We start from the raw sequence: 144,179 nt of genomic DNA, 5'->3' as shown, positions 1-144,179 counted from the left end.
TTATGTATAAATATACATTTAATTGTCTTCCAAAAATTGTTGATGGCTTCTTCACTCCAAATTCCACCGTTCATTCATATCCAACACGTCAGTCGTCCGATTACCATCTCGAAAACCCCAGAATCATTTTAGCTCAAAAATCATTAAAACATAATGGACCAGATATTTGGAATTCTTTACCCCCTAATTTAAAACAATGTACGTCGTTGAACATTTTCAAACGAGAACTAAAAAAACACCCTCATAATCGAGTATACTTCTGATACATAAATATTCATACCACCTGGTCAACAAACACCCTAAACAATGAGTTCACGGCCATAACTGAAGTAACATTCACCTCATCACACTGATACACAAAATAACACTCAACGTACAAACCAAGATTCACCCCAGCACAATGCACACCGCACTGCACCGCACGCCCTTCGCATAATTACTTCCCACTCAGTGAGTGGCAAGATTTTCTTTATGTATCTCTTTATTGCGCCCTTCGCACAATTACCCCCCACTCAGTGAGTAGCAAGATTTTCTTTATGTATCTCTTTACCTGGGGCCCATCTTCCTCGTCAAGCTTAGCTTATGATGATGGTCCCCTGCATTTCATTTTTATCATTTCCTATTGCTTCCTTTTATATATGATATTCGTTCTTGAAAAAAAAAATGTATGTATGATCCAAACGTTACGAATATTAGCTGTGTAAATGACTATGTAAGTATTTTGTTGATTTGTTGATTTGTATTTATTTTGAAATGCAGAAATAAAAACTGAACTGAACTGAACTGAACTGAACTGAACTGAACTGAAATATTAGGATTGGCAGAGAACACATCTTGCAAAGGATTTTTGAGTATAAAAATATATTTATAATATAGGCCTAATCTAAAATATTAAAATATATATAAAAACACAGACAAAAACACACACACACACACACACACACATACACACATAAGCAGTATGTATGAATGTATATGATATAAATACACCAGGAACATTTTTGGGACATCTAAGGACAATCGAAGTCATTTATTAGTAGTATTGTAAAGGGTGGTCTGGAATAAGACATCGTCGGGTCACTGCATAAATCATCACAAATAAATTTGTACGTAAAGGAAAAGAATAGAAATAACTTCTAAGCCTTCAGATTCTACCACATTTTGCATGTGAATAATCGCTGGCATTACGAGATTGAATGTGCAATTCACGCAATGATCACTCTAGTTATTTTCATCCTGTTCGTGCCATATAGCAGAGTCTATGTATATTACGAAACTATTACAAAGCTAAAAGAAAACTAATTTTAGAGTTAACGCTAAACGCTTCTGAAAAGATACATTTTAAGAGTCACCGCATTTGCCATATAACCGACACTTTTCAGAGATTGTACTGTTTAAGTTGGCATGACATAGTATTTCCTCATAGAGGTACTTACAACATCATTCTCAAAAGTTACGTGAGCTAAAGACGAGTGTGTTCAACGTGGATTTGATAATCATTCTATAGGTCAGCCAACAAAGAGTGATCATTCATGGATCATTTTGATATTTAGCAATCCTTGTTAAAGGAAACCAAAGCCCAAATATAAATGTAGATTGAGTAAAATCAGCAATATTAGTAGAACACATCAGTAAAAGTTTGGGGAAAATAGGACAATCGATTCAAAAGCTATTAATTTTTAGAATTTCAGTGTCGTCATCGTTGGATCACGACCCCATTGTTTTAGGATGAAATCAATGATCAATATGCTTTTGTTATGGAAGTGTAAATGACAGTCAGTTCATTTCACCCATACGTGTACAATATGCATAATGTATACAAACACACATACATACATATGAAAAGATGCTTGCAAAAGGTGCTAAGTTCATTTTTCATCAAATTGGATCTTTTGACAGAAACGCATTCATTTTCAGTAGTCCCATACAGTAAGCTCTTCTAAGTATAGTGAAATTCGTGTGATAAAATGGAAAAATTGGGCAATGAAAATTTAATCTTGTTCCAAAGGTGCTAAATCCCGCATGATCCAGTCAAAAGTCCATGCGCATTATGCTTGACTGCATTTTGACCCCAGAGTAAGACAGACCAATCAAAATAAAAGAAGCCTCTCTTACTTCTATTTTAACCATCTTCAAAATAAAATCTGCCATTGCCTCGACAAAGTCCTATGGGCGAAAATTCGCTAAAACAACGTCTTTCACGGAGTTTTACTAATTAAGACTATTTTGAACCTGTAGAGCAATGAAGAAGATTCGTACAAAGGTCAGAAGCTCAACAAATAAAGTATAAAAAGTGAACAATTTGCCTGCAAATAAACATTTTATATATGCTTTTATAATGTATGCATCTATACATGTACTAGAAGAAAGTTACTGAATAATATGGATAAAGATAAAGCATAATGCAAAATATATTATAGAAATACTAAATCGGTGTTTTGATAAGAGACCACAAATTTTCTATCCAAGGAGAAGAGACATGATTCATACTATTTTCTTGGATACACGTGGAGGTTTGACGTTTGCTTTATTCTGTACAAAAGATTATTACGGAGGTAAAATTAAGATATAATCTTACACTACACACACACACACACACACACACACACACACACACACACACACACTCACACTCACACTCACACACACACACACACATACCTTGCAATTTATAGAAGAAATTCAAGATATAAACAGACAAATGAGGAGGAGGAAAAAAAGAAAGCAGAAAGTATAATATCGGAAGCAATAGTAAGAGAAAAAAGATTACAGATGAAAAAAAAAAAAGAGATAGAGAACAAAGGGAGAGAGGTGCGAGACCAGAGGGAGGAGGAAAAGGAGAGAGTGATAGATGAAGTGACAAGAAGAGAGTGAGAGAATATATAAAAAGTTATAGAATGTTAATAGGTGAGAGAAATACAGATATGACCTGAATCTAATACAAATTCTTTACTTCTTTTTTTTGTAAGACATTTGAGACTTTCTCGCAATGGCGTATTGGTAACTGTAAATATTGGTTATTGTATAAATATCGTTATTCTGCAACACTTCTTATTTTTTTTTATCTCTAAGAAAATTGTGTTGTGTGCTCTTTCGGACCTATATCTTTTGTTTGTGCTTTCGTCACTTCTTTAATTCAGGGGAAAGCATAGGAATAGTATATGTTACATTACTGATAAAATGTCGAAAATGTTGAAATAAAAGTTGATATTGTAGTCCTTCGTGTAAATGTTTTTTTTTTTGTGTATGTGCGCGCGCGCGCGCGTGTGTGTGTGTGAAGGCAGGACTGGTAAGTATGTGTGTGTGCGTGAGTGTTTAGGTCTTACACAAAATAGCTTGAGTAATTAATTGTAAGTCTAGATGTATCGTGTCTGCTTTGATCAGTTTACTTTCAGCTTCAGGTGAGCGTATAGAAGTGGGGAATTCCTAATCGGTAACGAACACATTCAAAGCTGCCTGAACTTTGGACTTGAACACTTCCGCATTGAGCTGCCCAGTCCTCGTAAGACGGTTACATCTAAATGTATACGACGGTCAAACATCGTTCTCCTAACATCAAACTGTTCAAGTTAGCCATCATTATCAGAAGGATTGCTTCTTTTTGACTGATCACAGTGATTCAGGGACATGCATCAACATAGTTTGCTGCTTTCACTCAATTTCAAGGTGTTTAATCATCAGTTGTGCGCAGCGCGCGTTCATGATCATCGCCTTTAAGTCATTGCCAAGGATATACACCAGACGGACGGAGGACGTAAACAGGCGTGGTCTTTGAGACTTGGTAATAAACTGTAATATACCCTTTATAACCTAACTGCATTTACCTTACTTCATATTCCAATACAATAGAATCTAGTTCCTTTAAGCCCTAGCCTTGTTGCTTGTCACACGTGTGATATTCAGTGGATGTCTTTGCGCAATGATTTCGTGTACGATGTCTATGGTGCGCACGTATTCCCTGGTACACATATCCGACCATGTACTGTTCAAGGTGCACTAAACATGGCCACCAGCATGTTTCTTCCGGGGTTTTTTAACACGAAAAGCTTCTGACAATGCCACGTAAACTCTAAATTAGTGTCTGTAGTTCTGCAAAGACCAGGCTGAAACAAATAGGAATCATAATATTCTATTGACATAGAGCAATGTACATAGGCTTATCAGATATGGAAAATTTCCAAATTGGTTATCTTTTCATAATATTTAGCTATTGATATAGTGATGTAGCCACGCGCAGATTATTGTCCCACAAGGCGGGGAATCCCAGAGACGGTTACACAGAGGTGCTTTACAGTTTTCGATCACAATGCACCAGGCTGGGAGCTAGCTGCTAGTCACCAACCCCACAAGTTCAAAAGGTTTGACCCCTTAGAGTTATTGGGGCCACCGTCATTACAAAAATGCGCCTCAGCCTGACCCCTGCTATGAGGGCGGGTCCGTTCACAAAAAAAAAAAAAAATATATGTATATACAAAGGTTACAAAATCAAATACGGATAACAAATAATATCGAGTAATACATATGTAAATGGAAAATACAACGAAAACATTTATGAAAACATAATACGACATAATACAAGTGGTGATCATACGAAATAATAACTAAGTCAAAAGATAAGACTGGTGAAGCCGGAGGCGTTTCTTGAAAATTTCTAATGAAGAGAATGATTGAACGGAAATAGGTAATGAATTGAACATTTTACAGGGATTTTACAGGTAAAAGAGAAATATAAAATATAAACTGGGAAACTTGGCTATCTTAAATGCATCTGGTACAACACCTATGCTTAACGACAAATTGAATATAATAGATAGAGGTTTGGCAAATGCAAAAAAAAAAAAAAAATCGAACTAAATACAGCACTTATGTCATCATGTCCAGCCGACGAAGCATTTTCTAAACATTGTTCCAGCTTGACGATTTCATTTTCATCAGTAGGAAAAAAGAACACTGATTAATTTTTTTGATTGGCCAGATAAGCTGTAAAAAAATGGTTTGAAGATTTGTTGACATTTTTGGAAATACGAGAACCTATTGATGCAAAAAAAAAAAATATTTCGTTCGGGCAATCATTATATGTCATCTTCCATTAATCTATAACCCTGCAGAATACGTTGAGGCAATCTTGAGACATTGCTTTGTCTACCCAAAATTTCATTAATAATTTTCCAAGTTTTACAAATATCACTTTTGTTTCGTTCCAGTAAACGTGTGTAATACTCCTGCTTTCGTAATCGAATAAGTCGATTGAGTCTATGTCTATATCGTTTGTACAATAATTCATCTCTTTAGGAAGGAAAAGTGATATGTTTACGATATAATCTCTGCTTTTTGTGCAATTGATGGCATAATCCCTTTTGTCATCCTCGGCTTTCTAGGAGTGTATTTCTCCCCCCCCCCCCCCCATGCCTCATTGCACTCTACCGTATGTTTTTCACACATGGACTCAAATTGATTTGTAAAAGTTTCATATGCGATATAGGGTCTTTACAGTTTTCGACACATGACCATTTGTTAGAATACAATTCATGTATTCTATCATCATCAGTCACGTTTTTTTTTCAAGGTCCATTTAGAATGTCTTTTCGGGCAGTGGCTATCTTGAGCACAATGTGACTTTGTTATTATGAAAGATCTGTATAGGTGATCTGTTATATCTGAGAAAAGAACCCCAGGTATATAACAAGTTTATCCATGACATTTGTAAATAAGTTGTCAATGCATGTGTAGGAATATTCAGTTAAACGCGTTGGCCTAGTAATCAAAGGCCTAAAACGATTTTCCTACATTATGCTACAGAAATATAGTGGCGGGATGTGTGAAATATTTCAATAAATCATAATCAAAATCACCAACAATATAACAAAATAAATTTTCTTTGGCTATTTTAGAGAAAAAAATTTCAAGCAAGTCGTTAAATGCACTAGAATCAGTGTCCGGGGCCTTGTAAACATCACCCAAAATAATGTTTCTATCGGGATTTCTTTTTCACCGCTACGAATATGGTATCAACGAAATCATTCGAGAAGGACAAATCAGTTCTCTCATTATAATTATGTCATTTCGCTGTCAACATAAATGCAGACGACACCATCTCTTCGGTTCTGTCGCGGTTTGTGAACAAAAGAATATCGAAGAATACTTCAGTAAACGCGTAGATCGAAAACCTATGATTAGACGTTAAAATATAATCAGAAATTCCTGAAAAATTAACGGATAAACTTCTGGAATCTAAATAAAGTATGAGTGTTTTCGAGTCTTCATCTTACGGACCGATCTATATCGGTCATTCATTTAAACAAATTATCATGTTTATGTGCAGAGAGAGGGAGAGAGAGAGAGAGAGAGAGAGAGAGAGACAGCGAGAGAGAAAGTGAAAGAGAGAAAAGGTGTAAACCAGGTGACAATATTATGTGTACTATGTCATCGATTACTGAGACTTTAACTATTATGTATGTCAATGATTAGCTATGCGTAGGCAGAGTGTGTAAATTTACTGTAGAGCTTTAGTTCTCTAGCGGCAAATATCATTATCTTTGAGAATCATATATCGCTTGCTAAGATGAATTTCGTTTGATTATTGTACCTGTGCTGTTTTTCATTCACACTGAATGAGTCACCCCCTAATATCGCAAGCCATGAAGTCTTCTTATTGTTATATACACACATAATGAGACTAATTTTGTACTTACACGGTAAGGTGAAAGCAACGGCCGCTTTGTAAAGCTGACTTAATGATCTATTATGTTTATCTGCCAATAAATTGGGAGGCCTATATTTTGCCTACTTTAATTCTTAATTTACTTAATTGATTCAAATTTATTTTCCCTTCCTTCACCTGCACGTGAAACATTTGATGGTAGAATACAGATTGAAAAAATAAATCTTTAAAAAAGGTGTAAATGAGGTAAGATTTTAAAAAGCGCTTATTCAATATTCTAAAAGCTCATTCTTGTACACGTAGGAATAATTATTCCTACGTGTACAAGAATGAGCTTTTAGAATATTGAATAAATTCCGTGTGATTTACAGCTTTGTGATTGCCCAATGGATTGAAATGCCTATGACCTTGTTACATTGTGTAAATTCCTTGTGATGTCAGTCAGTAATTTCCCCATGGCTTGAATTGCCCATGACTGTATTGTACTGTGTAAACAAAGCGGTGTGTATGTTATTTGTTACACCCAAGTGTAATACACAGGTGATGATTGTGTGTCATGGTATCGTATGCAGTCTGTATGAAGCGTGGCGCCTCCCTGTCACGTGGTTGGTGATTGGCGCCCTAATGGAGGTCCTGCTTCACTGTGTCTCAATAGCCGGGTTCACACGTACAAATTAGCGGGATGACGATCGCGATGCTCATCCCGAGTTTTTTTGCGAGCGTCCACACGTACCAAATTAGCGGGATAGCGATCGCGATCGGTATCCCGCTAATTTGGCGAGCGTCCACACGTACCGAATTATCCCGCTAATTGCCGATAGAGATAACAAGAAAGCCCGCAAACTGGGTCACGCAGCGCCCTTCTCTATCACTGCTTGCGCGCACTTACCTTTGTCCATTGTCTTTTACGCGTCAGTGGTGTGGTTCGCGCGCTGTTGTTGTTGTGCTCCAAAGAGGTGAAGGACCTCTTCGCAGAGGCCTCGCTGTTGTCAGTGCCGTATATAAAGAGAGTTTGGCCAACTCGGTTTTCGGCTTATGAGATTTGAAGCCTGTGATTGGTCAAAAGCTGATCCCATGATCTACAGGCGCCATGTCGTTACCAATGTCAATTACGCGGGCGCGAGCATAGCTCACACGCAGTGCCCATTGTTCATTTCGCGCAGCTACGCGCTAATATTGTTTGCCTTTAGGACGTCCCCAATATTGGTCACGGTGCAGTGGGGAATTATATTATATTGGATGGCTATGAATGGGATACCAGGGAATATTGCACGAGTTAGGGCCAATATTGCACGAATCGAAGATGAGTGCAATATTGACTCTAACGAGTGCAATATTCCCTGGTATTCCATGAATCAAGGCCATCCAATATAATTATTATCATCTATACAATCAAGTAGAGCAACCATGAACTGCACAAAATTACCTGGCTTCTACTCGTCTTTGAAGTTGACTCGGCAGTCCCATCCCAGCGCTGAAAAGGGGAAGCCCCTAAAACTGCGTATTGAAACAAACAACTAGCAAGATGTTTGCGCGCGTGTGAAAAATGTAACAAAATGACGCGCACTAGTAGCAAGCATTTGCGCATTCAGCAAGCGCTCACGCAATAAACGAGACAGAATTGAATATCGTGTGATCTTGAACGGCAATTAAACGGTAGCCTATGGGGAATTAATACGTTGGTCTATGCGATTCGTTCAATATGCTCCGATATTGAACGGTAAAAATTGAGCGGACTACAATACGCGTTTTTAATGCGCCCTAAAACGTCCTATATAGATGATAATTGTCATTGCCGTTGCCTACTTTCTTGAAGTAGAAGGTATACACGAAATATATTTTGATATTATCTTACCGCGATAAACTGAAGATTCGTCATGCCTTCCTGCGCAGCATGGCGTTGCATGAAACGACCTGGAACAAGTGTAATGGCACACCGCTTTCCGACAGATCCAAAAGGAAGGAAAAAGTGGGAAATGAGAGTGCGGCCAGAAAACTGGTCATCGAGTAGCAACTCGTTTCTGTTCCAGGCGAGATTCATTTTACAGGTCAAAGGATCAATGTCAGGAAAATGTTGAAATTCTACTATCTGCATTGCAGACAGGATGTCTCTTGCGCCTTTGGGACGCCTGCGCGTACACGCTAGTCCCCCAAGCGCACGCGCTAAAACCTTAAGCGCACTATCCGCTGGGTAACGACATGGCGTCCAATTCATGAGTTGGCCAGACTCTCTTTATATACGGCACTGGCTGTTGTGATGTGCGCATTGCATGATGGGATGTAAAAACTCGAGATTCTAATCCCGACCGTTCACACGTACCAGCGCGCGGCCAATTATCCCGCTAATTGGCGAACCAGCGCAAGATTTCTTGGGATTAGCATCGCGATGCTTATCCCGCTAATTTTCGGGTTTTTTCTGTCCACACGTGCAAAAAACTCGGGATGACGATCGCGATGCAAATCTCGAGATTTGTATCCCGCTAATTGGTGTACGTGTGAACCCGGCTATTCTCTCCTTTTTATATGTCTGCTCTTCTACATCCTTTATGTACCCAATTCTTCTCAATATCAATCCAGTGTGCGTCTTATAATTTTTCTCACATCAAGAAATCCAGTCTTCTTGTGTCCATGATGGTATGTCTTGTAGTTTCTTTTTCCCCTTTTTTCTATTTTTTTTTCTTCTTTTCTTCCTAATTTGATTTCATGTCAGTTGACATTAGTTTCCTTGATTTTGTTTTTATATATGTGTTTGCCGTTTCATTAAGTCATTATTCGTTGTCTTATGTATTTTCCCAGGGTCCAAAACCGTACAAGTTTTGCTTTTTGTAGGACCCTCTATTTCCATTCCCATCCTTGTATTATGCGTATTAATACCTTAAAATGCTTTGTTGTTACTCGTGATCACATGTACTTTGTTATTTGAAGAAAAAATTATTACAAATGTGTTACGTTAAATTATGCATTGTATATAATTTTCCATGAGTACTTATTGGAAATGCAAAAAAAAGGAAAAAAAAGAATGACTTACAAGGTTCATATAGCCACAGAGACGAATTGCTTTTAAATAGTAAAAAAAAAATCTAAATGTTGAGGAGTTGAATTCATATCAATTAGGACTCTATATGTTTGATTTTAGAAAAAAAAAATTAGTTGCATAAAGTATTAAGTGGTGTGGTTTGTAGACATGTAAATTTTCATATGTATCCGACCAGAAAATCCAAAGAATTTCATTTGCTTTTGCTCTACATCATCTTCGCCCGGAATACTTTTTGTTTTATACAGAACCGAGCTTTAGGAACCAATATTGATTAGAGGCAGTTTTGGTTGGTATTTAGATAACATTTTGAACAACATATTTTTTAATCTCATTATGCATTCATTATTTTATGTTGATTACTTTGTTGAAGCCAATGGATAGTGTCTGGCAATAGCCCTTCATGTGCTGAGGACGCCCTAAGCTGCTACCTCTTAGTAGTCATTCCTTCCTTTCTTCCTTTTTTCATTCATTCATTCATTCATTCATTCATTCATTCATTCATTCATTCATTCATTCATTCATTCTTTCTTTCTTTCTTTTAATTCCCTTCCTTGCCTCTCTAACCTCCCCTTCCCATTGTCTCTTGCTGCGTGCCCTACATCTTTGTTTACTGTGAGCGTCTTGTGCCTGTGTTTGTGCTTTTGTTCCTGTATATTTTATTTTTGTATTTTTTTTTATTTTGATTTGATTTTTTTGATTTTCTGGATGGACCACGTGTTCACAAGCTTGCCTTTTACGTGGTCCTCTCTCTTCCAAAAACACAATTATTTCAAACATTGGTTTCACATGTATAAGAATGTATTATGTTGTTATAATACGTTGTACTCCTGGATAAGGTTCATCTTATTGGTGATTTCGTAGAAATGTGTTTTCATTTCACATTCACGTAAATATTATTATGTAGATCAGTGAGTACTTTCGCCTCCGCCTAGTGGCTTCTTCAGGCTGCGTAGTAGATGGCGGTAGGACGCTGGCCGTGAGTGAGTGGGATCATTATACATGTGAAATACCTCCCTTATCCATCTTGATGGGCGGTGGTCTTCTCTGGCATGAATAATATAGTATAATATAATTGAAATTAGACAATGCCGGGCTGTCCATGGCTTTACCAAACTTCTGTCGACAGATCATCCCATCAAATTGGAAATATGTTGTATTGAGCACAAGATCGAACGATAGACACCCATTGTAATCATGTTGCTATCAATAGCCATTCCATCTAATTGAACGAGAGCAGTACTCTTGCCACAGAAGATCATCGCACATCAAGATGGATAAGGGAGGCAATTCACATCAGCAATTTAAACCCTAAAACAATGAACAGAGACTCGGGACAATCCACACATTGAGTTGTGATCCCATTCTCTCTGACGTCAAGCGTCATACCGCCATCTACGACGAAGTCCGAGAAAGTCACCAGTAGGAGGCGAAAGTACTCACTGAGGTACAATATAATTTTACGTGATTGTGAATATATATATATATATATATATATATATATATATACATTTCTATATATATATTTCTATAATACATTATACTTTTTACACTTGAACTTTTATCAGCAAAAATATGGTATTGGAAATAAAATTCATTTGAATTGAATTGAATATTACATGAATATTGTATAAAAAGATGTATTATGTGTTTTCACATCAGCCCGATGTTTCGAAATAGCGCGCTATTTTCTGACTTGGGAAATTTTCTCGATAGCGAAATAGTGCGCTATTTGATAATGTGAACACAAATTAGCGCGCTAATTGTATCGCTCTGATCGAGAAAATTTCTCGAGTCCAACTCGGGAAATTTCTGAAATAGCGGGATAGTAGCGCGCCATTTGATAATGTGAAAACGACTCGAGAAATTAGCGCGATGCATCCCATCATGCCTAGGCGTGTGTGACCCGATCGATCGAGGCAAACTGCACACAAATCATGAGGGATTTTTGAGAGGGCACACACATTGCTGATGCTGTTTGCACATACTCAGCTGTCGAATCAGCTCGACAAGAATTCGGGCTGATTCTCTTCGGGCTGATGTGAATAAGAAATGAAATAGCGCGCTAACTCGCAATGGCGAAACATTTCTCGAGGTTGGATTTATATCGGGCTGATGTGAAAACGCCTAATGATTCTGTCAACTGTCGCGGATACCATTTCATATTAATTGAGCAGGTTCATTTACGCGTCACCTGTCACTGTAGAACAATGCTTTGACATTAATCTGCGTCCCAGTCACAAATGCTCTGCTCTGCGTCCAACGTTTCCGTAGGAAAAACAATTTTTTTTCTCGTTTTTTGTTTTGTTTTTGTTTTTGATTTTGTTTGTGTGTTTTGTTTTTGTTGTTGTTGTTGTTGTTGTTTGTTTTAGTTTTTTTTTTTTTTTTTTTTTTTTGGGGGGGGGGGGGGCTTTTGTCTTTCCTGCGGACTCCCTCGGACCTCTTCCTGGAGGTAAAAGTTATGCCGGAATTTCGGCGTCAAAGGTCAGTTACGTGCACTTTAGGATAGTAACGTGTATTTAATATCTCTTGCGTAAGTTTGCATCCGTCGCGATGAAAAATTTCAAAATTTCGCAGGCTTGGCATTGTAATTTTGTTTTTTACTACGGATCAGTTAAGGACAGTTACGCCTGCTTGCAACCCTGTCGATACCTGCGAGCGTCCTAACGTAAGGTAATGTGTGACAGGGGTTATCACTTGGTGAGAAATTTTGTGGATGCAGAGAATATTGCCTATATGTACAATACATTAATCAAGTATGTGTTTGTGTCTGTGTCTGTGCATGTGTGTGTATGCATTTTGTCTATATGATAGTACAAGGATGTGGGTTGGTGGTTGTGGGTGTGGGTGTGGGGTAGGTTTTAGTGAATCGGGGTTGGTGGGGATGGAGATTTGATTTGAAGAAGGATAGTTATAAATTGTATGAAAGATATTGGTAGAATTTATCATTTAGGATAGATGTAGATTTGTTTTGGTGAATAGGGGAAGGGTTGGTTTTTTTGTTTTGTTTTGTTTTGTTTTGTTTTTCTTTTTTTTAATGAAATGATTTCATTCTAGTTTTTTATATAACGTATATTTGTCGCTTTTTATTTATATACCCTTGTAAGTGTGAGTAACATGATTCAGTATAGTCAAAGAATATATTTTTGGTTGTACATGTCAATACTTTCTCGTGAAGAAATTGTCAGTAGGATTGTTTTATAATCGAGTTGTTATGTTTGAAGAGAGATGATTGGCAGTATAAGTTGATAAATTGATTTGTTTTGTGTTTTGAATGGTATTTGTACTGTTTATGTTCATGTTACACCCAGAATGAGTTGCGATTTAAATAAAATCAATAAAATATCATGGGGAAAAAAAATAAGATTGACATTATTTCGTACAATGTTGTGTATAGTGCAGTTAGTCTTTGCATAATGTTTTGTTTTTGTTTTCTGTGGGAAAGTTAATTTTGTGAAATGAAATTGAACGAAATTCCAATAAAGCATAAAAAATTGTGTGTGTATGTGTGTGTGTGTGTGTGTGTGTGTGTGTGTGTTCGGGGGGGCCTATACAGCGGCGTTGGGTGGATTTTTGGGGTTAGTGTTGGTGATGGATGTCAAGCAGCAAAACTCTCCTCCACTCTCACCCCTCATCCGTACCCCCTACGACGGGAAGAGTTTTAGGGTGGAGCCTCCTAACCTAGCATATTTCATTTTGTAACATGGATAGAATTTCTGTGATGATAAAAATGTGTATGTCTGCTACTTGGTAAAGTATCATGGATTGCTCTGATTTAGGTCATGAATCAGCTGCGTATAAACTTTGTATTTATGCATTGTTTATGAGTGGGCTGCGCTGCATATACGTGTGGTCAGAGGTTGGCCAAGGCTTAGTAGACTTAGTAGCTTTAGAGATGATACCCAATCCAAAATTTTATCAATTTCGTAAGCACGAGAAACAAAAACTCTGTCGAATAGTGCAAAACTGGTTAAAACTGGATAAGAAATAAGGAAGTAATGACATTCTGAAATTTCAGTTTTTCTGAAAAAACACTTCTTGACCAGTCGTTGATATTCAAATAGCCAAGTTAATAATGCCATGCTCTCACAATTTCTTATTCATTCTATATAAAGAAATAATAAGAATCTCATTTTCAGCTGCATAGATATAAAACGTCCTTCAAAACTACTCAAAATATAAAAAGACAAACGCTTCCCCTGATATCTATGGTATGGGAAGATTCCTAGAATATTGCATGAATCTTTGAATGGGATGATAGTATGATTGTTATGATAATAGCCGTAATGATGTGATGGCCGCTCTACACAGGTGTCCACAATGACAGGTTTCCATGTAAAACTCTTCCCAAGCCTGATAGACTGTTCTGTACTGCTCTAAGTTTTTCTCATTAAGGAACAATGGAGAAAAAAAAAATTAGAGGAGTAAAGGAAACCTTGTCTAACATGAGCAATGTTGGATTGAGCGAAATAAACACAGAAGCATGTATACTTCCCATTGAGTTGTGTACATTAATGCATACTCTTTAGGGCTCACACGGGTAAATCATGGATGGGTTTTTGTTTATATTTAGAATAACAAAAGATCCTATAATATTGACTTGCTTTTATGCTCTCATTTTCTATAAGTTATTTTTCGCTATTACATTATCACAATCTCTGCATCCACACGAGTGTTAAATCAGTAACAAAATCAACCGACGCGTCAAAATAGTGTTAAAGAAAAATTTCCGTAAACGGCTGGGAAATCTAATTTCCTGTTTTCATTTTTCAGATCTTTTTCATTTCAGATAAAAAAGAAATCTACTTCGTCTCTCTGATATTCCCATTCTTGTGTATAATGCACTATGATTAAGTGTCCTTATGGTCATACTGTCGAGTGAAAATATTCACTCCTAAAGGAGTAAATACAAAATAAAAAGAGTTAATTTAGAGTGAAATTGGAGTGAATTTTGAGTGAAAATGTACATTTTCACTTGTCTGAGAGTGACCTCAAGGATAACTCCAAAATCTTCGAGTCATCCTTGAGGTCACTCCAAAATGAGTGAAAATGAACATTTTCACTCAAAATTCACTCCAATCTCACTCTTTTTTTTGTATTCACTCCTTTAAGAGTGAATATTTTCACTCGATTTTTTTTTATATTAAGAGGTAGATGAAATAAAAATATCATTGTGAGGGCGAGACGGTATGCCCTATATATTCCTTCTCGAAAGGTGGGCAATCTTGACACAAACCATGATAACCACAAGATTGTCACAACCAACCAAAACAGCTATGCATAATGATACCTGTTGGTTGAGAGTCTTTAGCCTTTTTACACTTGTGTTTCTTAACCCCGTACTTTCTCTGACCCAGGCCTATCGTTAGTCCCGTACCATTTTTTTTTCAGCTTTTTACACTCGCCAATTAGTCCCGTACTAAGCTCTTGTCCGGGCTAAGGAGAAAATTGACCTTTTGTACACTCGTATTTCTTTCCTAGTCCGGTACTTTCCAAACCACGTGAATATTCATGATTACGCTGTGCACTGTACACGTACACGCACGCACCGGCAGCACCTCGTTTCTGATTGGTCAGTGGGGGTTGGACTTCGTCTCCGTCGCTTAGCCCCGAATTATTTTTTCGTTCTGTTTACACTCACTTGCTTGGCACCCTGCTATTTTGCAGGGCCAGATAGTACGGGATTATCGGTGGGGCTAGCCCACTTTGGCAAAAACGAGTGTAAACAGAAAGTGGGCTAAGGATAGTTCCGTACCAACGGTGGGGCTAAGCCCCCCCCCCCCCCTTTACAAGTGTAAAAAGCCCTTTTCTTGTGATGGCTTATGTACCAATATACAACCTGGATAAACATGGACCAACTGTTTTGACCAACAATAATGTGGATACAAAAACTTCGGGGAAACAACCCGACATGTGTCTTCGACATTTGCCGTGACGGATTACTTCACCATAGCATCGTAATTTATATCAATCTAGAAATCGATTTATCAACAACAACAGCAGCAGCAGCAGCAGCAACAACAACAACAACAACAACAACAACAACAACAAGCAAACAAGCGAAACAGGAGGGCCTGGCATCAATATAGGCAGTCACAAATATCAACAAGTACATAATAAATCATAATTATTTTCATATCATAGGTTAGAAGATGTTTTTCTTACATCGATGATGGCGGCAATTAAACATGCATCTCCCGATGTGTTAGACTTTGATACATACCACTTTATGTATCAAAACATGAATATCAGGCATTTAAACTGCCATTAAAAATCTACTCGTTTTTCTATAATGACAGTAAATTGCATTATTCTATGTGCGGAGACATGCCTATTATACCCCTTCTATATTAAAATTTTGTGCGAGGTTATCAGTTCGCACTGCTCTATGATGAATGCGTTGAATGTACATCTCTAGGCCTTTCATCTTGCCCCAATCCACGACCCAGACAAAAACCCAAACCTCTCAACATTTTAGAAGTCATAAATAGCCTGTATTATCCTTGTGATGTGAACTGCCCATTTCATTCAGCTCACATGCTGACGCGCTTTAGAGTGTCGTCATGTAGAGCAACGTAAATTTTGTTATTAACGGACTGCCGCTGCCAAGGCAGAGTGATCGAAAAGGGCCGTGGCCGAAATATGATCAAAAGGGCTACCACAAATTTTAATAGCGAATGAAAGGGCCACAACTAAATCCACTGAAGGCCGCGACAAAACGATTAAAAAGGCTGCCCCAACTAGTGAATGAAAAGGACCACAACAAAGCCGAAGAAGGGTCGCTGCCAAACAAATTCGATTGCACCAACTAGTGAATAAAAGGGCCACAACCAAAGCTACTCAAGGGTCGCGGCGAAACGATTAAAAAGACTGCCCCAACTAGCGAATGAAAGACCACAACCAACGCCATGGCCAATGATCAAAAGGGCTGCACAAACTAGTGAATGAAAGGCCACAACCAAAGCCACCGAAGGATTGCTGCCAAACAAAGAGGGCTGCATCAACTATTCTAGTGAATGAAAAGGCCTCAACCAAAACCATGGAAGGGCCGCGGCCGAACAATTACAAAGGGCTGTGGCAACTACTACTATAGTGATCGAAAGGGTCACAACCAAAGCCACCCGAAAGGCCGTGTATAGGGCTGTTAACGTCAGAATATGAAACGCAAAAAGATAGTTACCCTATAAAAGAGTACTAAGGACTAAGGGAATATTATACTTCATTATAATAATTATATTACATCATTAAATGAAGCAAACGCTGAATGTTTATCTCCTGCTGTATATTCGCCGTTTATAAGTTTCCCGTCTCATATCATACGTTTGTCTTTGGTTGTTTCTTGTTCTCATCTCTACTCAGAGTAACTTGTATGGCTTTCTGAAAAATAAAGAAAGCCTTGGAACATGTAAACTGGAGACACAAGTGCGTTACCGCAAAGACATTGAATGAAATACGAACAATGATAAATCGTAATACAGAGTAAGGCAATTATTAAAGGCAATTTTTATGTCGGCGGTATTCAGCATTATCCTATCTTTTCTGTGGGAGGGGGATAGAAGTTTAGGTAAATGGGATGATTAAAGGTCATTGCTTCAATGCGTCCTTAAAGGTGGTTTGTGTGTGCATGTTTGTTTGCAAATTGTATCACTGTTTGTTGCATAATGTGTGAAATTGTATGGAGTTTCAAGAAATATGTTACAAATGAAACTGATGGTGCGGAAATGGTGCTCGGAAACTAGCCAACTCTACGTTATTTCATGGATGGGTTTTTGTTTATATTTAGAATAACAAAAGATTCTATAATATTGACTTGCTTTCATGCTCTCATTTTCGATACGTTATTTTTCGCTATTACATTATCACAATCTCTGCATCCACACGAGTGCAAATCAGTAACAAAATTAACCGACTCGTCAAAATAGTGTTAAAGAAAATTTTCCGTAAACGGCTTGGAAATCTAATTTCGTGTTTTCATCAAAAACTACTAACTGGAAACATATTTCAATAATAAATACTTTTTTAAATGAGCTTTAAAGGAAAACAGTGAAGTACACTGCTTTAATTGATCAGGTAGGTTATTCCAGACATCGGTACCGTAATGTCTAATTGATTTCTGAGCTAAAACAGTTTTGGGGTTTACAAGGTGAAAATCTGTCGAACGGCGAGTTGGATATGTGTGTATATTCGAATTTAAGTGAAAAATATTATGAAATAAAGAGGGAAGTTGATTTGTTGCATACTTGTACATAAATATACCTGTTTGTAAAATGTGGATGTCCTGAAGCTTCAAAGTATGCAAACGATGAAATAAAGGATCTGTATGAGATAAATATGTGGAATTAGTAATAATACGAATAGCACGCTTTTGGAGTAAATACAATGAATTCACTTTAGTAATACTACAATTTCCCCATACAATATTTGAATACAATATATGAGGCAAAATTAAAGAATTATATAAAATAATCAGGGATCGTTCTGATAAGAGATCTTTCAACTTCCAGAGTACACCAATATTTCTTGATAGGGTCCTTTGTAAACAGGATATATGTTCGTTCCATGTTAAATGAGAATCGATTGTAATGCCTAAAAATCTAATAACCTGTTTCTCGCAAAGAGAAAACCCATCAATTGATATGTTGACATTAAGATCCTGTGAGTAGGGTTTTCTAAAATAAACGAAATTTGTCTTATTAACATTCAAAGATAACTTGTTTGATTTAAACCAATTCAATATATTCAATAATTCAGTGTTCAAACGATTAACAAGTGTCCCTATATCATAATCTGATGTAATAATGGATGTATCATCAGCAAAAAGTATAAAATTCAAAGATGGAGAAGAACCTATAATATCATTTTTAGAAATGTTAAACAACAGAGGCCCTAAAATGGAGCCTTGAGGTACCCCACATTTAATATCAAGTTTGTGTGATTCATAAGACTGAAAACTAACATACTGTTGACGGTTTTGCAAATAATTTATAAACCAGAGCAGAGCGTGACCTCGTATTCCATACGTATTAAGTTTATGTATCAATACTTCATGGTCGATGGTGTCGAATGCTTTCGACAAATCCATGTATATACCTATAACATGCTTTTTATCAGCAAAAGCTTCAATCATTTTATCACACATGTGAGCGATTGCATAGTCAGTAGAATATCCACTTCTAAATCCAAATTGATTGGGTATCAATAAATTATTGGTTTGTAAAAACTGATATAACCTTTTATACACAATTTTTTCAAGAACTTTGGATATACTTGGTAATAATGAAATTGGTCTATAATTACTCATTAATTTAAAGTCATCTTTTTTATGAATGGGAATAACTTTTGCAAGTTTGAATGAGTTCGGAAAAATGCCTGTTGAAAGAGACATATTAAATACGTGAGTTAGGGGGCTTGCAATGTAAAAGATTATTTGTTTCAATAAATGAACACTAAGACCATCATGCCCACTCGATTTAGTTGTTTTCAGATTCTGAACAATATTGATTATTTCATGGTCATTGGTAGGCGTGAGAAATAATGAATTTTCACAAGGATTGGGTAAATAATCAGTAAAATGTGTATTACATGAATTCATATTAGATGCTAAACTATAGGACCAATATTTATAAAATAATCATTAAATGAATTGGCAATTGTGGTAAAATCAGTAATTTCCTCATTGTCAATGATGATAGAGTTGGTAGTTTCTTTTACCGTCTTTCCCATAAGAGCATTGACAGTTTTCCACAATGAAAAAAGATTATCCTTATTTTTTTCTATATTAGTTGAATAATACAATTTTCGGGACAATCTTATTACTGATGTTAATTGATTTCTATATTTCCGGTATTTCATAAATGAGTTATTACTTTGATTCTTTATTGCTTGCTTATATAACTTATTACGGGTTGATATAGACCGCATAATACCTTTGGTAATCCATGGTTGTCTATTTTTCTTTAAAGGTTTCCGTTTAACCAAAGGAATATTTCTCTGATAATAATACAATAATCTGCTGATAAATTTTTCATAAGCAGTATCAGCATTGCTTTCATCAAATACATCGTCCCATTCTTCCTGCGCTAAATCAAATATCAAAGAATTTATATTACTTTCTGTTTCCTTATAATACATTTGAGATTTTTTATTTTCAAAATATTGTTTTATTTTCAAAGAACTATTGTTGATGGTAAAAACAGGTAAATGATCTGATATATCATAATAAAATATACCATTTGTGAATTCTGTGTTTATTACATTTGAAAATATATTATCAATAAGAGTTTTTGATGTACTAGAAATTCTTGTTGGGTTGTTGATATGTGGTTGAAATGAGAAAGTTGCTAATAAACTTAGCAACTGCATTGTATGATTATCAGAATTATTTAAAAGATCAATATTAAAATCTCCCATTATAAAAGTGTCTTTCTTTTCCTGAGAAATAATACTCAGAATTTGATCAAAACTTTCTAAAAAACAATCAATGTTATTTCTTGGGGACCTATATATATTACCTATTATTATATTTTTTGCTTTACTGTTCACAATTTCAACAAAAATATCTTCCGTACCCTCGATATGTAAGTCATGCCTGACTTTTATATCAATGTTATTTCTAATGTAGAAAGCAACCCCACCTCCCTTGCCTAAGTAACGATCAGAACGATACATTCGATAATGCTCTAAATTAAACATTGGTGGTGAATTTGTATTAAGCCAAGTTTCTGATATGCCAATTATACTAAATTGAAAATTTTGTAAAGAGGAAAGAAATGATTCTATGGAATCAAAATTCTTATTTAAACTTCTGGCATTGATGTGAAGAAGACTAAACAAATCCAAAAATGATTGAAATTTATTTTGTTTTATGAGTGCATTAAACTCGGCAGTTGTGTAATAAGTACTTTCGGAGTCATTCAAACTTTGATCATCAAAGATCATACCATGAGGGATCATTGTCGGTGTGGGGGTATGAGTAGAAATTGAAGGGTTGTGGGAAGAGGTTTGAGTGCAAGTGCAGGTGTCTGTGTGTGCATGTGCGCTGAGCGTGCGTGCGTGTGCATTCATCTTGAGTGTATGTGATAAAGAGTGAAGCGTCTAAATTATTTACTTGAAACTAGAGTCACCGTATACAGAACTAGAAAAATATACAATGTCTGGAATATGCGGGAAGAATTAATGGGTAAAAAAAAAAACCTACAACAGTATTTGGCAGTCTGCCAGGGGTACCAAAATGGGTAATTATATAGAGCAAATATTATCTAAATAATCACTTTTTATATATTTACGAGAAAAAAACAACCAAAGTGATTGCGAAGAGAATCACGATACATACGAGTCTCATTGAACCCAGAGTGATTGAGCAAGAAGATGACAGGAGCAGTGACATTGGTGTATTGACCAAAATTTAAAAAAAAAAAATCCAGCTGGTATAACAATCTCAGCTCTGGAGAGGTACAAAAAAAAATGGAATTTAGCAGTAAATAGCCTTGTGTAAAGTACTGAAATTATTGTGAGCTATTACGAAACCAAAGGAGCTAACAGTATATTCAAGCATATTTGCTCTTTCATGACATTATAATAATGAAACAAAAAGACATATTCAACACAATAAAAAATGCAAATTAATGTGCAAAAACCAACCTATGATCTCTATAATGCCTCTGCAACCTTCCAAAGATGAAGAAAGGTAAAAAAGGAAATGATAATGGAAGAAAGTGAAGAATTATCTGTTAAATCTATATTCAAAAGGCAAACTAGAAGAAGCAACGGTAACAAACAAGGTATAAATTTGAACTGTTATTACAAATTAAGAAAATTTTAGATAATACTCGGTCCTTGATTTGGTTTCATGAGTTCTTAAATTCCTTAGATAAGAATATGAAATAAAGAAATTCTGTCCATTTCATCACCTTTGCGGCTCACTCCCAATGTCTTAAGCGTTGAGTTGACAAAAAAAATTCTCGCGTTCCACTTTCAATTTTCCCAATATGTTTTTTTTTATATAATATAAAGAAGAACAAGGGAACGAAAACTTATTACTGCTATTTAATTCATGTCTCTCATTGGGTTAAATTGGTCTTTTGATCTTATTGTTAACTTGAAGGGCTTTTGCATATTAATTTCAATATGTCAATTTCTGCAATTTTTACTTTTGTGCCTTGGAGGACAAAAACGAATGAGTTCACTCATGCTTTATATCTAACAGGTTGATAGCTAATTGAATAGCCTTTGATATGGTATATGACTCCATGATTTTTATCAAAATCTATGAAAATATGAACTGGAAAAAGTGTTTACTTTTTCTTTTCTTTTTTTTCTGGGGGTATTTTTCATTTCTTGTCAAAGAAGGAATTCAAGTGAAGATTTGTGTAAGGATCACTAAGAGTAAATGAAATCATGAGCATGTTCGTGGCAAGTGATAGCACTGGTGTTTAAAAACATGAAGTTCTTCATTCTATGAGTCTTCTCGAGTGGTCATCTTACGGTCCAATCCGATGACACTCTTATGTTTTTGTTTGTAGTTTCTTTGTCTTTTCTTTGTCTTGTCTTTTCTTTTCTTTTCTAGGGGTGTCCTTTGTTGGGCCCTAATTTCCGTGTTTCATGACCACCACACTAGTCTTATACTATGGTCTATCACTGATAGATTTATTCGTTTTTCACACTTTGGAGCAATATGTCAAATCATGCAAAATCAAAACCTCAAATTGGCAATTTCGATTGTGTTTTGTGAAACGCTGTGATTTTTTTGTGGTTTTTCCTCTATTGTCGACAGACGACTGGGAACACTTCGACATTACCATGGCAGCAAAGTTCAAGGATGACAAGAAATGTGTCGACTGTGGAGAAAAATCTGGGGCACTCTACAATGTGAGAGAGAAACAAATGCTATGTGATGGATGTGCAGTAACAAGAGACTTTGCAGTCAAGACTGCAAGGGACAACACGAAGTGGTTTTGTGAAAAACACGCTAAAGCCATCAAGTTCTATTGCGATTCTCATGATCTTGGAATCTGCCAGTCCTGTGCAACCGTCCGACACGGACAGCCATGTGTCCTACACGACTTGGATGACATTATCACTGAGAGAAGAACTGCTCTTAGAGAGCTGGTTGTCATGGCAACCGATAAGATTGCTGAACTGGGAAACCATGAACAGCATGCCAAGCAACAAGAAGTTGATGCGACCAATCACTTGATGTCAGTGGAAAGTGAAATAAAATTGTTCTTAGAAGAGAAGCTGCGTCGCGAGGACGCAACCTTGCGGCGAGAGGAAGACATGATAAAACAGGAAGCAGAAGACGAAATTTCTCAAATTAATGAGAAAAAAGAACAGCGATTGCTACAGAGCCGTAATAAGGCAAGAGTAAATAGGGAGAAAATAGTCAAAACACAAGAAGAACTATCGATCTCACTTACAGACATACGTAATGAGTATACCATAAAATTCGAACATTGTCACATTCAAATTAGGGAGAGTCAGTTTGCGATGAGAAAAGTTTTGAGTGACATTGAAACCCTTCTCCTCAGTCACAGACAACTGATCGAGAGAGGAAAAAATCTCGTGAGGTCACTGAACCAGGCCGTTGGGTCAGCTAATGATAGGAAGGAGGAGGAGAACCCTGAAGGCATCTCAAGCAAAGTGAAAACTGTCCGATTTGTGAAAAGTGAGGGAGGCAAGGGTTACAAGGGGAGAGTGGATTGGTGTGGCGGGAAGTGGGAACTCTGCGACTCAATTGAAATTCCAGAGGATGTAAAATTCCCAGTGATAGCTGGATGTATCAACGAGGAAGAGGTGGTTGTTTCAGACAGGTCCTTTAACAACGTGCAAACATATGTGACAAATGTCCGAACCAAAAAGACGGAGATAGCGGTACAGAACGACAGTGAAACAAGTATATTAATCGTTTCATGTGCACAACTGGATGACAACACGATAGTCTGTGGCAAGTACCAGGGAGGCTGTTCAGGACCAGTCTTGACCAAGTGCATCTCACTGTACGACAGGCAGTGGCAACTCCTCAGACACCTGGTTATGCCAAGACACGGGCAGACAGAGTACTCTTGGGTAGATGTTGCAGTCGATGTGGATGGTATGATCCTTGCTTGTGAGGCTGGTCAGTCTAATATCTACGTTATCGATTCAAAAAGTGGAAAGAATGAGAGCATGATCACTTGCAAGTCTGGGGATATGATCAGGATGCGTGGAATTATGACCTGCAGGAAGATCATAGCTTGGCCACTTTATAAAACATTGTTGGTAATCGATCGTCATGGAGATCAGACGGAGATAAAACATAGTGATACCATTTTGAATGCGGCTATCGATCCTTTGACCGATGACCCGTATGTTGTATGCTACGATAAAGAGAGCAATATATGTTCCATTGATCGTATGTCTTACGACGGTGAGGCGGGAGTAAGAGAATTGTCCCTGCCCCTGTGCGAGGGATTGGAAACATATGATAGAGACGTGTATGCTATAAGATCAGGGGTCATTATCACCTCTGATGGCAAACTCATTTTGTGTGATGGAAGAAACGTCATGGTCTATAAGAAAAAGTTTACATTGTAATCAATATCCTGATATCTGCAAAGTTGATAAATTCAGAGGATATTTAAATGGAATGAGAAAATAGTACAACTTCATCAAGAAGCGGAATGGGAGCATAAGTTGGTTTTGCTCCCTCAGCCAGGATATAATGACTTCCATTTTTTAGATGGTGTCTCTGTTTCATTTGAAAATGGTAAATAATGCCTTTCAAATATATTGGTAAATTCTTCAGTTGATTTATATAGATTCAGTAAGCTTTTTCTTTTAATGATTCTTGGGTCCCGATTACGTTGTAATCCTGTAATGTATCCTAACACTTCATATCCTCATATACTGACACGGAGGTAGAGATCAAGTACCTATGAGACAGGTGTGAGTGAACAGTCTGACCTGCATGTAAAGACAAGGGCAAAGCAAAAATATCCTACATTGGGTCATTCTTTCTTTTCAGATTTCGGGACAGCAAGAATAAAAGAATCTTAATCGTTCTTTCTGATGCATTTCTCCAATGGCATTCGAAATTCTCACGATAGTATACAACTGTTACCGCTTGTATTGCTAGACAGTGTATAACCAGTTTCACGGTTACAAGTCATGCTAGAAGCCCTATATACGTAATACGTCATATTCCCCACCTGCGAAACTTTTTACTCTCTATTTGTAATGAAACTTTTCTTTTTTTCGGGACAGAATTTTAAAGCAAACTAAGCTTCCGGACTTTATCTAAGCATATCCCTTATGTTACGAGATGTTGTTCATGCTTTAGGTATTTGTGTATTCAGGTCACAAAACAGGCATCTGGTGTTGATCAAACTATCACGTGAATACTTCATTCCACCATAGTTTATTATTCTCCGTTCTCACGTCGTGATACCTCAAGGTCCGATCGATCCACCTGCCGTGCGGATGTAGTTTCTCACAAGAACTAAACATAACGTTATTGTTCTCACCTCGAGAAGAACGGACATTATTGTGTTGAGGTCATACCTGTCAAAGGGCGAAACCACTCCTACAAGCTTGAACCAATTTCGATACAAGTAAAAGTCACCTGAAAAGAGAGTGATATTTTATGAGCACAGCAGTGAAAATTTGATCAAGATCTGACAAAAATTGGGGAAGTCATAAATTTGTGAAGTTTAGCTAATTTTTGCCAAGTTGCCAAAATGTTTTGAAACAGTTGATATGAATATGCAAATGAATGAACTCATGGTTTCAGCACCTATCAACTTGATGGTGTTTGAAACACTAACGAGAATCAGATTTTTCTGCTCTGAAAGTGTAAAACTTATTAAGATTTTTACTCCTGGCTGAAACTTCAAAATAATGATTATACAGATATATTAGGATTTAAGACTGGGACGTAATTGCGTTTGAACAAAAACAAACAATGAGGCGATGGCATCATCAACGCACATGATTTGCGTATTCATATCAGTTGTTCAATTAGGCCTGCTGGTTAGTGAAAATTTCCAATACTTCGAAATGTCATTACTTTTCTCATTTTAATCCGATTTTGATCAAATTTTCACTATTACGCTTGATAAATGTTACTCTTTCTTTTCAAGTTAAACTTCTAAACAATGTGGGCCTTCTTTCATAAAGCTGTTCGTAAAGTTACTGTAGGGGGTGGGCCGATATGTGGGGGATGGATGGAGAGAGATGGAGAAGGCAGGATTGATGTGAAGACGGTGTGTGTGGGTATGTGTGTCTATGAAGGAGACATGGTTATACGGCACGTGGGTTCGGGTGGGAGGTCGTGCAGTCAATAAAGACAAGCACTCGACAGGAGTCCTGTGAACAGCAAGCAGAGAGGTCTTTTTTATTGACTCATAATATAGTCATAACACAATTACAGCTCCTAAAATGCACTTTAGGAGAACCCACGAAACACTATGTGCACATCATCAAATCCGCACATGTTTAACACCAAAACAACTCATTCATAATAACACACAGATACCAAGTGAGTTTTCTTGTCTCTGTAGCTATAAAAATCCACAATGGGGTATCAACAATAATCTTATAACTAATGGAAGCATCTGCCATCAACAGCTGAATGTAACCTAAAAACTCATTGTGTTATTTCACTAGACACAACTGTTCAAAAACATATGCATACAGTACCATAGAAGAGGCACAGTATTAAAATACGTCCCAACATTACTACTGAGTCCTTCAAAATCTCCCACATTAAGGATCGAACTGCATGCAATGTATTGTGAGAATTATCACATGACATAAGAAGTATATGATACGTCAGACATATGATTATGGTACCATATCCAAATGTACCCTGGCTTAATCCAATAATTATTATATTTATGCACATCTAAAACAATTGGAATCCTTAAAAGAAAGAATGTCTCATCTTGGACACCTCTATCAAACTCCTTCTTTACCATAGCCTCTACATAACTCAAATGCTACCATCGACACTAAGTACACACACCTCTAACCCACTCGTTGTAGCCTATAATTAACCGAAATAATCAACTCACATCACTTCTTACACCGAGACCCTCCTACTACAAAAGTTATGCAGTAGCACTATAACTGCAACCTACACAACCATCACGAGTCATCAAGGAATGCAATACAAGGGTTCCCTCTATTAATTAAAACCTCGGCTGAATTACTGTACAACCCTTATTGAACAACATTGTGCCTTTACTACGCTGCACATCTCTTCTGATCAACTTTGATTCTTATCATCTCTTTCACCTTAAACACATTACAAATGTTGCAACATTGTACCTATAATGTGCCTACGCTACACATCTCCCTGGTTAAACTTCAATCCTCCTCAACTCTATCACCATAAATGCATTACCAAAATAGGTAAATAGCTTCCATCAAAAACCATCAACTAGGTATCTTCTCACACTATTATAGGCGCCCCGTACTACACAGCACCATGTAATACGAGAGTACACAGATCACGCTAAACGCCCTATACTGTTACACAGCGCTACATAATACACTGTTCGATACCGTAATTGGTCACGCGTACACAAACCTACGCAGGCCTGCAGCCCTTGCATTGTACTACTGCACTACGAATACATTGTGCGTACAAGACTACGGCAGCCGCAATTAACTACATACGCCCGTACACACAACACACGTCCGTAGACCGACTTAAACACAGGCACGTACATACATATGTTACCGTGCATTCAGTGCCACTGAACAAAACCACCATCAACCAGAGACAAATGGAATGGCTTCATGTAAATTATGACAAACACTCTCACTCCACATAATATGCCTGTTTGGTCCCTGAAACTCTTCATAACAATTACCAATAATGATAATACAGCACCATAACATCTAAGCACTGAAATTCTTGTGTAATTTGCGACATTCTCATTTCCATCAACTCACCTGTGAACAGCAAGCAGAGAGGTGCCTGCCACATGGGGGCGCCCCTCCGTTGCTGATGTCTCTGCATAATTAGCATATCCCCACAACTCTTCCCCGCTTAAAGGTCATCGTCCCTGATGACCATATTATGTAAGTATATATGTACGTACACATACATGTACTTTATGGGATAACTATGGACGCAAAGTTACTCCACTTGTAAGTAGCTCATATATTCAACACTTCAAGAAAACAATGCTGGTTCGATCCTACAATAAAGGAACATTGTTAAACCAACTGAACATAAGCTAAATGCTTTAACCTTGAGCTTTCACAATAACTACATCCATCTGGTTTCATGGAGTCCCACTTTATGTATACCACAGTGATCCTATAATTTGAACGCGCACAAATTTGCATTCATAAGTCCTAACCACACTCTGGACTTCGGCAGCCACAACAAAATTCATAACAAATGCAATAACTACGCGTTAACTGTTATCCAAACTGGATAAACTTCAAAAACGAATAAAACTTCTTAGGGAGATCAACTCCTCCCCAAAGTCTGCCATCTTTGAGCGACCCTTGAAGCTGTTCGCATCCGGGACTGATGCTGTCAAATATACGACTGCGCACCACGGTGAGCTCCCTGCTTCACTTCCCCGCTTAAGCTCAGATCACGTGGGAAGCGTCCATTCCTTCCGAACAGGAGGTTTGCTAACAGTACAGCGTTTACACTTGGCGCACCATTGTTTCACCGACTTCTCCATCCCATGCCAGAAAAACCTGTTTCCTACCAGCCGGTAGGTACGTCTGAACCCGAAATGCCCTGCCTCGTCATGAAACCGGGTGATAGCCTCCTCTTGAATGCTCTGCGGGGCAATGACCTGCAGGTGCTCTGTACCATCGTTCGGGCGGCGCCTTCTCCGCAAAAGAACACCATCTCGGATAACGAGCCTCTTCCAGTCTCGCAGGAGAGCCAGACTTCCCGGTAAACAGCTGCCCTTCTCCTGACGCGAGGGTGGTGTACCCCTTGACACAAAGGAGCGCACTTGACTGACAAGATCATCCCTCTCTTGTACCCCCTGAAGATACTCAGCTGAGAACTCAGGCATGCACGCTTCTCCACCTAGACGTCTCTCTTCAACGCAGGTACTCAAAACAACTGGTATATCTGTTCCTTGAGAAACTAAGTCAAACTGGGCACGGATTGTGTCACTACTCACAATCATCTGTCCTTTTCCCTCAAGAGGATCCAGACGGGAGAGGGCATCGGGGGCTTGGTTCTGCTTACCGGGCCTGTGTCTCTGCCTGATCGGTGGTGCACCACCAGTCTCTATGCGATGAGTGATACGGTCAGTGTAACCAAAGTCCATGTCATCATGAGAAAAGGCATCATGATGCTTTTCAAGAAGGCCTTGTAGCTTGCCACACTGCTCCTCCCTCTGCCGGGTATGAATAGCTTGTAGTGCCTCTTGCCATACTGGCTCTGGGGTGGGCCAGAGTATCTTGTTCATGTGTTCCTGCCCGACACCTACTATCTGACTCCAAACCTCCTGCAGTACATTCATTCCTAGTATCCCTTGCACGGAACTCTGACCACGCCTCATGGCCATGTCGTCTTTCAAGACCAAGACAATCCTGGCTGCGATCAGATGTCCCACGACACTAACATCGACCTCAAAACACCCCACATATGGGATATCATCCCCACTTGCGGAGACCAAGGAGAAGGACACTGGAACGTCCTTCATCTGGATACCCGCCGGTTCTAACTTCTCTCTAAAGTACGTCTCTCCTATGGTAGTTACTTGGGAGCCGGGATCCAGGAGACAGGGCACGGTGATACCCCCAAACTCAACGTCAACAGAATAACACTCTCCAATGGCCCTGGACACGAACCCGTCATCCCCTCTAGTACCGTTGGGGACCACCTCCACCTCTGACATACGTCCAACTGGGGCACCTGATCCATGTGGTCCTGCGGAGGGACCCCCTTGCCTGGTGGTTCCACCACCTGCATGATCTGGCGGACTCTCCCTCTTCTGGGTATTTGGGGTATGGGATGCCTGGGGGACTTCCTGTCTACTGGAATCGGGATGATGTCCAGGCATGTCTTGCCCTTGTGAACTTCCCCTCTGCTCTGCAAAATCAGGATGACCCCAATACCCATCTGGTCCTCCCTGGAGGTAGGTCATTCCTGCTCTCGGGGGAAAATCCTGGCCTCTACTAACTCTGCCATTGGTCCAATGTGGATTGGGAGAGTAATTCCTGTTCCTGTACAACTCGTTGAAATGAGGCGCACCAGGCTGTGGAAATCCATGCTGCCAACTTTGATCAGCAGCCTGAAACTGTGTTCTACCGTAACCTCTAGTGGGACAGTCTCTGGCAAAGTGTCCTAAACTCCCACATGAAAAGCAGGCACCTCTCTGCTGTCTGACCTGAGAGTTCCATGTTCGCGCAGCCGGTGGTGCAGAGGGGGCAGTAGGCATCGCATCTCGGACGGCTTGTACTATCTTGTCACCCATCTCCTGAATTGTCAAGAGGACGTCTGATGGTTGGACTGGGTGTTCCCCCTGTCGAGCCCGCACAGCAGCCTGACGTGCACCCTCATGGCCTTGCGTGCGACACTCCTCTTGCCCTGACCTACGGATGGCAAACTCACGTAAGACCCTGAAGTTTGTGTTGCCATCCCGCTCATACCGATCCCTGCAAGCACTTCGCAGGACAGGGTCCTCTAATCCTTCGATGAACTGTTCGACTAAAATCCCGTTGGGGTCAGCATATAGTTTGGCCTCACGACCGCTCAGATTGTTGAACCTTTGTTCTAGATCTACCGCAAAATCACGAAGTGGTTCCCCTCTCCTCTGCTTTCGCTCCAGGAAAAGCCGCTGCAGCTCACCAAGATTTTGCACACCTGCGTACGAATCTCTCAGAAATTGCAATATCTCCTCCGCTTTCTTCCCCTCTTTGATCAGGGCTCTCACCTCCATCTTTGGCACTCCTCGAATGTAGTCTAGCAAGTAAGAAGCCCTTTCCTCTTCCGGTACCCCATAGCGGGTGAAGGCTGACTTCATGCCAGAAATAAACTCCTCCGCATCTCCTGCCTTCCCGTCGAACACCGGTATTTTCCTCTCGGGCGCCATCACCAGTTTGGGGGGCCTCATCGTCAGTTCCCTGATCTGCGTCTTCAGGTCCGACAGCTCCTGGTCTACGCCAATTTGATCTGCCGCTGGAGTGGAGGGCGAGTACACCACACTGTCGTCCCAGCCATCAGGTGGCGGCCGGATATGTCCCTGTATGGCAACTGTCCTTCTCTTCCTTCCATCCTCTGCCTTGTAGACCAGGCCATTTGCACGAGGATGTACCGCTTGTAACACTTCCAGCAAGAGATGACCTTCCTTCTCCAAAGGATATTCTGTGACATCCCCTGGGCTGTCTTCAATCTGCAAAAATAACATCTTTGCCATATCCTGAATAAATATCAATGTATCACAAATATCCCAAGCCAGACAGCTTTCGCTTAAACCATGTGCTCACAAGCTAAAACAATGCAAGCAATGTCTCAATATCCACTCACATTGCAGGGAAAAAACTACGAAGGCATCAGTGTGTATGTAGGAACACACCTCAAAAACACTATTGAAGTCAGCATATACAAGTAAATGCCCAATACCTCTGAAATACAATTAAAGTTCCCAAAAGATTATACAGTCCTTTCTGAGAAGGATCAGTAATAAGGGAAACCAGCTCTATAACCAAATCCTAATGAGTGGTGTCTAACATTAACACTCCACTGAATGGAAAGGACACTAATAATACACCTTGAAAAAGCTGTTCCAATACACTTGTATAATCCTAATGAGTGGTGTCCAACAGTAACACTCCACTGAATGGAAAGGACACTAATAATACACCTTGAAAAAGCTGTTCCAATACACTTGTATCGCTGATTGCATTTAAATACAGACACAAATACCCACATCAAAGCAGTACAACACTACCTCATGACCTACTGCAGTAATACACAATGTATCAAAAAATAGCAAACCTGCCCAAAACATGACAGGTCTAACTTCAATAGCCCTTCACAGTATAATCACTACAGTAAGTACCACATTCATAAAAAATCCCCTGTGTATACTTGCAGTGTCTGCAAAACTCTGTACACTCCGTATCAATACCGTCCCAAATAGTTTAAATCTCAGGACTGACACTTCAAAACTGAGTCCATCGACCAATTACCTATTTCCCCTTGCCCTTAAATCCGGTAATAACTCTATCCACACATGATAGGACAAAACTGTATGTAAATCACACAAAAACGTCTACTACCTCAGCAGGTTACAACAACCTCAAATCGCATCATGTCCTTTCTCCATGAAAGGTGGTGAAAACTACCTAAACAGGCTATCTACCAGTTCAAACAGGGATAATATCTATTACATCATCCCTTCTAGTATCTAATAATGTCAGGCTGCACCAGTTCAAGTTCACATCAGTCTACTCGAAATCGCCTGTCTGCCGCTACTTCATCCACTGCAGCTGAACTTCGAGCCCTCTACATCACCACCTCGTCATCCGCAAACAATCCTGCAGCTACCTGGAACAATCTCCTGTCCATCTCTGGATCCCTTTCACCACCAGTTCTTCCTGTCTATACGTCCTAGACGCCCTGGAGCACATCACCACCCAATCTTCAGAAAGGATCCCACTGGAACTCCCTCTTTATGTCCTATACTTCCCGCTGCATCTTTCACCAAGCCGTCTCGGAGCATCCAGGCCGCATTAACTCAGCCCAAGTCCTCTCACTAGTGACATCTGACTATGCTGTATCCTCCCATCCCATCCTCGTCGCCAGTTGTAGGGGGTGGGCCGATATGTGGGGGATGGATGGAGAGAGATGGAGAAGGCAGGATTGATGTGAAGACGGTGTGTGTGGGTATGTGTGTCTATGAAGGAGACATGGTTATACGGCACGTGGGTTCGGGTGGGAGGTCGTGCAGTCAATAAAGACAAGCACTCGACAGGAGTCCTGTGAACAGCAAGCAGAGAGGTCTTTTTTATTGACTCATAATATAGTCATAACACAATTACAGCTCCTAAAATGCACTTTAGGAGAACCCACGAAACACTATGTGCACATCATCAAATCCGCACATGTTTAACACCAAAACAACTCATTCATAATAACACACAGATACCAAGTGAGTTTTCTTGTCTCTGTAGCTATAAAAATCCACAATGGGGTATCAACAATAATCTTATAACTAATGGAAGCATCTGCCATCAACAGCTGAATGTAACCTAAAAACTCATTGTGTTATTTCACTAGACACAACTGTTCAAAAACATATGCATACAGTACCATAGAAGAGGCACAGTATTAAAATACGTCCCAACATTACTACTGAGTCCTTCAAAATCTCCCACATTAAGGATCGAACTGCATGCAATGTATTGTGAGAATTATCACATGACATAAGAAGTATATGATACGTCAGACATATGATTATGGTACCATATCCAAATGTACCCTGGCTTAATCCAATAATTATTATATTTATGCACATCTAAAACAATTGGAATCCTTAAAAGAAAGAATGTCTCATCTTGGACACCTCTATCAAACTCCTTCTTTACCATAGCCTCTACATTACCATCGACACTAAGTACACACACCTCTAACCCACTCGTTGTAGCCTATAATTAACCGAAATAATTAACTCACATCACTTCTTACACCGAGACCCTCCTACTACAAAAGTTATGCAGTAGCACTATAACTGCAACCTACACAACCATCACGAGTCATCAAGGAATGCAATACAAGGGTTCCCTCTATTAATTAAAACCTCGGCTGAATTACTGTACAACCCTTATTGAACAACATTGTGCCTTTACTACGCTGCACATCTCTTCTGATCAACTTTGATTCTTATCATCTCTTTCACCTTAAACACATTACAAATGTTGCAACATTGTACCTATAATGTGCCTACGCTACACATCTCCCTGGTTAAACTTCAATCCTCCTCAACTCTATCACCATAAATGCATTACCAAAATAGGTAAATAGCTTCCATCAAAAACCATCAACTAGGTATCTTCTCACACTATTATAGGCGCCCCGTACTACACAGCACCATGTAATACGAGAGTACACAGATCACGCTAAACGCCCTATACTGTTACACAGCGCTACATAATACACTGTTCGATACCGTAATTGGTCACGCGTACACAAACCTACGCAGGCCTGCAGCCCTTGCATTGTACTACTGCACTACGAATACATTGTGCGTACAAGACTACGGCAGCCGCAATTAACTACATACGCCCGTACACACAACACACGTCCGTAGACCGACTTAAACACAGGCACGTACATACATATGTTACCGTGCATTCAGTGCCACTGAACAAAACCACCATCAACCAGAGACAAATGGAATGGCTTCATGTAAATTATGACAAACACTCTCACTCCACATAATATGCCTGTTTGGTCCCTGAAACTCTTCATAACAATTACCAATAATGATAATACAGCACCATAACATCTAAGCACTGAAATTCTTGTGTAATTTGCGACATTCTCATTTCCATCAACTCACCTGTGAACAGCAAGCAGAGAGGTGCCTGCCACATGGGGGCGCCCCTCCGTTGCTGATGTCTCTGCATAATTAGCATATCCCCACATTACGAACAACTTACGAGCGACTGGTGATCAGTTCTGATGTGCTATACTAACACTTATCAGAATTTCCATAATTCAGCACAAGAACTGATCACCAGTCGCTCGTAAGTTGCTCGTAACTTTACCGACAGCTTTACGAAACACCCCCTGGTCTACATTGCCCTTTAACATTCAAAGTATGGTCACAATGCTGACTCCACATTAAAATGAGAAAGCACCGTGATCTACCATCAACAAACCGATCTTTCTATTCCCTCATATTAACTCTGCATGCCACATTACTTACCTGTTCATAGGTTTGTGTGTAAACTTTGTGCACAGTTAACTCATTGACACTGAAAGGGTTAACAAAACGAATGAAAGTTTAATACTGAAGAGACATCATAGGAAGTCATGCACTTTTTAGGATGACGTCACAGAGTCTCCTTTTATCCCTTCTCACAAGATTTACTCACACTTGTTTGACGAATGCATTTTGTGCATATCTGTTACTTTTTACTCATTCATATTATGTTGTCATCACTACAGTTTTACTACTATCATGGTTATCATCATTTTTTCAATTTTCTTTTCATGTTAGAAATGAAGTACATGTAAGTATTTCTTCCCCACCAATGCTTTACATAGTCTTATATTTCCATCATATCTGAACTATGGTTTATACTTGCATGGGGAAATACTCATCAATATTCGATTACAAAATGACATTGTATTTGTTACTGTCACAGTAAAAATGCCTTTCACGTGTCACTCATGTTATTACGTTAATGTCGTTATATCGGTCATTCGTTTAAGCAAATTATCATGTTAATGCGCAGAGAGAGGGAGAAAGAGAGAGAGAGAGAGAGAGAGAGAGACAGCGAGAGAGAAAGTGAATGAGAGACAAGGTGTAAACCTGGTGGCAATGTTATGTGTACTGTACCATCGATGACCGAGACTTTAACTATGCTGATGTTTGTATGTCAATAGCTATGCGTATATAGGCAGAGTACACAACTTGTATGTAATTTATACTGTACAGCTTTAGTTCTCTAGCGGCAGATATCATTATTTTTGAGAATCATAATTGCTTGCTAAGATGAATTTCATTCGACAATTATTATACCTGTGCTGTTGTTCATTCACACTGAATGTGTCGTCTCCTAATATAGCATGTCATGAAGTCTTCTTATTGTTTTATACATACATTGTACATTGAGACTAATTTTGTTCTCAGATGGTATGGTGAAAGCAACGGCGGCTTTATAAAGCTGACTTAATAATATCATGTTTCTCTGCCAAATATTGGCAGGCCTACATTTCCCCGTGCTTGATTCAGGTTTGTTTGTTTGTTTGTTTGTTTGTTTGTTTGTTTGTGTTTTCATTCCTTCATTCCTTGAAACATTTGATGGTGAAATAATGATTGAAAAAATAATGTCAAAAAGGTCGAAATGAGGCAAGATTTTAAAAGCGTTCATTCAAAATTCTAACAGCTCATTGTTGTACACAATATGTGATTATCTCTTCCCCCTTTATGTAGGAATGAATGTGAATTTCGTGTGATTTAAAGAAAAAACTAAAAAAATAGTTGCATAAAGTATTTAGTGATGTGGTTTGTAGACATGTAAATTTTCATATGTATCCGACCAGAAAATCCAATGAATTTCATTTACTTTTGCTCTACATCATCTTCGCCCGGAATACTTTTTGTTTATTTTATACAGAACCGAGCTTCTGGAACCAATAGTGATTCAGTTTTGGTTGGTATTTCGATAACATTTGAACAACATATTTTGCATCTCATTATGCATTTATTCTTTTATGTTGATTACTTTGTTGAAGCCAATTGATAGTGTCTAGCAATAGCCCTTCATACGCTGAGGACGCCGTAAGCTGCTTCCTCTTAGTAGTCCTTCCTTCCTTCCTTTCTTCCTTCCTTCCTTCCTTCCTTCCTTTCTTCCTTCTTTCTTTCTTTCATTCTTTTCATTCCCTTCCTTCTCTCTCTAACTTCCCCTTCCCATTGTTGCTTGCTGCGTGTCCTACGTCTTTGTTTACTGTGAGCGTCTTGTGCCTGTGTTTGTGCTTTTGTTCCTGTATATTTTATTTTTGTATCCTTTTTTATTTTGATATGATTTTTTGATTTTCTGGGTGGACCACGTGTTCACAAGCTTGCCTTTTACGTGGGCCTCTCTCTTCCAAAAACACAATTATTTCAAACATTGGTTTCACATGTATAAGAATGTATTATGTTGTTATAGTACGTTGTACTCCTGGATAAGGTTCATCTGATTGGTGATTTCGTAGAAATGTGTTCTCATTTCACAATCACGTAAATATTATTATGTACATCAGTGAGTACTTTGGTCTCCGCCTAGTGGCTTCTTCAGACTGCGTTGTATAGATGGCGGTATGACGCTGGCCGTGAGAGAATGGGATCATCATATACGTGTGAAATACCTCCCTTATCCATCTTGATGGGCGGTGGTCTTCTCTGGCATGAATGATATAGTATAATATGATAGAAATTAGGCAATACCGAGCTGCCCATGGCTGTACCAAACTTCTGTCAACAGATCATCCCATCAAATTGGAAATATGTTGTATTAAGCACGAGATCGAACGGTAGACAGCCATTGGTGATCATGTTGCTATCAACAGCCATTCCATCTAATTGAACGAGAGCAGTACTCTTGCCAGAGAAGATCATCGCCCATCAAGATAGATAAGGGAGGCAATTCACATCAGCAATTTAAACCCTAACACAGTGAACAGAGACTCGGGACAATCCACACATGTATAATAATTATGATCCCATTCTCTCTGACGTCAAGCGTCATACCGCCATCTACGACGAAGTCCGAGAAAGTCACCCTTAGGAGGCGAAAGTACTCACTGAGGTACAAAATAATTTTACGTGATTGTGAATGAAAAAATATATATATTTCTATAATACATTATACTTTTTACACTTGAACTTTTATCAACAAAATATGGTATTGGAAATAAAATTTATTTGAATTGAATTGAATTGAATATTGCATGAATATTGTATTTTAATGTATAAAGAGATAATGATTCTGTCAACTGTCGCGGGTACCATTTCATATTTGAGCAGGCTCATTTACGCGCCACCGGTCACTGAAGAACAATGCTTTGACAATAATCTGCATCCCAGTCACATGATGCTCTGCTCTGCGTCCAACATTGCGCAGGAAAAAAACAAAAGTTTTTTTTTTTCTTGTTTTGTTTTTTTTTTCTTTTTTTTTTCGCGGACTCCCTCGGACCTCTTCCCGGAGGTAAAAGTTATACCGGAATTTCGGCGTCAAAGGTCAGTTACGTGCTCTTTAGGATAGTAACGTGTATTTAAGATCTCTTGCGTAAGTTTGCATCCGTCGTGATGACAAATTTCATATTTTGATAGGCTTGACGTCGTAATTTTGCGTTTTTCTAAGGATCACTTACGGACAGTTACGCCTGCTTGCAACCCTGTCGATACCTGCGAGCGTCCGTAACGTAAGGGAATGTGTGACAGGGGCTTACCACTTGGTGAGAAATATTGTGGATGCAGAGAGTATTGCATATATGTACAAGTGTGTGTGTGTGTGCATGTGTATGTGTGTGTGTGTGTGTGTGTGTGTGTGTGCATTTTGTCTTTATGATAGTATAAGAATGACATTATTTTGTACAATGTTGTGTATAATGCAGTTAGTCTTTGCATGTTTTGTTTTTGTTTTCTGTGAAAGGGAATTTTGTGACATGCAATTGAACGAAATTCGAATAAAGCATAAAAAGTGTGTGTATGTGTGTGAGTGGGTGTGTGTGTGTGTGTGTGTTTGTGTGTGTGTGTGGTGTGTGTGGTGTGTGTGTGTGTGTGTGTGTGTGTGTGTGTTTGTAACACATGTGTTTTGTGGTGAATTATTGAAAGTGAAAGATGTTAGAGTTATTCAAGTAACTGAGGTATCTCATTGGCTTGGATACCCGCAGTGAGGACTCGAGTCTCACTGGTCTGCGACATCTGAACACATCTCGACGTCCGGAGATAGCGTCGAAAGAGAATCGGGAACATGCTTATTTGTTTGTTTTATTTCTGTCATAAACATACATACAGAAATAAAAGACATCATAAGGTGCAAGAAAAATGATACATGCATAAAATGAAACATACATAAATAGCAAACTTTTGTGAATAGTATGACACTTCGTCAATATACGAAAAAGAATAGAGGATTAGACAAAGATAACGGCTGGATAGCCCATAATCAGCTGCACTTTTTTTTTGGTGCCGCTGGTCTTCCATGGAGACCAGTTATACAGAGGTAAGAAAGAAAAAGAATAGAAGGTTACATTATTATGAAAATAAAAAATTTGGATATCAATATTGTACAAGATCTCAAGGCAATATAAACTTTCTGGCGGTGTGTAAATACATTATATTAATAAATTAATTTCTTTTGTATCCAAGCAAATAAGTGAATTTACATGACTGAGATTAACCTAATTCAGAAAGGGACCGTTAAAATCATTCAGTGACGTGAAGTCACGGACAGCATGCGGAAGGCTACAGTTTGTCTCCCTGTAGAGAAATGCACGTTTGCAAAAGTTTGTCCGAGATTTTGAAAGGCTGGGGCTGTCACAGAATTTGCCCGATTTCCATCCTTATATATGGAAATAAACGGACCAAAGAAATTTTCATAACCTCTGAGAACTGTTGGCAGGCTGTAACTCATACAAGATGAAACGGAGGAAACAATGTGCATTCAGTTAACTCAAATATTTTAATTGTCTATAACTGTGAATCTTGGTTTTACAGCAAATTATAAAAAGAGAAAAAAACGAACATAAATTATTCCTGCTCAGTGGCTTTCTGGCTCTTAGGACTTTATTATGTTTAACTTGAATTGGACTTATTTCACCTCGAATGGCTGTCACGGGTGTACGTTGCGTGACGATGGCTTATGACGACGATGTATGACGATGACAATGCAGGTCGATGACGATGTCGGTCGACGACGGGGCCCCGTTACGCTGGTGCTGGGATGGACTGTCGCGTGGTCTGTCGTAGCAACTCTTCGCGATTGCCGTTCGCGTGGTCGCTCTCCCGACGGACGTCTTAGCGGTGTCTCCTCAGCATCCAGGAATGAAGTCCGGTCGACAGTCTATGCTCCCTTGCTGCCTCGGAGCTGGTCGACAGTCTACGCCCTTATGCACCTGCCTCTTGCAGTGTCAGTGGGCCCTTGACCCTTCGGGAAACCCGGAAACCCTTCAAATATTAAAATAATCACATAACTTCAAGCCAGAGCACTGAAACACATTCATATTACATTCACATCCTGACTGACGTTCAAATTACCTCATTATACAAATATATTCAGGCTCATGCAACTACACATAACAGCCATTATATATTCTATATCACATATTAACCGAAACGTTTATCACAATTCACTCTCACTTCAGATATCATTTAGACAAACGAATTATTCCAATTAACAATATAAAAATTACAAAATTAATGCACTTACCACTATCTGTGGGTATCTCTAGTTAATACTGACTGGGGTGGCGGCCCCTGTCACCGTTACCGAGTGGCCATTCTCATGCCATGTGTCACGGAGACAGCACCACAGCGTGATGTCCCCTTCACGGCCTGATGTCATACTGCCGCTCCTTGCCACACATAGCACTACCGTGGCTCTACCGAGAGCGGTCTGGAATTTCTTCTATTGAAATGCTAAACAGTTTGCATCAATTTGCCTGCTTAAGTACCTATTTACAAATTCCATGCAAATTGACCTCAGTGGAGGAGAGCGTCTGTCACTCCACTCGTGACAAATAACCCCCCATTTAAGATGACAGTCGCTCTGAAACAATAACCATTTCTCTAATAAAAATCGAATGTCTGTAGCAGGTAAGTACTTTCTCACCATTACTCTTCTAAATCAAAAGCATTATACTCCTGATAACAATTCACTGCTTCATAACTTCACTCGTCGTGATACATTACAGACTACTGTTCCAAATGTCGGCTGCTGTCCATGGAGACAGTTTATATGTGTATTCTATCGAACCAACAAACTCCACAGTATACTATACAATCTGATTTACTCAGTCAATTGGATAACATATAAACTTCATCATATCTCTTTTAACACTCTTTTGCATTCAATAATAAAATTACCCTTTTTTTCACCGCACAATACAAAATTGACACTTTCGGCACAATTTCAACAGACTCTTCTTGTTGGCCAGTATAACATTGGAGAATATTATGATACCTGTGCTAATCGCATATTATGTGCATTAGCTGTTGCTACAAAAAAAAAATGTAATGTGCCAAACCTTCTTATGCACGGTATTTACCGGGGTGTCTGATTCAGAGCAGTCAGATAATTTCAGAGATGTATGAATCAACTGCATATCTTACCTCATACTCAGCATACATAATTTGTGTAATGCTGTAGTTTTCCAATATACCTCCTAACATACAGTGTATATAACGGTAACAATAAATTCATTGCAAAATTACGTTGTGATTAAACTCACATATAGTAGAGATAACATGGGCTGTTTACTCCTCTACTTCTACTCAGTAGGGCATCTACTGAGGTAATCAGCCCCAACATTCTCTGAGCCCTTGATTACCTGTACACGATACTGGTATGCCTGCAGTGCAAGCGCCCAGCGCATGACTCTTGGGTTTTGCATTCGCGCGTGTGTTAGATGAGCAAGCGGGTAGTGGTCAGTTTGCAGCTGGAATGCTCGGCCATACAAAAAGTAAGAGAACTTTCTGACCGCCCACGCAAGAGCTAGACACTCGCGCTCTACGATTGGGTATACGCGCTCGCGCTGCAGCAGTTTTCGAGAAGCGTAGCTGATGGGGAAGTATTTCCCCTCGCTTTCCTGCATCAGCACAGCGCCGAGTCCCACATCGGATGCATCGGTCCGTAGAACGAACTCCTTGTCGTCATCGGGTAGTCTTAGAATTGGGAAGTCGACTAGTCTGTCTCGTAGTGTACAAAATGCTTGCTCATGGGATTCGTCCCATCTTATCTTGTCAGGCTCATTCTTCTTCGTCGCGTCTGTGAGGGGAGCAGCGATCGTGGACATGTTTGGAATAAACTTCCGATAATATCCCACGAGCCCCAAGAATGCTCTCACCTCCTTCTTGGTTGTCGGTCGCGTTGTCGCCATCACCTTCTGGATCTGTTCTGGGGTAGGTTTCATCTTTCCTTGTCCTACGATGTGTCCTAAGAACTCCACGGACTTACACGCGACATGACACTTTGTCGGTCTCGCTGTAAGGTGAGCCTGTCGTAGTCGGAGGCAGACTTGTCGGATGTCGTTCAGGTGCTCCTCCCATGAGGAACTGTAGATCAGAATGTCGTCGATGTAATGGACGACATGGGGCAGGCCTTCCAGCAGAGCTCTCATCATCCGAGTGAACACTGCTGGGGCATTTACTAGCCCGAATGGTAGTACCTTGAACTCGTACTGGCCGTCTGGCGTGACAAACGCGGTCTTCTTCCGGTCTTCTTCGACCACGGGTATCTGCCAATAGCCTTTGGCCAAATCGATCTTGGTGAAGAACTTTGCATTTCCTATCTCTGCCATCAGTTCTTCGATGTTTGGGATTGGTTCGTTGTCGACAACTGTCTTGGCGTTCAACTTCCTATAGTCGACGCAGAAGCGATTCTTCCCGTCCTTTTTCTTTACAAGGACCACGGGGGATGCGTATGGCGATGTCGACCTTTCGATCACTCCCATCCTCAACATGGTGTTGACCTCCTCTCTGATGGTCTCCTTCAGTGACCGGGGGACTGGGTATGGGCGAGAACGTATCGGCTCGTTCGTTTTCAGTTCGATGGCGTGCTCGATGATGTCGGTCCGTCCTGGGACATCGGTCATGACATCCGAGAACTCCAGCAAGAGGGATTTTACCTCCTTCATCTTCTCCTCGTCTAGCTCGTCACTGCACTTCACGTCATGCACGCTTTCCGACGCTTCGATGGAGGGAAATGAGAGGGGCACCGATCCGTCATCATCTACCTGGTCGTCCACGACACTGACGTAGTTCGCCTCCAGTTGTCCCTGGTTTTCGTTCTCGAGGTCGTCGACTTTCTCGTCTTCTCTCCCAATGTACCGTTTCAGGAGATTGGCGTGGTAGGTCCTTTCCTTACCGTTCACTAGCAATCGGTAATCGTCTCTGGCAATTCGCTGCACGATTTCGAATGGACCTCGCCATTGCATTTGCAGCTTATTCCTCGTCGTCGGTAACAGGAGTAGCACTTTGTCGCCGCACTCGAAGCGTCTCTCCTTCGTCTTCACGTCAAAGTGTTTCTTGTACTTCCTTGATGCTTTGGACAGCTCCTCTTTGGCGAGTTCACACGTCTGTTCGAGTCGGTTTTGGAGATCGATTACGTACTGGTACGTAGTCTTCGTTTCTTCCTCAGGGATCTCCTTAGTCCACAGTTCTTTCAGTACTGTCATGGGTCCTCTCACCACTCGGCCGTACATGAGTTCGAAAGGAGAAAAGCCAAGGCTTTCGTGAGGCACCTCTCGATATGCGAAGAGAAGAGCTGGCAGGAAGCGGTCCCAGTCGCTAGGTCGCTCCTGGCACATCCTCCCCAGCATCTGTTTCAACGTGCCGTTGAATCTCTCGCAGGCGCCGTTCGCCATCGGGTGGTATGGTGTGGTGTGAAATTGCTTCACTCCCAGAAGTTGAGCTGCTTCTTTCATCACACCTGAAACGAATTGAGTGCCGTTATCAGAGAGTATCTCATTAGGAATGCCTAACCTCGAGAATACTTCAACTAACGCCTCTGCTACCCGTTCTGCTTCGATTCGTGGTAACGCTACCGCCTCTGGGTACCTAGTTGCAAGATCGATTATCGTCAGGATATATCGATTCCCTCTCTCGGTGATCGGTTCAAGTGGTCCGATCAAATCGACCGCCACTCTACGGAAACATGTATCAATCAAAGGGGGGATGGTCAGGGGTACTTTCCCTATCTTACCCTTTGGCGTGGTGCGTTGACATGAATCGCATGATGCACAGTAACGCTTGACATCGGCTTGAATCCCTGGCCAATAGAAGTGGGCGAGAATCCGGTCAGCCGTCTTCTTCGTCTGCAGGTGACCTGCTAGAGGGGAGTCGTGAGCTAGTCGGAGCACTTCACTGCGATACGGCTGGGGCACCACTAGCTGCGTGAATGTCTTTCCTCTCTCGACGTAGGGAGACCTGTATTCACGGAAGAGAAGATTGTCACGACAAAAATATCTGACCTCACTTCCATTCCCTACAGCCTTAGCCTCACCTTTCTCCGCCAACTTTCGAAGTTTTTCCAGCGTACCATCTCGTGCCTGCTCTCTGATCATCTCCTCCCTGGTTGCAGTGATCGTCGGCTGGTCTGCTGATCCTAGTCTCTTCCACGGCCGTTCCTTCGATTTCCTCATGCCTCTTGTCTCTACTGCTGCACTTTCGTTGGTTGTAGGTAGGGGTGTCGGTGACTGCTTCACCCTCTCGTCAGTGTGGGGACGATCACGACTGTCGGAGGTCGTTGTGATGCCGTTCTGCGTTGTCCCTTTCGAAGATTCTGCTTCCGCGGACTCTGCCTCTGAACCGGAGGTCGTCATCTCCTCAGCTGACGGCTCCTCCCTAGCATCCTCTCCGCTCCATCCGATGTCCTCGTCACCAGGCTGCCTAGCACCACTAATATTACCTATAATTAGATCGTAGATAGGATTCGTCATACATAAAGCATGTGTTGTTCCAACAAAGTATGGTGAGTCGATTTCAACTTTTGCTAGTGGCACTTTTCTCACAGTACCATCTATAAGCACACAAGTTTGAATCTCACCAGTCAGCTGTGATTCCTCTATCAGTTGACGTTTCACCACTACGGTGTTGCAACCAGTGTCTCTCAGCACCTTCACTCTTTTGCCATTCAACATACCATCACATGTCGGCATGTCTGTGCCTACGTTACACCCACCGCTAAGAAGGGGTAACTCGTGACCACACATCAGTTTAACTGAAGGTGTGCCACAAATATTCCCTCTCTCGTGAGCAACATGAGTAGGGCATACTCCTACCACACATGTTGCCCCCGTCTGTTTTGACTTTGGCACATACTGCTTGCTAGTTACTTTCGACTGGTCAGTTTTACGGTCTGGACACTTGGAAGCAAAATGTCCTTGCTTACCACAGACAAAGCAACCCTGGTGGTCGCGTGACGTAGTGCCCCCTTTCTTTGCTTGGCTTGCTTCGTTGCCCTGGTTACGAGACTTATTATCGTCGCGTGCGCGTTTACCGGAGCCGCCATGCCCGTGTGCGTCCCGATACCGATCTGCGATATCTGCCATCTCTTTCACCGATCGTGGGTTTCTCTCACGAATGAAAACAGATAATCCACGATCACAACATTCGAGCAGCTGTTCACGCACCGTTAGCTCTAGTAGCCCTTCATAGGACTTACTTGTACCCGACATCTCTACCCATCTAGTAGCATATCCGGTTATGCGCGTTGCAAATTGCCCAAATGATTCGCCCATTTTCTGCCGCGCCTCTCGAAAACGTTTGCGAAAGCCTTCTTCAGTTAGCGCAAACTGCCGCAAGAGTGTATCTTTCAGATTCTCATAGTCATCAGCTTCATTTGCCGGTAAGAGAGAATAAACTTCCAAAGCGCGCCCGGTCAAAAGGTTCCCCAATGCAGGAGCCCAGCATTCTTCTGGCCACTGACTTTGTTTTGCATATCTCTCAAAACGCAACAGATAAGCGTCCAAATCGTCAGAGTCAGCGCGAAACGCCGGCAAGCTTGGTAGGCTACTCCTTACACTATTTGTTGCCTTCACATTGACACTCTTATATTGAGCTATTTCTAACTCAATCCTCTTTTGCTTGGTTATTTCTTCCCTTTGTACCTGTCTTTCATCTCTTTCTAACTTTTCATCTCGTCTCTTTTCTTCGAGATACTTGTCTCTTTCAGTGCGGGCAAACTCCACTAGTTCTGCACCTTGCAGTCCACAATCTTTACCTAACTGTACGTACTTCTCTAATTCCATTGTGATATCTTATACACACAACATGGGGTTACACAAATCACGTCTCAAATTCTTGTATGAATAAACCCTGCCAAGTTCTCTCTTCCCGGACAAGCCCCCAATTGTCACAGAATTTGCCCGATTTCCATCCTTATATATGGAAATAAACGGACCAAAGAAATTTTCATAACCTCTGAGAACTGTTGGCAGGCTGTAACTCATACAAGATGAAACGGAGGAAACAATGTGCATTCAGTTAACTCAAATATTTTAATTGTCTATAACTGTGAATCTTGGTTTTACAGCAAATTATAAAAAGAGAAAAAAACGAACATAAATTATTCCTGCTCAGTGGCTTTCTGGCTCTTAGGACTTTATTATGTTTAACTTGAATTGGACTTATTTCACCTCGAATGGCTGTCACGGGTGTACGTTGCGTGACGATGGCTTATGACGACGATGTATGACGATGACAATGCAGGTCGATGACGATGTCGGTCGACGACGGGGCCCCGTTACGCTGGTGCTGGGATGGACTGTCGCGTGGTCTGTCGTAGCAACTCTTCGCGATTGCCGTTCGCGTGGTCGCTCTCCCGACGGACGTCTTAGCGGTGTCTCCTCAGCATCCAGGAATGAAGTCCGGTCGACAGTCTATGCTCCCTTGCTGCCTCGGAGCTGGTCGACAGTCTACGCCCTTATGCACCTGCCTCTTGCAGTGTCAGTGGGCCCTTGACCCTTCGGGAAACCCGGAAACCCTTCAAATATTAAAATAATCACATAACTTCAAGCCAGAGCACTGAAACACATTCATATTACATTCACATCCTGACTGACGTTCAAATTACCTCATTATACAAATATATTCAGGCTCATGCAACTACACATAACAGCCATTATATATTCTATATCACATATTAACCGAAACGTTTATCACAATTCACTCTCACTTCAGATATCATTTAGACAAACGAATTATTCCAATTAACAATATAAAAATTACAAAATTAATGCACTTACCACTATCTGTGGGTATCTCTAGTTAATACTGACTGGGGTGGCGGCCCCTGTCACCGTTACCGAGTGGCCATTCTCATGCCATGTGTCACGGAGACAGCACCACAGCGTGATGTCCCCTTCACGGCCTGATGTCATACTGCCGCTCCTTGCCACACATAGCACTACCGTGGCTCTACCGAGAGCGGTCTGGAATTTCTTCTATTGAAATGCTAAACAGTTTGCATCAATTTGCCTGCTTAAGTACCTATTTACAAATTCCATGCAAATTGACCTCAGTGGAGGAGAGCGTCTGTCACTCCACTCGTGACAGGGGCTATACGGTGCCGAAATTGGTAGGGTTTAGAGGAATAGAATATATAATATTAATGTTTGTAAGTAGGTGTTAAATCACTCAAAATCTTGAAAATCATCACTCCGATATGACATTTTTGATCGGATTTTAATGTTTTACTGTAAAAAGCATACAATGACATAATGAATTTAAAAAAAGATGTGATTTAGGATTAATTTTCATAGTGATACATATCTATTATGATCGATTTTTTTTTTCTTGAGACCTTTCCAGTCTCCAGCTGATCTCGGAGACGTCTTCGCGACTTGGAAGACGTCTCGGAGACGTCACGACGCGTCGTCTCCGGGACTTCCTTGTCGCCTTGTTTTCAGAGACGTCTCGGACATCGCATTTTTGGTGAGGGCGCAATTCATTTTTGGTCTCAGAGCCGCTCGAGTCGAGGCAGTCTTTGTCATATCGAAATGTCCTCCGCTGAGAGGCTTGTGGAGACCTTATCTCTTGACTTTACATAAAAATTAACGTTGGATTGCGGTATAGAGGGGGTAGAAAGTCTCACATGCGTGGTTTACCATGATAATGATGATGATGATGATGATGATGATAATGATAATGATGATAATAATAACAATAATATTGATGATAATAAATAACAATAATAATTACAACAACAACAATGTACAACAAAACGTTGGATTCTTCTTATCAAATGGTGGAAAGAGGAGGGCCACTGCTTAACTAACCACGGGCACAATACTCCGCCTCCTCCACCCGAGTAGGCCCTTTGAAACACCTTCCACAGTCCCTGTCTGTCCAAACATCTAAACTTGTCCTGCATGGTCAGCTAATTTCATGTCATTTTAATAAGAGTGTGTATAATATAAAAATGTCAATAGGAATTTTACCCTATTATATCTTGTAGTAATGTATACATTATACAATGTATACAATTGAGTATATGAATATAAGAACGACCCAAGTCCATGGAAGACCATTTAGAGTATATAAACTTAATGAAAAAAAAAATTGTATCACTTTGGATTATGTCAACTTTTTCTTTTCTTTTTTTTTGTGATGATGGAAATAAATAAACTATTGAATTGAATTGAAAACTAAAAAAAACCTTCACATCTTTTTTATTTGTCCAATAATATTCTATTTAACTGTGATGGGAAGGAAACATTGTATATACAAATTAGAACACATATTATTATGACAATTAACATTTACATTAATTGTGGAGAGGCCATTTTGTGTGGTAGACTTGGGTCGTTCTTTGATTCATATGGACTTGGGTCGTTCTTTGATTCATATACCTGATATTCTGCTATAGAGATGAGAGAAGGATGAGAGAGGGCGCTATTATATGAATGTAAGGATGACTCAAGTCCTTCATTCTTACATCAATATAAGATTTAACTCATTCATTTCAGGCACTTCCGGGGTTAATTAGGATTTATCATTTATACACAAGATGAGTCCATGCATAAGCTACAATTTCCCTTGTTAAACTGGATTTGACCAAAAATTGGACTTGGGTCGTTCTTATATTCAGGTCTTCAATTTATTCAGTCATAATCACATAGGGCCTATCCGTTCAACATTTTTGTGTATTTTTGCAGTTATGAGGTGTGTCCATGGACAAACCCTCCCCCATGACATACTTATAGGCTTATAAGCCTATAAGACACACACATAGACAGACACAGACAGACAGACAGACACACACACACACACCACACACACACACACAATCAAACAAACACGAACACATAATGTGCAATAATGAAAAGTACCGTCGTGTTTCGGACCATTATGTGTGCAGCTGACTCAACGAAGCGGAGGTCTTTCCGCTTTTCATCTCTTACATATTCTATACAAATCTAATTATGAAAGTGAAATTCACCCAAAACATACAATGTGACTTCGGTGAATCACTCATGTAAATATAGAGCCTATACAGATTATTAGAAGAACCTCCGGTTCAGCAGTTATGAATCTTTAAAGGACAAGTTCAGCTTCATATAGACATGTGGGTTGAGTGAAGGCAGCAATATTAGTAGAACGCATCAGTGAGAGTTTGAGGAAAATCAGACATCCGTTCAAAAGTTATGAATATTCAAAGTATCTGCGCAGTCACTGCTGGATGAAAAGACCATTATAGCTTATGATGTCACATGAATACAACGATATAAAGAAAGAATAAAGAAAAGTCAACATATTTCCATTTTTCTCGCATAACAGAAGAACACTCGACTTCTCTCTTTCAGAAGGCAGGGGAAATAATATTACCCTTAACATACGTCAGTAGCAAGTCAAAGGAATGTGCACTTTATTCAAAAAGTAAAGTTTTGTGAAATTCTCTTTTTATTTTCCTTATAATAATAGTTGTACGCATGTGACATCATACACTGAAGTAGTCTTCTCTTCCAGCAGTGACTGCGCAGATACTTGAAATATTTGTAACTTTTGAACGGATTGTCCAATTTTCTTCAAACTTTCACTGATGTGTTCAACTAATATTGCTGCATTCTCTCAATCTTTATGTATATGAAGGTGGACTTGTCCTTTAAAGGTTTCGTTAAATTCATGAGATTGTGCACTGCAAAAAGTCCGGTGTTAAATAGTGAACACCGAGCTGGTGTTAAATTTTCGGGGCTCATTTATGGTGTTAAATTAACACCTCCGGGTGTCATTTCCAATATAAAACTGTTTTTTAAAGAGTTTCTTAGTAACTGCACTTCTTGTTGATTTTTTATTTAAACAAGACGATCAAGAATTTTACATTAAAATACTAGATTTTTGAAAAAATGTGAAAATAAATTTACACCAGAGTAACACCAGCTGGTGTGGTCTCTTATTGAAGCTGGACGGGTGTTAAACCATTGATATTAACACCAACAAATATCAAATCAACACCATGTGGTGTCATTTTTTAATTAACACCAGTACAGTGTCAAAATATCACCAGGTACAGTGTCAAATTAACACCACGAAGTGTCAGGTGAACACTTTTCAACACCCGGATCACAGTGCATTTTCTACGCCTGTGGATGTGGTCCTCTATTAACACTTGATCGGTGTTAAATTTAACACCTATGGTGTTAAATCTAACACCGATGTTTTTACAGTGTGTCGTCATCACTGGATTAGAAGAACAGTGGGACATTGATTATGACACATTTATTGTGACAGAGATCCATACAAAGAGAACATGGAGATTATTCTCTAAATTAGTTTTTATTTTATGAAAAGTACACATTCCAGGCGAATTTTCACTGATGCTTTCGAACTCGTGCATGGTAAGGCTTAAACCTAGGCCTATAGCTACCTCCTGCCTCTGAAGGGGCGAGTTACAAGGAAAATCGGGATCGTTCAGACGTTACCCATTTTTGATGTTTGGATAAAACAATGTGTCGTCTTTGCGGGGTAAGGAAGCTACAAAATATACGATTTTATTTGATTTTGATTTGATTTATTTATTCTCTGTATGGCATCATCTACAATTCTTTTTCATCAATAATGAAACATAATATATATATATATATATATATATATATATACGAATATGATACTCATTATAGCTAGATTTTTATAGCTAGTTTTTTATAGCTAGTTATTTTTTCCGACCTGCGTATCTCAATATAACTACATTTATATCTTTACAAATGACTTGATTAATTTATATTAAATACAATAGTTATAAAAAACCCTCGAATAATATATTATTTACTCATTATTTATCTTGCGATCCACGTCCCACAAGCTTTGCTTTTTAGTGGATCACTATTTTCCATAAACGAATCTATTTTCCGCACGCCCACGAAGTATATATGCATTGTTCCTCCTGATTATTGTATATATATATATATATATATATATATATATATATATATAAATATATGTTGTTATATAATTTTTCTCGGATACTACATGAATCTTTTGCAAATGTTTTAACAATATTATTTCATGACATGTTTGTATACTTATTTGTACTATGTTTTGTTTTCGTTGATTGGAAATAAACTATGATTGAATTGAATTGAATTGAATAGTTCTAAAATTGCAACAATTTTCATTACATATTACACCTATGACATAGGGAATTCGAAATTTCCTAAAAAGTGCATAAAAGTAAATATATTTACTTCGTTATATTCACTTTTTCAGGAAATTTTGAATTATATGGAATCCTCTTCATTAAATTTGTAGGTTCCCTAGATGTCACATCATAGATTTTGTAGCCTTCTTCACCCAGGAAAGACGACACATTGTTTCCTCCAAAAATAAAAAGTGAATAACTTCGGAACAGAATCGTAATCTCTTATACTATAGTACTAGGCCTTACCTTGGACTGAAATATTTTTGCATCCAAGCATCGAACCCACCTAATATATCCTATTTACTCAGTATATCACAAGGGAAAATTCTCCTTCTATTGTTTTCCCCAATGGAAGCTTATATTTTTCCATGTCTGCTTTAGGCCTCATATGCATGAGAAAGTTGAATTTTAGTGTTCTTTTGTGCCGAAAATAGGAACATGTTGATAGTATATACGTAGGCATGTGCACTATGCAGTATCACAAAATTATCATGTGATTTTTTTTTTTTTTTTTTCTGTCAAAATGTTGGGTTGATGCGGCACTGAGACTGGTATCCTTTCTGACGCCGTCAGTATCGGCTCCCTCTACAACGCGCCTATGCAATATTTCAAAATCGGCTACCACTCTGTATGTTTAACATGGCGACCTACACATCTACGTGTAACTTTTGACGAAGCTTTTCTCGTGCAAGTAGTGTGTATAAAAATCTGCCACCATGTTTAAGAAGATGAAAAAGCAAATCGAGGACAAGGAAGCGAAGTCTCCGCTTCGTCCGTCCGATTCATCAAAAGGAGTCAATCAGGTAAGTAGTGCCAGATAACCATGTTTTTATCATCCCAATCCGGCGTAATTTTCTTCTCGCTGTGGAGCGGGTACTCCGTTACGCCCACCTACCCAAGATCTCCGGCCGGCAGCGCTCTTGGCTGCGTGCTGGCTGTACTGTGCTTGTACCTCCGCGCCAGGCCGTGTGTGCGGACTTCTGGTGGACCTCGCGGATGTTTACGCAGCTCACATTTCCAGTCACCGTATGGCACCACGCACCGTGTGGCATTGAATTCGGGGTAATCCTGGGGTTTAGAGGCAGAATTATAAGAGTAAATATACATATGTGACATTAGAGACCTCTAACACACAACTCACAAGTTCAACAAACATAAACAGCAACCCTCATTATCCATTAAAGTGGGACTAGTGGGAGTAATGTCCACTTCACAGCGTAAAATACTTACTGACTAGAATCTACGCCAGGCTGACGATGGACTGGATTCAGGTGGATTTATACAGGTGTATGCCTTGTAGTCCTTTCCTTTCCCAAACCGTGAGTCCATCAGCGTCGAGTCAAGGTCGTGGGGGTCAATTGTCACCTGATATAGAGTTGGATGTGTCAGTCGGGTGACCCCCTAGTCAGGTTAAAGTTGAAGGGATTTCGTAGTAGGATGTTAATAGAACGTAGAAAATGTATCCTTCTACTCACCATTCGTTGATTTTATAACACAATATCTCCCGTGCGGCCGAGCTGCGCCTGGAGTCGATGCTGTTGCAGGAAATGGTCCTCCAATTGAGAGTTCAGTTATTGCACTTTCCCGTTTGGTATATACACAAAAACATAACGCGACACACAGTATAATTTCAGTAAATAAGGCGAAGTAGCACAATGTAGAATGCTCCAGAAGACGGCGAAGTTAGAGAGGGAAAATAGAGATAGACAGATTGAGAGAGAGAGAGAAGTTCGCGAGTCCGATGTTTGATGATGAAGTTTGGCGAGTTGACAACTTGGCGTTTTCGTGCTTTCACGTCGAAAGCTGGTCAAGAAGTGTCGTGTGCGTGAAAAGTTGATTTTTGTGAATGGAGAGTTGTAACACGCGTGCGAAACTTCTTCGAGAAGTGGAGCGAAGAAAGAAGGAGATTGGTTAGAAATGATGTCCATCTCGCGTTGTCATGGTGACCGTAGGAGTGACCGGAGGTGAAGTTACGCTGTTCGCGAGGAATGTGACAGATGATAATATATGAGTGCTCGCGATACAGAGGGCCAGAGCGGTTGTAAAAATGTGCTTGTACAATGTATTACGCCGTAGAGTGACCACTAGCGGATATGGTCAGCGAGTGGACGAAAACAATTCTTAGTAGTGCGAGAAAATGAAAGTGTGACTCATTGTGCTGCTACAAAGTCACAGTCCGGGTCTGGTTATGGTCGTGAGGTACAGTAGATAGGAGGGGAAGTTAAAACCAACCATCCCCCCAAACCAAATCCCACTACACCATCATGATTACATCCCAGAACAAAGTCCTTTGTCAAAGCAACTGTGACTGGTTTCTAAACTGCTCTCTCTGCGCTAACCATACCTAAATTTTACTTTGTGTTGGACAGTAATTGGTAACATGCATTACATAGAAATTTTCTTCAAATCTTATTAGAAGAAGAAGAAGAAGAAGAAGAAGAAACAATTACCACAACAACAACAACTACACATGTGTATCTAGCAAGTAGCATACAAAACTGCATAGAGTCGGTAGAGATAAGCATAGATAGCCATAGCCTCATAGGCACCATAAGTGGTCTAACCAACCGTTCGGCATTAGATCTCAAATATACTGAAAGGAGAACTTAAAGCCATGGAAAGTACTTTTAGTATCCATGTATATAATACCATTAGCCATGTTCGCTTGATTTTAAATACAAAGTTTACATGTACGACGGCACAACATCGTAGTATTTCTAGGACTAGTAAGGTCTACTAAATTTTACTCATCATGTCAACCACACTGTTTTTACGTAGCCCTAACACTTACTGGGTAATTTAGATCAACCGCCCTTGCGCAATGGCTTTCTTGCGTATACTATAAAATGAAAAGTATGCTTGGAACAGGGCGCAATACTCTGGAACATTCAAATAAAAACACAAATCAAGAGAAGTGAGGGAGGTATGGCCAGCTATGGGTATGCAACCCGAGGGAAACAGGAGGAGAAAGAACTGACAAAAATCCTCATTAGTAGGAAACATAAATTACATAGTTATTGTTAACACGTCTTTGCCATTCACTAGATTTCTTCTTCTTCTTCTGTGGTTGTCCTGCATCCTTCAGACTTGAAGATTATTACAGGCATCATTACATGTACCTCCGCCAAGGGAGGAGGTCATGTTTTCATTACCGATGGTTTGTTTGTTTGTCTGTGTGCAAAATAACTCCAAGATTTAAGCGCAGATTTAGATGAAACTTGCAGGAAAGGTTGAGAATGCCACAAGGAACAACAGATGATTAAATTTTGGTAGTGATCTGGAAATTTTTATGGATTTCATGAAGGATTTTTGATATTTTGGCAGGTAGGGTCAATGAACTTGGGAGTTCAAGCTGTGCATTTTCAAGGTTTTTATATGCGTACTAAAGTGCATGCTCTAGTTTCTGTTAGGGCAAGGCGTGCCGCGCAGCTGAAGCAGTGAAGGTTTATGACGTAACAAAGACTTCTAAATTCTATATTGGGAAATTATTGGGCAATTTTTCAGCATACATATGTACATACTAACTAGTAGTAGTACGTATGGGTGGAAATCACTGATCTTTGTGGAAGAGCAAGTCTAGATCATCGGTGGAAATGAAGTAGCTGCTAGGCGGAGGTCTGCACTCTCAGAGTGCTTTTCTAGTTGATGCTGTGCTTGTGAGTTGTATGAAATATCTGAGGGTGCGAGTAAAAATCCATCTGACAGCAGTCTATACTATAGGCTTGCCATCAGCTTTAAGTGCTTTATAAATGGGAGAACAGGCGGTCGATTAAAATGATGAACTTGCACTGGTGCACAGTAAAAAAATGTCACTTGCGTTTGTCAGCGAGAATTCCACACATCCAGTACAATCTACGAGTCAACAATCTTAGCCAGGATATGAATCTACCGTATTTTCTGCCTTGACTGAAATGAAATTAGGGTGAAACTGAGGGATGTTTTCTAAGACACAAGGTATTAAATTAAAAAGTGATCAATGAGTAGTATGTCCAACTATACACATCACGGATGCGGGAGGTCGAACCTTGGTGCAGGTTTTATACAAAAATTGTATCTTTTCAGTAGATTTTTTAGTAGATGTTGTGAGTTGTCAGTTGTCTAGAGTGATATATCATACAAAATGAATATTTATTCAAATTAGTTTCTGCTTGGATGGTCACTTAAAAAACAAACAATGACAAGGTGCCTCTGCTAACTGCTCAGTGTGAAGACTTAAAAAGATACTTCCGTGCTGAAAGGAAAGATGAAATTGTAGACTTATTTTGTATTTTCTATATGTGCTGGCATTGTATCTATAGGTACAATTGTACAATAAGTTTACCCTACATACATGTATTGTAATTGAGTGTGTCCTTTTTCTGAAACTCACAGGGAAAGTCACCTGGTGGTGGGGGCAATGCCAGTACTAGATCCACCCCTGCCTCCACCCCAGACTCCAAGCCTGACAGAGACTCGTTGAACTCGAGAAGGCCTCAGGTACGACACAAAACTGATGTCTGAATCAGAGTGACATGGTCAGCCAAATGAAACATCTGGGAACAGTTGTAGTGACTTGAAAGAAGGCAGACTTTAGATATAATACGCCTTGTCAAAACCATTCAGGATGACCTGGCCTATTGAATCATTTTGCTAATAATTACAAATTCCATGTTAATGTGAATGATATTGTTTTAATTTCCAGAATTGTGAATGGAGGTGTGAACATTTTCTTCCTCAGTTTTGTAATATTGCCAATAATTGACAAGCAACTAGTTTTAAACTTTAACCCCCTCACATCTCTCTTGTCTATTTCTTTCCTATCTTCGTCTATCTACATTTTCTATCTTTTATGAATAAATTGAAATACACGCGCAAATGTAAAATCCATTCACCTTCTGATCTCTCTCTGGCCCCATTGCCCAGACCCCAACTGAGAAGAAGACGAAAGCAGCGGAATCTGCTCCCTCCACCCCTACCACCCCTGCCGCCGCTGCCCCAGGCCAGCTCAATGCATCAGCCCCAGAAGCAGAGCAAGCCATTGTCAAACAGACTGCAGTACTGGTAGGTCAAACTTGTTAGGATCCCAAGAGTGGCTGGAATGTTCAACTGTACCTCAACAATGGACCATCTTTGTAATATACCTGTGCGGTTGAAATTTTCATCCATAAATTTGACTTGATGTTATTTTGATTGGACACTTTTGAATTTGTAATCAAATTGCATGTGCTATTTTTGAAATTTATTGATTCAGTATTCATTTGTTTTTTTATAAAGCTCAGATTTTGATGTGAAGAATACTGCTGTTTTCATGTAAATATGATATTATTGATAAGTAAAAGTTCATGACTATCACATACTCCAGTTTTGATTAAATTCTGTTGTTTTTATGCGTCCGCCACGAAGTGGTGCCGGAGGCATTATGTTTTCGGGTTGTCCGTCCGTCCTTCCGTCCGTCCTTCAGTCCGTCCTTCCGTCTGTCCGTCCGTCCGTCCGTCCGTCCGTCCGTCCGTCCAGGAGTCAAAGGTCAAGGGCAATACTTCAAAATTTTACTATTTTCTTTTACATATTTATGCAATGCCAGCAGAATTATTATTTTTTTTCTATTTGATGTATGCATGTATAACCCACTAGAGATTCTCTGGGATTTTTTTTTTGCCAAGAAGGTCAAAGGTCAAAAGGTCAAAGATCAAGTGAAAGTGCTGAACTTACTTCTTTCTCCATATCTCGGAAGTTGCTCAAGTTATCTTGAAGCAGTACATATTTATGTATGTTCTGCCTGACAGCGATTCTCTTATGAATCAAAGGCCAGATGAAAATGATAACAATTTACTGTTCAATACAGAAATTGTACTTTTTCTCCATACCTTGAAAATTACTCAAGTGCGTAAACTTATGAAAGGGTCAAAGTCAAGTTAAAGTTTTTAAATCCCCAAATACATGCTCTCCTATTCATCCAATTAAACATAGGTCAAGGAAGATGAACATTCGATACATTTGTGACAAACATGTCATTTTAATATTTTGCCAATTTTGTGAAAATGTAATCACACATTGTCCACATGTACTATAGACCTATTAGGAGAATCATGCATTATGGCTAAGGCATACCAGTGGCGACATTTCTAGTTTTCTTGTCATAATGATTGAACAAGGGTTAGAGTTTCTCTTGTGCGAACATGAAAACAGATTCAGCTGCATGATGTATGAGTGGAGAAATGTGTCAGCCATTCAGTATTGTCCTTGTGTCCTATTCCAGGAGAATGCAGCAACTCCACCCAGGTCGGGTCAGGGGAAACCCCCTGCCCCAATGGGCGGGGCACTTGGGGAAAGTCCCCTGTTCCCCCAGTACCAGCCTCCAACCAACACCTACGAGGCCCCCTCTGACACGGAGAGTGAGATGGAGGATTCAGGCATCAGCCTGGATACGGTGAGAAAAGAAGAACTCTTCCAGAGATACAAGAACCTGGAGAGGAACATGGTGAAATACAAGAGACGATATAAAGAGGTGAGATGAGCGGAGTATTGCTTATGTCAATATTTGAAGGTTCAAGGATTTTTGCAATTTTGACTGTGTAATTGCACATCACACATCACATATGCTTATATATGGAGTTAGTTTTGTTGGATGAGAAAAGAGATGATTTTTTGTATGGTCTTCTTTGGTGCATAAATGAAGATTAAAGGTTTAGAGAATATGCAAAATTAAAGGATGGTACAAGCGTACCTGGAGGCATACAAATTGTTGTATCAGCTAGATTCAGATGTAATTGTTCATTGCCCTGTACTTGTGCGTAGTACCCTGCAAAAGACTCGTTACAATTTAGAATTGCAATTTATATTCAACAATACGCAAAATTAAAAGAAGTGCATCAATTATTAAAGGAGGAGGGGAAAAAGGGCAACACATAGAAATTCTACTTTGTCATTGAATGTGAACCTCATATTCCATTATTCATTCTTTATTGAAATTGCTCTTATTTCTGTGGGTTTAGTAGTGCATTGTACAGTGGTGTAAAGCCTTTGTGTTGTTGTATCAACCTATTGAAGACTAGTCGTATGTGTACTCGGGCAGGTGTCTATGGGAAGTGTGTGTTATAGCAAAATCAGCTAGTCCTCAAGGGGTTAATTGAAAGCAATAAACATGGATTATTTTCATATCTCTTTGAAATCAGGTTACTGACTTTTCGATTGTCATCTTTTCTTCTGTTTGGTCTGAAGGTTTCTGGTGCTTATAAAGATCTATTAAAGGAAAATGAAAAGATAAAGGTGAGTGAGAAAATAATTTTGATTTTTCCTTCTGAGCTAAGTTGATATGCACCGATTAAACCTTCATCTACAAGAAACAACACACTGTATACCATTCATTTGCTCACCTGTGTCAACAAGAGTATTGCATTCTAGATCTACTGCCACACACAAAAATTCCATAGAAGCATTCAAGTTGTGCAGCACATATTTTTTTTTTTTTTCAAATGATTGATATGGATTATTGAGAGATAATTTGCAGAACAATTGAATCAAAATTGAAACTGAACTGAGTCATATAACATTGTTTATTCTGATTTAGTAATTTGGACATATGCTATGTAAAGCTCATTGATGAATATAATCTACTGCAAAAATTGTTATTTTTATGTTAGTATTTTTCTCTCCTGAGTGGGACAAATTTCTTTTGTTTTTAATTTTGTGGAATCAAGAAATTTATGAGTGGAACATATGACCTGCAAAAATATTTGTGTGTTTTTATTTTTGTGCTGGTTTCTGGTTGCTCGAAATGCGCAAAAATTTCCACACTGCGAAACTTCCCATGTTTACAGCATCACAAATACACTACATTAAAGATAGTTCACTTCAGGATTATTGTTTTCTAGAAGATACGCAAATGAGAAAAAGTTACCTCTCAGATCACTTGCCCTCCATGCCAATGTAGGCCTATATATTTGTATAATATACTTTTATTCTTTGATTTGGTGTATGATATTACATTCCACACAGACACTGTTGAATTTTGCTCATGACATTGCTATTGGTGTTAAACAAGCGAACATAAAGTTGATAAGCAAATATTTCCAGAATGGCAGACTTTGAACACTTCATATACTTTGGAACTGCTAGCTCTGTGTTTGAACTTTAGAAGTAAACACAGTGGTGGGCCTGGGTATTTCACATCATTCCAAAGTATCAACTTGTACAGTGTAACAAATGTTTTCTGTTCTGATGCCAGCTATTTGAGGTCATAGTGATATTGATTTTTCAGTTCATAACCTTGTGTTTGACGTAAACAATTGAAGGATTACTTCACATCTTCAAATAGTATACTTGAGTGACCCGCACCTCATCATAGGTATAATTTTTATGCATGAAACCACAAGTTCTATGATCGATACTGGAAATTTGCAGCTATCGTCATCAAATGCGAACGATGCGGAATAGTTGAGTGCTAAGAAAGGGGCCCGCACCTCGCCACCCCGCGCTCCCATAGACATACACGTAAAAGTGATGATACTGATAACACTTATTCCTTATATAAATTTAAGATTTTCAAGAAAAACTGTTTGGTTTTCACCTCAGTTTGCTTGGTTGTGGTAACCCTGCAAAGTTTCAAGCATACTTGGGTATCTCAGCCATTTCATAACCAATTTTCATTGAATAAATGTTGAATTCCTCTTGGAATTACATGCTCATATTTCATGTTTCATAAGAGGTTTCTGATTATCTCACCCAAACATGTAAAAACCTGAAGTTAAGTCTCAACCAAAACTATATGTGCCCTTTAAAGTAATAAATGTCAAAAGATCTTTCAGTTTGGATCGTGTCTTAAGGAGTCTTGCTATGGTGAGAAACTATCATGTGCTGTAAATGTGGAAACTTTTGCATTGTGTAAAGTTATATGCATATTGCATGACATGAAACCACCACAAGAAACACTTGAAATTCATCTTGCCCCACAAAATGTGAAAAATTGCTTATAAATGCAAAAATGTATACTCGTACAATACAATTAGTCTTTGTTATCCTATTGCAATCATTAGCTTACTCTTGCTTCCTACATCCACATGTCATTGCAGAATATCATGACTCAAACCCAAGACAAAGCTCTCAGGAGAATTTCAGAGCTGAAAGAGGTGAGAATTTCATCCAGCGTAGCATTTCACCCATTCTCAATCTACAGTATCTGAGATCACTTTGCAATGCCACGTGTTTATGCAAACTGACAAAATATCTAGAATTCATTCATGCAAAGTGCAATCTTGAGCATTACACAGAGAAATCACACCCAATATTTCTAGAATGTGATAATATATGCTGAAAAAGGACAAAAATTCAAGTTTTACTAGTGATAGTCTGTTGTAATATTATGATATTTAAATCAATAATGTACATGTATCAGACTCATATTATATATTGTATACTTTTCTGTATTTCCTCCCTATTTTGTGAGTGTGATTGTATGTACATTTTCCTTGTAATGATGTCTATATTTTTTAAAATTCAATTCAGTGATGTATTTAAACAAAAGGGCCACTTCATTGATGGTTTTCTTTGAAGCGCACAGTTGCTCGTACAAAGTGAATTAAAGCCAGAGTGTATGCCATTATAGCATTAAGAAAGTGATTGCAGCAACTGTAGAAGGCCTTGCAAAGATCACACCCTGTTTACGAGCAAAGTTTGACCCTGTGTATACCTCATCACCTCCACCAGGCGGCTGAGCTGGATCGGCAAGCCAAGACCCACATGGAGGAGACTTTTCGTCTTGCCCTGGAGGAGAAGGAGGAGATGGTTAAAGTACTACAAACTCAGGTCTGCTCCATGTTCCATCAACCTCTTCTTTTGACTGTAAATAGTGTAGTGGCACTCTTTAGGATGCACCCTTAACTTATACAGACCCACATTTAAATATAGGAATTGTGTATTTAGGTGGCATGTGTCTAAATAGACATTGGATGACCTGTTTCTGTAGCAGTTGGAAAAGGAAGGGGATCATGAACATCCTTATGATATTCCTCAAGTGCCTTTACATTTTCAAGCTGCCCTTTATAATGCTTATAAACTTGCTATCCAATGGAACATCAAATAGCTCTTTTTCAATTCAATTCAAATTCAATTCTTCTCCCATTATGCACATCATGGTAGCATAGACTTGCTAGAGTGCTCATACTGTAGTACCTATATTCGATGAATCTGTACAGAATCTAGAAAGGTTTTCAAATTTGGACAGAATAGCAAAACAAATATACAAATGCACACCATGCAAACAGTTGCGAGTTTGATGAGGCACGGTACACTTTTATAATAACTAACACATCTATTCTACCAAAATTTTGTCGCAACAAAGTAAAAATTCATGTCCAGAAATTATTTTCTGTATGTCTGTATATTTAATTTGTTTGGCCATTAAACAAAATTTCGATATAGCCCACGCTGCACACCGGTACAGGTCCGATGGCCCCTGACCAGTAAAAATCACTGTCGGACCAGTTACTTTTTTTCAGGAATGGACCAGTAAAACATGGGAAAACTGGGGTACCTACTGGTCTGACGGACAGGTGGGACCAGTAGGAAAAAATGAGTTAGTTTGCTGCCCTGATATGCAGTATAGCAAAAGAAAGCTGCCAGCCCTGAGGTCTTCATTACAATGGGAGTTGTGTATATTCGGTTTATGAAATATAAATTCATCTCTATTCAAATTCATGAAATTCTTCTGTCAAAACATCTCGACAGAAGAAATTCGTCTCTGTTGAAAATTTTCTGGGGAATGATCATGTTGCCATTTACAATTTACTTGAGGAGAATGTGTGGATGTTTCTAATCTCTCCCTTTGGTATCTTACCAGGTCAAGTTACTGAAGCAAGGTCACAGTACTGATGAGACGGATGCAGCTGACAAGGCCAGCCCGGCCACGCCCTCCACCCCGGCCACGCCCTCCACCCCAGTGGCTGCTGATGGCGACGCCCCCACGGCTGAAACAGTCAACAATCTGAAAGAGAAGGTGACAATCTACTCTTATTCTTCATACCCAGACAAGATTTCACTGGATCTACTATATCTGTCAATGGAATTTTGTGCAGTGGACTTCTTTGAATGCAAAAGTCAATATGAGTGTGAGATGCACAGTACATAATATCTGAAAGATGTTTTATATCCCCTCCTGCAGAGACCAAATTAGATAATCACTGAAGCTTAGCTATTCGATGAAATATACTGCAAATGAGTCCAAAGTATAGACCAGCAGGGATACAACCAGTCACTCGTAACTGCCAACAAACATTTACCAGATACATATTGGCATAGAGAGTGGGAGAAAAGAAATGGGATAGATACAACTGTATGTTCAGTTTAAAGAGCACAATATTGTGCTTCTTTGCTATAAAGAGGAATCATGTTATCTCACAACACTATACAATGTACTTCTACTGGTTCTTTAGGGAATTAGTTTCAGGACCTTTTAAACCTAATATGCCAGCTCTATTTTTTCATGTATGCAACAGACACTCTATGTATGTATCAGAGATGTCAACTCTTTTTTTTTTTCTTTTTTTGGGGGGGTATTTTGTACTTAATATGCCCAGAATACTGCATGTTTCATGGATAATACTGTTTTGTCTGAAATTGTATTACGACCCATGTCTGTTGAAAGAGAGGTAAAATCACTGTTTTGCCACCAAGAATACACCTTTTCAGCTCTCAGTGCCGTTTGCAAGCTTGACACTCCTGTTGTTTCAAGACTCTATTATTACCTCCGCCAAGGGAGGAGGTTATGTTTTCGTTACCATTGGTTTGTGTGTTTGTTGGTTAGTTTGTCTGTGTGCAAAATAACTCAAAAAGTAGATGACGGATTGGGATGAAACTTGCAGGAAAGGTTGAGAATGACACAAGTAACAAACGATTAACTTTTGGTAGTGATCCAAGAATTTTGGGGGAATTTATGAAGGATTTTCGATATTTTGGAAGGTAGGGCCAATGAACTTGGGAATTCAGGCTGCGCGTATTTGAGGTTTGCCTGCGTGCACTTAAGTGCGTGCTCTAGTTTCTGCTGGGGCGAGGCGCGCCATGCAGCTGAGGGTTTATGACGTAACAAAGGCTTCTATATTGGGAAATCAGGCAACTTTCAGCACACAATGCTATAAGTACGTATGGGTCGAAATCACTGATATCACTATAGAAGAACAAGATCAGTGGTAAAAATGATTTGCATGCTTGATGGAGGTCTGCGCTCTCAGAGTGCTTCTCTAGTTTATATTTGTGAAACTCACTACATTATTTGCACGTTTCGATTTCACCCAAAGGTCAAACGACTGGAGGCTCTATTGGGTAAGTGCAAGGAGACAATAGGGAAGAACAAGGAGAGGACTGCACAGCTGGTTATTGAGAAGGATTCCTCGATGAAACAGCTGGAGGATAAGACTAAGGAACTTGAACAACTCAAGGTAAACATGGCATATTTAGAGACATGGTTCCAAATATTTCAGCACAATTGTAACATTTTGACAAGTGATATGTGATTGTGAATTTTTTAAATGGTGATTGGCTTGTAGGATACATTTTGAATAACATCATTTTTGATCAGTTTCACAAATGTGAGCCCTGTTTGCACTATTAATTATGAAATTGTATTACCTGCATATGTATGTATATTATTTTCTAATTATTATATGGTAGCTCTTTTTTTTCTTCAAATCAATAGGTACAAACAAGGGTTGAAGAGAAATCTGTGTATCTGTTGTGAATTGTTACTGAAAATCAATGAAATCTAGCCAGGATATACACGTACATACAGTGTACATATACAGTATTTAAGCAATATGACTGGTGCACAATAGCACACAATATTTTTTTTTCTTTCCTTTTTTTTTAATGCCATATATGAAAACAAAAATGAATGTTTGTCCATGAAGATAAACTTGGACTTTCCTCTTTCAAAGATTACAAGAAAGAGGGTAATGAGATGTAAAGCCTAAAGATTTCATTAGTGAAATATCAGTTAAAAACAAAATTTTCAAGTCCTCACTGATTTTGTTATCCTCTGCCTTGGTTGTGTGGCTAACAATCAGGAGCAGCAGCGAGTGGAGCAGGCCAAATTTGCTGAGCAGCTGAGTAAGGCCAAGGACCTCCTGGACCAGGCCCCGGAGGAGAAGGCCCTGGCCATCGCTGAGACCAAACAGATGATGCATGCTGAGCTGGAGAGCAGGGACCAGCAGATCACGGAGCTGAGAGCCAAGGCTGCCTCAGCTGGCACTGAGGCAGAGACCCTCAAGGTGGAAGCAGAGAAGAGCAAAAAACAGAGTGAGTTTTCCATTTTTTCCCATCTTCCTTCTCATTTTTGTTGTTGTTGTTGTTGTTGTTGATGGCTTTGCTAGTGAAATAGAAGTGCTCTTCATTAGTCTTTTGTGACCTCTTTGTACATGATACCACTAGCATCATGATGCAATCTTATTTAGAGTTTTTTTTTAATGCCATTATTACACCCAGGGTGTGTAAGTCACAGACTTTGATGTTGATGTGATATCAGGGTTTATATATTTGCTGCAAATACCTTAAGTTTATTAAATACATATATATATGATATAGTGCATGTTTTCTCATGATTTTCTGCAAATATTTCATTGCAGACAATCCAGGCAGCTATATAATGTGGAATTTTCTCATGTCATGTTGCCACAGTTTGGACCCCATGATATTTAACTTTGATGTTATACTAAGCATTGGTAACTTTTCTTCTGCAGAGTTTAGGCTAGTGTCTATAGATGCAGTATTTGGTCAATGTACACAGGCAAAGTGTCTGTTGATTTTTTCAATCTACCACACTTTCTAAAAACTTTCTCATCTCCATACCACAAATAGTCATTCTTTGCTATTCAAAAGGCATAGCTGTATTAGAGGAATAACAGGTTACACTCTTTTCTGCCAGAAGTCAATAGAGGGCTCTCTTCAGAGATCCCCTAGTCATGCTCTCCATGGTAGCAGTTGCATGGGTGGAAATACATGGACAGCTTAAGTGACCTAAGGGTTGAGTCATGGGCATACGTTTGCACTCTTGCAGTGGTCTTAATCAAATCAGCTCTTGTTCCTCTGTGGTCAGATCAGGGTCAGATAGCCGCTGTGTTTTATATCTCCTTCTCTTTGTGAAGAATGTTAAAGGAATAGGGTCTACAAATTGTGCAAGAGTATCCCCTATCATCCAGCACTGTGATTCACCCAAGGGACTAATTTACATGATGTTTAGCATGAAAAAAAGAAGGTTGAATAAAGCTCCTGGCAACAGAGGAAGACAAGGGCAATTTGAGCATGGTCGTTATAGAAATAAATGTGTATGAGATGGGATTTAGAATCTGGCTTCTCGGAGCAGTGGTTTGCGGTCTCTCGTCTCGTATCGTCATTCTAACATTGTTTTGTGAAGCTGTGCCTTTATAGTGAATCATAAGCCGTTCATTCGATTGACTGTTTGGGTGATTCACATAGCTGTAAGATTCAAAGAAACAAAGCAAACACCAAATAAACAATCAAAAACGAATAGAAATGTCTCTTTTTTTATTGACTTCAAATCCCTATGATTAGTGTATGTTACACGTTCTTTTGAATGAGTCTGGATCTTACATATTTTGTTGGTGCTGCCTCTGTTATCTAAAATTCAATGATGAGATCAAAGATCGAAGTAAAATTTTATGAATCTTAATGGGTATGGAAAAGGTCAAGGGTCAGAGGCCAAAGTTTGAGTTTAAAGTATTACTTTTTTTCTACAGTAGCTTGAGGCATATATATAATATACACATAATTGCCTTTTATTTTGTTTTGTATGAATGTAGTTGTGCAGGGCAATTGACTGATCGTAATTTAGGCGAAACATTGTGATTGTGTCCGTTTCCTAATGTGAGTTTGAAAGATTATGCTTAGGGGCATATTTCACAGTGTCATCACAGTGTCATTTAGAATGTTATTATGTCCTCCAGTTTTGAACTTGAATGTCTAAGTTGCACCCCACTGTTAAGGAAATATATGTGTTTACTTAATTCAGCTTTCAAAAAAGAAAAAAAAGAAAAGAAGGAGCTGTTTCCTTTTTTTTGGGGGGGGGGGATTTATTTCTCAATATTTCTTCATGCAAATGAGTGAGAAAAAGACAGTTAAATGAACTTTAAAAAAAGATTAGATGTCATTGTAAATTTGCAAGTGGTGGCAGTTTTTTAACCTCTCCCCAAATATATAAACTTGACAACTGACCATTCAAATTTCAATAATTGCTATTGATGTTAAATCATTGCACTTTACTGTCTTTAATACTAAGTCAATAAAACAAGAAGGTGTAAATGTGAAAATGGGCTATTAACACATCAAATGTGAATTAAATTACAAACTCAGAAGACATGCATCTTTCAACTCAATAGACATTAACCTTACAATAAAGAAATGTAATATGTTTGAATTTTGAAATAATAGGATTAGGGTGTCTATTCCCAATCCTTCCCTATTGATGATGCTGTTTGATATAAAAGAGGAAGTGGTATTTAGGATTTACACTGGGTGGGGTAGTAATTTCCGTGTGCTAAAGCCATTACATAATTCATCACCTTTCCTTGTCCCCTACCCACCCAAAACGCACCCCTAGTCACTCTTACTCCCGCCCCATGGTCTCCCTTCTTGTAAGCTCACATCCGTTACTTAGCGTATTGTACTTTGGCTGCCTATTGGTTCACCTGTCTGTAGTGGTGATAATGGCTTTTGGTTTTTCTTTTTAATCGCTTCGTAAAGATTTGTGAAGAAATTATGAATTTACTATGTGAATTATCGGTCAGTGGTGTCAAACACCAGAGGAAAAATTCATAATTCCTGAGAATCCTTATTTGTATTTTCTTTATTTTTTGTCTTCCTCAGGTCTTGCAAAGTTTGTAAATGGCCACCATTTGCTTTGTAAATTGTCCATCTTCCAGTTGAATCTATTTGTTAATTTCCAGTGTTTTATTGTGGTATGTATTAGCCATAGATGAGCCTGCTCCAAGATATTTAGTTGTTTTTGTTTGGGAAAATGAGCTGTCTCAAGAATATGACCTCAGTTGCAATCATGCACAAAGCAACCAAACAAACACACCAAACAAACCCAAAAGTAACAACTTCTCAGAGTTCAGGTTTTCAAAGTTTGGCTGATCTGAACACAAACTTCCCCAAAAACCTTGTGCAAAACTTCTTGCAAAACTTCCAACTTAGCCTCGGGAAATTTTCCTGAACCCCTGCAAACCATCTGAGGGTTTGTGCATTCTGAATGCAATTCCTGCTGAAATTTCACAAAATTGTTCACGTGACCAGTCCACTTCCTGTCTCCTGTTCCTTTCAAGCAATCAGAAAACACATGCTTTCTGCTTTGTTGCCCATGTGCCCCAGTGATGCAAGCTTTGAGAATTTATAGAGAACAGAAAATTTGAGAAATTTGACAACCAGTATGAACGGATGAGCAGATTTTGTGAAGTGATCACAAAGTTTTTCCTTTGTGACTGGGGCTATTGAGAGCCTGATACATAGCCTAAGGTAGAGGGGAAGCCAGCTACCCCATCCCTGCCCACAGCATTTGTTGTCCAGTCACATTGAGTTGTAATAGAGTTAATCCTTAACACACTATTCTGAGGCTGGTCACCTGCTAGCTGTCACCGCACCGACAGCTGTAGGTCGGACAGGGCTCCTATTGTACGTCAGTCTCTTATCCCACAAAATTTGTAATCTTGAGTCTTTAGGGAAATTGGTTTGTGTAATCAAGGTAATGTGGTCACCAAATAATGCATCACATTGTTGTTGTTTTTTTTTGTCTTTGCTGTATATTTGCCTGGGGGGGGGGGGGGGGGGGGGGGTTGGGAAGGAGTGAGAGGGAGTTGAGGGCGAGGGGGTTATGCTGCTTTGTTTCATGTTGCATCCTTGCATTTTAAAAAGACCAGTTTGTCCAAAGATGAGTTTATTCAAAGACGATAGAAAAGTTGACAACACGGACACACACCAGCCTGGACAACTTAGGAGTTAATTTTATCTGTATTGAAGTATATGTGTATGTTAAACACAAATAAGCCGTTTTGGCAGACCTTCTCCCTGGGCGCACCCAAGTGTTCGCCGGCAAAGATTACATTCCACACATTCCATAAAACTCTGGTTAACCGCCGAGTGCCCAGATTTAACAGACATTGCTCAAAAACCTTTTCTGAGGAAGATACGCTCTCCTTGGCCAATCACATCACAGATATGAATTTATGTAAATGAAGCATTTCACACCATTGTCATTACACTGGCATGTGATTGCGTACTAATGTGCAAGTACATGTATGTACAGACACAGACATGTGGGGCCTAGTATTTTATTTTATTTTCTTATTTATTCATTTCCATTCATAGGGTGGATAGCCCTTTCAGCTCAAGACTGATTTCCAAAGGGGTCCACATACATGTAAAAATACAACGTATACAAAACAATGAACAAATACAAACGTATGATAACTCTATAACAGCAAACTGGGAAAAAACAAGATATATAAGATTTTGCACAGTGGTCAAATGGGAACAAAGAAATTAACAAATAGATTAGACAAAATAAATGTAAAAATATAGTCTGAAACATTAAATGAAGAAATAAATCATACAATAGTTTACCAATTGTTAATCTAATATAATAATAATAATCTAACAGATTTAGGAAATACAAAAACGATAAATAAAACAATAACTGAAACATTTTTTTTGAAAATTTATACGGTAGTATACTGAATCATCTGATTAAATTAAATCATATTTATTAAAAGTATAATCAATCAATAATCAATTAAAAACATAAGTAACAAATTAAATGAAGCATGTAAAATATGAATAATATTCAAAACATATGAAATTAAATATAAAATGCTTTGCAAATTAGAAATCAAATATGTCTACAGAATAAAAAGGAATGGTTTAAACAGAATAAAACAATGATAAATAAAAAGACTGTATAAAAAAGTATTAAATCATGCAATTGAATTAGATAATACTTTCAAGATAAAACCAACTTCGTTGTTAGGAATGATAAAAATAAGTTCATAATTAGATGAATGAAGATCTATAGTATAATAGATGAAGTATCTACCGAGGCTTTTCAATGTATTAGGCCTACTGTTTTTCCTTTACTAAAATATGTTCACTGTGAAAGCGCCTTTTATTTCTCTTTTCTTAAGGATCTTTCAAAAAGAAATAGAGAAATTACAAGTTGTGAAATCAGCCACATGTTTAATCAGAGGATGTCTATTACGATACTGCTCAACCCACAGAACTTGATGAGTGTGACCACTGTATATAGGTACCATACACACAGCCCAATACACGCTGTGCAGAAGTCGCCGTTCTTTGCATGGCGTCTGGTTGTGCTAATACATCGGGAGAGTTTGTAGGATATGTGTGGCACAGCGCTGGTCACCTGACTTTGGGCTGGTCTTGTGATGCCTCGGGGGAAGATTCACCCCATGAGCATCTTAGCAGACATTATAGCGGGGTAGCCTCCAGCGGTTCGCTGGTGGCTACCCTGTGTCAACCCTGGTCGATGGCAGGGTAAGATTCTCCCCGAGGCTACCCTGAGGCTACCCCGAGACTGTCCACTGTGTTGCGTCTTGACAGACACAATCTTCGAAGGGATTGATTCTTCACCCGAGGCTACCCTGTCTTTTGTGGGCTGTTAAGACAGGGCTTATCATTGGGTTTGCAACTGAAGTAGATGATCTTGCTGAAGCAGTGTAGTGACAGTACTGTTGATAATGCTGCGAGAGTGACCATTGTCGTTGACCTGGAAAATGCATGTTTTTGCCAAGTTTACTTCTGTGCATGAGGTTCAAACCTGGCCTGCTGTGTCTGTGGCTGTTAAAGATGAGGAATTGATATGTGAGGTTGCTGGGGGAGATGCTGGTGGCTCTACGGTTCTCTGCAGATGTGACTCTGGTTGATACAGGCAAGATGACACATTGAATGAGCCAGTGTAATGTGGTTCCTTGTTGATGTTTTTCCCTTTCCCATCTACTGAGCTTGGATGTGGTGGCTGAGTTGGATCAGGAAATGGTATGGGAGATGAGCCTTGGAAGGGAGGTCCCATTATTCAAAATGCAAAATATTCTCATAACTTGGTTCTGTCCAGCATTATAAGTTCACAAATTAACCCGTTGCTTCCGAGATTACTCGAATTCCCATTGCTTCTAAACAGGGGACACCTGGTTCCCGTAGACAACGGGTTAATGCCAGTTGGGCATCATCGTGTCTCTTTTCAATTTCCTCCTCTCGTGCATGTTGTCTGGTTTGGCACTCCTTTTCCTCTTGTCTCAACCTTTTGTGGATATGTTGATGATAATAATAATAATAATAATAATAATAATAATAATAATAATAATAATAATGATAATAATAATAACAACTTAATAATAATGATAATGATAATAACGATAAGCACAGCATTTGTAATGCACCATCAATCTAGTGGCCTATTCTGAAGTGCAGAGGGACATATAAAGAGAATAACATACATTGTATAGTTGTACAATGTACATATGAAAGTTGAAGAAAAAGGAAGAGATAGAAGTTCTATGTTAGATGGAAGAGATACAATTGTATGTTCTAAGTTTTCGGTCATCACTGAAGAGACGGCCTGCATGGATTCCTGAAGCTTACATTTTTTCGGGTGACTTCTTTCTGACAAAATCTTTAAATGCAATAAAAAAAAATGTAAGAAGTAAAAGGAACTAAAACATGACAAAACATTACATAAACTTTGCAAAACCTAAAAGACACACTTACATGAACTTTGTAAGGCCTGATATCTCTTGCCTATGTGGTAAATTTCTTGTTAAAATAGTAAACTGAATGCATATAAATTGAGTAGTAATGAACTGATTCTTGAACAAAAAAAAAAAGGAGGAAATGTATCTTTCAACATTTTCCTGCTTTTCTAGCTCTGCATATCCACTGGCAGTTGTTATGCCAGAGTCTTCCAACCTAAACCCAGTCCCAATCTCCTCCTCAGCTTCAGTAGTTGATGATGGCAGTCATATCTATTCCTTGGGTTCCTTCTCCATCTTCCTTTCCAAAGGAAGAGTCAGCATTGTCGTCTCAATCACTTATAGGTATGGTTTATTGAAAGTTGTAGTACTACTTGACCTACTAGCTGTGGATGACGCCAAAGACGTCCCCAAAATTACGTTCATTGGGTTTGTTGACAGGCGATATACCTCCAGATCGCCTGACACAGCTCTAGGTGTGGGGCCACCATTTTATCTTGCCCACTCCGATTGTTATTGTAGACCACCTTCAGCCACTTGGCGCGCAGATATTTTAGCTTATTTCTTGCCTGCACACAGGATTTCACGAAACCGAGATCCTTAAGTTTGTCGGCCATTGCTTGGTATATCTGAGTGTTTCTCAATGTGCCATCTATTTGTGCTTCGATCTCCCCCTCCACCCTAATCTGGAGCAGGGCCTTCTCCTTCTCAAAACTCCAGTTGGCCTTTATACAATGTAGTTGCCAAATGAATGTAATTCAATTCAATGTAAATTAATTCAATTCAATTCAATTTATTCAATTGATTTCATAAAGGCAATACGGCAACTATTTTGTACAGTACTCAAATGTCGAAGAAACCACGAAAAAAGCCAGTGGCTAGAATATAGTGACTCCCTATACAGAAGTGCATTAAAGAAAAAAACAGATTGGCATGAAATTACTAAAATGTTACATGATAACATTGGATACTTTAATGAAAGACAAAAATACACATAAAAACAAACAGAACGTACATATATACAACACAAAACAGAACGTCATGAATGTATAATGCTCCAATACCTTAATGAAACATAATTAATCATAAGATCCAAAGAGATATTGTTTCAATTTCATATTAAAAAGATTTAAACTCATAATGCACTTAAGATTATATTTCAGTGAATTCCATATTTTTACACGTTTATATTGCACTGAGTTCCTACATGTATATTTCATCATAATAAATCCATGTACCTCTTCACAGAACTAACAACAAACTTCATACAGAAGGAAACTCACTGACAGTTTGATTAGGTATTCCTCTGCTAATGATAGCTTGTAGCTGCAACGAGTCATGTACTAGTACGTGGTGTGTACGTGTGACTGTGAGCACTACATCACATGATCAACACTGTACTGCGTGCATGCTGCGTGCATAGGTTGTTGTTGTTGTTGTTATAATTTTTTGGCGTTGTATTCAAACTCGAATATTTCACGCCAAACAATTTATTATTTTATTTTTAGACACCACTTAATATTTTTTATCACACTTATCATAAACAAAATATTTTTCAAAACATATATTTATGAAATAAACATAATAAACTGTCCTTTGCACTGGTCCACTCAACCTGCCAACCGCTGTCTAATGGTATAATCTTGCCAACCCAGCGTGCATAGGGATGTATCAGCTGCATATGTGACCCGCTACAACAAAAGGATCCTAAAGTCGCCGATGGGTGAGCCGAGAAAATCGAGATTGAAGTCAAATCACCAAAATCTGTCAAAACGTTCGGATTTCTGTTTTTAACATAATTTGGAGTCTAATGTATCTTCTATCATCTGCCGAAATTTCGAAGCTAAATGATCAAAGGAAAGGCCTGAAAATAGCATTTTTCTGGAACATGCTCGGCTCACCCGTCAGCGACTTTAGGATCCTTTTGTTGTAGCGGGTCACATATACTTCTTTTTAAAAAAAAATCTGTACGTTGTTACATTTTCCTTTTAAAAAAATATGTTTGCTATGTAAATACTTTTTTTCGTAATTTTGATATTAAGCATATAAAGGAAACATGAACCAAAATATTAAAATCAGCAACATACACCGAACTCGTCGCATGGAGTAATATTGCACAACCGCACGATTTACGTGACAGCAGCAGCGCTGGTCACATTACACCTCTGGGGACACCGCGGGGCTTTAGTGTGTGTTGCTGTATTACTAGACTAGAAGTTGCAAAAAAAAAATAAATAAATAAATGAAGGTGCATTGTTACTGTGTCCATATACAGTATAGCTGCTTCTCCTGAGTCATCATCCTTTTTATCCATCTTCAAGTTGCAAAATTTATATAATAAATCTGACTTTTGGTTCCGTGAACAAAATAGTTTGGTCTTAATGTACCATTGAGCTTTCAGTGGTATCTTTCAGCTGATGCAAACTGAACCACACATTCACATGTACTGCACAATTTTTTAAGTGTTTTAAATAAGATTTGTAGTTTCTTGCCATTGAGAAGGTTCACAGTACTGGGTGAAATAAATTTGAGGTGTGTTATGACTGAAGTTGAAATGGGGCCGTCTTAAAATTAAATTTGCAACGGAACTGAGCATCCGGGCAGATGGAATGGTGGGGGGGGGGGGGGGGAAGAAGCACAAATTAAGGATAGATGAGTGAGATAAATTGGCAGTGACAGCATCAACACAGGCAGAGGGGTAAGAAAGGGTTTTCTAGTTTGAAGAAATGGCTTAAAGAAAATTGTGTCGAATATAAAGAAGGGCAGAATTGCTTGAGAGGCAACTGTATTGTAGAGTATTACATATGCTTGCAAAAAGTGTCATGCTTTTGTACTTGCTAATTATGTATTAGAGAGAGGGAGCAAGAGAAAAGATTAAAAGATGCAGATCTCAAAAAGATAGAAAGATAGATAGTTGTATGTATAGATAGTTAAATAAATAGATACATAAATAGATACAGACATAAATAGATGATACAGACAATAACTCATATGTAAATTGATAGATACATAGATAGATACATTGTAGATAGATAAATAGATAGATAGAAAGATAGATAGATAGATAGATAGATAGATAGACAGATAGATAGATAGACAGATAGATAGAGTAATTAGTCCTATCAGTCTTGAGGGATGTGATGTAAAAAAGTGTATGATGCATAAATTTGTAGACGTTCTAGGTAACATTTCAGTAAACTCTGAGAGTAATTGTGAATATCACAGCAATCAGTGAAATGCTTACATTGATTGGTTGTTGCCTGGCTGTTGCCATGGTAATTGTGATTGTTGTTTGTTGCAATTACTGCATACAAAATAGGTCCCTGATTTGCTTCTGGGGGGGGGGGGATACTGTACGTGCCATTGTATTTTGCAGGTATATTAAACATTTTGTGAATTTGTCTGAAGATAATCTTGTGAGTGGTTGAATTTGCAGTTGAGAACTGCAGCGACGAAATGACAATAAGTTTAATCCCTCTTTCAGGAAGAAAGTAAATTGTTTTCTGCCTTGAAGATGATAGACGGCTCATTTGAGTCATAGGAGGCAATATTTTTTGTGATTTCTTGATTTTGTGATTCTCAGTTGACCTACAAACTTTGAGAAAATTAGAATAGTGCTGAAATAATGCAGCATGATGATTCTTTTTGCATGTAAACACAATTGAATTTCCAGAGGAGCATGCAGGGACCTTGATGAGGTGTTGTAGACGATAGATGATGAATCCTGCTAATCTAATAATGGGTAATTGATATGGCTCATGGTAGGCGGGTCCTTCAGTTACTGGTGATTAGTGAAAGTCTCCCCTGTAGAGAGATACAGTGACAGATGTCACAGACTGACACGGTCTATGATTGAGGCTTCTCTGAATGTCAGTGGTCCTTAATTAAAGTCAGACCCTCCTCTTAGGGGAAGCTGACACCACCTAAAGCTCTTGTGATATCCCTCAAACTGCTGCTTTATGACAGTGAATAACAGTATTTCTTATTTCATATAAACTGCTGCTTTGGGATTTTACTAAAAGAGTTTTCTATGATTTTTTTTTCCTCAATTTTTTGTGAACTTGTTCAAGATTTATTTGTGATTTTCCTGTCATTTACTGTCAGACCTTGCAATTAATTTCCCGTTACAAGAACCCTTCCACATAAGCCATAATGAAGAGCCAAAGTTTTTTTGTTTGTCCAAGTTTGTTTGCTTGTTTTATCCTGAATGGTGGAGCAATATTTTATACCAATTGTTAACAATGCTGTCTAGCTTCCCTACACATTTGGATCTGCTACATGTACATGTATGTGCACTGTGGCGTGACTGTGCAGAGGACTAGCTGATGCCCCTTGCATGTACACACATAAAACAGAGCAACAGAAGCAAATGGAGTTACTGTACATACCCTTTTAAATATTCGTAAATATCATTTGAGAGAGCCTTTCTGAAAATGCACAGTGTGTAAACGAGTACATTGCCTTGAAATCTTAACAGCCTTGCAGATACTGCTACATGTTGCGATATCTTGGTCTGACGTTTAAGACTACATGTACGTTGTGAACGTACATGTAATAGCTATGTTCCTCTCTGGACATGACATTTTGTGAAGCCAGTGAGAACGAGGTCTGACAGACATTAATTACTTCCTCCTCGCATTCAGCTCTCCCTGATTCCTGTCTTCTTCACTCACGTTTTTGTCTGTACCATGTTCAGATAGGACAGTTAATGCTATTACCAGATGGTGTTAACTTTGATTTATAGTGTTAAACACTCCTGTGAGTGTACAAAGATTGCAGACATTATGTTGGTGGCATTACTTTCCATTGTGTATTTAAGGAAAGATTTCCTTTAGTTCCCTGAAAAGAGTTCCATATAATGCAGGTACATAATTTCATCATCACAAATTGTTATCTACACAATTCACTACATTCTGTCATTTTTTTTTTTTTTTTTTAATGTTACAAACATTTTGAAGTACAATGTATTGGCTCATAGTTTCACCAATAATTTGTAATCATTGAATAATGATGTAAAGATTTACATAGGGGTTCCTAAATTTGTTTCAAATACAAATTGTGTCCATTATTGCCAGGTGTGCCTATTCATATTTTTTAAAGTAAATGACATTAAAAAAGTGCATGAAATAATACATAGTTAGTGTCAGTTTGAAGAATTCATCATGTTGTTTAAATCTTTCCAATGCTTTATCTTCCATCGTCTAGTTGATGAGCTTAAGAAGGAACTGAAGAAGCAGCTGAAGGAGTCAGAAGCTAGGAGTGACCAGGAGAAGCAAAGTCTGGCCCAGGAACTCTCCAGGGGGAAGCAGGCTGTCATCAACCTCATGCAGGTAGGGAAGCACTGTCCTTGGTCCTTTTCCTTCAGCCCCATCCTTCTTTCTCTCTCTTCTTTCTTTCTATGAAACAACAACCATCCCAGTCCTAGACCCTTTGTGCCACCTAACTTGCTCCATCCTTACGATTTGTTATATCATTCTTGTTATCAAAAACGATAGATCAGTGTATTGTATTTACTTCTGACCAGAATGAAAATGAGCACAGAAAATGATATTCCACTGCGATATGAACCAAAGACCTTTGGACTGCTACAGCAGTACTTTTACTGACTGAGTGACGGAAATCCCTAGTACTGTATAAACTGTTATTTTCTCGAATTTCGCCAATCACAGTTGGATCGTGAATTTAGCAAAATTCTGGCAAAAATGCCTCGATGTACTTGGATGATAGTGCATTTACGTTCGCGTTGGCATTAATTTGCAAAAACAACATCTTGCAAAAATGTCTATGACCTCTTAATTCGTGAAAATATCTGTACACAACAATAACAGCGTATACAGTATGCTATTTGTCCTGAAACCCTATGACTTTCATTGCTCTAGTGGTCAGAAGCTATATAACAGAACTTATGTAGAAATCAACTTGGGGATAAATGCGAGGGATCACCAAAGTGATACAACTTTTTGTATTTATTGTAAAGTCACACAAATGGGGAAAACTGACCAGAAATATATATAATACAAATAAAAAGATGCAAAGAAGTACAGTGTATCCAGATGGAATCCCATTTCCTTTGCTCTTAGAGTCATATTACATATTCTGGTCAGTGTCTGATGTATTGGTTTGTATTTATTGCCTTTTACCTCTCGCAGGTTCAGCCTCGGTAAAGTCAATGACCTTATTGCTTTTAAGGAAGACTGCGGAATTCAAAATGTTTTAATTGAAACAAAATCATAAGAATCCTTGCATTTGTCTAGTTTCCTATTTGTTACTTTTAAGATGTGTGTGCAGTCTTTTTCTTTTATTAATCAGTGTAACTTTTATTAATACCGCTTGCTGAATAAGCATTGTAGTGGGTTGAATTTTTCAATAGGGCTGTAGTGTGTAATTATGATAACACACAACAAATTATACATGGTAGTTTTTCCATACTGGATACATGTAGATTGGTTTGTGGGGAATACTGCATGGTGATTTGAAAGAATCCCTATCACTTTACACTTCGTGATTGATATCAATAGGTACGGCGCTGAACTACTTCGGTTAATTTCCCTGTCCTCTTTCAGCAGAATGAGGGATTTTTCCTCTGCTGTAGATTTCTGGTTTGATAGTAGATCAACTCATTTGGGTCTTAGTGACTGACTCAATATGAATAGGGGAAAGCCTGCTGAATCTCTGAAATTTGAGAGACCTCTTGCCACATCGTAGGTGTAGGCATCCTTGCCACAGTTTGAATTGAATTAAATTGAATTTATCTTTCATGTAATGCAACAAAATATCAATACTAGACAAGGTGCAATTCAGAGCATATGAATTGATATCAAAAGTAAAGGTAATAATCCATGGATGGGTAAATAAAACAAAGTTTAATTTTGAATGAATGATAGAACTAGAGAAACTGAAATATGACAGAAACGGCTGAAAGCAGTGTTTGTAAATATTATGTAACTGTAATTGGTTCCTATGTTGTAGTTCGTCCTGAAATGATAAGTAAGTAAAATTCTAAAATTTAGTTCTGTAGGAAAGTCTATGATTCCCCAAAGTATTGCCCCGTATTCTTTTTTGCTGATCATCCCAAATCCTCATTTCCAATTGGTCTCATTCACAAATTTAGATTTTCTTAAGATGTGCCAATTAACATTTTTCCCTTGAAACCATTATACAGGCAGTAATAGCAAAATAAACTCTTGTATTCACGATGCAAAACAAACCATACCTCATGATTGAAGTAGTAATGCACACTTAGGGCTGACTCAGACGTTCATATTACCGCATTTGCTCTAAATAAGATTTCCTGCCCCACTTCCATTAATGGCATTTTGTGCTGTCACCGTAATTGATACTAGTACTCTCAAGAATGATAACAATTTAACAAAAAGTGTACTTGAGACACTTCATGTAATTGGGCAGCAGCATAATAAGTCTGACCGGTTGCCTTTATTAACATGGAGTGTTTTAATTGTTATGAGAAACCAAATCTACAGAGGCATGTTTCTGAGACATATTAAATCTTTTTTGCACCTCATCAGTCAGCTAGGGTATTGCTGAAGAGTGCTGAAAGTTTTTGGTAAGCTGGTTTTAAAGTAATCACTCTATTTCTTCTCTCTTCTACCACTACTCTTATACAAAAGTTGCTAAATTCAAGGCAGAAACTTTTGCTCTCATTTTTGTTAAATGTGTTGCTACTTTAAAGGATATTATAAATTTAGAGATGTGGGTTGAGGTTTTTTATGGTTTTGCAACAGAAATAAACAATGATATGTGGCCAGAATAAAGTTAAAAAAGAAAGAGACTAAGGTTTTGTATGTTTGTTCGTTTTAAGTTTGTTTGTTGTTTTTTTTGCTACACTACTAGCAATGAATAATTGAAATTACGAGATAAAGTTGTGTATTTATTTAGGACTTCATTTGTTTTCTAAAAAGTGAGCATCCATGTAATATTGGTTTTAAAGTGCTCTGAGGAAGAAAGAGGAAGCAGAAATGTATGTGGTTCATTCCCAAAACATGTTTTTGGGGAACAGTTTCCGGCAGAGTGAAGTTTAGGCTACAGATGCTTTCAGACTGTTGCCAAAATGCTCTTTTGCCAAAGTTTTGAGCATGGCATACAAATTTAGCCTGGCAGTCATCCAACACATCCTAGTTTTAGACAGTGAATGATACGTATGATACTCTGTATTTAACATGCAATGAATCACAGTCTTCAAAATATCTCTTTGTGATGATACGCAATTACTAACCTTCGTGTTTAAATCACTTTTTGGATCTTGAACAGAAATATCTATTATGACCTCAGCATTATTGTAGAACAGGAAAACTAGATTCAGGAAAAGAAACATTGATGCTTCCAGTTTTGAGCAATGGTTATAGAGACTTGCTCTTTCTTGTCACATCTTTACAGTGAAACATGAACTAGAAAGACACAATTTCAGGAAACACTCTTAAAGGGATGGTACAGTATTGATGGAGATGAGAATTGGGCTTTTAACTTTTTGCAAGATACCCAGAAAACACTTACAAAATAGTACAGTGCATACCATTTTAGGAGGAATTCAAAGTTTATTTGATGAATATCGGGTTTGGAATGACTGAAACATCCAAAAACAAAGTAAAACAAAGCAATCGTAATAAAGTGTGGGTCCTACACTTTACTAGAATCGCTCTGTTTTGGATATCTCCGCCATTTCAAAACCAATTTTCATCAAATAAACCTTGAATTCCTCATGGAATTACATACTCTTTCAAATATTGCACAAGAGGTTTCTCATTATCTCACCAAAAAGAAACCTGAAAGTAGGTCTCCCCCAAACCTACAACTGGTATATGATCCCTTTAATCTCATTTCTTGTTGGAAACAATTTAATCTTGTTAAAATATATACCAATGTAGGGGTTATGTGTAATCTTGTCAATGATGAGACCTTACATTAGTGCTGTAAATGTAGATCCCATATGACTGCTTTATAAATTCTGAGAGATTTCTCTAGTCACTGATAAGGTTGCTTTAATTTCAAATTTCGTTTTGTTATTGTTGTTTTGGTTTTGATGGCGTGTATCACTCAGGATTGAGTATTGGTTTGAGTGCATGTTAATCCTTTAATCCAGCAGCTTGTTTTGTTAATTTCTATGACAAATCAAAGTTGAAGGCCCATTTGACAGGACACTGTCAATTAGCAGCAGACTTCTTGCACGGAGGGTGTTGGCCGGATGGCTACCTCATGTCAGAAACTTTACGCCTTGGGTCGTCATAATCTCACTTCACTCTCACGCCCCCTTTCTTCGTATCACGCTAGACTCGACCGCATGATAGCCTGTGCCATTGCTTGTGATGTCATCATATGAATATGATGGATTGTTGTTACCACCAACTGGTTTGTCTGTACGATTCCACAAAGTGACATACTGAACTGTCATCAGAAGGTTTGCTTGACTCATATATATTTATAAATATCCATACAAGTTGTAGCAATGATATGCAGTGTATAGTTTAGTAGTCATGTCTTGAATTTTGTTTCTTTCTTTCTTTGTTTTTAGTTAGAGGGCTAAAACTTCAATTAATAAACTTGCACCCTGAGGAAGATAGGAGGATAGAGTAAGGATTTTTTTTTTAAATTTTGGTAAGTACCTAATCCCTAGATGCAAATTGTACAAGTATCAGGAGTCATTACAGATTTGAAGATTCACCTTCATGAAAGATCTTCAAGATTAGCAGTTGATTAGAGACCAAAGAAACCTCAGAGTCAAAGGAGATTAGACCCTATTGCTTTCTTGGTCTAAGAAGTGACTAAGATGGTGAAAAAGGAATCATGGGATTACGTCAGTGAGAGAACAAAGCCACTGTAATTCCATTTGGTGAATCTGGTTAATCACCAAGTTATATCAATCTTGATGAGTTTATCTCTAGATCTGGTCGGAATCTTCCTTCAAAAACCCCTCCTGGTGATCCACTATTCCTCTTGCTTTGGCCACTTCTCTCCGTTTGCCGACGGACGACGCATGAGAATTTACATCTAGGTTTGTAGCTTGTGTTTGACAACTGTCTGGCTCTGGCAGGGGCAGTGACGACTCACCTCCCGACTTGACGCATGTGATCGTTGCGGGTCTTTACGTCAGGGCGTCTTGTGCGCGGTGGGGGAAGTGTGTGTAGCTCTCTGACTTTGTTTTGGGGATCAGCTGACGGCATGAAGGGGCGCTCTCGAATTCCTGCCAACAAAGAGTTGCCCGTCTTTACGTCACCTCTGCTCTCCGGGCTTATCGACGGAGGAAGTGAATCGTTGTGGTTCTGTCAGTTAGCGTGTTGACAGCGCTCCGCAAAAGACAACTGTCTTCCAGCACCGCCAAATTCCAGGGCTTGAAATTATAGCAGCAAACTTCGGCAGGAATTCTTACTGAGCAGATGTGTCGTGTGTATCATTGTGTTTGTTAGCCCACTCTTATTCCGATCTGCACTTTTACACCTCCATCTGAAGATGCAGATGTGATGACGCAAAGTATGACAAAGAGCATATAATGTGAGACTCTCAATCAAAGGACTTTTCGTTTTGGGGTTCGTTTTATGTCGGAGTGAATCAGCGGAATACGTGGACAGCTGCTGTGATCGGTTTTCTGACATCCTTTTCATCATTCACACATTCCTTTTAACTGTCCATGCAGCTTAAGAGCGGTTTTAGCTTTGCTGTGTCATGGAATTTTCAACCATTAAGGCTGTCTTGATGTGTATGTGATCCAATCGTGTGTTGTGAGAATTTAAAGCGATTGCCTCTGTGGGTTCAGTAATCATGGAATCTTTGTGGATTACGAAGGATGGGACCTCTGTAGATTGCCACGATCCTTGCCCAGTCACTACTGGAAGTGACTGTCTGGCTTGCTCCTACAAGAAGGTCAGTCAATGAATTCGCCGTTCTTTCGGTTGCTGTCATTTCGTTAGAATCATCTCACTACATTTTGTTTTCTTTTAAAGGTCCTGTTACCTTTGGGAACAGTGATTTTAAAAATTTTCAAGATATAACATTTAATGCATATATATGTGTAGGTCTGTTGTACCACAAAACATTCCATCATATGAAATTTTTACGATAAAGCCTAAAACATAAAGGAGATATCTGTATTTTTCTCAATAAACTGTAACTGTAGACAGTTTAGTCTGGAAACATTTTTATTATAAATATTGTTCACATTTTGTTTATTTAACAATACTTAACGTCGACTTTGCCGTTTCAAATTTTTACAGTGGTTGTTTCTATCCCTAACTCACATTTTAGAACTATTTTAAGCACTAATGCCAGGTTTTTGTTTCATCTGCAAATGATAAATTATGCCTTTAATTACCCTGTCACCACTCTTCAGTTCATACTGCCTGCTGCACTTCAAAGATGTTCTAGAAGCGTTTGTTCTTCTTTCTCAGGAGATGATGTCTTGACAGCTTGTTGAGATAAAACCTTGCCAGGAGGCCATCTTAAAAATGCACATAATGGTGTGCAAGAGACAGAAAAAGAGTTTTGCATGAAATGATAGAGAAATACTCGTATTATGATGTTGGCTTTTTAATAATTACCTACAAGTGTAAGATGAAGAAAAGCTATGTAGACTCTACTTGTTTATCTAATGGGTGTCGTAGTACTTTTTTTTCGGGGGGGGGGGGGGGGGGAGGGAGGGTGGGGTGTCATGTTGCAGGAGGTATCAGACAAAAGAACATATAAAATCTTATATCATTCAAGCTGTTTATTTGTGTAGCAATTTATGTCTTCATATTCTACGTCTGAAGTCATAATAATAATTATTTTAATCTGGCAAAAAATGTAGTCTCTTTAGCACAGATCATCACTAGAGAGGTTGCTTTAAAAATCATAGATAATATCTCTTCACGTGCCAAAATTTCTGGTATAGATATATCCCCCCCCCCCCAAAAAAAGTAAAAAAATTAAAAAAAATCTAATAAGAGTATTACACATGTACAAACAAATATGATTTAGTCGACACTGTACATCGTATGTACTCCTAGTATGTACATGTACTTGTACTTACATGTTGTAAGTACACATTATGTATATTATCCTTACTTTAGATGAATTATTTATACCATATATTTTTCCTGTGAAGATCTAGCAGATGTTTGTAATTTCTAACTAAAACCTCAGATATAACAAATAAGACTAAGAGTCATTTACTTCAATAAACCATGTGATCACCTGAAGTCATAGTATGGACAAGAACATTGATTCAATGTCAAATATCCAGCTCTGTGGTGCATTTACACCCCATGTGGCACCCCCCCACCTCCCCCCCCCAATGAATTCATGAAATAAGCAGGGAAATCTATTTCACTTGACCATGATACACAATGTCAAGTTGTGCAGCTCCACGTAAAATGTGTGATATGCACTGTTTACATACTGCTGTTAATAGAAGTAATGCTTTTAATGAGCAAGGCATGGTATGATTGATATGATTAGGCCATGTCCACCACTAAGCATGAAAGGGACTGTCCACACAGCTGATTGTAAACCTCTATTATCTGACAAGGATGAAGGGAATTAGTCAAGACCAGGTTCTCACTTGCTCAGAGGCAGCTTAAGATATAAAAAGAGATCCTTACATCATGACTATCTGACAGGAAGGATAATGATCTCCACCCAACCCTCCCTCCTTTCAATTTCTTTCCACCTTTCTTCACCCTCTTCAGTATTTCCTCTCGCATTATCTTCCCCCTATACCCGTCTCTACCCCCCCCCCCCCCCCCCCCCCCCCCCCCCCCCCCCCCCGGCTGACCTTATCCCCTCCTCTTTGTACTTTCTAATAGTTTCCCCCTTCCAAACCCAAAACTAACCTTTTCCATCCTTTTTCCTACACATAATTCACCCAACTGTTTCTCTTGCCCAATCTCCCACTCCTATATTGCCCCTCAAAATCTTCCTTCTTTTTCTTTTCTTTCTGCCCCTCCCCTGATCAATTACCTCCTCCACTCATCTTACCCCCTTGTTGCACCCTTCCTATACCCTTGATTTTCCCCTTACTGTACCCTTCCTATTGTAGCTACATCCTCCTTACCCCCTCCTTTCACCCTTCCTACTCCCCGTCTTATTCCCCTTTTGCACTTTTCCTTCACCCCTTGCACCCTTACTGCTCCCTTTACAAGTACACCCCTTCTTACCCCCTTCTGCACACTTAATACACCCCTCCATACTCCATTTTGAACCTCTCTTACACCTTTCCTTACTCCCCTTTTGCACCCATCCTTCACTCCTCCTTACCCCTTACTGCACCCTTCCTTTACCCCTCTTTACCCCCTTTTTGCACCCTTCACACACCCCTCCCTGCTCCTCCCCACCCTTAACTCTTAATGTGCCAGGCCCAAAACCCCTAACGTGCCAGAGGTTTTTACTTAACGCCAGAATGTTTCGAAACAGGGCTGACAATGTAATTTAAAACTGTCATATCTTTGAAACTATCGACTGTTTTGAATTAAGTTCTACACAACAATTGTCAAGAAATGATTGTTCTTTCGTGCCCTGTAGTCAGTTTGCGGTAATATCTATCTGAACTTGAAATATTGCAGAAATTATTAATATCATCAAAAAATTAATAGAATTTTTTTGTGTAGTATGAAAAGAAAGAGTCAGTCGTGGTTTTTCTTCAATAGAACGCTCCCTTGACTCTGTGTGAAAGTTTTAGAGCTACATCTCCCCTTTCAAATGATAGCAACGTTGCCTTCTAGAATTGTATGATTCCAAAGATACAAGCAGTTTATTTTGTCTTAGCAATTTCTCTTTCTGCCTCAGTAATTCATTCCCAAATCTGAGTCCTTTAGTCCCAGATCCTGTATTTGAAACTAAAGTAATTGTCCCGGGGCCTGGAAAGTGTCTTTTGTCCACTTGAGAAGGAAGCACCTACTAATCCTTCTTTTGTCTATGCGAACTGCGGGCGGACGTACTCTATTGAAATCGGCAGGCCTTTGTCAGCGAAGGATTTGTGCGCGCGCAATTCCTTGGTAACGGCGGAGATAATCCGAGTACTGATTGAGTACAATACATACTAGCGGTTGCTAGGGGCAGCTTGGAGGATGAACATAACTCCTGATTGAAAGCGAAGATGCTGCCGTGATCTGACTGATAAAAGTGTACACGCCTTCCGGATTTTATTGTTCTAACGCCGTACCCAATCAAGAATGTTGATCCGATCAACCTATCGCCAGCCACTGTCCTTCCGATCACAACATTACTAAAATATTATAACAAAGTTAATTCACGATAGTATACCACTTACGTGTTTATTATATTGCCAATACAGGGAAATCAAACTGAAGTGGGTTTTGCTAGATCTGGGCCCCGTTGCAAGAAAGTTGCAATCAATTGCAAATAATTGCTAGTTTTGAAACAACCATTCTGATTGGCTCAGGGTCTGCCCTATTAAGAAAACATGCATGCAACAATGATTTTGATTGGCCAGTGACAATCATTTGCAAGTTGCGTTTAAACGCAAAGTTTCTAGCAACGGGGCCCTGACCTGTTCAATCTCAGCACCACGAGGTCAATCGCTCGGAGTAGCACACCACGTGCTTGCAAGCCCAGCGCTGGTGTTTGAAGCCACGTGCGTGCAACTGGAAAAGCTCACCATTCATTTCATGTTTCGGTAAAATAGCGCTACGTTGGGTGGAGCCCTCTCATTCTCGAAACGATCATCCCACGTTAAAATAGTAAAGTTCAATAGCGCTCTAGGCCTACTTGTGAACTATGCAGCCAGAGTTGTGAAGTAATTGCATCTTGCAAACGAATAAATTCAGTCAGATTCGAAATTTTCAAAAGCCAAATCAGAACAGCGAAAATAACAAATTGTGACAAGACACTGAAACATGACACAGATAAACAGTGAAAAGAGAAGCAGCTTGCACATATCATGATGAAGGGGCAAACAATGCAATTACAATTAACAAAATGATTACGGTAAAGAATAACACTTTGAAAGAATCAAAAGCCCCCTGACAGTAGGCCTGATCTGCATAGCAAAATTGGTGACAAGAAGACAAAACTGTACGTGGTGATATATTGAGCCTACACGTGCGTAAACGACAAACGTGAAATCAAGTTTTACATTACTGGTATGCTTTTTCAATATTTGCTGTCTTTGATTGTCTTTAGTCTCATTCGCTAATCACATTTGATTATCTGAATATGAAATAATTCAGCGGCACATTCCGTACTTTCACATGGCGTCGGAAATCTCTAGCTCCTGCCAATATAGGTTTCATACCGAGCGATTTGTTACCATCAGAATCATTTTGATTGTTCATGGAAATTATAACATCACTCTACTACTGAAGTTCCTTCATCCGTTTATAATAGCCGATGGATGTTAGTTCCGTAATTGAATTCAAACCTATCATTTACCTTCATTGCGCTGTGACACAGTTGTCATGAAGCAGCATCATCCGACATTTCTTTCTTTTCTTTTCTTTTTTTTGTGTGATCTCCAACACTGATTTGCTCCAAGGACTGAACAGCGGGATCTGAGTTTGAAGTTTTCAAGATCTGCATGCTAACAAATAGTTTGACGTTATTTTGCGTTGGTCATGCTCTCTCTATCTCTCTCTCATCTAAAGTTCTACGTAATAATAATTTTGAACGATTTGCTTGAGTTTGAACATTTTCCTCTTCACCTGCGACTCGGGGAAAATAATATGTCTCTATGATAAATGGTAGGAATAAAACGATAAGCAAAGCTCAACAAATAATATAAATACGTAAATATACTTTAATTCGGTGTCTCACTGAGCGATGAATGTTTGGAAACCTATCAAATTTTAGGTTTCGAGCTTTCTAAACAGTTGAAATCAAAATCAAACAAGAAAACCCGTTTGCGAATTTGATATAGGCTGTCTACGAATTACTGATCGAATTATGTTCTACTTTATCGAGCCTGTGCTGTAAGGATTGTGTCTGCATCATCGCTTGGCGATAAACGATAAACAATACTGCTTCGATTTTTTCATCATGAAATGATAAATAATTATTGATCCTTTTGCGTGGTTGAGTAAGCAATTTCTATGATACACCAATCCACTGTCGATGGTACTTTTTTGCTTGTTTTGTTTTTGTTTTGTTTTTTGGCCAAATGAAATAAATATTCTTGACGTTCGCAACGATTGTGGTCGCTAATTCGAGAGTACGTAGTTAGAGACATTTGCTGTTCCCATAGCCAAGGTTATTTACACGCTATTTATAGCCGGAAAGCTACAAGAACCAAAACATCCTCCAAAATACGGCAGCACAATGACAAATTATACGGATACGGAGACATGCACAATGAGTGAAAAATGGTTTTCTTCAAAATGTATAGGGAATGAAAGAAGCAACATAATAAGAGAGAAGGCACACCGAAAAACGTACAGTATGAAGACCAATTGAAGAAAAACCCTAACAGAAAAAAAAAAATGCAACGGTGGACACAAGCACAAACACAAATACTAGTACATAAAAACAACATAGTTTGACTGCTTTTCACGTGCACAACGTCACATACAGAGAATCAGGCGCTATAATGTACTATCATATCCGTGGAATAAAACCAATACAGTCAGTTGGCGCCACAATCACAGAGAATACCAGGTAGGTTTATTTCCAGTCACTTTCGTAAGTTTGAGAAGAAAAAAAAATCGGTTTTGGGTCAAAAGCAGTGTTGATTTGTATTTGTACTATTTGCATTTAGTCGCTCAAAACAACAGCTCTCTTCGCGATTTGCGAACGCTGCCTACAATTTTGAAACTGAACTAAGTAAAATAATGTTCATCGTTTACGCTCTATATTTTGTACTTTGAATTTCAATTCGCTTCGAACTAGGAGAAGATGATCACGCCAAAAACAAACTAGGAACTACGTGTGGTACCAAGCGGCATAGTTTACAGGTCTACTTTCCGTTCATTCCACACGTGCATAGACAAGAACAAAAGCGTTTTCTTCTTTTGTACGCTAGCGTGGGGCGATTAGTGAAGTTCACCAAAACAAAAGGATGAAAGACTTGACCGACGAACGAAAGCTGACCCTCTTTGAGGGACAAAATCAAAGCAGCTTCCCACCGGACAGCATCCAAGCGGAACAATACAAGTGGAACCGCATAGACAATACACGCAGATTCAATAGCATACACACGCGTGGTTTACCAATGAGACTTTTCATCTATACACATCTCGCAGAGGGTGCGCTCGCTGCGGATTTTCCCGACGCGAAAAAAATACATCTAGCTGAAAAATCACATATTTACTCAAAATTTTCTAATGTAAGCATTCTCATATTTTTAGTGGAAACGATGGCTATACTAGTCAGCTACCAGTACATAATCATTGTCAGTTTCTTGGTGTAACAAATAATGGTACCACAAGAACTTAAATGATCAATGTTTTTCGCGCTCTTCTTTGTCGCCGATCGGCGACCATGGCACGTCAGGACTAAGGTCGCCGTTCGGCGACCATGGCACGTTAAGAGTTAACTTCCTCTTGTCCTTCTTGTCTCATCTGATCTTTATCCTTTATCGTCCAGTACCCCTCCCTACCTTCCTCAACTCTCACATGGACAACAATTTTCTACACAACCCCTTTCTGATGACTGCACTTCCAATGACACAAATCTAGCAAGTTGTAACAACAACACCTCTGTTCTTTGGTGCAGTAGATCTATTTATTATATGATTTTTATTCATTGATGAAGTTTGATATGATATCATAGCAACATCTTTCATTTGACCCTTTTGTTCATTGTTTGATTTTGTTGCAGCATTTTCAGAAGTCTTTAAATTGCTTAAATTACATCTGAATCTCAAATTGGCAACACATTTTACAAGGTCAAAATTTCTGTTCCTCTCTCTCAAAACTTTCATGAATTTTTCTCTGGTCTGTTGGAGATTTAATATGTAAACATGTATATAACCATATCAATCTCATAGTTATACAAAATTATAAAACATGCAGTGAAATTCAGGGTGCAGAATTTCATGATGACATGGTGATAATTCTGTCCCTCTGAAGCAAAACTTTCCTTAAGCTTCATTAGTTTGAGCACTGACTTGAGGTCTTTGGTTACCAAACATTTTTAGATGATGCGTAATGTGCTCACATGTGATTACTTTTAGAACAGGAAGTCCTATGACATTGTAATGTGTCAGGTCGATTAGTCATCATTTCAACTTCAGGATATTGTGTCTATATTTGTTTGAGCTGCCAGCTACACCCTGGTACTGAAATTGTACTGTCCTTTTAGGTTCAAGCATGCAAAATGTAGCTCTAGTAACTACACGTACCTTAGTTCCTAAGTTGTATGACAAGATATATAAAGAATGTGTTTAATGTGTGCTGTACATTCTGTGTTGCTTACAATTCAATTCACTTTTTCAATTCAATTTCTTCAATTCAATTGCTTTAATTGCAATACATACTATTTAAACAATAATAATTATAATAATGATAGTAATGATGATGATAATAATAATAATAATAGTTATAATAATAATAATGATAATAATAATAATGAAATAACCAGTGATAACCAGTATTCAATCAAAAGAAAATGTATAGGAACAAATATGTCACAACGTTGATATGGAAAGTAGACAAAGATGAAGAAATCAAAAGAAATTCATTTCTGTTTTCTCCTTAATTGCCATGTCAGTTTTGTGTTTTGATACCAGTTACAATTTACAGACACGATATTGTAGTACATGTAATTTGGATGGTGTTTTGTATAATATGGTCACTACCATTTATAGAAGGAAGAAGAAACAATTGTTCACTCTGCTTTGAAAATGTTAGGGGAAAAAAATTTTGTGTCTGTTATGTTTGACACCTATCCAATTAATGATGTGTAAACACAGGTTTTTATATTGGGGCAAATGACGTGTTAATTAATCAATTAGTTATAAACAAGGAGTTTCCTTTGAAGGCATCACTTCCCGAGCTCTGAAATGTTTAATAGCTTCAGTCCTTGGCACCAATTACTTGCCTCTAAAATCTCTCAGTGATGTTTATTTCTGGGATGTTGCTGCATCAGCCAGCATCCATGAAGGGGATTTTAGAGAGAATAATTTGAAGTGCTTGAGTATTTAATTATTATGCTCATTTTCATTTTGTTTTTCATTTGGACACTTTCCTAACAAAATTTGCATGAAACTAGACACTGAAATGGAGTTTGGATGGGGGAAGAATAACAGAATGCAACTGTATATTTAATGGTCCTGTTTACCTTTGGGAGCAGTGATTTAAAAAATGTTCAAGATATCACATTTGATGTATGTGTGTAGGTCTGTTGTATCACAAAACATCCTACCGTATACAATTTTTGCAAACCGTAACTGTAGACGGTTTAGTCTGGAAACATTTTTATTACCGTATAGCTATTGTTCAAATTTTGTGTATTCAACAATACTTAACATCGATTATACAGATTCAAATTTTTACAGTGGTTGTTTCTATTCCTAACTCACATTTTGGAACTATTCTAAAGCACTATTGCTGGATTTTTGTTTCTTCTGCAAATGGTAAATTATGCCATAAATCTGTTGAGGATGAGTCCCGAGTATACTCTGGCAGGTGTCTATGGGAAATGTGTGTTGTAGCAAAATCAGTCCATCCTCAATGGGTTAAGGTCTCAAATGGTATTAACCCTTTCTGAGCCAGGGACGTTGAACAATATGTACATTGCTATGGGGTTTTGTTACTCCAAGCACACAGAGAGTTGGAAAGTTATGAATTCTTCCATACCATGGAGAAGACTTCATCATCTTCCTATAATAGAAGGTTAATCCCAGAGGTGAAGATTTCCTGTGATATTTCTGACAGCAAAGTGTACTTTGGGTTAGATTAAGATGGATAAAGGAGAGTTGTGTGTCACCAAGCATGGGTCATCTTTCAGCTGGGACTTTGTGGCGTCCATGATGATGGAGTCCCCCTTGCCCATCAGGGGCAGGTGGTCATCTTTGAAACCTGCAGACTGGAAGCCTTTGTGAAACTGTTGCGTGTCATAGGCTGTGTTTATCAACTCACTTCTGGTGCAGAATTAAGGTTCCCAAACAACTTTCAGGGAGTTTTGGGTTGTTTAATGCAAAGCTGTTTTGATTATGGGGTTAGAAATGTGTTTCTAGAATGCTGAAAAAGTGCAATCACCAACATCTTTGAGGCAGAAATGTATTTCTGTAGAGTTGATATGCAAAATCCTTTTGAAACATGTTTATGGCACGAACCTGCCTACACGGAGTACACCAACCACTGTCAACTACAATCCTACACATCTCTCCTCCCCGGTTCAAAATGCACAATGGAGCTGTGCAGTGACAACTTCTCCCAATAGACTCACAGCAGCTTGATGAATGCAGCAACTCCAGAAAAGCGATCCGAAAAGTGTTTTCAAACGTATTTTCATAGTGGGTATTGCAACACATTTCAAACATGGGAAAGTTGATAAAGGTCAATATGGAAATTGTGTTGTGTAAATTGCCATCAGTTGATAATATCCAAGGGGGTGTTTCATAAAGCTGTTCGTAAAGCAACTGGTGATAGTTGTGATGTGCTATACCTACCACAATGTCAATAATTCAGCACAAGAACTAATCACCAGTCGTTCGTATTAAAGTTGTTTGTAACTTTATGAACAGCTTGTATGAAACAGGGCCCAGGTAGGGTAAATAGAGTTTATCAAATCAAATCCATTTGAGCATTGTCCTCATGTTAGAGCAATCAACAGTCTCCAGTTTGCTAGAGGTGGGTCAAGATGGAAGAATCTCCTGTTGAAAGGATGCTGAAAGGCTTTGGGTCTCTGATTTGCAACATTTTCATGTGATTTTTGTGTAATTTTCAGAAAGAGAAAGATGAGCTGAAGGATGAGATGTTGAAGGAGAAGGAAGCAGCCATTCAGGAGAGGAACCAGCACTGGGAGGGGGTGGTCCAGGCCAAGCAGAAAGAGTTCCAGGACTCGCTTAGTTCCAAGGTAAGTCCAGCCCCTGAACAGTAGTAAGCCAGAGGCTATATGGCCAGATATGTTTAGTTCCAAAGTAGAGAAAATCCATGTTAGTCTAAAACCGATGATGACATATTCCTCAAGCTCTATGTACATTATAACATAAGGCTTCTTCAAGTGGATTTGTTTTATTTCTAGTTGAGGAATGATAAGACAAGGGCTAAACTTCATGACACTATTAAATAAAAGTAAGAGATCTTCTTTTGCCATGGCCATAATTGCTTAGTCTCAAGTCTTGTTGTTTGGAAACTGTTGTAGCGATCAAATATTGCATCATTTTGCCTCTAGATTGTTGTTTCTTGTTTTCATGTTTTGGTGAGAACTTCATAAAATTGATTGGCAGAGGAGTGGAGTATCATAATACAGTTAGTAAAAGACTGGATCAAGAGGCTAATCCGTTGTCTAGTCCTGGATGTTTCCACTGTCTTTAATGTCAGGTATGACATGCATTTGTTGAAAAGGCCTCGATTTTCTCTCCCCGCAATCTTCTATGAGGCAATATCTATCACCTCTGACATTTTCCCGAGACATGAAGCCGTCACGAGAAATCCAAAATTAGCAACAGGTTGGCATCGCCCCCGAACAGTAGTAAGCCAGAGGCTGTTTGGCCAGAAATACAGAGTCAGCTTGTCCTTTTAAAGTCTGTGGAAGACTGTACTGACATGCAGTAAGTTTTAGGGGACATAAAAAACAAAAAGGTAAATTTCATATACATGTATCTCACATGGAAAGTCTCATCTGTTGTGGATTGTTTGGACTAGGAAAAAAGTGAGTTTCAGACTTTTCTTGAAGACAACTTTAGCATGAAAGTGCAAGTAAAGACAAAAGTGTATGGCAGAAATCCGGCACTTTCTTTTTTAATTAGTAATGAAAGATGTTGTTTTTAAGAGTCTGTTGGCACAATTATGGTTTTTCTAGGTGAATTTCTTGACTAATGATAACATTCAGGAGTTATGCTTGTTCTTTTCCACTGGTACTAGCATAGAAGTAAAAGTGTAGCATATGAAAAGTATGTATGATTTGATATGCTACACATATGCATAGACTTTAAGAGATGTGACCCTGACTTTGGAGTCACTGTTAGGGGTACATGCAAGTGAGGAAAGATTTTCTGTTGTGTTAAGCAACAGCTCATCCCACACCAACATACAACATTCAATATTGAGTGCTCGCCTCCCTGCCTGACGCTGACAGGAAGTTGCTGAGGTGGGCCGAATTTAGACAGTGCATTGTGGGATCACGTAGTCCACATTAAGCCTGGTTGTGTGAGCAGTGTGTTCTGCTATCTAATGTTCAACTGCGGGTCACAAAGTAAAAAACTTTTGATTTTATCGTGAGAGCTTTGAGAAGGTCCAAACTAAACAAAAGGGTTTTTTTTTTATGACCCTCAATCTTTGTTGTACACACGTATATGTGTGCAGTAGCTCTTAACTGGTAATAGTATTTCAACTAGATATCCAAAGGTACTGTAGAACAATAGAAATGTTGTGCTTTAGTTTAATAGTACTTCAACATCCTTTACATTTGGCCTATAACTCCTTGAAAATAAGCTGAATTTCATTTCTGAGTGACATGCTGTTATCTGCGTGATCAGGAAAAATTCATGATTTACCAGAAAGTCACATTGGTTCTCTTTTTAGAAGCAACACAGGGCTTCTTTAAATTTCATTGTTTACAGAGACATACAATATTGTAATTTGCTGTGTGGTTATATCAGTTAGGGACTGTCACATGTTAGGAGAAGCAGGTTAATTGGGCTGTTGTAACCTGAGAATCTGTCTGTTCATGAGTTAATGCACAGAGAAGTCCATCATCTTATGGCTGTGTAGGAAGATTGGTAGCCTGTGCCGAGTGATACCGGGTCACATGTCGGCATTCACACCCCAGGGGGGAGGAAGCGCACCCTTCTGGATCCAACATCTGGCGAGGAGGGGTAGTAGTGCGGCTCGTTTACTGCCAAGTGAGGGCATGCTGAAAAGTCGGTGTCAAATGTGTAGGGCTAATGATTGTAGTGTGTGAAATTGTTGTGGAAGTGGGAATTACTATACTGTACAGCATTTGGCCTTGTTCAATGCGGTACTTCGGAAATTTAGCGAAAGATTTACTCTTATGACATTCAGGGGATTTGTCTTACAAGAAGACAAGATTGTCGAGAAAATCCACGTGTATCAGACTTGTTCCAACTGATTTTTGATACGATTACCGATTTTCCACAGATTTACTGCTTGTCCAGTTGTTTTTGTCAGTTTAGTGTGTAAAGCAATATCTGCCTGATTTCATTTCTATTCTACAATCTATGTACATTTCATGATAGTCCTTGTTCACTCATACACTGTAGTGGTGCTTAGAAATATTTCTGACCCCTCAAAATTTCTCTTGAAGTATGTATCTTTACAGCGTAAGTTGAAAGCAGCAACCAAATTTGAGATATTGTGGGTCATATCATTATGAAATTTTTAGTAGAAGCTCAAGTTACCCATATACACATATACACAAATGTACAAAATACATCAAATATATTCATATAAAAAGATAAGGATATGGCAATTTTGATAGTGAATATTGAATTACAATGCACTACCACTAATTGCAGGGCCTCAGTTTTGATGCTTGACTAATAAGAAGGAGAAATGATTCTAACGGCAGAAAAAAAAAAAACCAAAACAGACGTGCAACCAGTATGTCAAAGAAGAGTTGAAGGAACTGGAGCAAAGTGATATTTGCTTCTCGACAGCAAAGCCTGATTTTAGTGTAACAATGAGGTTGAATTTTTAGGCTATATCAAATTTCTTCTTAGAGATGAAATTCAGTCAATTCTGGGAAGATACAGTGTATGCCAGCGATCTCTACAGCCATCGTGACATGCATAGCCATAGTCACAAGGATAGCCCACAATGTATGCTGGGCCCGCTGGCACCTCGTAGAATCCGGAAACTCAGCTAGACCACCCCATCCCCCCCCCCCCCCTCCCCGAGTTCCTCGGGTAGAAATAGTGTCATGACTGGGAAAAAAGAGCCTGTTCGACCCAAGTTCAGAAAACTCCCCTAAAAATAACACAGCATTATGATCAATTTCCTCCGTTTCTGATTCCCTCTGCAATATTGGTCAACCAAGTATTTCCTCAGCAATGGTAGGTGTTCTCATGGTTCTGACTGTCTGTGATTCAGATAGAAAAGGGGGGGGGGTGATCACATGTGTACTATTTTAAGAGATTTTATGTAAATTAGTAGCCAGTAAGTTTGACTCTTTGGAAGTCAAAATATTTAGGATATTTGCACAGTGAGTATTTCAGTGTAAAATTCCTCTTCTTAAATAGCAAAATCAGCCCGTCCTCAACGGGTTAACCCTTTGAGGACGGGCTGATTTTGCTATAACATGCATTTCCCAAAGACACCTGCCATGTATAATCGGGACTCATCCTCAGTGGGTTAAAACTATGTACTCATATTCTATTTCACTCCCAATTTAAAGACTACATGCTTACCCCATCAGACTACTACTCTGAATCACAATTATAGTCAGCTTGATCAAGGGTGCACTGTAGATGGTGAATATTTTGTTTTCATGAATTATGTGAGTCAACATAATTTGTGAACTTCACAACTCACCAAGTTTTGCCCTCAAATTAAGTGAGAAACTAAAAGGAGCATTCTGAGAGCGCAGACCTCCACCAAGTAGCTCATTTTCACCAATACACACATGCTGAAAATCGTCCAATTTCCCAATACATAGAAGCCTTTTATTTACGTCATCAACTTCCAGCTGCGCAGCACCTTGCCTGAGCAGAGCGCGCACTTTAGAGCGTGTATGCAAACCTCAAATACACGCAGCTTGAACGCCCAAGTTCATTGACCATATCTGCCACAAGATTAGAAATCCTTCAAAAATCCATGAAAATTCCCAGATCACCACCAAAGTTTAATCATCTGTTCCTTGTGTCATTACCAACTTTTCCTGCAAGTTTCATCCAAATCTGTGCACAACTTTTGAGTTATTTGGCACATAGACAAGCAAACAAACAAACAAACAAATGCCAATGAAAACAAAACCTCCCTCCTTGGCGGAGGTAATAAGTGTGAGAGCAATGTACAGGTGTACCAATGGGCAAGCAGCAGCTGCACATAAATGCTAGTGTTTTTGATCACATAACCAAGGGTTAAGGTCGAAATGTCGAACTGCAAAGTGATTATAGCTGCCTTTTAAATACTTTAACATTCAGAAAAGATACAAGTGTGTACTGACGTTCATTGACAGACCTTCATCACATTCTATTGTGTGAATAATTGATTTCATGTTGAGTATAGTTTGGGCAAAATCTTATGCTTTGTTGTCATGTCTAGTTATCATCATTGTTCTCACTTGTCGAGTAGTTTAGCTAGCATTGTCTTTTCTGAGCTAGAGCTTCATGATGTAACAGTCTCGTGACCTCCTCGCCGTGACCCCAGCCATCTCCCCTGTGTCCCCCAGACGCCCCGCTGGTACCGCTGGCTTCCTCTGAGACTGGCACCCTCTTTAGATTGTTAGGGAAAAGGGGAAACCAAACATGAGGAGCTTCCAAAAATAGAAGTAGATGGGACTGTGATCCATATCTCCTGCTATGCCTCTCTGTGATGAAGACTGCACCTCAAGATATTGCGCTTCATTTTTTTCGGCTGCATCACTGCTGATTTTAACTTGCAGTTAGTGACAGTATCTAAAACCACAAAAACCAGAGAGTTGTAGCAGGCTGGTATGCTGAGGATAGCAAATCATGTTCACACATACATGGAGATGTGTGTTTGTACAAGTCATGTTGTTGATATTTATCTATCAAGTAATCACATCTTGGGCCTACAGGTCACTAATTAAGTGTGAATGGGGTATCAGGTTTTGCTGTGTTGTTTACACTCGGTCACGTGGTGTTTTCAGGCTTGCACGCAGACCACATGGCGTTCCCCCACCATTAGCGTCTTCTCACCCCACTCCATTTGACAGACATGACAGAGTCATTAACACCTTCCCACACGTAGCTTACACCTCTTCCTCCCCTAAAGGTCTTATTTTACTCTTCATAGTCCCTCAGCTATCCCGTCTGCCAGTTATTGATAAAGTCTGCATACTGCCACGCCATTTCCCGCCCACTTACGCTTGTCATGTGAAAGGTTACACATGGCAAACAATCTTTCATTCCAACACATGGTCTGTTGATATGGATTACAAAGTCAACATCAAGATGATCAAATACTTACGGAAGCTTATACGTGCAGTGCCAAGGCAAGTTGTTTAACTCACCAAGGCGCGTTGTTTCGGTCAACAAGGCAACAAGGCGACTTTTACAAACTCACTATAGAGGCTCCTTGTTTAAGACGACAAGGCGTGGAGGCGACTTGTATAAACTCGCGAAGGCGTCTTGTTCATCTTGATCATAGCGCCTTGGCGACTTTTCTACAAGTCGCCTTCCCGTCTTCTCGTTTTAATCAAAGCACCTTGGCGACTTTGTAAAAGTCGCCTTGTCATCTTTTTGGCCGAAACAAGGCGCCTTGGTGAGTTAAACAGCTCGCATTGGCGCTTCACGTATAAGCTTCTGTAGATACTGCTTAAATACATGCATACTATATGCCACATACTTATTATTTAATGTTTTCTACATGTGTGCACGTACAATGTACTTAATATTTTGTATATTTTAGCCTAATTAATGGTACTTGCAAGATAGCTAGCACTTAGTTTAATGGTGAAAAAGGACCATACTGATGGAATGATAAAAATCATCCCTTCTGAAAAGCAAGTTTTCCAACAAGGAATTAATAAACATTGGTGCATCCTACATTGTATATTATGGGAGGCTATACATGTTTTTGACTTTGAGAATACTGGTCAGCTTCAAAAATTCACTAAAATAAAACCACTGCTAAACATATTGAAGTGATGGAAAAGAAATGTATCAGAGAAGAAGTTTGAGGTTTAACATATCAATCAGGTCAAACATACATTGTGTCAGGTGGATCAAACATATAAGGTCAAACATTTTGTGTCAAACATATCAGATTAGATGTATGTCAAACGTACCAGGTCAAACATATCTTGTCAAACAGATGTGAGCAAAGATATGACCTTCTGAATGTTGGCACATCTTTCCTTATTGCGCCATGTGATCATCTCAAAATAGAGCTCCGTCTTGGTTGTGCAACTGTGACATTTCTAGGCCCCTTGTCTGCTTGATACACAAAGAGACTGACGATTGAATTCACGTGATTCACCACAAAGACTTTGACTTCCTTTGTCTGGGAAGATATAACATGGTGTCAATGATGCACCTCTGAAATTAGCCTCAACTCCATGCACGGAATGTGTATAAAGTTTCTGTATTCAGTCATGTGACCAACACTTTTTTTTTTCAATTATTATATAAAGTTTGTTGAGTGACCAAGAGCCCATTAGGAATGAAACAAAAAACAAAAAACACAAACACAAACAAAAGCTAGCATAGGCAGCAATTCACTATGATAGATATCCAAATATCATAATCAGTGGTTTATTGCAACCAACAAGAGTAACTATCTTAGCCCATTGAGGACAGACTGATTTTGGTACAACGCGCATTTCCCATCTATAGATACTTGCCCGAGTATACTCGGGACTCGTCCTCAATGGCTTGAAGTGGTTGGGCAGACACTTAGTCTTATTAAGATACAATGTTAGATGCCTGAGTGACATTTCCAGTTGCTTCGGCATTCATGATATCTGTTCCATTTTTTGCCCAATGACAAAGTTTCATCCTTGTGCTGCTTTTATTCCAATCCTGTCATGTTAGATACTTTTCATTAAAGAGTCTCCTTCAGGAGGGGATGTAGCTGCTTATCGTGGCCCACAGTATGCCATCGCTACCCCCACCCTGCCAGCCATTTTTCCTGCCGTATATTATCTCGGTCTGGAATAGATTCATTTCCGCCAGAATGGGCAAGGGTCGTATTCAGTGAAGTTCATCCTGAATTTAGCAAGTCTGAAATGGGAGCAAGAAACAAACAAACATCAACAGCAACAACAAAACTCCCACAAAATGGCATTGCAGTTTATATTTAGGCATTCAGTCTGGCCTTTGTACTAAGCTGAATCTATTAAACCCATTAGGAAGGCTTGTACTTGTTCTGGCCACAGTAAGAATGTAGCTGAGTATAACTGCAATCTGAGGTCAACTTGTCTGATGCTGATTATGTGCAGACCAGACTTTGAGGCTTCAGGGTATATCATGTCTCCTTTGCCTACTGCATCAAAGGGGGAAAATATTTCCATTCCTATTCCCCACTTCTACCCTGCTCCAAAATAAATTAATGATGAGAATGCCATTAGCCATTTCCAAACAGTTGAACTCTGTGTATGTATAGTAATGTTCATCAAATTGCAAGGGAGCATTCTGTAAACTGAAGGTTCTGGATTTTCCCTTCAGCTTGTCAGTATGCACTCACATCTCTGTGTGTACCAGTATATGAGTAAAGAATGATTTTATTCATGAAGTGATACATTTTCCACCTCGTGAAAAATTGACATTTTTCACAAAATGAAAGATGAGTTGCTTGATGTAACAAGTCAAAAGAGAGTTGAATAGAGCATCTCATCTTTCACTGAAAGAAAAATCTCATTCCGTTTCAAGAATAAAGTCCATTCATTATTTGTTTTATGAACAACTAGGACATGAATACTGTAAAACGAGGAATGTTCGTGTGCATTTTAATTTCACAAATTTTGCGAGAGCCAAGATTCGCAACATTAAAATGCACGCTAAAGTTCTTGTTTACTATACACATTGAGTGTCAGAGGCAACTCGTGAAAATTTCATGTCGTGAAAATATTGTGTTTTACAGTAATCATCCGATCGTGCCCAAAGCTAAGGCTTGAGTACAGAGTGTATTTATGTATAACAACAATCCTCTCGACTTACACAAGATGAATGGCAAACTGTGAGTGTATTGAAAAGCTTGTGGAAATAATATAAATGGTATGTTATGTCATATCATTCTTATGGCATTTGCTGAGCAGGCAATATTATACAGATATGGAATGATTTTTGCACATTGTTGAAATTGCCTCTTCCAAAGGATTGTGACTCCATGAAACATTCGGAGAAGCTTTCTCCAAGGATCATGGCACGGAGTTAAAATCCAAGGGGCAATAATTTTAACAATATCTAGCATAAAAGCAGTCTACATGACTCTGTTTTTGTTGCAACTGATTGACAAATTGCCCTACATCGAAGTAAATGAATTTGAATGACTGTGTTTTATGTCCCAAATAGTATTGCAATTATATTAAATTACATTGGACAAGGGTCTCCTCTCATGCTGTGGAAGCAAAGCATTTATATTACATGTGCACACAGGTCTGCACATTTAACTTGTACTGCATACTTTAATATAAAAAAAAGAGGGCATTTTGTGCTATGGGGCAATATGATGCTATGGGGCAGTTTAGGTACTATGAGACTGCAGGCAGTAGTTGCATTTATGCCCCTGATTTCAGCCAATCAGAATCAAGGATTCATCAAATGAGATATCTGACACTTGTGAATGTCATGTGATTGGTACTGTGTAGTGAATGCTACATGTGTATGTGATGAGCTGTCATCCAATTTGGTGGCAAGAATCTTTTGAGGTGTATTAGGAGATAATGAATGTTGGTATTCTTTTGAAATTTCCCTGAATGGCTGCAGGACAGAGAACATGAGCTAACCCTGCAGCGACATGTTGAGGAGCACCAACGGATCCTGAAGGAGAAAGAGGGAGAGATGATGATGGCCATTGAGGAGAGAGAGCTGCAGAAGATGGCCGCGGTCAGCGCCCAGGACAACCAGAAGGATGAGCTCCAGAGGGTCATCGACGCCATGAAATCGGTCAGTTCATTCACTTCTTGACCATTAATATCCCGCATCCACTCTCAAGCCATTGATACTGCGGCTTGCTATTAACAAAGTTTATATTTACTACCATTTGCTGGAGCACCGTGTTCATGTAATTGGATCATAGTCTCATGATTCACACACAATGACTTCAATGTCTTATCGATTATGCAGTTTACTTCGTGTACTGATATATTTCTTGTTTGTTTGCTGGTACATCTCTCTCTCTTTTTGTCTCTCTGAAGTATATATCATCATATAGTATCAAAATGATGATGTCACAGTCTTTTATTATAGCTTTGGTTGGAACCAGGTGCGTGCATAAACTTTCAGGCCAGGTGAGATTGTTTAGAACCAGTTTCCATGGCGATAAATGGCAGCTATGATATGACACTTTAGTACTCTATACTCAGCTCTCAGTAATCAGCCAGTAGCCCAGTGAGATGTGACAGAGAAGATGCGCTCCCTCTGACCTTTTTGTTGTCTCTGGCTCCTCCTTCGCAGGAGAAACTGGAGCAGGATGCAGCCTTCCAGCGGCTGCAGGAGCGCTACCAGACGGACACCAAGGGGCTGAGGGATAAGGTGGAGGAGATCGCTGCTAGGAGCAAGGCAGCCGTGGCCAAGCTGAGGGCACAGCAGAATGAGAGCACCCAGGAGCTTGCTAGGAGACAGGAGGAGGAGACCACTACTAGGATCCAGGAACTAAGTCAGGTACTGGGAGAACTACCTTGTCTTCTCCTCAATCCTCTTTGAAACACTATAAAACTAGTCGTAGTAGTAGTAGTAGTAGTAGTAGTAGTAGTAGTAGGAAGTAGTAGAAGTAGTAAAAACAGTAGAAGTGTGGCAGTAGAAGTAGATTAGTAGTAGCAGTGACAAGATCTGAGCCAGGCACCAGGAGAACTACCTTGTCTTTTCCTCAATCTCTTTGAAACACTATAAAAGTACATTGTAGTAGTAGTAGTAGTAGTAGTAGTAGTAGTAGTAGTAGTAGTAGTAGTAGTAGTAGTAGTAGTAGAAGAAATAGAAGTGACACTGGTAAAAGTTCATGTATAAGTAGTCATAGAGGTAGAGGTTGTAGTAGTAGTAGTACGTTAAATAGTGAAATTGGATACAGTAGTAGTAGTAATAGTAGACAATATAGCAAACCTAGTGCAAGGAAAGTGAACATGCAACACATTTGTGACAAACCTGTCATTTCGATATGTTGCCAGTTATGTGAAACCGTGATCAAACATTGTCAAGACATTGTACTATGGACCTATTAGGAGAACCATGCATTATGGCAGAGGCATACCAGTCGCCGTAGCGACATTTCTAGTTACCTCCACCAAGGGAGGAGGTTATGTTTTCATTACCATTTGTTTGTCCGTGTGCAAAATAACTCATAAAGTTTAGAACGGATTTAGATGAAACTTGCAGGAAAGATTGAGAATGACACACGGAACAAATGATTAAATTTTGGTAGTGATTCGGAAACTTTTATGGATTTTATGAAGAATTTTCGATATTTTGACAGGTAGGGTCAATGAACTTGAGAGTTCAAGCTGCGCATTTTTGAGGTTTTCATACGCGTACAAGTGTGCATACTCTAGTTTCTGCTAGGGCAAGGCGCGCCACGCAGTAGAGGGTTTATGACGTAACAAAGGCTTCTACATGTATATTGGGAAATTGGATGATTTTTCAGCATGCATATATATGGGAGCAAGATCATTGGTGGAAAGTAGCTGCTTGGCGGAGGTCTGCGCTTACAGAGTGCTTTTCTAGTTATATTAAACTTTTTGGAAAATCTGTTGATGACTTGTGTAAAATATTAAACATGTATTCATCACATTTTTGTTAAAAGGCATTAAGTGTATTAATTGCTCCATATTTAATTCTACCACAGGAACACCGAAATTATGTGGATGAATTGAGACAGCAACATGAAGAGGCTCTTGAGTCTGCCAACGTGGAGGCAGAAAAGCTTTATAAACAGCAGGTGATATATTATTATTATTATTATTATTATTATTATTATTATTATTATTATTATTATTGTTATCATTATTATTATTGTTGTTGTTGGTGGTGTTGTTGTTGTTATTATTATTATTATTATTGTTATTTTCTATTTGGCATTTCAGACATGTGTACATGGGTGAACACAAAACACATTTGATTCAGCATAACATAGATAAGATAAATTTTAACACAGAGACAACGCACAAATGAAACAAACAAACAAACAAACAAACAGACAAACAAACAAACAAACAAACCTAGATTGTCACGTAGAAAACAGGGCTGCCAAGGGCAAGAAAAGCCTGCATGTAAACGCAGGCTTCAGGTTTTGGCCCTCACTCCCCACATTACAGAATATTTTCATGTCAAAGTTTTTCATATCACCTCACGAAGGTGCGATATATACCATGTTGAGGGCCATGTTGACCTTCTAGAGTTTGGAAACTAAAAGGAAAATTTCTTATCACAAGATTTTTACCCAATCTACCCCCTTCCCTTTAGTGAGTGAACATGAATGCTCGTGTAAAAGGAAATCTGAAATACAGGTCCTGGATTATTTGTCATTATTGATGAGAGCACGAAATTGAGATGCCATAATTGGGTCCTTGATTATGTCAAGGTTTTCATATCACCTCAAACAAGTGTGATATTTACCAGGTCGTGGGCCATGTGGCCTTTTGAGTTCAAAACTAAAATGAGGAAAGTTTCTTATTACTGGACTTGCTTTTTTTTTCCCCAACAGTTTGTGAGCAATGAACATTCATGTAAAAGGAAATGTGAAATGCAGGGTGATTGATCAGTTGTGGTGAGAAAAGGAAATTGAAATGCCATAATTGAGAGTTATTTCTGTTACGTTTTTTTTATTCTGGCTCATGTTCATGGGAGGGTGATGGGCTCAGTATGTGCAACCTTGTTTCAATTCCGTCACACTTCCCTATTTGGATTCAGGCAGCGATAATTAAGGACGATAAAGTGTGGTTACGATATGACATGACTAGATGTGGGCACACACTTTTGGCCTCTCATTTGGGTTTTTCATCTGATATTTTGTCGCAAATTATGTCATGAGCTGATGTTATTTCTAGTGTTTCCTTCTTGGCTAATTCGGCCAATCTATTTCTGCACAGTACAGTCCTGAACACTAAAAACATCTCCTAATTAACAGTGCACTTATGACTATGTTATAACGTACCAGCCTATAACAAAATTTTATGACTATTAAAAAAGTGAAGAAATTAGACTCTGGAGTTATTGTCTGTATATATCTTTTAATGTATTTTATTTGTTTAGCTATAATGAAATTTCAATATAAAGAAAAAAAAAACTGCTGGACTCGACTTCATTATAATGGCCTGTAGGCCTCTCACTCAACATGCAAGTAATGTTTGTCTGCTTTTCTGTTTGTGTGTTTATTTGTCTGTAATTGTTTGAGCAGCTGAACGACTTGAAGCAGAATCATGACAAGGTAGTGCAGGAAAAGGTGGACCAACTCCAGAGTCTTGTGGCCAAAGCTCAAGCCATGAAGCAAAAAATTCAGGTAAATTTATAGCACTTCATATTCCTACATGTATGTATGTAACAGATTAATTCACATCAAATATTTTCCCTTTAAAAAAAAAAAAAAATTGAGCCAACAGTACATGCTTGCCCTTTTCAGTGTCATGATAAGTTCAAATTTCCCCTCTTGAATGTTGTTTTTTTTTATAAAGAAATCAACAAATACAGTGATGCTACAAAGTACCAAGGCAATCACAAACTGCTGTAGTTGTTAGGCATGATATAACTGTGGGTAAAAGTCATTGATTCTGAAAGAGTACTTCGGCAATTGAGGATATCTTCATTTGGTGATTTGTATCATTGCACTACAAGGGATTTTGTGTACATTATTTAAAAAGTCAAGCAAGCATTATCCTATGAAAGATGCATCATCGTAAGTGATATATTTTCTCTCTGTTTTCCTGTTTCACTTGAACATCTAGTACAGTGTGCTGCCAATATGATAATTGTGCAGCTGAAATGTTTCATCTCTTACTACCTTCAAAAGATGAAGCATTTTTTCATCCATACTTTGTTGAAAACGTCAGCATGATGAAAGGCATACATTTCAAATCTTGGCATTTTCATTGGAATTAGGTGCCACAGTGTCACAATTAATAGGGGTTTTCATGTGTGCATCTAAAATTGCATTTCAGCTAAAGTACATATATTGATTAGTAAGATTTTTTTGAATGAGATTTGCAATTCACCTCAAAGTCAATGTAAAATTTCTCACCACAGGATCTGCAGGCCCAAAAGCAGGAAATGGAAGCAAAGATTGAAGACCTAGACTCCAGATTGTCCAAGGAGATGGAAAACCATGCAGCAGCCATTGATCAGAAAAACACAGAAGTGCAAAAGCTGGCAGAGGACTTTGACACTGCCAAGCAAAAGAACCAGGACCTCGAGGAGAAACTTCTCCACAAGGGCCAAGAGATGGACAGCAAAGTTGCAGAACAGAACAAACGTATTGAGGAGGAGAGACAGCTGAAGGAGGCTAAGGAGACAGAAATCACAGCGCTCAAGCAGGAGATTGAGGAGGCCAAGCAGAGAACTGAAGCATTGTCCAGGGAAATGGAAGCAAAGGTTGTTGAACATGAAAACAAAGTCAGTGAGTACGAACAAAAGCTGAAATTCCAGGAGGAGAACCATGAGCGCGAGTTGAGTAGGAGGCTGGAGGCCCTGGAGGTACAGAAGAACAGTTCTGTCAATGAGGTTTCTGCAGAGCTCGGCAAGAAGCTCCAGGAGGCCAACGAATCGCTTGGAGTCAAGGAGAAGGCTGTCCAGGATCTTCAGCTCAGGGAGAGGGAGCTACAGACTGCCATGGACTCCCTGAAGAACAAGCTAGAGGGAGATCTGAACTCGGCCAATGAGATGATCCAGCAGGAGCGCCAGAGGCACGAGGAGCTTGTTGGACAGCTGAGACAGAACATCCAGGAGCTCACTGACAGCAACAAGAAATGCACTGAGGACATCAAGGAGCTGGAGCGTCTTGGAGCAGAGAAGGACACTGCCATCGAGAAGCTCAAGGAAAATGTGGCCGAGTTGACCAGGAATGCTGCCGAGCTGCAGAAAGAGATTACGGACAATGTGGCCAAGGTACAGGACCAAGTGTCCAAGGGTGAATCCGCAGTGTCTTCTCTACAAGCAGAGCTCACCCAGTCCAGAACGCTGCTGGAGAATCAGCAGAAGGAGTTTGAGGAGATGAGGCACTCTGGAGAACTTCACCTGCAGCAGAAGATGGAAGAATTAACAACTGCCAATAATGCCATAGATGCCGTCACCAAAGAACTTGAAGAATCAAGAAAATCTCATTCAGATGTCGAAGTGCAATTGACGAAGATGTCAGAATCACACATGAATCTGGAAAATAAGTTAAGAACACTTGAAGAATCTTTTGCCTCTAGGGAACGTGAACACGAGGAAGCACTTGCCAGGCAGAGTACTGATTTTGAGGAGAGATTGCGTGTGGAAAGAGAGAACCACGAGAAGGATGTTGCTAGGAGAGTAGAGGCCTGGGAAGCCCAGACTCAAAGTTCAGTGGGTGAGGTAGCACAGGAGCTGGGTAAGAAGCTCCAAGAAGCCAATGACACCATCAGTCACCTTGAGCAAGACATCACCAGTTTGAGAGACAAGGAACATTCACTGTCCACCTCATTACAAGAACTGCAAGACAAGAATTCAACCTTAACTTCAGATATGGAAAGGAAAGACACTGAACTGACATCCAAACTGGAGGAGCTGAAACAATCACATGAAAATTCCTTGTCTCTTCTAGAGAGCAAGGAGAAGGATATCAGTCACAACTTAGCAACAATCAAAGAACTGGAAGCAGAAATCCAAGGACTGAAATTGAGAGAAAATGAATTACTTGCCTTAATTGAGAATGCAAAGAGCGAAACGCAGAATGAGATGGAAACGGTATCGAAGGAAGTGGAGAGTTTACAAAAGCAGGTCTCTGAGAAAGATGCAATGCTCCTCGAGAAGACGCAGTGTCTGGAGATGGAAGTGAGTGCTAAGAATAAGGAGATTCTCTCTCTCCATGATGAACTGAAAACCATGCAAGAAGTGGTGGAATCCTTCCAGCAGAAGACTGAAGAGTTGGACAGACAGAGGGAGGAGAGTACCACTGAGGTTGAGACTCTGCGGTCCTCAATATCGGAAAAGGATGAAGAGATTGGGAAGCTCAAGGGTGACCTCCAGGAGAGGGTGAAGATCGAGGAACAGGTCGCTAATCAGGTTAGGAATCTGAACACACAAAATGAAAAGCAGAATGTCCTCCTTGAGTCACTACAAAAAGAACTCACAGAGGCTGTGGCACAAAAGGACTCTGAACTGAAGACTCTGACGGAAGAATTCGCTGAAAAAGAGAAATCTCTGAAGGAGACACACAAGACACAAGTGCTGGAGTTCCAGGGAAAAGTCAAACAAAAACTTTCAGGCATGAGGAAAGACATGGAAGAAGGGTATAAGGCAAAAGATGATGAAATCGGAGACCTTAAAGCACAGATTGAAGAAGCAAAGGCAAATCATAGCAGAGAGGCTGAGGATTTCAGGAATAGGATTGAACAGCAAGAGAGTGACTTTGAGCAGCGATTAGGTGAGAAAGACACAGAGGCCAAGAGGAAGAGTGACGAACTAGAACAACTCATGGAAACGCAGCAAGCAAAGCATCGAGAAGAGATTGAAGCCTTAAAAAGTGACTTTGAGAGCAAACTCGAGGAGAAAGAAACATCATTCCAGGATCAGCTTTCTGGTCTCCTCAAGGAGAAGGATGTCGGCATCGAGGAAGTGACATCAAGGCTGCAATCAACACACCAAGAACAGCTGGATAGACTGAAGGAGGATTTAGGGGTGAAGGAGAAGGAAGTGGACAACTTGAGAGCGGAGATGGAGCAGAAACAGAAGGAACTGCAGGAACAGTCGGCTCAAAGGCTCAAAGAACTCAAGGAACAAGCCAAAGCAAAAATTGCCAAAGTCACAGCAACTCTGAAAGAAGAAGTGGAAAAGTTAAGAAAAGAGTTGGAGTCGCTGCAAGAGCGATCCTCAGGTGAACTAAGTTCCATGAAGCAGCAGTGGACAGAAGAAGTGGACCGTATCAGAAGTGAGAAGATGGAGCAAGAAGAGAAATTGCAAGACTCGGAGAAACTGATTGCAGAACTCCAGGCAAATGTCTCCAAATTGGAAGAACATTCAAAGTCAGAGGTAGAAAGAATGCAGGCAGCTCATGAATCTCAGCTGGAAACACTCAAAACAGAGAATGAGAAGAGAACCAAGGACCTGGAAGAAAACTTCACCAAGCAAATCACAAATCTGACAGAAAATGAGAAGAGTAACACTGGCATAATTGAGAATCTGGAGAAGCGGCATTCTGCCGAAATAGCGAGCAAGGAGAAGGAGCATAAGCAACACTTGGAGGAACTTGAGCAGCAACATTTTGAAATGATTGAATCTATGCAGAAACAGTTTGACGAAACTCTACAGTCAGCAAAGCAGGAAAGTGCAACTCTGCAGGAAGAAATGGCCGCACTGGCAGAATACAAGTCAAAAGCAAACGAGCTGGTGGACAGCAACCTTGACCTCCAGGTCAAGCTGAAGGCCTCTGAAGAGCAGATCAAACTCATGGAGAAGGAGATCCAAGACTTGACAACTTCCTCCAAGAAGAGGGTCAATGACGTGGAGGAGGAGAAGCGGGAGGTGGAGCGGATCCTGAAGCTGAGGGAGGATGCGGTGGCTCAGGGAGATGCCAGGATCCAGGAACTCGAGTCAGAGATGGAGGCCCTGCGGGACAGTGCCGCTTCGGACAATAAGACCAGGCTGGCCGAGTTGAAGAAGAAGGCGGAGGCCAAGCTGGTGCAGATCAAGAACCAGTTCTCCCAGGATCTTGCCAACAAGCAGCAGGAGATGAACGAGACCATCGCTCAGAAGGAGGCAGACATGAACGAGACCTTCAAGAAACAAGAAGGGGAGCTGAGGGAGGCGGCCACTAAAGTGGAGAGCCTTGAGAGACAACTAGCAGCCCAGGAGATGACTCATGAAGAGGCTATTTCAAGTCTGACAGAGGAACTAACTGAACTCAGGGCATCGATAGTAAAGGAGAAAGCTTCAGCAGAAATGAAGGTAAGATACACCACACTTTCTTTGCCTTCGACCAAATTCCTTTTTGGTTATTCCTGAGGAAAGGATGTTGATATTTTACATTTTCATTCCTTAGTTCATGACTCTCTGCATTGGTCAAGTGTCTTTCCTAGGAAACATATTGATATTTAATATAGGAATTTAAAAAAAGTAATGCATGTGTACAATCTGAGTCAAACTGAAACATTTGTGGATGAGCCTGTACATTATCGTAGGGATGGTGTCAGTAATTTCATTACAACAAAGTGAGAATTCAGGTCCCAGAATTATTCTCATTAAATAAAGTCTGTGGTGCAAAGTTTCCATGAGTTGTAACAAAATGTTGATATAGCAAAGAAAACTACCGGTCCCGAGGACTTTGATTTAATGGGAGTTGCCCATACTCTTTCAAAGTGAGCCCATCTCTTACCCATGACATGATGGTATCTGTGCAACAGGTGGTGGAGGAGAGAGACAGGGTGCAGAAGGAGGTGACCCAACAGGTGGAGTCCCAGATCACGGCAGTGCGGGAGTCCCTCCAGGGGGCTGAGGTCCAACACAAGGAGGAGTTGGAGAAGAGGAGCGGCGAGGTGGAGGAGATGAAGAAGGAGCTGGAGAGCGAGAGGAGAAAGCTGGAAGAACTCAGGTGAGAGCTAGTCTCTATTCAAGGCTGAGAGGTAGTATTAGGGGCTCTGTCATCTCCACGATTCCCCACAGCTTCATTTCATTTCATTTATATTTTTTCCGTATCTAAATAATGCAAAATTACCACAAAATAACAACAGTCACTTGTACAAGCTAGTGTAATAGCATATTGAGATAGTTCAATGAAGCAAATACACATATCGTCGCTGGGGCGACAAGATCTCGTATCTACAAAATGTCAAAAAGCACTGTAGCAAATGGGATAGCCTTTCCTTTGACATGCCGTGGTGGCTTCATTTTTGGAGTAAGACAGTTAGGATTTGGACTGGACATTACTTACTAGTAATCCATTATTTGACCATTAATCCAAAAAGTCATTTTCACCAAAATTGCAGATACAAGGTCTTGTCATCCCAGCGACGATATGTACATTTATAAATATCAAACAATTGTACAATGTATCGTTAGCTGATAACCAGAAGGGTGCCTTTGCGTTCTAAAATTTGAGCGAAAATAAAAACGAAACAATCAATTCTCATGTAATAAAAAATTTACTCAGTCAAATGTGGATAGATTTGTAAGCATTGTTCCAAATATAGGGTAAAATAGTGCCCTTATGGTTTTGATTTTTGACCTTGGACTGAAAATGAAAATACTTTAAAACTGGCACCATAATGTAAAGGAGATCAAGCTCTGCAATAAAGCAGGCGGTATGAAAAAAGATACATAATACAAACCTGCACATACATACCTGGTGGCACCAGTTACTGGAAAGTTCTAAGCTCTGTACACTGGAACCAACCTCATAAATTAACTAGAAAAGCACTCTGAGAGCGCAGACCTCCGCCAAGCATGCAAATCATTTTCACCACTGATCTTGTTCTTCCATAGAGATATTTCCACCCATGCTGTGCTGAAAGTCGCCGATTTCCCAATATAGAAGCCTTTGTTACGTCATAAACCCTCTGCTGCACAGCGCGCCTCACCCCAGCAGAAACTAGAGCACGCACTTTAGTGCGTGCATGCAAACCTCAAATACGCGCAGCCTGAACTCCCAAGTTCACTGACCCTCCCTGCCAAAATACCAAAAATCCTTCATAAATTCCCCCAAAATTCTCGGATCACTACCAAAAGTTAATCCTTTGTTACTCGTGTCATTCTCAACCTTTCCTGCAAGTTTCATCCAAATCCGTTGCCTACTTTTTTAGTTATTTTGCGCACAGACAAACAAACGAACGAAGGAACAAACAAACGGTAACGAAAACATAACCTCCTCCCTTATCAGAGGTAATTAGCCTCTGTGCCACAGCAGACACACAGTAAGGTGTCAAGTTGGTGATCAGTACCTGCCGTTGTGAGCACGGAGGACTGCAAAGTTTTCGATCGAGAAAACTATCAAGTTCCTTTGATATTATATAACAAGATGTGCAGTGTTTAGCTTTTCGTTGTGATGATGAATACTTTGGCTGCCATTGGTCACAACCCTGCTGTAGTAATAATAAGTTGGACTTTTCCAGTGTGTGCAGAGTGTGCTTGTGCATTATCAAGCAATGTCAGATTTGAGAATAGTTGTCAGTTTTTTTCGCACTGAGATGAATGTTGGAGACTACTTAGTGTGAATTTTGTTGTCTCTGTAGACCTCAGCTACAAGATTATTGTAAATCTTTTTGCTATTTCTGCTGTGAAATATTGTATTTCATTTGGGTAACTGCATTTGGCAGCTTTTAGATTAAATGAGGAAAACATGTAAGAGGAAGATCCAATTATCTGTTTGGCTCCCAAAGTATGTTTCTTTTGGGACACTGTAAATGTGCGACGAAAAAATCACATGACTCAACGCCCTTGAGAAATTACAATTACTGATAAGATTTTTCAGCTCTGTCTGATAACAAGTATCATGTAGTTTGTAGGGAGGTCTCACTTTATGACATTAAAGGGGAATTTACTCCATATGTATGTGCATTCAGTGAATGCAGAAATGTCAATAGTAGAACATTTTTGTATCAATGAAGTGTGCTGAAATGCGGACCAGCTGCTGAAAATTTATCAAATGTTAAAGCTTTGGTTAAATTGATATGCAGTCAACTCTGCATGGTGTCGCAATATATGAAATAGGATAGAAAGAGAACTACACAAAATTTGATTTTTCTGTCAAAAGTTAATAATCTATTGAGCTGTTACTGAGATGCAATGTGTGTTAAAGGTACTAGCCCACATTTGTAAACCTGCAGCAATTGGTCTCATAGTTAGCATGGAGTTTGGGTATGATTGCAGTAACACCTGTGCAAAATTTCGCTCCAATTAGTCCATTACTTTCATAAAAATAAATGAAAATGCACCGTATGCATGCGTGTAACGCTCGCTAGCTCCGGTCCACGTACGTACTACTTGCATGCGATACATGTGTAAGTTACGGTACATGTACGTACTAGTAGCTAGCCCCGGAGACCGCGCCCCTGGCGGCTACCTCGCAGCTGAGCAGGAGCAAAAATCACTGCCACATTCACGGCGACTTCACAAATAAAGCACGGCTGAATTTCTATCATAAACACGTGACAATTAATACATTACCTTTTCGACTTGGTTTTTCTCACCCATTTATCTAGAAACTGCAAAATTTTCTACATTTTTTTAGGAGTAATAAGCGGCCTGCCCTAGTGCAAGAGTGGAGAGACTTGCTGCTATATCCATTAGTACGCATTACGCATGCTCTCAATGCACTGCACTGCATGCATGCTGTGCGCCTGTGCAAGTGTTTGTGAGTTTCAGTGAGCATCGGTGAGCTGAAGATATTCGCGTTATAAGACAACATTTTCTGCATCATAAGCAATGAAAAGCATCAAACAGTCGCCGAAATTAATCATTTAGGTTTAATCGACCCATGTAAGTATTCCTAGTAGTTTTTGTTGAAAAATTAAGGAAATATAGCGCCGAAACGGCACCCGTTTTGTACAACTCCTCGATCTGAATGCAAAAACGGCACAGCCCCAACGCTGCACGTTGGGGCTGGTCGCAGTTAGTACGTAGCTAGCCCGCGCTCGTAATTCGATTTTGGGTCGGGTTGACCCGGTTTGAAAATTGATTTTAAAACGATGATTTTCTCTCTTTTATCGAATGGTATAGACAAAGAGCAACAGGTGAGGTATGTTTCTGTTATAACTTGTACTTGAAGTCATATTGGACCTGTTTTATGCAGTTTTGATTTTCGTGGGTTTGCAAATGTGGGCTAGTACCTTTAAGGGTTATACTATTCTCTTGTCCACTAAGTGAGGTAAGTTACATGCTCCTTCATTATGCTAGAGAAATTAGAATATGTGTAGAATTCTCATCATATCTACTGTATATTGTTGTACTGTTGTGACATCACAAACTGTTGCAGCCTTCCCATTCAGCAAAGACAGCAAAAAACAAACAAACAAACAAACAAACAGAAACAGAACATTAAACCAAAATGTTGAAAATTTGTATCTTTTCAGCAGATTGTCCAATTACCCTTAAACTTTACTGTGGTGTTCTAACTTATACTTTTGTATTTCTGCATTCATTTAATTCACATGTATATGTTGAGGGTAAATGCCCTTATAATAATTGGCAGCTTTAAATTTTGCAGAAATCTAGTATTGAAGGAAGACTAGGAAAGTTAAAAGAGATTAAACCCTTAAAATCAGCTCAAATCAGAACGAAATTTACAAGTATTTGCCAATGCGAAAGAGAAACTTGAACCTTGATGCTTTTAAAATGTGTTGCCAATTTTAAGATTCAGTTTTAAATGTAGCAAAGAGGGATTTTGAAAACTCAGCACCTGAATGAAACAAGAAAATATTAACAGTTGAGGCACTTTACCTCATGAGAAACACTAACTATAAATAGCTAGAAATGAAACACTGTACACACTATACTTTGTGTGGTTTTTATTTTCACAAATTTAACAACGCACAAAAATATTAATAATGATCCCGACATGAATGCCATGTGCATGCGTTCACTTCTCCATTCACCACTGTACTCCACAATTCCGAATGTAACCACTCGTGAAAATGTCAGGAAGTCCCAATTTGCAAAAAAAAACACATACTCGCCAAATGCATATATGGCGCATACAGTAAAATATTGCAGTATCAAACTACAGAAATGTGATTTGTGGGACTCAATCGGTTACAACTAATGGCGTCCAAATCTTCTTCCTGGCAGAGAGGACCACAAGGCCGAGATGGAGACGTTGACGATGGAGCAGGAGAAGAGGTTGGCTGTCATCCAGCGGGAGTGTGAGGAGAAGATGAAGGTGAAGGATGAGGAGCTCAACTCTAATCTCAAGAAGATCCTACGTGAGATGAACAACAAGATGATGGAGAAAGAGAGAGAGATGGAGGACAACATGAAGGCTGTGGTCGGTAAGGAGAATTCGGGCTCATCTCACCATCAATTTCCTGCTTTTAGACTCATGTTCACAGATATATTTGAAATTAAAGTGGTGCTTGAGATGCAAATTTTGATAATTATGACCAGGAAATTACAAAAGCTAGTAATTGGATATCAGTCTGGCAGTTACAAGTGTAGATGAATGATGATAGATGCAGTAATAATAATAATAATAATAATAATAATAATATTATTAATAATGATAATAATAATAATAATAATAATAATAATAATAATAATAATAATAATAATAATAATAATAATAATAATGATAATAATATTATTATTATTATTCTAATCATAATCATAATCATAATAGTAATAATAATAATTATGATATTAATAATAGTGATAATAATAATGATAATAACAATAACAATAACAATAACAACAACATCAACTACAGCATTTGTAATGTGCCATCGATCTAGTGGCCCATCCTGAGGCGCAGAGGGACATATAACATACGTAAGTAACATTGTATAGTTGCAGTAGAGTTTGACCTCAAGGAAACAAATAGATTCCTGCCAAAATATCTTATGTAATGAGGCTGCATATTGAACCACAATGTGTCTGATTAGTGATTGGTTATGAATTACTTACACTTTGAATATTGACCGATTCGGGTTCGTTGAGGGCAGCAGACATTTTACGGCACAGGGCGCAGCCATGGTGTGTATCAGCCGACCCCCCCTGCTCTCCCCCCACCCCCGGGCAACATGTTTATCACGCACTTGTAACAAAGGTTCGCGCACTAGCAAGCATTCGCGCACTCAGTACGAGACGCCCATTGGCTAAAGCAGTTTTTCATTCTGCGCGCGTGCTAATGTAGGGAGAGGGGTGGGGGAGTGTGGAGGGGGGGTCGGATGATACACCCAGTATGGCTGCGCGCATGCCAAAAATACACATAGCGCGTCACAGAATCGGTCAATATATTTAGATCAAGCAAAACGCCTGATTTGTAGCATCCCTCTTCCTCAGGTCAAACTTCCCAAGCTCCTCCTTCACCTGTCTCTTCATCATTTTCTTTGTTCATCCTCCCTTTCGTGGCTCATTCACTTTAAAGGTGCATGGTCCCCGTGTTTTAGTCAAATGCGTACGCGGGCGCACGGCGCAAGTTTCCTATAGAGACCTACGCTATCGACTTCTTTTGGCGCTTACGCTTTGGCCCACTTTCCCGAGTCCGAAGAAGTCCGATTCACTGTAGTCAGTGGTCCGATCACAGTTCGGCTCATGATTCGGCTGAGGGGGATGACAGCTTTAGCAAACTTCTTTTGTGATGTCATAATAACAAGCACATATGCACGCACCCTGGCATTACTACAGACTGCGCGATGCGCAGAGAAGACAACAAAGGCAACGTTACTTAGCAACACCTACGCACTTTACTCTTGATGACAGCTCTACTTCGGTAATCTTCGGCAGTATCATCAACAGCGCCATCTACACTACCGGGACTATGCCCCTTTAACCCGTTGAAGACGAGTCCCGAGAATACCCGAGCAGGTGTCTATGGGAAATGCTAGATGTATAACAAAATCAGTTGGACCTCAATGGGTTAAATTCCAGCACTTTCCTCAGAACATGATCAGCATCCCCTCCTCAACACCTGCCGATACCTCCCAACTCTATCCTCTTGACATTGACACGTGGAAGTGGTTCTTTTCTGTAGAACAGTTGATGGAATGTTGATGCCGATGTGTCCAAGCTGTTAAAGGACAAGTTCACCTCCATAGACATGTGGGTTGAGTGAATGCAGCAATATTAGTAGAACACATCAGTGAAAGTTTGAGCAAAGTCGCACAATCCGTTAAAAAGTTATGATTTTTTTGAAGTTTCTGCTCAGTCACGGCTGGATGAAAAGACTACTATAGCTTGTGATGTCACATGAGTACAATGATATAAAGAAAGACAAAGAAAATTCAACATATTTCCATTTTTCTCGCATAACAAAAGACCACTCGACTTCTCTCTTTCAGAAGGCAGGGGGAATAATATTACCCTTAATATACGTCAGTAGCAAGTCGAAGAAATATGCGCTTTATTCAAAAAGTAAATTTTTTTGAAATTCTCTTTTTATTTTCCTTATAGGTAGTTGTACGCATGTGACATAATGTACTGTAGTAGTCTTCTCTTCCAGCAGTGACTGCGCAGATACTTAAGATATTCGTAACTTTTGAACGGATTGTCCAATTTTCCTCAAACTTTCACTGATGTGTTCTACTAGTATTGCCGCATTCTCTCAGTCCTTATGTATATGAAGGTGGACTTGTCCTTTAATGTTTTGTTGTTGTTGTTGTTGTCTTGTACTCAGTCAAAGGACAGTCAGTGGAGGACAGGATGGAAAGAGAACACAAACAGATTACCCATGAGCTTCAGATCCAACTAGATGAACAGTCAAAGGAGCTGGAGACGATTAGCGAGAAGTATGAGACGCAACTCAAGGTAAGCAAACGCATTCTACTTTGAAAGCATTGAAATATGATTTAAAGCCCGTCTGCACTAGCCATTATTTTGATGCCAGAACTTTTTTTGTAAAGAGCGCCATCTATTAAAACTTCTGGTGGCCGGGTTACATCCACAGAATTCTAGTTCTGTGGTTACATCGTTATTTTATACTGTGGCTGATTGCCGCCTGCTGGTCAGCGCACGATCTCACAGCAGCTGTGCGCAGAGCCGAGAGAACACACACAAGCAGTGAATATTATGGTGGGGTACCGAGAACCCAGCCCGGCCCGCCCGGCGCGGCCTCGATCTTTCGGCCGATCGCGAGGGAACGGGTTACTAGTCGCGAGAGAGATCCACGACAATCCACTCACTCAGCCCAATGACCTACTCGCTATACACCAGCGCAGCTCGCATCTCCTCCCACTGGATCCAGCATTTACCAAGTCGTATCCGTGACATAATCGCAGATTGAAGTTCGACACAACGATCTGAGTGTTGAAGACAGTGTTTGAAAGCACCGAACAGATCGTGAAGTGATAAGTGACAACGCGATACGTATAATGGTATATGGTACGTACCATGGTACTATGGTACGTGGTATACATATACGTATGAACTGGACTGCACAAGATAATGCGGGATCGAAGCGAGCCGCTGCGCTGCTAGGCCATCCCCTACGTTTACGGGAACCTGGTGATCTGTGTGTTAAGTCTATGGGGATATCAGAATTGAGTATGGAACGGGTTAATTGCTGCACACCGCTCGGCATTATGGGAGAAATGCTGGGCACCACAGAGAAAAATGAGCCTTATGATGGCGCTAGACATGTTTCTTTCCGGTGCAGACCCACTTTAAGAGAGAGTAGGAGGCAATATAGTCAAATGATATATTCTGAAGGGGAAAATATATTGCTGGTGTAGTGTAGGCAAGATGTATACAGGCTGGCTGCGTGATTGTTCGATATCTCTAAACAGAGATAGCCTGACTCTACTATGCACTCTCAAATTATATGTAAGTTCTATAATGTCAATCATTTACACTTAAAATTATTGTTGACCATTTGGAGCAGTGATTTAAAAAGATGTTTGAGTTATCACATTTGATGCACATTTGTAGGTTAGTTGTATCACATAACATCCTACCATATGAAAAAAAAAATGCAATAAAGCCTAAGAGGCTCCAATGAGGAGATATCACTGTTTTTCTATAAAGAAAAACACCAAAAAAAAAATAACTAGAGGGTTTAGCATATATTATATATAAAATATATATCATAACTATTGTTCACATTTTGTATATCTAACAGTATTTAACATTGATCACTGATTTTCACATTAGTTGTGTCAATGCCTAACTCACATTTTAAAACTACATTTGAAGCACTATAGCTGGGTTTTTATTTCATCTGCAAATGGTAACTAATGCATTTAACATCAGATTTCCAAGCCAGCCTGGACAAATCTTGCCACTCAGACTTGAAAGTACCTGTAGCTTCAAGTGGTCTATAGACTCTTTCAATAACCCACCTGCCCAGAAGAAGGCAGCATGATTAGAATTTCAAAAAACAAGACAAGGAGGTGAGAGAGATGAAGTCCAAAGCTGAAAGCCTAGAGAGGCAGCTTGCAGTGACCCTACTGTCAGATTTTGCCTTTGGCCTGGTGAGGACCGACTGATTTTGCTATAACACGCATTTTCCATAGACACCTGCCCCAGTACTCTCCGGACTTGTCTTCAACGGGGTTTATAGTCATAGAAAGGGCAGTTTTTCTGCCACATCTGTGTGCAAGCAGACTACTCGCTTTATTGAGAAAATGCCCCACTTTTGTTGGATTATCAATTTGTGAATTATGTGAAATATTTAATTTGATTGAGATTAAGGTGAAAATATGTAATCTTGAATAGCAGCACAGTGCTGTTTCCTCTTTTGTGAACTCTGTTGTGCTATGTATTAAATGATTTGATGTAAAAAGATGTAGAAGGGTCAAACTCAAAAAGAGCTGAGCAGTTTCACTTTCTCTGTAAATTTGTCTTATCAGGAGAAATCAGAGGAAATTGACGGAATGAGGACAGACTTTGAGAAGCAGCTGTCGGCCGCCAACGTCGAGCACCAGGCGGAGATCAACGAGATCGAGTTCCGGCTGGAGCACCAAGAGAGCCAGCACCAGAACGAGCTGTCTGACCTCGAGGCTCGTCTCCAGAGGGCCATGGAGGACCTCAAGTACAAACATCAGGAGGAGATCAAACTTATGCAGCAGGTGGGTATGGGTCGTGGTCCTTGGGGAGTGGTCAACAGTCTTGGGGTGTGGGTCACAATTTTGGGGTGTGGTTTGGGGTCTAGGGGCTCACAGTCTTGGGGTGTCGTTCATGGTCTTGGGGTGCAGTTCATGGTCTTGGGGTGCAGTTCATGGTCTTGGGGTGCAGCTCATGGTCTTGGGGTGTGGTTCACAATCTTTGGGTATGTTTCATGGTCTTGGGGTCTTGGAGTGTGGTTCATGGTCTTGCGGTGTTGTTCAAAGTTGCAGGGTGTGGTCCATGGCCTTGGGGTGTGTTTCATTAGCTTAGGGTGTGGCTCATGGTCTTGGGGTATGGCTCATGGTCTTGGGGTGTTGTTCATGGGTTTGGGGTGTTGTTTATGGGTTTGGGGTGTGGTTCATGGCAGGGGTGTGGTTCACAGCCTTAGGGTGTGGTTCATAGTCTTGGGTGTGGTTCACAGTCTTGGGGTGTGGTTCATGGTTTTGGGGTGTGGTTCACCGTGTTGGGCTGTGGTTCATGATCATGGGGTGTGGTTCTTCATCTTGAGGTGTGATTTACAGCCTTGGGGTGTGATTCACGGTCTTGGGGTGCGGTTCGTGGTCATAGGATGTGGTTCTTGGGCTTGGGGTGTGGTTCATGGTCTTGGGGTGTGGTTCATCATGGTCCAAGGGTGTTTTGTTTTTGCTCAATGTCCTGAGCTTTGATCAATGTCTTCAAAGCCTTAAAGTTCGCATTTGTGCATTCTATTGTCCATAGAGACAGTGTTTTATATTCATTTCTCTGCATTCATTCTCTTACTTTTGGAGAAAAAAAAAAAACGTTTATCTTGATTGACTACTTTTGTAGTTTTAGTCATATTGTGCAAATCAGTAGATATGGTATAGTGTGCTAATTCAAAACAATGTGTTAGTCAAATGTTTTGTGACAGAACATCATGGCATGCTTCCAGACATTACAATTTGTTGAACACCTCACCTTATGGGTAAATGCACTTCAGTTACAGGTATCATGAGAAGTATGTCTGAATGAAAGAGATTACTAACTCATAACTATATAGAGGGCAGACTCTGTAAAATTGTACAGGCTGTATTGTGAGTTAGCACTCTAGTACTTACTAGTTTGTAATCTCTTTGGTCCGAATACCATTTATGATTATGCTAATATTCTGTGTGTGCGCCCTCTGTCTGTCATCTCCAGGCGAGTTTCCCTACTAGTCTACACTACCTAGACCCTGTTGTTCCAAACAGTGAGGGAGAGGGTGTCTCCAGCCATGATCTGGAGATGCAGAATGTGGCATTACAGGTAAGTCATGCTGGTGAAGAAAGACTTGTTTTTTTCTTATGACACAAGTATAGAGAAAATTGTTTCTGTTGAGCTGGTGGATTCATATTGTAATCATGCTATATTGTAATCGTACACACATTGCTTCTGATGATGACATGTGATCAGCTCGTAATGACAAGTTTTAGGCAGTCCTTGAAGGTGTTGGAAATTGAATACATCAAGCTATTCAGGGATGGGCACTATTCTTTTACTTGTTATGAGATGTTTTCATCCATAGTAAAATTGTAGTTTGAAAGCATATAGCATTGATAATGAAGTGTTTTTTACAGATCCTACATTTTGCAAGGGAATAGTTTCAGGCATGTGAATTCATCAAGGACTTTTTTCTCTCTGTCTATCTTTCCATCTACTATGTATACCATATTTCATGAATATAATACTTTGTGAATTGGGTTTGTCAAACAATTTTTATGAGTGGTGGAATTCACTATTGAGAACCACATTGCTAGAATGAGATCCAAGTTTTCCATTTTCAAGAGACAATAGCAATTTCCCGCCCTTCAGAAAGTATAATGTCGCTGGGGTGACAAGACCTTGTATCTGCAGTTTTGGTGAAAATGACTTTTATGGATTAATGGTCAAATAATGGGTTAAGTGGTGTCCTGTCCAAATCCCAACTGTCTTACCCCATAAATGACGCCACCACGGCATGTCAAAGGAAAGACTAACCCATTCACTATAGTGCTTTGGCCGCCATATTTTTTGGCTCTCCTGAACATTTGACATTTTGTAGATACGAGGTCTTGTTGCCCCAGTGGCAATAAATACATTTGTGCCACCAGAGGCAATATGATCATGACAAATATCTATCAACTCCAGAAATTCTCAAAAATAAAGCATTGTAAAAAATACAGGGTGTACAATGTCTGTTTATCTTTTTGTCTGTCTGTATACCCACACCAGGCTGAGTTGCAGCAGCTGAGAGGGCTCCTAGCCGAGATGAAGCTGAAGGAGAAGAGGACGGAGGTGGAGCTGACTGCTCTAAGAGGAGGTAACACACACTTTGACCTTTGACCTTTCACACCGTGTCATGAGGTCAGGAGGTCCAGCCAGTGGGAAGCTGTGATGAATCAGTGTCTGAGAGCAACCATTAAAGGGGACCTCCGGATGATTTTCAGATTTTTACATTTGAACAACTATAAATTAGTTATACTGAGGACAGAGTTTCAGAATTTGTGATAACTCGGATGAAGAATAAGAATATTTTCCAAATTTAGAACAAATTGCAATGAACAAGGATGATGACATTGCAGAGTCACCATGAGAATGCATGAGTTGGGGCTCAAGGAAGCAGAACAAAAGAAGAAGGCATGCATAGATTATACACAGGTGAACTCGCAAGCAAGCGGTATTGTAATGGAATTACACTGCTACATTTTTGAAATATGTGAACCTCCTATGTCATCATCCTTGTTCAGTGTAATTTCTTTAAGGTTTTTCAAAGTATTGTTTCTCTGCTCAAGAACCACAATAGATTCCACAAAATCTATACATGGAGTTGTCGATTTATGTACTACATGATGTGAAATTATGAAAATCGTCTGGAATGTCCCTTTAAACTCCTTTTCTATAATATGTTTGTTTGGGGGTAGGGGTGTGTAATTGCATGATTGTAGAAGCAGATTTGGTATCTTTGGGGAGATTCCCCAAATAAGCGAGTGAAATTTATTGTAGTTCACTGCCGCTCAGAAGAACACTGTGCACAGATAAATAGCCAGTTGAGTATTATTGATATTACCATGTAGAGATCATGATAAAAATAATCATAATGCTAATAGTAATTACAGTAGGAGAGAAGTTAAATTGTGATAGTATTCTGTTATTTTCATTATTACTGTTATTGCTATTTGCACTTTAAAAACACTCAGGGTGTTTCCACTTTGAAAATTATCATAATATGAATAATGATTACAGTGGAAGAAGAATTTGTGTTGTATTAATATTTGTGATTACCATTATTACTGTTACTGTTATGGTTATAACTTTTCTTTTAAAATGCTTTTGTTGTTTCTGTCTCCTTTGTTTTCATCTTTTCATAGCAGCAGGAGGAGTAAACAGCCTTGGGAAGCAGGGACCAATTCTTGCCGAACCTACAGAAATAGAGGTGAGGCCCCAGTCTTCCTCAACAAGAGTTTGGTCCCAAATCAAAATTACACAGAATAAAACTTATTTAAAAAAGAAATCACCATTAAGTATTATTCTATTAGTTTCACATATTTTTGTCATACTAATGTACTTTTTAGTATACAGAAAATACATTGTATATGATCCCAAGTGAATGGGAGGGAGTTGATTTAGAACAGTGTCAATTGAAAAAAAAAGGAAAGAAAGTAACTAAAATTGTTGTGATGTGATAGTCCAAGTAATAAAACAAAATGTATGGGGGTATTCATAATTATTCTGGGAAAAAAAGATATGAGTCAGGTTTATTTTTAACCCGTTGAGGACGAGTGCTGAGTATACTCGGGCAGGTGTCTATGGGAAATGCGTGTCTTAGCACAATCAAATCGTCCTCAACGGGTTAACCAAGACTGTGTGCTAAAAAATCTAACATCAAAGTGCATCCTAGCATTTACCCTTTATGAGTAGATGGGAGAAAAACATTGTGTTATGATCGATTTATTTATTTGTTTATTATTATTCATCTCATAAAGTCATTACAATACGTATGATGTGATGTTATCTCAGAGTTAACTTTGACACATTCACGTTTGCTTTTATACCCACAGTACCTGAAGAAAGTCTTGTATGAATACATGATGGGCAGGGAAACAAAGGTAAGCTGTCATCTAGAGAGACAGAGATCGATAACCTTAGGGGTTTTCCCGATCACTTGTACTTTTTTTCCCCATTTAATCATATTTTCAGATTTTGAAGAATTTTGATTTTATCTAGCAATAGAAGATTTTATCATTTTGAAACTTTAAAAAAAAAGTGCAGACACAGTGTTTTCTTTTTTTCCCCCTGTGGCAAAAGCTAATTCAAGTTTCGTTTTCAGTTATCAGGGTGAAACTGGAGCATTTCACATTCAATCATGCTCCCAATTTACTCATGTTTAAGTTAGAGATTGGGGAAAGATGAAAGTAAAGACTTCCCAGATATAATTCAGACTGATATTCCCTTTATACACCTTCCAGACGATGGCTAAAGTAATAGCAGCAGTGCTCAAGTTTTCCAGGGAGCAGACAGACAACATTATAGCCAAAGAAGAGCAGAAGCAGGGAATGGTAAGTACACTGACCTTTGACCTCTGATCTCATGACCTTCCCCGACACAGGAAATTTGGGATGTTGGGATAACCTGTCTTGAGATATGTGACCCGCTCCGACAAAAAGATCCGAAAGTCGGGGGAGGACAATTTTCTAAAAATGGCATGACATTATTCCCTTACTCTTCTACTTTCATTTCATATATAGCACAACTCGTAAAAGTGCTGGGTTGCGGAGATATCAATGATTTTATTAGCGCATGTCAAATGGTTGAGGAAATCAGAGTTTCGAGAAACCCGCTTTCAAAGTTTTCCTGGTTTTCACCTCTTGACAATAGAAGGCATGCTCCTAGCGACGTCCACGATGTTCATTCAAGCTATAGCACCAGCAGTCTACGCACGACCAAGTAGTAATCAGGATGTCACGCACTGACCAATACGATCACTCCCTCGTTGCTAGGGGCGGAGTCTAGCTGCGGCGCTAAATCCAAACCTTCGGACATGTTTCTGTTACGTTGAAAGTCGGAAAATCGTGGCCCAGAAAAACGCTGATTTCTTGCCTTATATCATTTAATAGCTTCGAAATTTAGACAGATGATAGACAAAACATTAGATTACAAAATTATGCCAAAAACAGAAATCCGATTGTTTTGACCAATTTTGCTGATGTGACTTCAAACTCGATTTTCTTGTCTCAGCCGTCAGCGACTTTAGGATCCTTTTGTCGTAGCGGGTCACATAAAGAATATCAACAGAGTCTATGTGTCCCTCTCTACCCCTATCCCTACCCCAACCCATGCCAAGCAAACAGACAAAAGTCTATTTCAAACAGACACAAAATGCAGCAAAACACCCCCCCCCCCAAAAAAAAAAAAGCAGTGTGAATCCAAATCCTATTTTTTTCAAAGACAGACTGAATATACACCACTGTCTGCAATTGTGTGCATTGTTCTAACATCTTCCTGTAGCAGGTCATGTAGAGTAGTAAATATTTTTTCCCTAATTTACCTTGTAAGTTATGGTGTTCCTGTCATTATTCACAAGCCTTTATTTTGTTTGCTCTGCTGAGTGTCGTACTGCTTGTGCTTACAACAACCAGCTACCCAGTATAATGTTCTGCACAACCATGCCTATAATACCCTTAGTGCATTGTCATGGTGGATTTGTCAGTGACAAGTGTCCTGTATCAAAGTGTTTTGATGTGCCATACATTCAAATCTTATGACCAAGTAGGTCAGAAAAAAAAAATGGTCATAATACATCTGAAAAGCTGATTTAACATGTAAAGCTTTGCCCAATTTGTTCATGAAGCTGTTTTCATTGTATACTTCATTTACTTGTGATGCTTATAATCATCATACTTGTAGATAGGCTTGAAACGTTGTATTTGTACATGTACAGAGATAATCTTTTTACAAGTGAAAACTACCTGCGTTAGTAGTGTTGGAAATCTAGAGTGTTGTGCTTTTTGTATTAAAAGCCATTATTCTACTCTACCTACTGTACCCATTTAGCCAGGATTATGTCACCAGCAAAGATGCATTTAAATGTGTTAACACAAGAACTCAAGCTTACAAACACAGCAATGTAATACTGCATTCACGTTTGTTATTATCATCATGCTTATCACATAAATGTTTTGCTAAGTCTTCCATTTGGAGCCAAAATGTCAATATATGCACTCAGCACCAATCAAGCATGTCCATCATGTTTAATTCATATTATGCCACGTTGCTGTGACATTTCACCATGTCCAACACATGAAATGCTGGGAAAAAAATGACCATAATAAACTCATGCAGGTTTTCCCATTTAAATCTTAGGAAACTAGACCTAATCCTGCTGGACCTACTCACCGCCATCTTTCCCCAACATTTTATTTTGCTCTCTCAGTTCTCCCCTGCGCCCCGTAAGGCACCTGGCTCTAGGCTAGTAGTCGATGTGGATTCCATATCCATATAGGTCGATGAGAAATAGACTCCACTGTAAGTGATCTTTTGCCGCTGGACAGCATACCCATCTCTCCATCCTCTTCATAATGTTCAGATATTTACCAATTTTCCTTGGGTTTTCTGTGCAAATTAATCATCTTTGAAATCATACGGGGAAACCCTCAGCTTCCAGACCTTCTCTTACTCCAGTGTCTCACACATAGAGGATCGATGTATACATACTTGGTGTTTCTATAATCAGACAGCCTTGGATGTCGTTTGCTCTCTTTTCTACGCTCATGGAAATCTAACTCATTTTTATCGATTCATGATTCATCCAAGTCCAGTTCAAAGTCACTGTGGTTGTAAATTTGTGCATGTACATGTTTTCCCCTGTAGTTTCAGTGAACTTACATTTTTGTATTTGCCTGCCAAACCAAACTTAACAGATAAATGAACACTGAAAACTGAACACATACTATTGTAACTGTTGTACAATACAATACATCAGACTGAGTACTTCAAATATTTCTCATTGCAGGAGATTTGTATATAACATTGAAGAATTTCTTCTGTAGTGGCACAAATCACACATTGTATTGCTCTATTATGTACAGTGGAGAATACTCCTTAAGGCATGCGTACATTACTGTTAATAGTTGCTTGTTGCAAAGAAACAGCCGACAGACTGAAACACAATTCAGAAATATTTTGGACTTAGTGCAAGGTGGGATTATTTCATAGTGATCATGAATTCAGTGGTTAGTTGTAGGCCAGTTACTGACATTGTAAGGATTTTGAGTGCATAAAGTCATCTTCAAAATTTCTAACGCTCAGTCAGTGTAAATGTGTGCATGCATGTTGCAAAATGATCACAAGAAATATTGGTGTACACATTGACATGCCTTGTGATGATATAAGTACACATATCCTTTCCTCACTTGTTATAGATTCATCGTGTCTCAGTTTTCATCTTTTATTTATTCATTTATATTTGTCTGCAGTGATGTATGCATTTGTTTTGATGTGTATTGGCCTTCACCATGCAATACTAATTTCTGCTTTTTGATTTTTCATTTTCTTGTCATTTGAATTTGTCAGCAATCCGAGCAAACAAATGAGGTATAGCATTGTTACAGAAGTTGTGCCCAACTTGCATCATTCAGTTAGTCATTCTCATTCTCAGCCAAATATTTGCCATTTCAAATCTGCATGAAGATAAAAAGTTCTATGCATCATATAGCTCATAGGCAGAATGTAGGATTTCGTCGTCTTTTCAATGAAAGCAGTGATTAGATTCTGTCACCTTTTAAAAGTCTCTCACAATGAATTGACTAAATGTACTCAAGGATGATAATGCCTCTTCAATCTGACTCATGATTTCATGGAAATTCTCTCTGGTTTGGCATAGACTTTGATAAAGGTAGTTTATGAATCTTTGATTTACAGCTACTGTAGCTTCTAATAAAAAAAGGAAAGAAAATAGAAGGAGAAGAAATGAAGATTGGGACTGTAAAGAAGGAAATGCTGAAGAACTTGTATGCCATATCATAGGGACTAGTTTACCAGCCTGCAGCATATAAAGTGATGTGAATAAGCCATGGTGATACATTCTTTCTTGAACATATGCCCCAAAACAAAAAGATTTTTTTATTATGTAAATGTAAGGGCACCAGTTCATAAACTACGTATATCAGGCATCAACCAGATTCTGTTCCACTTCAGTAGCGTCCAGTAAAAGGATATCCCTTTGTCGTAATAAAACGATCTGTGCTGGTATATGTGCGCATTTACTGGTGTCACGAAACCTTGGGAGTAAGCATGCATGATGTGTTGTAACTATATAATATGGGTCTGTTGCAAGGGCATGTATGGCCTGGCAATTCGAGTTTAGTATTGTTGTCACTGATACTTGTATGACGTAATTCATTTAGTGCGGACATTTGATTCTACATTCCTTTGGTGTGTGTGATGCTTGGTTTTACTCCTTCTCAGGTTGATATCCATGTCTTGTGTACCAACCAATCTGAAGTCAAACCTTGACAATTCTCCTCATTTCTCCCATGACATTGTGTCGCTGGGTCTTGCGGGTGTGTGTATTCAACATGCCATGAAATTGTGCTAGTATAAATGGTCACACAAATACATATTACACACAGCTTTTATTTCCACTCTCCCAATGTAAAGCGTCAGCATCATATTTCATGTATTGAGGAAGTCATCTTTCTCATTTTATGCATCATGATGGAAGTTTTGGGCAGTTACTTTGTGAATCTCATGCTCCTAATCTTAACTTGTTTTCTTCTGTGTTTAAGGGAAATTGCATGAAACAGTCTGAGAGACTAGGCCTAATTTTGAATTTACAACTTAAAGGACAAGTCCACCTTCATATACATAAGGATTGAGAGAATGCAGCAATATTAGTAGAACACATCAGTGAAAGCTTGAGGAAAATTGGACAATCCGTTCAAAAGTTACGAATATTTTAAGTATCTGCGCAGTCACTGCTGGAAGAGAAGACTACTACAGTGTATAATGTCACATGCGTACAACTATATAAGGAAAATGAAAAGAGAATTTCACAAAACTTTATTTTTTGAATAAAGTGCACATTTCTTCGACTTGCTACTGACGTATGTTAAGGGTAATATTATTCCCCCTGCCTTCTGAAAGAGAGAAGTCGAGTGTTCTTTTGTTATGCGAGAAAAATGGAAATATGTTGAATTTTCTTTATTCTTTCTTTATATCGTTGTACTCATATGACATCACAAGCTATAGTAGTCTTTTCATCCAGCCGTGACTGAGCAGAAACTTCAAAAATTCATAACTTTTTAACGGATTGTCCGATATTGCTCAAACTCTCACTGATGTGTTCTACTGATATTGCTGCATTCACTCAACCCACATGTCTATGAAGGTGAACTTGTCCTTTAATCAGCATGTGAAGTATTTATGTGTATCATATGATGTGTCTATCACCAACATTTTATTAGCCTGATAACCTCTTCAATCTGTGTAACCTGGATGAATTGAAATCGCATTCATCCTGACATATGTATCCTTGCCATCACCTATACTGCAAACCACCAGATCCCCGATCACATGTGTAGTACAGTCAGCCAGCGGCTGTCCAATAATTACGACCTGTAAGTCTTGGCTTGCTGCATGCCTTGCAAGGTGTGAATGCTACACAGTCACCTGCATGAGAGCACTGATGCAGAATGGGCTGGCTCTGTGCTGGCTGGCCACATTGAGAGTTGTAAAGTCATCTCTAATCAACTACTCTGATATCACAAGGTCATACATTCTCAAAAGTCACGGTCTCAAGGTCAAACCATTCTCTGTTGCAGGCTTAAAGTCACATAATTATTCTCAGTGTCACAGTCCCACACATGATCAAGGTCACTTATGCTCAAGGTCACACTTTCTCAATGTCACAGTGTCTAAGTCACCAAAAAAATCATGGTCACAAATTAAAGGTCATACATTCTCATTGCCACATTCTCAAGATCACACATTTTCAATGTCATATTCTCAAGGTCGCACAAAGTCAATGGCACAGTCTCAAAGTCACAGATTATCAATGTCAGTCTTAAGGCCCACATTCTCAATGTCACATACTTAAGGTCATATGCATTCTAGGCAACAACCTCAAGGTCACACATCCTTTGTTCCCGTTTCAAGGTCACAGTCAAGATATTGTGCAGTCTCAAGATCACACATCAATGTGACACATCCCAAGGCCCACATTGCCAATGTCACACATTCTCAAGGTCGCACATTTGAGAACGTTCAACACTGTCACTGTCATTAATTGCTATGATCACACACATTTGACATTATTCACTAATTACAAGCCCTGATGAGCAGAGACTTGCTAGTCTTAAATCCAAGACCCAAGGGGTAATTATATTTTCTAGTCTTTGGTCTTTAGCATGTGGATTGTTCAGAACCTGTAGAGCTAGGGACAAAGTAAAGAGACATGAAGGAGAGATCAAAATCTGCATGTGTACAAAGAAGAATGTGTCATGAATCTCATCCTGCATGAATATCTGAACACAAATCATTCACTATACCTGTATCGCCACTCATTCGATACTGGTACTCATTTCATCGTTCTTCCTCTAAACATCTGTGGAATGTTTGTCCTCATCTACTTGATTTACTCCAAACCATTTCTACACGTCTCTTTCTTTTTCTATACTTTTTTAGTCCGTTATCATCCTTGCACATACAGTTACAATTTCTCAATTTTATATCTGGAGAATTTCCAGTAAAATGTCTTCCTTACATCTAGGATGCTGGGATGGAATTTGCCTAGATGCTCACATTCTCTGCAGTGCTTACTTAAATAGGGAAAAGATACTCATACAAATCATTAGGCATTTTGATTATTAGAAGAACCTGTTTTCCACAGATTTAGTGTAGATAGAGTCAATGGCACTACAGGTACTTCAGTGTCATTAACCCGTTGAGGACGGACAGATTTTGCTACAACGTGCATTTCCCACAGACACATACCCGAGTATGCTCGAGACTCGTCCTCAACTGGTGAAATAGATAGCATAGCCATCAATGTTTGGGTTTCTTATGGGTAGCTGGGCTGTGAAGTGACTTTTTACAGATTATTCTACAAAATCATACACATTATTGTGTGGGCCCAGAGTAAGTATTATCCTTCCACTTGTAACTTTGCAATGGCCCGACACACTCAAGGCAAATTTGAGTGTGTTTTGGAATTTTCAAAAGCTCTGGACGGTGGATGATTTCACCTGACTGACTGAGTAATGTGCATTATTTGTTTTATTAAATAGTGACACAATTTAAATTCCACAGCAGCCATTTTTGTAAGATACCCATTCCAGCACCAGTTCCAAGCTTACTTAACTGCACATTAAAACAAGCAATTTATGCCAACTGGCAATGCACATCAGCAGTTATTTGTACTAGTCACAAGTCTAACATCCAGTGATAAGTAATTTGCCTGTAACTTAAATAAAAGGACTGGTCACATGATAGCTCTCAGCGTATTATTGGAGTCGAATCTATAATTATCACCATTTGAAGAGTTTCATTGCAAAACAAGTTAACTCCTTTCTAGTCAATTTGAGATAATTGCGATTAAACATGCTAAAAAGCAAAGAAAGTAATAAGAAAATATGAGACTTTTCAATCGTAATTTCAAGAATATTCATTGTTATGGAGTAAGTGAGGTGTTATTGGAAACATTTCATTTTGCTCAAGCTGATGGTCAACAAACTTTTTTTTCTTAATGGCACTTACGCTCTTTTGCAATCAAGCTCTCCATTCTATAAGTGTTGTTTGCAAAAATTTGGATTCATGAAGCATCCACTGGGTAGTAAGGTTGTATTATATGAAACTTTACATTTCTGTTATTCCTGTTTTTGTATTCACTGTCATGTATTGATGTTCTCATTTGAGACATGTCATATTATTTGATTTTGCTTTATTGTGCATTATTTGATCAACTTTTATTTCATTCACCATTCATTCAAATCCTCATTTCCTTCCCCCATCTGATTTCTTCCCCTCTTGTCTTCCACCTGTTCCTGCTGTGGTTGCCATGCCGACTGAATGCAGTAACCTCATACCTACCATCAGAATTCTTGAAACAGTTTGGGCATGGTTAGTTTCCAACTTTGTATTGATGCATTTGTTTCTGTTGACCCTGTTTGTTTTCAAATTCATGAAATTTATGACAGTGTTTGTTTGTATTGGTGATAATGCATTTTTTCCGCTAAAATCTTATGTTGCTCTTCAAAAAAAAAAAATAATAATAATGTCTGTGTAATATATCTTTACCCATTTATTTGTTATTTATAGAGTTTTCATTATTTTTGCATGTTTTCGAGCAAACAATCATTAATATTCATTTACATAGCCTTGTGTCGATTGAGCTTGAAAATTGCATTTTGTCATTTCTTGCAGAGAATACAATTTTCCCAGATTTCAAGTCAGTGTGCCTGCCATGTAAAATTTTTAAAACTCCTCTGTAATCAGATATTAGCCTAAGTAATAGACCTTGTGATGTCTGGTTCTGCCTCTGAAAGCAAGTACTTGTAACATATTCAGCTGTCAAAATTGAGAGTATCTATCAAAGATCCAACCAAAATAAATGTGTCATAAATGGCTGCTACGTTTGAGACATACATGTATTTGCTTGCCCTCACTGAAAATGTAATTATTTCAGCAAATTTTCATTATATCATTCCTTGATTATAATGACACGTTTCAGTGAGTATTCAATACACTATAATTAGGATGCACTTTTGTTGTCACAGTGAATGTAAATTCATTTATTTTCTGCTCAAAGTTAGTTTTAAAAAGCTGTAATACACAGATGAACAGATGTCAAATCTTGTAAAGACATGAGGTTTGAAATGAAGAGTCTCAGCTAGCTGAATGTCTTGCTTTGCTGAGCATTGCTTACTCAACCAAATTTTTGTTTGGCCTCATAGGGGCGCCTGGGTACCCACTGATGAAGGGGATTTCCCTGAGGGACCGGAAGGAGAGGATGGGGAAGAGGCGGGGTGCAAGGGAACCGAAGGAGCAGTGGTCCTGAGGCGGAAGCGGTCGTCACGGCGAAACGGCGGGGTGTGGCGGAACAGCGCGGGTTTCCCCGCTGGCGACCTGATGTCGTACTACAGCTGCCGCGAGCACATCATGCTGATCGAAGAGATGCGGCGCTACTCGCAGCTGAGCGACAACTCCAACTTCGAAGAGGAGGAGTTCAGGCTCCACTCCGACAACTTTCTATAGGAGAAGAGAAAACTGGCTGATTCGCCACCCTGCTCCCAGGCCCCACCTCAACAGCCTCTTGGTTGCTTTCTCCTTCCTTGTTATGCATTACCCTGGCTAGTATAGGAGACTGTACGCATCTGCTCTGTACACTTGTGTAGTTGGTATCTCCATGCCCTAGAGGCAATGTCCTTTGATGTATGGTAATATTTGGTCCAATGTGTGATGCCCTGCCATCTCTTTACTTTATTAGCATCCATCCAGATTCAAAGGCAAACTTGCATATATCAAAAGTTTGATGCTTGTATGTGTAATGTTAATATTGCTGCAGATATTTATCAGTTCATTTCTATCAGTCATTATAGTCTGGTTGGAGGGGAACTTGTCAAACAAGAGTCCATTTTCATATGCAGTTTGTTTTGTATATTTGGCTCACACTCCTGATAGTATTAGCTGGATTTATCAGTAATCTGCTGAAGAGTTGGAAGCAGTTCATGTATTCAAATAATGCTCATATCCATCCTTTTACATCATGTCCTTTTCATGGCGGTTTGTGAACTCGTCGAAGTGAATTGCAAAGACGACACCAGTTCCCTTTATGTTGAAACTAAATCTGTTCAAGTTTGGTTTATTCTGACAAGATAATTCCATGTTGTTTGTCAAGCACCGTATATATGCCAGCATGACTGATGGGCAAACACTATAATGTGTATTTAGTTCAGCAGGGGAAGGGGGGGGGGGGGGGGGGGGTGTCTTGAAATATATAACCTGTCATGAATTACTAGTAGTAAAGTGATGATAAGAAATGAAATTGAGAGGCATGATCTACAGAGCAGGCCATTCATTTTCCAATTTATAACCCAGGGCTCGACACGAAACTTTTTTTCACTGGTGGCTTATTAGGGCCACTAAAATCTTCGAATATGAAATTTTTGTCGCACGAAAAAGAAACGCAGTGGTCTGAAATAAAAGCAGACATAGATACCCATCTTGAATCATAGTTGCCCAATTTGGCCACTAAAAGATAACCATTTTGTGAATTTTGTGGCATCAATTTTTGGCATCATCGGGCCACCGGGCCACCAGGCCACTTTCCCGCCACTTATGTGGAGCCCTGCATAGTCCCATCAGCTCGGCCTCATTTCATAAAAGTTGATATGATAGCAACTCTTGCTGGAATGGCGACTTCCCATAGCAACAGCCAATCGGGAAGCTGGATTCTTGTTGTTGCCATGACAACTGCCATACCAGCAAGGGTTCCTACCATATCAAGTTTGTTTCCTATCTTGGTCAGTGTTTTGTACATGTCTCTCGTATTGCAAAGGCTCATTTATGCAGTGGTAAATACATTCGTTTGCGTTGTTAATTTGTCATTGAGTAAAGTGCCAAAGGTGTTTGAAAAAAAAAAAAGAAATTCCAAGACAATAAATGTAACCACAATTCAGGTACTGATGTAAATATCATGGCGTAAATCTAAGATATGTGGCTGTTTTGTGACCTGGTGGACGTGTTCTAATCTGACAGTAACTGTTTTTTTTCTAAGCACAGAGACTTTGCTCTATTACAATCAGTAACCAAGACTGATATTTTAATTTAAACAGATTTGTATATTGGAATATTTCTGTTCTGTAAATGTACATTCCAGTGACCTGTCTGTACATGGCTTGTTTGAATTCCTGTAACAAAAAAACAAAACAAAAAATGAAACCAAGCAACTTTTCTCTGATGTGAATTCATTAGCAAACCTTGATTTAAATTCTTATAGTCCATCATATTTTTTTTTGTCAAGGAGGGTTTGGAATTCACTCAGTAGGAGGTGAAATTTACAGACGTAGTTACTACACTCATGATTTTATCCGCCAACTACACAGTGGTGACATTTGCCACTGTCACCGCAATGATCAGTGGCTCAAATCTGATCACTCAAAACTGATGGCTGCACAATTTTCAATAACTAACATTTCAGTAAGTGGTATGTGGTCCTGCAGTAGCTTGTATGTATTTGTCTAGTCTCCTCAATCACTTAAAGGCAGCTGATCGCCATCCCTAATGGTACGTAAACTCCGAACGACCGAAGTTTGTGCATGCAATTGCGCAATGCTACCACTGAGACAAGTGTGTGTGTGTGTGTGTACGTGTGTGTACGCATCATACACAAACATTGTCACCGCGAGCTGCGGTGATTGGAGGAGAGAGGCTAGAAGACGCTGCGGCGTGTGTGTGTGTGTGTGTATGTGTGTGTGTGCGTGTGTGTGTACGCATCATACACAAATATTGTCACCGCGAGCTGCGGTGATTGGAGGAGAGAGGCCAGAAGACGCGTGGCTCTTTCGGCCTCTCTTCATGTGCATGCGCACTGAGAGTGTGCGTCCATTCGGAAGCTCTCGTGGCTCGCTGGGACAGCCATTTTGGGTTAGGAGATAAGCACAGGGAGCTCTCTTGTAGCCTACCGTATTTTCGCTGACCCACTGAGCCAGCGTTATTCTCATTCGGGGGTCACTACATTTGATACAGAATGGGGGAGGCAGCGTGTTGCGTTCGTCTCCGTGCCGCACAAACCACTCGCCACGACTGAGTGTCTTTAAAACAACTGGTAATTGTGCCATTTCAAGACAGTTTTAATAGATGTCACTTCATGTCTGCCTGACTGCCCTTTCCAAAGCATACAGTCTTTTTACTTTGGGGACTTGCGTGGGACAAAGTTTCAAGATCAGATGCCTAGTTGGTATCTAGATTTGTTTTCCTTTAATCTTTTTAATTCAACATCAGTATAGAACTGAAGAAAGAATGATTGGAAATGATGTCTTGTCAAGGAAAATCCATGCTGGGTTGTCGGCTTTTGAGACATCTTCCTCAAATGGTCATTCTTTTTTGTTACTCATTTGCTCAACAGTAATTCTAGCACCACGTTACCAGTGGTCATTACTGTTCATGCACAAACATCATACTTTTGTTGGTGGACAGTTAACTGATATGCTGCATTAGTAGATCGTGTGACTCCAAATTTCAGTGAATGTGCTCCGTGCTCATCTCTCAGGCGGTGATTGTGGGATTCTCAATCAAATTATCCCATGTGTGGGCTGTACAGGGAATTGCTATAGCTGTTTGTTTGGGTCGAGATACATGAGTGTCGTGATGTAAGGCTAATCAGCTGAGCATGTTTCAAACCAACTCAAACCAATTCAAACCAACAACAGCAAACAAAACTTGTACATTGGTAGAAGGGCACATACAGTCATGATTGCTCTTATTTGGCTGAAGAAAACACTATGTGTGGCCTGTTTTACACACTCTCAAAGTTCACGAAAATCTAAGGAAGTCTATTCCTGTTGTGTGACAACACTCCTCATACTTTTGATTTGTTGCAATGACATGCAGAAGAAGATGTTTTGGAGCTGTTAGATTCTGGCATTAAAAGTGTAGCTTCCTTATAAGTGATGTGCAGTCAACAACATGTTGGTGCTTCATATTTGATTCTAGAGAAGGGTAATTAGGCATAAGTGTGCTACACTGTACAGCAAAACATCATCTATGGCTTCTTATCATTTTTTCCATAACATCCCCCCCCCTTCAGAGGGAGGAGGTGATCTTTGAATAGTATGTATTCTAAGTGACCACACACCATTTCATAACTGGTCAGTGAAAGTTGATGTATTTTCTCTTTCTTACATATGATTCATTCAAATTGAAGACACAGATCTTCTATGCTATCTTTAGGAGTGCATGTTATTTTAGCTTTTAAAGTGAATCCTGTCTTCAGTGTGATGACTTGTTTTCTGGTCATGTACCATTTTTGTTTTTCTGATCAAATATTTGTAATGGTTGAAACGAAGTCTAGAAATGTAAGGGTTCTATAGAAACCTTGTATTCAGCAGTGATCTCTAGGATGCTATCGAATCTGCAAGAAATGTAATTTTCCTGAAGCGATGGGTGTATTCAGTCTTCATTCTAACAACAATAATATTAATAATAACTGCTTGTAGTAACTTTCTTGTATTTTTTAGCTGATCGTGCCTGAATGTTGTGAAATATGTATATATCTCTACATCATCATCTTGAAAATGTGATTTGTGTTTGATCAGATTAGTCAGTGTTATTAGTATTTTATTAGTATTTTAGAAAGATACAAGTAAAGTAAAGTAGAGTATGATTTACAGACACTTTTTCTTATGGGGACTTTGTGCATACTTCAGATTTATATTTTATCATGATTGGTGCAATTTTTTTTTCCTGTGTAGTTTATTGTAGAATTTATGAAATTTTATATCTCAAGTTTCTGTAGATTCAGTGAGTTAAGCTGTACTGTATCTGTAATATTGCCTGAATTTCGAAAGCTATTGTATGGACGATTATGAGTGAAAATTTTTCATTTATATCATATACATATTGCTCAAATGAAAGCACTAAAGTAGCATTTAATTTCCCTGCCATTATTTGCCAATTTGTAAAACTCCTGGGAAAATTCTTTCCTGTTCATGAAAAAAAAAAAAATCATAGATCACATTAAATTGAGAGCTTCCATGCATTACACTTATTAGTCTCAGTCAAGGAGTTAAAGGTCAAATGTCAAAAGATGGTATTTCCAGTTATGTTGTGGGAAATATAATGATGAATTTTTAAAGGCAGTAGTTATTAAAAAAAAAAACAAGAAGCTTACACAGAGGGAGTTAGATAAAGTATTAGTTGACAAAACTGAAAAGGTTGCAGGTAGACCTAGAGTATTTGGATTGGACCTAGTCATCTTTTAGAGTATGTCAAACCCAAATGTCAAGTACAGTAGTAGATGCAACATTAAGAAGCACATTGCAAATCTGACAAGACTCCTCCGTCAAAATTCCAAAATCAGAAGTAAGACATGTTTTTATTACATGATGCTTAACCTTGTGACAGGCGTGTTTGGTACATTTCGTGGAGATTCTACTTTGAAAACCATTTATGTAGCTAGCAAATGAAGGACACGGTAATTATCTTAAAAACAAACGAGGTTACCACATGTATGTACTTACATTGACCTGTTTTGCTTGTGAAGCAATGATGATATATAAAATGTATTACATTTATGTACATTTAATAAGCTACTATGTACATTCCATAGAATTTGCCTGCATGAAGTTGTTGTGCTCACTATACTGTAGTGCAAGGTTAGTAAGGTGATTGGAGTAAAGACTTATGTAATGACTTCAATGAAAAGATTTCACTCTGTCACTTCATCAATTTGGGGTCTGCCGGGAATTCCCTTATATGAGTTTTTCACTTCAAGGTGGGAATGTAGCCCAGCTTATGTCAGACTCGAATATGTCGAATTTAAAGGTGGTTTGGAAACTTGTGGAAATGATGAGATATATGATGTGAGTATTTTGATGTCATTGTGTGATGGGGTGTAAGGTTAACAAATATTACATCACTGTTCTTGTGAAGAGACTAGACGCTATTTAATTTTACATTGACATTTGCCATTTACGTACATGTAGATGGACTACGGAGCCATGTGTATGTTCCATGTACTGGCCGCTAAATTGATTGAACATTTTCATATTATTAAATGTATAACAACTTAATAAAACAGTAACAAAACAGACAAATGTATGAGTGCTGTCATTGATAGAGTTGGTCTTGTGTCTGAGAGTATGCTTCGATGGAAATGTGTTTAGGCATTATAGCAAAGAAAAATTATTCTGAGACAAGCATTTTCATTGCCAAAACATGCCAAAAATATCTATGGAATGATTGTGATATGGGAAATTGAAAATATCACTCACTAAGGAATTGCATGGACCGGTCACAAAAGAGCAAAGTTTTGCGACTTTGTAAACATTACAAAACTCAAATCTTGAACCCCTCGGGGACTATGAACTCCTGAAAGCTTCTTCCCAACAAATGGATGGATGCAATAAATAATAATATCATACAAATGTATTTGTACAGCACATTTTACCAAAAATTTGATGATAATTAATGTCTCCATGCACATCGGAGGAAGGAAAACAAAGAAAGGAAAATAGACAATAAATTACCTATGTAAAATATTCCACAATTCATTTCATCGAAACGGTCATGTTCATAACTATCCGACGCGACGATCCGACGAATTCCGTCTTCCATTAATGAGAACCGCACATGCCCAAAATACATTTCTTTATACCGAACCCAAACTTTGGAATAATTTAGATAATAGTTTAAAAGATTCCCCTAAATTTGTCACATTTAAATACAAACTTAGAAAATATTTACTTTCTACTTATAATCTTAGATAATTTAAATTGCTTTAATTCATGCTTGAGTTTTCACCTGTCCTGATGTCGCAGCACTTGGCGTGTTCTGTGTGCAGACCTCTCTTCTTTCTTCTCTCCTCTTCCTTTCCTGTCTTTTGTTCTTCGTAGACTTGTATTGTTACCGTCTTCTCTCCTCTCGGTACTGTCTCGCGTCTTACAGTGTATATGCGTGTGGGTAATTGAATGTGTGTACGAATGTGTTGTCCTTGTCATATTTTCCCGGTACACGTGGTTCAGTGAACAGTGTCCGGGCACTAGCATTGGTATTCTATAATTTTTTTCCCGACCTGTGTATTTCAAAATAACTACATGTATATTGTTATAGAATAGTATATCATTTACTCATTATTTATCTAGCGATCCACGCCCGACAAGCTTTGCTTTTTAGTGGATCACTATTTTCCATAATCGAATTTATTTTCCGCTCGCCCACGAAGTATTTATACAGTGTTCCTCCTAATTATTGTACATTATGTTGTTCTATATAAAATTTGTCTCGTATATTACATGAATCTTTTGCAAACGTTTGAACAATATTATTTAATGACATGTATACTTTGTACTATGTTTTTGATTTTCGTTGATTGGAAATAAACTATGATTGATTGAATTGAAGAGGAAACCAAACGATGAAAAGGGACAAAACTTTGACATACAACATAAAGGCCTAGTCCATTGACAAGTTTATTCGAGATCACGTCTTCAAAAAACTCTTAAAGTCATCTACTGTATCAGATTGCATGAGATTTGTGGGTTATTTGTTCTATAACTTCGGTTGCAAGTTGGTTACTACCAAAAAAAAAAAAAACAAACAAACAAACAAATGTAAATAGGCAAACCGTTGGGATCAAATAATTTGTGGTAATTAGTGTTGAGTTAGGGACGCGTGCATCATTTTTTCTGTGTGTGTGTGTGTGTGTGTGTGTTGTATTATAATGAAACATATTTTTAGCATAGGTATATCGTCATGTATATCTGCAATTTAAGAATAGCTTGTACGAACAGCTCTTTTCGCACTTATTGAAATGTATGTAGACCATACTAGTGTGATGTGATTCTGTCATAAACTTGGGGGGGGGGGGTAATCCTTGCAAAGGACAATATCACATATCAATTATCAATATTATCATACATAAAAGTATCGTCGTTGTCGTGGCTGATTTATTTCATTGCCTAACTTTTCAAAACGTAAGTGTGATAATTCCCATGATGTGGTACGACGAAGACCGTTAGTCCGAATGGAGATCGACGGAATGAGATTTACACATTGTACTCCACTTTCACCAGTCCTGTACTAGCTGGTTCCACTTCGGGGGCTGAGTCTGCCACCGGACCCAGGCGATCAATACATCGTAAGCACAAAGAATGTATCCGTCTATTGATGCCTGAAAAAAAAAAAAGACTCAGAACCATTATGAGGAAGAAAATGAAAAGTTGACTGAAAAGGGACAGTGTGTGTGTGTGTGTGTGTGTGTGTGTGTGTGTGTGCGTGTGCGTGTGTGCGTGTGCGTGTGTGTGTGTGCGTGCAAAGGCGGAAGAGAGATTGAGAGACTCTGTGACGTAAGTAAAAGAGAGAGAGAGAGAGAGAGAGAGAGAATGACGTAAGTTAATTGTGACGCACCTTGATAACATTTCTTGGTAAAAGTTGCTAAAGGTGTACTTTACGTTCGGAGTGATTCTTGTGTCCTTGAAATCAACTTTACAAAGGAGTATAGGCCAACCTGGACTGGCCTATAAAGTTGGTATATTAAAGGACAGGGGTGTGACGTCACTGTAGATGTGGTTAGACGTTTAAGGGGGGGTTATTATTATCATTTAAGTGTTTAATAAGTCATTGTGAATTACCCCGCTATTGAAATTATATGTGACGTGACTTCTAAACATCAGAATCATTTTTTTTTTTTTTTTGGAGGGGGGGGGGGGGGGAGATGGGGCGGGGCGAGATGGGGTGGGGCGGGAAGGGATGTCCATATGATTTCTCTTTTGCACTCATTTCAAACATACACGGACATGTATATTCCTACATGAGCAAATATCAAGATATACGGTAAATTACGTCTGTAAATAACGGTATTTTATCACAATAACGTCACAGTGTGAATATATCACATGTAGGTCTATAAGCCGTGATACTTTCGACGTCGCATTATACCAATTGTTATGATATCATGTCTGTATGTACTTGACCATTAGAATGCAATGTTTTTTTATTCAACCACTAGTTCAGTTCAGTTCAAATTTATTTCATAATTCCATTTTCTCAATGATGACATTACAAAATTATTGACAACAAAACAGGAGTACAAAATATATACAATCATGTCTTTTGATTGTAGAAGAAAAAGAAAAAGAAAATATACTTGACACAAATGTACATGGTCACATCGTATGAAAATGTCACTAGTAAGTATAAGAAATATGATGGGGCCTACATAAAAGCTTTAAAGCTTGTAAAACTGTAGGTTCCCGAGTTCATAGGCATATAATTTTACACGGAGAACGGATATGTTTGTCTTGACCAACTAAAATTACACCAGTACAAAAAATCGATGAGTAATAAACTAATGAACCACATAGATATCGCACAAACCAGACTGCATACAAATCTCGCAGTGTTTGAATAACAAAAATGCTATATTATTAAAAGATGTATCGGTACCATGAAATCACTTGAATAACTTGGTGCAGCGGACAAGGACAAAAGACTGGGAGCATAAAAAGGTTGCTAAAGGCTTGGTAGTGTGTATCCACTAAGTAATAACTGTTTTAATTTGCGTTTGAAGGTGAATAAAGATAAGGAAGAAGTGATATCTAGAGGGAGATCATTCCAATATCTGGGTCCAGTAAATATAATTGTCTTCTTTGCAAAAATAGTGCGAGTACGGGGAAGGTGATAGGCGTCACTCTGGCGAGTGGGATAACAGTGGATAGAACGATTCCTTTTGAACATGTGGATAAAAACAGATGGTAATTCATTAGTTGTTAGTTTATACATGAAAATTCCGAGATTATAATAAAATAAGTCTGAAATTTTCAGAATTCTGTTTTGATGGTATAAAGTGATCTGACTAGTGTAAAGTGATCTGAGGTTCAACCTTTCCACATAAGACTCGACGGGCAACGATCAGCATATGATTCTTACAAGGAACATATAACTATGTTGCAATTAAACTGGTTGTGGTTTTATTTGATGTGCTAGTTTTATCGTGCTCTTGTTAATTTTGTAGATAGGAAGGATAGGATTTCAACGCTAAAATGCTGCTTCTATCAAAACAAAACGTTTCCCACAGTATACCAGTGAAAGATCTCTTTCCTTTTCAAAAGCATATCAGAGGACTATAAGTATACTGTGAGACGAATACTGATATATGTTAGTAAAGGAATGCGGCTGTCAAGATAAACACGTCATAACAGCAGCGTGTAGTCTATACAATTTGGACTGTCTTCGACTGATTCCACCGTTTTCAAAATGACTTCACTCTTTAGTCTTTTCAATTCTCGCGCAGAGATCTCGATCGCAGTCACACCAGTGATACAGAATATCATATCCATAGCAGCAGGATTCCTGCATGCCCATCACTGATCTGTACACTGCTAGATCAGTTAGCAGGATTCGACCTTGAAACCCCCGTATACTTACGTTAATGATTTCTACGCTTCATAGCACGGAAATAGAGAAAGAGAAGTAGAGTCTGCTTCTATGGGTATGATTGTGTGTGTGCGTGTGTGTAGACGAACAACGCGATGGTGAAAGCGGGATCGAAGAGATAGTCGCGTCTGCCACAAAGGCTGCATTACATAATCACCGAATGTGAATACGCATATCCGCATTATTCACTGTAATTTCTACTACAAAAGTCGCTCCTATATCTCTGACGACGATATACTGCAGCTGTTGTGACTCAATTCTGCAGTTTTACACAAACTGCCATTATACACCAACAGAGGAAGACATCAATTGCGAGTTCGATCCATCAAGAATTTCGAAAGGTAGGTATACCATACAAATACGCTTGGGGCGCAGAAAGCAGCATGGCTTCCTTTTTGCAATTCAGAGCTGCACGAGTTGTATTATGAAAATACACTCGGATCAGGGAGGTGCATGCAAGTTGCATGTTGACGTGAATGATGCACAGTGGACGTGTTCAATTGAAACCAGTTTTGTGGATGAACCATGGCATTGATATTACAATTGTATTATCTTGTAAAACATGTCTCAGGTCCTAGGTGCTCTACAGATACGTAAATTTAGATGTCAAATATAGAAGGAGATAAGTATATAGACCGATGTATATGCCTATGATAGAGAATTATACAGATACGTGAATTGGTGGGTCGTGATAAAGTGATCTAGGTAGATAAGATTGTTAGATAAATATAATGCATATAGAGTGAAAAAAAAATCTGTTAGTTGTTAGTCGATACGATTTTAATCATCGTGTAAGACATATTTTATATACGCAACAGATATACAGATGCAGTAAAGATGGATAGATTTATGTATATACATACAAATGTATAAAATGTGTAGATGTCGAAACAGACGGATTAAAGGAATATAAAAATTAATACATAAGATTAAGATTGATACACAGATCAAGATTATTGAGAAAAGGAATATTGCTATGTCTTTTGAATCTCCATGCACTCTGAAAATGTTTGACTCTGCCTTGAGTGTAAAAACGTATTTATAACGGGTCTGATGGGTTACTATAGCATTGGCCACATAAGGGAAGATTAAGACGAGAAAGTGGCTGATAAAAAAATAATGATGGCCTCTATAGGGGAAATCCAGTCTAAATATAAGTTAGTCTGATAAGAAAGAGTAAAATATTACGAGATCAACATTAAAATTGATCGAAATCGGGTGAAAAATAAGGAAGTCAATGTGAATAATTATGCAAACGGCAAAGTGAGCATATCATCCCTTCACAACTTGCCATAATTATGGTTTGTACATAAAATTTTGGAAATTTTGTCATTAAAGCTCAATTATGCCCGAGGCTCAAATCCTGGTATATCTAACTGATTACTATTCCGAAGTTATTAAACCAGGAATGACATCATATTCCAGACCGTAATTAAAGAAACATTTAATTTTCATCATTTTTTTAACATGATCAATAGAAAATTGTAAGGTTATGACATTGTCAGCTCACTCATTTGCATATTAACATCCACTGTACAAGAACTGTTCTGTCGGAAATTACAAAAACTTCAAAATTTCATTATAACTTCATTAATTTCACCCGATTTCGATTAAATTTTTACCTTCGAACTCGTAAGATTTTATTCTTGTTTATCAGCCTAACTTATTTACGGACTGGATTTTCCCTTTAAGCCAGTTATAGGTTCGAATGTGGTGTATAGATACAATCAACTTCTAACCAGTCAAATCCAAAGAACTGAACAAAAAAAAAAAAAACCGAAAAAGAAAACTTAACTTATAAATGCGAATTCCGACTTGTACAAAAGAATTAATCACCGTGTGTATATCCATCCGGTATTTTTTTTTTTCATCTACATAGCCATCTTTGTCGACTTTTACCAGGTTGACTGAGTCGGCCAAGTTACTCCACAAAACCCAGCGTTAGATGGCAGTTCCATTGAATACATTTAATTATGTGCTTATTGAGATATAAGTCCTATAGATATAGGTTTATATTCATTACATGAATAACCGTGATTGGGCTACATTTTACTTTCAAATTAGATTGTTTTACTGTAACCGGGAGCTTACATCTAACAACTTCACACTCATCTTAATCTCACCTTCCTATTTTTTCACGCACATAAAAGTAATTATCATGATTATAATGTACCTTAATATCTTACATTTATTTTCTTATCTGTTTAAAGTGTCAGAATGTTCCTTCTTTACCGCTACAGACGTAACCGTTGTAACCAACTATCATCAGAATGTCTGGGGCACCTGAATATCACGCTCAACAGGCTTACCCTCCTCCGCTTGCTCAAGAGCCTTCAGCTCCCGTGTATTCTCCCCACGGGCCTCCGCAGCCGGGACAGGCCATGAGCTACCCACCACCAATGCAAGGGCAACCCGCGGGTTACGTGCAGGCGGGGCAGCCGGTAGTTTATCATCAGCCCACCCAGCCGCAGCAGACCGTTGTATATACCGCACCGTATGCTCCACCAATGCAAACGACATATGCATACCAGGTAGGCATTGGGAGAAGACTTTTATCGCCACGAAAATAAGCCCACAAATGGAAAAGGAGATACTCTAAACAATCGTGAAAGTTACTTGGAAAAAAAAAATGTTGTCTTTTCCTGTCAATTGTCATAACGAACGTGGTAATAATGAAGATGATAATACTCGATTCTCCTCCTCAACTAGTACTACTACTACTACTACTACTACTACTACTACTAGTGATAACGCTAATGATTATAATAA

General features: G+C 39.1%; 2 protein-coding genes across 2 annotated transcripts; one reads left to right on the top strand and one right to left on the bottom strand.

Moving 5' to 3' along the window:
* Window positions 1–40,869: 40,869 nt before the first annotated feature.
* LOC139740086 (uncharacterized) lies at window positions 40,870–45,348 on the bottom strand. The gene has a single exon (XM_071650678.1). The coding sequence runs from the start codon at window positions 45,346–45,348 to the stop codon at window positions 40,870–40,872; it is 4,479 nt and encodes a 1,492-aa protein (XP_071506779.1).
* Window positions 45,349–51,391: 6,043 nt separating this feature from the next.
* LOC139740856 (uncharacterized) lies at window positions 51,392–132,208 on the top strand. The gene is made up of 28 exons (XM_071651440.1): window positions 51,392–51,538; window positions 55,107–55,211; window positions 55,638–55,775; window positions 56,971–57,219; window positions 57,933–57,980; window positions 59,783–59,839; window positions 60,417–60,515; window positions 61,549–61,704; window positions 63,002–63,142; window positions 63,767–63,998; window positions 75,677–75,801; window positions 91,298–91,426; window positions 100,143–100,322; window positions 100,833–101,039; window positions 102,214–102,306; window positions 103,765–103,866; window positions 104,607–108,485; window positions 108,941–109,128; window positions 113,319–113,518; window positions 115,861–115,991; window positions 118,031–118,249; window positions 119,445–119,549; window positions 120,495–120,582; window positions 121,631–121,695; window positions 122,321–122,368; window positions 122,729–122,818; window positions 127,821–127,876; window positions 131,210–132,208. The coding sequence occupies exons 1-28, from the start codon at window positions 51,452–51,454 to the stop codon at window positions 131,508–131,510; spliced, it is 7,518 nt and encodes a 2,505-aa protein (XP_071507541.1). The 5' UTR covers window positions 51,392–51,451; the 3' UTR covers window positions 131,511–132,208.
* The last annotated feature ends 11,971 nt before the right edge of the window (window positions 132,209–144,179 follow it).

Source organism: Diadema antillarum, unplaced genomic scaffold, assembly GCF_040938485.1.
Source record: "Diadema antillarum isolate AM-2024a unplaced genomic scaffold, OU_Dant_1.0 scf00000030, whole genome shotgun sequence".
Taxonomy (NCBI): Eukaryota; Metazoa; Echinodermata; class Echinoidea; order Diadematoida; family Diadematidae; genus Diadema; species Diadema antillarum.
This window is presented reverse-complemented; position numbering and strand designations above follow the sequence as displayed.

Bases quoted from the DNA above. Each gene is read 5' to 3' on its own strand.
- LOC139740086 (XM_071650678.1), bottom strand. From the start codon at position 45,348: ATGGAATTAGAGAAGTACGTACAGTTAGGTAAAGATTGTGGACTGCAA.
- LOC139740856 (XM_071651440.1), top strand. From the start codon at position 51,452: ATGTTTAAGAAGATGAAAAAGCAAATCGAGGACAAGGAAGCGAAGTCT. The intron at 57,981-59,782 runs GTGAGTGAGAAA...ATGTCATTGCAG, and splicing joins AGGAAAATGAAAAGATAAAG to AATATCATGACTCAAACCCA. The intron at 103,867-104,606 runs GTAAATTTATAG...TTCTCACCACAG, and splicing joins CCATGAAGCAAAAAATTCAG to GATCTGCAGGCCCAAAAGCA.